Here is a 121,896-nt window from a genome sequence, read left to right on the forward strand (position 1 = left end):
ATTTCGCCACAAAGTACTTGATGTCAACGACCTGATATTATGGAAGTTTAACTACGTTAGTTAGTGGAACTAAAGTCATAAACAGAGTTTAAACCTCAAGGGTTAAATCGTCTGTGAATTTGTAAAGATTTTAATGAAATGACAATGCATTCCTAACGGATTTCTAGATTGTTTGTGGGGATTTTAGTTCATTTTAACAATGGAACTTCAATATTATCTCATAGTCATTCCTATTATCATCAATAAAATAGGTAAACAGTTTCCATCTGACCGGGTACTCGGTACTTTGAACATTGTATAGCAAGCATATTTAGCTTACCGCGAGGGGCTAACGGGATTATTTTATTTGTAATTTCATTGGTCATTTTGCAAAAGAGTTTTGGTTATACTTTTTTGTGGTTTCCATTAATCAAAATCCTGAAATCAGGTCACAGGTCAACAGGTCGTTGAACTACCGTTTGTCAGTTTCACACTTCGCTTATGTCAAATGGTCCATCTTCCCCAAGGGTGTATGTATCCTGCAATCTTGCTCACTGCCACTTGAAAAAATATAGGCTATATTATGTTTGAATCATAGCAATAATTTCAGATTTTATTATTAGTAGGCTAATTCTAGTTCAAAAGTGGTTCCATTTCTACATGACACCGAAATGTCGATGCTCTTACAGACGACAGCACATCAAACGATATCGTTTGTTCGTTCGTTTCAGCCGAAAGACGTCCACTGCTGGACAAAGGCCTCCTCCAAGGATTTCCACGAAGACCGGTCCTGCACCGCTCGCATCCAGATATATTTTATTGCTAAGTAGCCCCTACTACCTACAACTTACATAAGGTGCCACAGTGTTTACATAATATGTTATCGTCTGATTAAAACTCATCAAAGCGGGAAGCGCTAATTGCATCAACAATCATAATTAAAATAAACATTTGCCAAAATTAAATTACCTAAAACGTGGTGGGAATTAACAGGTGCGTATTGCAAATTATGTTTTGTTACTTTGAACATAAAGATAAAATTAAACAACGCATCGTTAGGCAGAACGAGATGAGAGCACACGGTGCTTGTTTATTCAGATAAAAACAAAGTGGTGTAGGGAAAAGCCGTAAAATGTTGCAGGTTTTTTATTGTGAGGAACCTTCGTATACTGTGTATGGACTAGTCGATCTACCCAAAAGCACTAATGATGGTTTTGTTATATCTTCATCATCATTTCAGCCATAGGACGTCCACTGCTGAACATAGGCCTCCCCTAATGCTTTCCATGTTGATAGATTGGTAGCGGCCTGCGTCCAGCTTTATCTTACTTTGAAAGAAATACTGAAATAACTTTTACAAGTGAGTTTGTACATTCTTTTAGTTAAAGATAATGTTTCAGTCCTAATTGATCTTCATTGCTCTTTGAAGTAATATTTCTTATATTCGCGTGTAATGTTCAATACTTTTTTACTATTTTGTAGCTCAATAATTGCTTGAATTGTCCAAAACGTTATCCAAAACCCAATGTCGTAGCTCACCCAGGAGCAATTTCATTCGGCCAGAAGTTTTTGACACAAAACGTTTTTGATTTTTAACAATTTATTGAAATTAATGTGAACAGGATTCAGATTTTCAGGTACTTTTTAAATCAATTAAACTTACAATTCATGTAACTTCATAGTACAAATAAAACGCTCCAATTCCGAAGGTTATAAATTCATAGCATACTGCATGTACCGGCGAAATTACGGATTCATCCCCGAAATCAAATAGAGCGCAAAATCACTCGTAGGTTCCGCGTTCATGGATACGTGAACAGCGAGGTAGGGATGAATTGCTAACGATGCATTTTCGGACGTATCGACAGTTCTAGGAACAGGAAAATAGAGATCATAGTAAATGAAAGTAATGGATATCTGAAATACACTCAGCGGCACGGAATTTGGCCCAAGCCTAAACACCCAGATATAAGGCCAAATAGGTGTTGTATACCTAACTTTCGTGTGACATGTTAACAGAAAATTTGTTTTTATTAATTTAAGAGGCTAGATTCATAAAAAAATGCGTCTGTTTAACTTTTTTGACTCTAGAAACGCATTTTGTTATTGGAGCGTAAAGAGTACGGGTAAGTTTAAATTCGATATTAAATTTTTTAAGGGTTTGGCGTTTTGTTTTTTGTTTTGAAATTAATCTTAGGGTTATTCGCGTTTCCATAATTTGAGAATAATGCCCATTACTCCAGCTCAGGTTGCTCAAATAGTGTTGCTTAGAAGTCAAGAGCGTATACAGCGGGAGATGGCTGAAACTTTCAATTTATGGCGTACAAACTTAAGATACACGTTAAAAAGACATGACCAGACCGCCTTTTACACAAGAAGACCAAAAAGTGGCGAATTAAGGTGTATGCCAGCGCGCGATGGCCCGATTATAGTGCTTGAAATATCAAGAAATCGGGTTCTCACTACGTTTGAGATACGCCAGCGTTTACAAACAGCAAGCCCAGCGAATATCAGTGAGCACACAATAAGAAGAAGGATGGAGGATCATAACCTGCATACTCAAAGACCAGCTCCAGGACCAGAATTTCTCCGATACCTTCGCGAAGTGCGACTTACGTTTTCTAGAAAACATGCAAATTGGACGTTAGACTAATGGAGTTAACTCTTTATGAAAACTGTTTGTTTGCGTAGTAATTCGTCTCCGCACCTTCTTTAAACACTTCCACGGCCGTCTGGAGCTCTTAAGGTGACTCTGCAATCATCGATCCATAGAACTTTACTTCATTAGCCTTGCGTCCAATTTTCATGTTCTCTAGAAAACGTAAGTCGCACTTCGCGAAGGTATTGGAGAAGTTTTGGTCCTCGAGCTGGTCTTCGAGTATACAGGTTATCATCCTCCATTCTTCTTCTTATTGTGTGCTCACTGATATTCGCTGGGCTTGCTGTTTGTAAACGCTGGCGTATCTCAAACGTAGTGAGAACCCGATTTCTTGATATTTCAAGCACTATAATCGGGCCATCGCGCGCTGGCATACACCTTAATTCGGCACTTTTTGGTCTTCTTGTATAAAAGGCGGTCTGGTCATGCCTTTTTAACGTGTATCTTAAGTTTGTACGCCATAAATTGAAAGTTTCAGCCATCTCCCGCTGCATACGCCCTTGACTTCTAAGCAACACTATTTGAGCAACTTGAGCTGGAGTAATGGGCATTATTCTCAAATTATGGAAACGAGAATAACCCTAAGATTAATTTAAAAAGAAAAAACAAAGCGCCAAACCCTTACAACATTTAATATCGAATCTAAACTTACCTGTACTCTTTACGCTCCAACAACGAAATGCGTTTCTAGAGTCAAAAAAGTTAAACAGACGCATTTTTTTATTTAAATCTAGCCTCTTAAATTAATAAAAACAAATGTTCTGTTAACATGTCACACGAAACTTAGGTATACAACACCTATTTGGCCTTATATCTGGTTGTTTAGGCTTGGGCCAAATTCCGTGCCGCTGAGTGTAGTTTCGTTGTTCTAAAAATCATTTAAGATGTATGGACAAGAAGTATGGACCCAATATTTTACGTGACTTTTTAAACGAGTTTTAATACGAAATTATACACGTAACTTTTCCAGAACACGAATAAAAAAGTAACAAGAAAATACGAGCTATTTATTACTTTAACCATAGTTCTGTTTGTGCCGCATTGTAATAGCTACAATATCATTACCGTCACTAGGCACAGGTATGAATTTATATGCCCATATTACAGCCAGTCACACATGAAAGGCAATGGAAGAAACGTATCGTGCTGGTTGGTATGCCGATGGTGGGTTATCAGCACAAAATAGATTAAAAAAATACGGGTCATTCATAGTTGGCGTGCATCGCATGCAGCCAACGTTGGCCTCGAAATCCAGAACACTGCAGCTATGTTCCCTATGGCGCGATGGCGCAGTCTTGGCTCCAACGTTTGTCCCATAAGTCACACCAACAATTTTATTTTTTGTTTGTAATGGGGAAACCGCACGCTTCCCTCGTCTTGTAGGCGCCGCGCACTGCGGTATCAATACCACGCATGCGTGGAAGATGACAAGCCAAATTCAGCTTTGCATTCATATGTTTTAGGTGCATTATGTGACAGGGGAGTTTGAGAGATACCTGTCACAGAAAGCAATTCTGTCCAAAGAATGGGAGTTCATTGAAAGAATTGCAGTCTCATGTTAAATTCAAGGGGAGACCATCACAAAAGCGAGGCCTTTGAGGTCCCCACACACCTCACGGTTCTCACAGTTTTTGAATTAGCTTTGCATAAATAGAAGCTTAGTAGTGGAATGGTTACATTTCTATGAGCGTAGGGCTCAGGCTATCGAAGTAGGGAATCAGATCCGTGTTTGAAGCTATTGTTCGAAGTAAACATTTGAAAATAGTAGGTAGGTCATTGAGTCCTACTGTTTACAAATTCACATCTAAGGAAATCAAAACAGGCTGGGTTGCACCATCTTACTTTATCTATGACAAACGTCAAAAGTCTATCTAACACCAAACAAAAACACCAGTTAAGGTTATAGTTATGATTGAAGTAAGGCTATCCACCAATCCAGCCTAAGTTTTTAAAGATTAACGAACTTCACAATCCGGTAATATCTTTTGCTAAACTTTTGTGTTGAAAATAGAACTTTAACAATTAGGAAATAATATTAAACAAATATTGGGTCTTAAAATTAGTTCAATATTTACGTGTGCCAGCCGCTGAAAACTAACATTGAACACTTCTTCTTCTGCAGTGGATCTCACTCCTTTACCTGAAATGATATGATGATGATGATAGGTAATGAAACATCCCCAAGAATTTACTTCAGTTTATTACATTGTATAAATCTTGTTCAGTACTAATATTATGTGTTCATCACCATTTAAGTTAAAAAAACATACCAGACGAATTAGGGACCTCCTCCATTTTTGAAATCGTTAAACAATAAATACACTTTACTTCTGTTATAATGCTTGGTTAAAAACAGTAATCAGCCCTTGAATAAGCATAGTTTACGTCCTAACACCATGGTAAGTAAAGATAGTCACAATATTGACACCATAACCGATTGCTCTACTCTGTAAATATAGGTTACACTACTTATAACACACAAATGATGTCCAATAAGTACAATATGTTTTAATTGTATGTTTAAGAGTAGTGAGCAGTCATTATAGAGCATATTGATGGGATTCTCATGTACCACTAATGGACGTGACACAGTAAGCCTTGACTAGAAAGACTAAAGCCTGGTCCGTGAGCACGTAGAATTTTGTCCAATGACCCCAAGCTACCCATCCTTATCGCTCACGTGTAATTATATTGCTGTCGCGACTGTGCAACGGACGCCCGCAGTGAGTGTGCGAGCGCGACAGCAACATAATTACGCGCGCGTGATAAGGATGTGTAGCTTGGGGTCATTGGACAAAATTCTACGTGCTCACGGACCAGGCTTTACCAAATAACATTTTAAAAATGTTGAGTAAATACAGTGTTTTATATAAAAAGTTTTCCACGCAGACACATTTATCTTTAGTTAAAAGTTGAAATGGTGAAAGTAAAGAACAGGAGACAGTTAAATTTGTCTTATTAAAAAATCTAATCAGATTTTTGACTTACTTAAGCTGAGTTGCACCACCATATTTTAACCGTGACATAACGGTAACCGGTGCTTTTTGTATAGAGTTTGACACGTTTTTAATCTTTGTTAAAGCTAAGTAAGATGGTGCAACCCAGCCTTAATTAATTAAAACAAACTCTGCAAATTACTTTAGATTAGTAGTTTGCTAACTAAAAATGGATGGATTTCTCTGTGTAATTCTTCTTAATGATATTAAAAAACTAATAATTTATATGTATAGTAATATGTATTTAAATTTTATTAATTAATTAACTTTGTAGCATAATTAAGCATCAATTAGGTACTCCTTGAAAAATCTTGACACTTCATTCAAAGTAATTGCTATAAATGAATAATGAGTTAAAACAACACATAATTAAATGGTTTCACGACGTAAGTTATTTCGCTTTGTTGGGTTCTACGCGAGTGAACATTTTGTGGCAAGGAATGCTAATTATTACTACTTTTTTTATTAAATAACCGGTCACCGGTGCACAGTAACATAATTTCACTTTCATATTTTTGATAATTTGTGACATGATTGCTAGAAGTAAAATGTAATAACTAAGATTGAAACTAACTCGGTAGTTTTACCTACCATGCGGACTCTTTTCAAGTCTCTACAATAATACTGATGATTTTATATGATTGAATGATGATTCATAGATTTTGTGCTATACTGTCATGACTATGAAGAATGTATTCTATCGTGATTGTGGCGAGACGTGTAAGCAATATTTTAGCCAGACATGATTATGCTGAAGCTATTTTTGGTTGCCTTTGGTCGCACTTCGGAACTTATTTTTGTAAGCCTAGGCGCAGACCATCGAGTTTTCGTCGGCCGATAGTTTAGTCGGGTAGTTGATCAGTATGGGCATGTATGGAAGTGTGCACATTACACCGATTTGATTTGGACGATTCTTCATACAATTTAAAATCGGGCACAACTATCGGCCAACTAAAAATCGGTGGTCTGCGCCTAGAATGTGACGTTTGTAGTTTGTAACGGGACAATATTATTTGATCCTCTAAAAACTAATTGATCTTTTTTGTATGTGCACTTTTAAAAATAAATGATGTTTTTTATTATATTTTATCTTTATATTATTTATTGGGTCTATATTAGTTGATCTACGGATAAATTATGAATGATCTTCATTAAAGGTAACATAATATTTATGTTTAACATACTCTTTTAATATTTGGTAAACAAAAATAATATTTGATCCTCTTTTTTAGTTATTGATCTTTAATTTTGTTAATTTGATGATTTTTATATCAAGTTTGCCTTTTAATATTGATCACCTAATAAATACATTTCGATCTATGTATAACTTAACTTTAAAATATATTTGATCTAACAAAAAATATTATTGGTTAATATTTTTAATTAAAAAATATCTTTTAATTTACGCGGTACTTTGTGGTTGAGTGACAATCGTCCGTCATTGGTTACTGAGTTGGCCAAGGGCTTAGCGGCCAATAAGCAAGCAGAATGGTACATTGCCATGTTTGTTTAAATTACAAGCTTTGCTTAGTTTGGGACTAGAGGCGCTATGTAAAATAATTTCTTACTTCTGACATCCCTGAACCCGACATCATAATTTTTACCTCTTTATTTTTTTCAAATCGCAAGGTTGATTTTCTCTTAGTATACCGATCTCGACCGTGATCAGTGACCATAAAGTCATCTGTCAACGGGTCGATTAGACACGATAAAAGCACTAAACGATATTTGTTTACTTTTAGTGCGACATCGGGTCGTAAGGACCTGATAAGTTTTTTTTTCCAAATATTTACTGTGTTTGACGAAACAATTGCAAAACAATATTTATCTTTCGTACTACTGAAAAGACCGAATATATCCATCCCGCACCAACGCATCCAGCACCTAAGGTCAATTCGACCCGATAACGCAGTGTGAACGTGTTAAGTATGCTTTTTTAATAAAAAAAAATCTTTGAACATCAAGTGCCTTTAAATAGTTTCCATCCTTTGACTACAACTTAATAAAAATAAGTACCATAACATAATTATTTTGAAGATTATTTGATATAGACAAAAAATAATTTATACAAATCGAATTATTTAAAAAAGTATCACAATATTGAATATTTGGTGCTCATTTCTTTTATTTTTGAGGCCCAACAAGTAACGATCAGATATAATTTTTACATCTCAATTTTTTTTTGCGTAGTTCAAAAGAGGTTAAAATATCGATCGATTTTATTTATTTTATGTCTCAAAGAAAGAGGATCAATCATTAAAATAGATGACCATTTAGATTTTTTTATTTGCCGTTTTTGCTAATTTAAAAAGATCATTTAAATACATGCCGTTTGTAACTTATAACTCGTATTTTCAGAACCAACTTATTTTCTTATAACGCGAGGATCTGTAATATATATGTTACTTATAATATTATAATAAAACCTGATCCAAGTAGTAACGAAGGAAGTTTTTGGACCGTGATAACGTTTCACGGCTGAGATGGTCTGGAGTTTTATACGACAGGACCAAGGTTGTAGAAGGGTAAGCAATTTTAAACTTAGACGAAAGTTTTGATATAATAATTCAGACGAAAAGTTAGGCTACACGCACGCAAACTTCTATAATTGATTTAATATTTACTTAATACGAACTATACGACTTCAACTTGGAGGCACGATATCTTAAGATATCCTCACTAAGTAGTAAGAAAACGCAAAAGTACAGTATATTGTAAAATTCTTAGTATTTTTTTAACAAAACTTATCTGAAACGGCTTGACTGGTTCTCCTTTTGTGTGTTTAATTAAACAGTAGGTAGATCATAGGACGTAAACTATTTTTCATTCACCTAGGCGATAAGGGTTTTCCCGTGTAGGAAGTCGCGGGCATAGCTATAGGCACGAATTAAATAAAACTATTGTTAGGTGCTTGTGAATAAATAGAAACAAACAAGAGGCATGATACAAGTAACTTTACTTTGTTTACAATAGCCAAATATAAAATATTTACTTTGTTCAAATTTTTTCTACCACCTAACCTAACCGAGACAAGTCCAAATTCCTTTTCCATTACTACTTTCATAACCGAGAGACAAATATCAGCCAGACATCTACAAAACTATTACGAAACACGAGTTTTCCTTATTGTTGTTGTAACGGGATTCCCGGAACTTTTGCGATGACAAACAATATTACATTATATTTTATTTCCCCTTGAGGCAAATGCGTTTTTTCTCACAATTATTGCTTTTATTGCCGCATTATATCGATTATAATGGCATCGATATCGATTGTACATAGCTACAAACGTAATTGTTTTTACAAAGCCTTTGTACTGCGTAGCAAGCTAAGCATAGAGACATCTTATGTACCTAGCTTTCTAATAAAAATGTTGGTTTTAGGATTGGTCCTCACATGGAAACATTTCTTGGTGTCGTTTTGTCCTAATACTTTTTAGTTGGCATTAAAAAGTATTAGAACAAAACGACACCAAGAAATGTTTCAGCCAAATGACGTCACTTCTGGACAAAGGCCTCCCCTAAGGATTTCCACAACAACTGGTCCTGCGCTGCCCGTATCCAGGCACCTTCACCAGATCATCGGTCCACCTAGTGTAGTAGTAATAAAAATAATAATGATGTAAATATTTTCAATATTTTTCACTAGTGAATTCTAAATTTTTCAGTATGGCAGCTAAGTAAATCAAGTACCTACATTGCATAATATGGATTTGTTATGATACAACATTGTAGAGATGATTCACAAACTGTCTGAACCAGTCTCAGTTTTGTTTACGTAATTAACTCTGTAAATAGAAAGGGTTGTTTGTTTATGTATTACCCTTTGTAAATTATCAAATGCAATACAATAGAAGACTGCCTTACTAGTATAGTCAAAATCACAATATATTATTAATGTTCAGTGTGCCATTCCAGCTAACCATTTCCGTTTTTACAAGCTTTATATTGACTTCGCTTGTTTGTTAGTGTGGGACAAATCTTGCAACTGAATTTAATTTCTTTCGCTCTCATCAATGTTGATTCTTTGCGATAGAACGAGACGACATGACTGGAAATGGGTAGCAAGAACTTTGGCCCATAGTTCATTGCGCTCATCTTCTATGACATAATATTATTTCTATAATAATCATAAATCTTTCCTACTTACTTCATCTCTTCGATATTATGTTTGGTGAATATCCAGTAATTTTTAGACTAGAAGCTAGAAGTTGAACCAGTAAATATAGTGTTAAATAATTTATTATTGAAGGCAATAAAGAAGTCGAACCAGGATACAAAATATTATTATTAGAGGCATTTTTCGTCGCCGACGACGTCGAAACCCATGTGGTCCCAAATTCGATTTCCGGTCTATCGGAAAACGACTTTTTCTAAATTGTCTGGTAGGAACTGAAATAAAGGTCCAGTACCTGGTAAAATCATGATTTATATTTCCTTATATTACGATATATTGTTAAACTCATCTTTACCTATATGTATAAGTTCATGACATGCCTGCATTTTTAAGATTACAAAAGGGCTACGTCAGTTGCGGTTTCGGTTTCAATTCCCGCTGGAGGTAACTAAATGTTAATGTGATAATCGCTAGGGTATAATTATTTTATTATTTTATTTATTTGGAATAACAACAGCCGACACATATAATAGACTTAAATCAAATATTTTACTTAAACTAATTAGGCCAAAAAGGTTATCCACAGCATTAACGAATTTTGCTTAAACTATCAAGTTAAAAACAGTAAAGAAATATTTATAGACACCTGACCACAATTCTATACTGCCCCATGATAATATGTTTGGCAAGATCAAGTGTTGTGTTAAATGATCCAGTCCACACACACATTGATAAATACTGGTATGTAAAAATATATTCGTCGCAAAACAAACAAATTTAATTAAAACAAACAACAACAACAATTTTGTAAATAGTTTTTATCATTACTAATTTTTAAATTTTAGTTTTTAAGTAATTTTAAGTTTATATAAATATATTATAAAATTATTGTTTTATTGAATAAAAAATTAGTCTTGATCAAAACAAACTACGATATAAGATAATATTTGTATAGTATAAATAAATAAAGTAAATAATAATAGCAATAATGCGTTACTTCACATAAATATCTTTCTGACATTGTCTAGGAAAAATTTTTTGCTACCCATGAAAAGATCTATTTCACTGAACTCCCTATTATAAGTATTAGCGAGTCTAGCTAGCACAGCATTGCTGCCGTAGTTAGTGGCATGTGACGGGACGGCAAACAAGGTCGTGTGGCGCGTGCGACGCGCCGGAGCCCGCAGCGCCAACTGCGCCACGAGCTCCGGGCAATCAAGGCGCCCGCGCACTACGTCATGCAGGAGCCCCATGTCCAGCATTTTGCGGCGTTGTTCTAGCGTCAGCATTCGGTATTCGCGGCAGTTGTCGGTGTATGATGTACGTGTTCTTGTTTTTAATTTAAAGTTTAGATGGTTAATAAATCTCTTTTGTATGCTCTCAATTCTATTTTTATGAACGGCGTAAAATGGATACCAAATGGAACAAGCGTACTCTAAGATACTCCGCACGTATGCGAAATAAACAATTTTGAGGCTAATTAGATCGGTGAAAGGTTTACAGGTGCGCATCACAAAGCCCAAGTTACGAAACGAACGGCCAACTATGTTATCTACGTGATCCGAGAACGACATTTTAGAGTCTAGCCAGACTCCCAAATCACGAATTAGCTCGACCCTCTCTATTGCAATACTGTTAAAATTATAATTGAATATGATTGGTTGTTTCTTGCGAGTAAAGCTAATACATTGGCATTTTGGTATACTGATTGTTATGTTGTTTTTTGAATAGAAATTTACTAGATTATTGAGATCCTGTTGAATCAGTAAACAATCATTAATAGAGCTGACTTTCATGAAAACCTTTTTGTCGTCCGCGTATAAAAGGTACTTAGCGCTACTGAAACATGTATTAATGTCATATAAGTATGCATTATAAAAAAGAGGCCCGAGATGAGAGCCCTGCGGAACGCCCGAGGGCACTGCCACAAAGTCCGATCTGTATCCACCCAGTACGACTGCTTGAGAACGGTTTCTTAGATACGAGGCAATCCATCGCAGCAAGTCACCGTGTATGCCCAGAGACTCCAACTTGTGAAGCAGAATGACGTGATCCACCCGATCGAATGCTTTTTCGAAATCTGTGTAGATCACGTCAACCTGGCCGCCACCTTCCATGTGCTCAAGGACATAGTTGGTGAAGACAGACAAATTGGAGACAGTAGAGCGACCTCTCAAGAATCCATGCTGTGAGGACGGTACACCTCGAGCAATGATTTGATAAAGGTTTTCATATGCAATTTTTTCGAAAACTTTTGCGATAGTGTTAAGTATAGAGATTGGTCGATAATTTGAAATAATAGATTTAGAACCTTTTTTATGGATGGGAATAATATGGGCTTTTTTCCAAATTGCGGGGAAATCACATTTTTTTAGAGAAAAAGAGAATAAAATTGATATAGGTAAAGCCAGGCTTTTAGCGCACATAGATAAAAACATTGGGGGTATTCCATCACATCCTGCTCCCTTGCTTTTGTCTAAACATTTAAGGTGTTTTTCAACTATGGCTGCAGATACGTATATTTGTGATATTATTTGATTGTTTGGGGGAGGACTAGAAGAAGGGTCAGCAAGATTGGAAGATGATGAATTATTTGAAAAAACACTTTCGAAGAATGAATTAAAAGCATTACAAATACTTTGTCCATCTGAGAGCAAATTATTATTCAAAATAAATTGTTTTGGGTAACTTGAACCGCCTCTTTTAGATTTCACGTACGTCCAAAAATATTTAGGTGAGTGCCTAATAATACTTTCTGTTTTCCTTGTGAAATCGCTAAAACACCGTTCTTGCAATTTCTTAAACCGAGTCCTGAGCACACAAAACTCATCATAGTCCCTGGGATTCCCAAATCGTTTCCATTTTTGGTGTATTTTATTTTTCTGCTTAATGACTTTTATTAGTGTTTTATTGTACCAAATAGGATAGTGTGACCTACTAACTGTGTATTTGGAGAGAGGTATAAAACGAGTACAGCAATCTTGCAGTATATTATAAAAGTTATCCACTGCTTCATCCACTGTATCGCATGATAGGACTTCCATCCAATTAATGTCGGCCAAGTATTTATTAGCAGAGTCATAATCACCCCTGTAAAAATTATAACGGGCATTTATATTTTCCTTAAAATGCTGACAGTTTAGATCAAATATGTTGATATTTAATGCTGGATGATAGTTATCTTCCTTTAATAGCGGTTGAATTGAGCGCGTAACATCCAATGGCAGGTTGCTGAAGCAAAGATCGAGCAATCTACCTTTGGAGTTTAACACGTTATTATATTGTCTGTAGCCATGGAAGTGAAGGTGATCTATAAAATTCGCGGCACAGTTCTGTAGGTCACTACTACCTTGTTTTAATATTGTATATTTATCTAGGTCCCATTTCACACACGGTAAATTAAAGTCTCCCACCAACAAATAATTAGCATTAGGGAATTTATCTAATTGCTTAGAAATGTTATTAATAACATTGTCTAAACGTAACGAGAACCCGGATTGATCGGGCGGTGTATATACCACTATCAAAAAAAGGTCTACCTGGGATGACAGTTCAGATGCGGGCACTCGTACGCACAGAGATTCAGCGGTATCACTAGTCCATTCATTCACAACAGTTACTCCCAGATACCTACGAACGCCAATCATAACCCCGCCCCCGCCCGACTTGTTGCATAAGCTAAGGTCTCTGTCACAACGGAAGATGTCATAGCGGGTGTCACACAGCTCACTATCCAATATATCATTTTGCAACCACGTCTCAGTGAGTATGATTATATCATAGTTCATACACAACAAGCTATTATAAAGTTCTAAACACTTAGTCCGCAACCCTCGAACGTTTTGATAATAGATTGACAGCTTCTTACCTACTACAGCCATTTTCGGAGTGAATATGTTTCAACTTTATTACGCCATACTGCTTGACGTGAGTGTTGCGATTGTTTATAAGTGTTATCAACATGGTGTACTGGAGCTTTCTTAGTGGTTATGACGTTATGTAGTGTAAAACATAGAATTAACAGGTAATTATTTGTTAATTGGGTCATAAACAAACGAAGGGAGACTGAATCATCAAGAAGCGACGTTATATTAAAATAGTATAGTGGTAACGTGAATAGTAAATAGAAATGTACATAAAATATCCTATTTATACATAATATATTATAGAAGCGACGCTGCTTACTATCTTTACATACGTATATTATTATTATAATCTTAATAATTAAACAATAGAAAATGTGTGTGTAAATCATGAATTCATTTACATTTACCATATTATTATTAATATTGTAATAAACACATTATTTACATAAACGAGAGTAGAAATACATTCCAACTTGTACACACTCAAGAAATAGAAAACAATAAATAGAATAGTAGTCCGTTTCGAACCACTACACCAAACGGCCGATTACCGAATAGATTCAATGAATAAGAAAGTGGCCCTTAACGTGTACATTCAGATTTTTTAACAAAGAAAAAGCATAGTCTAGAACTTTGCTTTTACAGAACAGTAAGAAATATAGATGGTATGATGGTACGATAAACACAAAGCTGTCTGCGTTTCTAGTAATTTGAGATGCCAATTTTTATTATGCTACTTTTGCGAAGGTTTTTCAGCAGAGTAGAATAGAACCACTCTGATGGATGTCGGCGCATAAGGGAAATCATCCCAAAATATCTGGCTAGTGTGGGGTGTGTAGGTCAAAGCTTCCTTTGAACTTTGTAAATTGGAAAGGATTGTGCTTCTGCAGTACTGACTAATGCCTTGATGATGAAGATGATCGCTCGTCTTAAGTGCGTACTTGACGTCCATTGACGTTCCAGAGAAGTGCGCAGTAATAACACAGAATAATAATAAGTACTACGCACAGAAGGTTTTCTTCGCGAAGGTATTAAAAAAAATGTATGCTCAATGTCGTTAACAATATGGTGTAATTTAGCTTGTCTCAAGAGTCTAGCACCAATTTGTTGACAAAACGTCAGTGATCGGTACTGCGCCAAAGCCATAGGGCTGACTTAGGTAAAATTATGTGTGACGTAAAGTGCCAAACTGCGGAAAATGGCGGAGGAAATACATGAATAATCATGAATTATATTTTGTTTCTATTATTATTCAGGCAGTTAAAATACTGCACAGTATTAATTACACCACCGTTTTTACATACATAGTTTATTGTCTTTACAATGCAAAAGGGTGAAGAATACACGTGCGTGCGTCAATGCTCGCTCCTGTCCTGTCGATTAGTGATCTCAGGAGTTCTGTAGTCGCGCGTGTTTTGTTTTCAATGCAAACTCTCGGAGATGAACAGGCCTGTAGGCCTAAGATGCGCGCCGCGATAAGCGGTTATCACGCCATTTTATCGATTTTGCCCATACATGACGTCGATAAAAGTTATCACGGCGCGCATCTTAGGTCTACTGGTAATACCTCGATCGAGTAGTATTCTCCATACCTGCAGTATCTCGATGATCTTGAGCTTGGTGTCCATGACGAGCGGGTGCTCACGCGCGAGCACGAGCGCCGACGCACTGCGCTGCAGCCCCGCGCCCGCTGCCGCACCCCCGCCGCTACCCCCGCCGACCTGCGGGTAGGAGGATATCTTTGAATTCAAAATGTTTACTATAGATCTCGAGCAAAGCTGATTCAGTGTCTAAAGTATGGAAGCGGCACGGAAGGAGTGACATATGACGTGAAAAATGAATACAAGTCTAAATCACATCTGGGGGCTTAGTGCGAGTTTGCATTAAACGTATTCGACATCGAGTGCGTTAAAAAAAATCTACGAAGATCTTAGTTCTTGAAAGTATCCGCTAGGTATCCGTCATACATTGAATGTAATTTTTTTACGACACTTGAATACGTTTGATGTAAACTCACACTAAGCCCACTGAAGTCTCGCTAACGTTTGACGTCAAAAAAAGACCCTCCAGTGCCGCTCCCTTAAAATAAGGCGCTACTCAGTGCGTACTGTATATGCATCAATTGAAATGTGTCTATAAAACAAATAATTGTTTTATCTACACACATATTTTATTGTACCACATTATCTCGGTGAATAAATAATCTTTGAATCTTTGAATCTAAAGCTTCTATATTTTGTCCAGAATATAAAAATTATTTTGACAGCTCGGAATGAATTAGTAACAAAATAAATCAGCGACCGCATGGGATTAATATTACCCATCACCGAATCGGCAGTCCGACACCGAAATGTTATCTTCATTGGGGAATAAGAAACGTCATTATAATGCAAATCCTAAAGTGGAACCTAAAGCTAATCGAAGTTTAACAGCTCATCAAAAGTGTGTCAAATGATAGATGGTTCAAAATACGCTACATGCACTTTTAGATAATATTCGTTTTATAACTCACATTCCGTGCGACGGAACCCAAGGTGATAGAAGTCATGACAGCACCCATATCGCCGATGCTGCGCAGTACTCCCCCTTCAGCTAAATAAGGAACAAAATTAGGGACATTAAAATCACATAAGTATGTACAGTCGACAGCACATCAAGCTATACATTTTCGTTGCAAAGTCGCCCGTATCGCAACTACGTAAGATGCCACAGTGTTTACGTTGACGTGCTGTTGACCGTACATGTCACCGTAAAATTGTGAATTCCGTCAGATTATAATCTGACGTAGTTAAATTACAATCTAACCTAACCTAACCCACTGTTAGTTTACAATCTAACGCGTTATATTATAAACTGACAGAGTTCACAATTTCACGTTGTCATACATATTCATAGTATTTGCAAGCCGACAAGGCTGATCAAAGCTGAATTTTTTAACATGTAACATCTCAATGACCATAAATAAATGAATTTGAGTTTCAGATAAACATTCGTTCTACAAACAAACAACACCAAAAATGATGTATTTGCATTCCACTTACGTTTTTTGACTTCCTTCTCCTGCGAGGCTGCATGCGCAGTAAAAAGTGATAAGTATTAAAAATAAGTATTTTCTATTTTATTTCAAACATAGTTTTTTAAAGAATGAATTAATACTTTTCTTGGCTAAATATGCTTGTGTTACGAGTGGGTTCAATACAATAGTTCAGTGTTGGCGGGGTTTGAACCCGTGTTCCTCGGATCTTCGGAGGTCCCGACTCCGACAAAATTGGGCCATGGTTGTTTCATGGGTTTATTTCTACTTACTAGGGTTTCTGCTCGAGCTTTCTCGAACTCGAGAAAACTCGAGAAATTTGGCTTCAATCGAGACGAGAAAAAAATTACCGGAGCTCGAGAATTCTCGAGTTTCGATTTTGAAGCCTTAATATTCTTGAAAGCCTATTTTCTTAGACAAAAGTAAGTTTTTAATTATTTAATAGGTTAACGTTGCGTTTAGACTGGCCTAGTCTTTCCTTTTTTTAACTAATTTGATTTGAAAGTAATGATCTTAACCGAAACTAATAATGTTCACCTACGAGTAAGCTATATTTTATTATGTTTGTATAACTGACTGATTTAAAGACAGAAAATTTTTTGTTAACTATCTGTTAGTTTAAGTACTCGTAAATACGTTTATTCAAGTCGTTATTTTAAGTTTAAAAATTTATTAAAAAGTTTTTGTTCTTTGGAAAACAAGTGATTCAATTGGAGCTCCAGATATTTATGGTTATTAATCCTTAAAGTACACTTTAAGCGACTTTATGACTTTTGTTCCTTTAGTTGATTACTAAGTTATAATTATCCTACTAATATTATAAATGCGAAAGTTTGTGTGGATGTCTGGATGTTTGTTACTCTTTCACGCAAAAACTACTGAACGGATTTTGTTGAAACTTTACAGTATTATTGATTATAACCCAGACACATTATAACATTAATAAAAACCCGTGTTTTTATTAAATTTCAACCGATTTCAACAGTTTTAATTAAAAGACTCGAGACCCGAGAAAACTCGAGACTTTGGCCTCGAGAATTCCCGAAACTCGAGAAAAAAAATAAGTCGAGAAATCAGAAACCCTACTACTTACATTCCACCTCCCCGGAAAGGGTGTTGGATTCATTCAGCAGATCCATGGCTGTGACGCAATCAAGTATGCTGAGTAGGGTCTTCGTCAAACGGAGTAAGTCGCTAAAACTGTGGGAGGAGATAAAACAACATTAATTCCAAAGCTACAGTAAATATGATCTGCAGGGCTAAGATGCGCGCCGTGATAAACTGCTATCGCGGCGTTATATCGATTTTGACGTCACTATATCGTTTTATCTACCGGCGCTAACATGGCACCCCGAAAATTATCATGTCATCTGTCAAAATGTGATAGTGATAGTTTTTTTTTTTTTGTGATAAACCTGCGGGACGCATTTGGATGCGGGCGGCGCAGGACAGGTCGTTGTGGAAATATTTTGGGAAAGGCTTTACCCAGCAGTGAACGTCATTTGGCTGAAACGAATGAACGCAAATAGATTGAGTTCCTCACGTTGTAAGTCTCATAATCTAGAATTTTCTATGTACACAATTGACATAATCGTATTTAATAATTTAGAACTTCAACAACGCATTTCTGGCCCTAGTCTTGCACTAGGGCTATAATGACTATGGTTATTACATCAATAAGCGATATGGGTGTTATTTGACTTAAGCCTTCGTGGGTGTAGCAACAAATCAGCAGCTTTTACTCGCTAGTCTCAGTTTAAATATTAACCTGTAGAAGCCGAAGTACATTAGCTCCCTGGCCAGCTTGACCACCTCGAAGGTGAGCTTGTTCTGGTCGTGGTCGCTGGTACCAGGTGCACAGGTGACCTTGTCTATATGACCTGACACTCACCTGTAGAAGCCGAAGTATATTAGCTCCCTGGCCAGCTTGACCACCTCGAAGGTGAGCTTGTTCTGGTCGTGGTCGCTGAAGTACCAGGTGCGAGTGACCAGGTGCACAGGTGACCTTGTCTATATGACCTGACAACTCACCTGTAGAAGCCGAAGTATATTAGCTCCCTGGCGAGCTTGACCACCTCGAAGGTGAGCTTGTTCTGGTCGTGGTCGCTGAAGTACCAGGTGCGAGTGACCAGGTGCACAGGTGACCTTGTCTATATGACCTGACAACTCACCTGTAGAAGCCGAAGTATATTAGCTCTCTGGCCAGCTTGACCACCTCGAAGGTGAGCTTGTTCTGGTCGTGGTCACTGAAGTACCAGGTGCGAGTGACCACGTTGCAGAGATAGTTCTCTACGAAGCGGATGGTGAGAGCGAATTGCTCTTTAACTTTCTCGCGCGTTGCGTCTGGCCCACCTTTCACGCACTGGTAGCTGGAAATGGAAGAATGATGTAACTAATTTTTTCAGAACTAGGTAATCCTAATTTGAAAATTATAAATAACTTGAAAAAATCGAACTGCCTAAGGCGGGAATTGAACCCACAGTTAGGCAGTTCGATTTTTTCAAGTTACTAATAATTTTCAAATTAGTTTGAGATGCGACTCTTAACCCTAAAAATTAAATAACTAGGTAATCCTATGTTTTAAGTGTCATATATTTATAGTTTCAACTATTGCTTAGTTAGCTTAACTTGGAATATGAGTAGTTTTTATTATTAAAACTCGGCCCAATGTATTATCTGTTCGTGTATAGTGTAGGTACACAAAACTCGTGTTTCACATCTGGATGTGACTGTGGCCATGGTGGCGAGTGTTTAACACACTCGTGTCTGACTATGACCTCGGGGGCGTGTGTTTAAAAATACTCCTGTGTGGCAGTGGCAATAAGTGTGACACACTTCTATGTATTGCGTCTACGAGTATGTGTCATTCACTAGCGTGTGTTACAGAGAGTGTAACTTGACGTTACTCCAGCCACGAGTATGAATGTTACACACTCGTGTTGTTTTAGCTACGATTGTGTGTTACTCACTCGTGTATGTGGATGCGGTCGCAAACCTCAGTCCACAGACGCGCGTACTTGACAGGCGTGACGGGCTCTTGAGGGTCGCGATTAGCGTGGAGATGCAACATAAGGTGACAGAATGACGCTAGTGTGAATCTGCAGACGTGACGTGTGTGTAACCCACTACCGTGTGTGGCTCTAGCCTTGAGTGCACTTGGGTGTATTACTAATTCTAAATCCCGGTCTGTGAGCACGTAGTATTTTGTCCAATGACCCCAAGCTACCCATCCTTATCGCTCGCGCGTAATTATATTGCTGTCGCGACTGTGCGACGGGCGCCCGCAGTGAATGTGCGAGCGCGACAGCAACATAATAACGCGCGAGCGATAAGGATAGGTAGCTTGGGGTCATTGGACAAAATTCTACGTACTCGCAGACCAGACTATAGAATGAATGTTCCTGCATTTACAAGTGACTGTGTTCCTCCATTTATAAGAGTTTGTCGATTATCCTGTCATGCTCGAGTAAGTTGATCCGGCTACATAAAACCTCATGTTATGTTACACTCTCATGTATGTTACGCTCTCGTGTACGTTAGGCTGGTTTTAGAGTCAAGCTGACGCACGGTGACCGTCAGCGCTGACAGCCGAAATGTATGAAGCGTCGGCGCCGAGCGATCAGCGTCACTCAGGAACGTTCCCTTCAATTACATACATATTGATCTGTCAGCGCCGACGATCAGCGAGCGGTCAGCGCGATTCTAAAACCCGCCTTACACTCTCTTTATGTTACTCACTCGTGTATGTGGATGCGGTCGCACACCTCAGTCCACAGACGCGCGTACTTGACAGGCGTGACGGGCTCTTGAGGGTCGCGGTCGGCGTGCAGGTGCAGCATGAGGCGGCAGAATGACGCTAATGAGAATCTGTAGACCCGGGACGTGTGTGTAACCCACTATTGAGTGTGGATCCAGCCATAAGTGCACTTGGGTGTAGGGTTGCCAGGCGTCCGGGTAAAGCCGGACACAGTTAGGCTCTTTGATTGCGTGTCCGGCCTGTCCGGCTTTTGTTAGGCTTTTAATTGGGCTGCCGCGCCAGGCGAAAATCGAGCCACAGAATAATATGAAGGCCCGGGTGCCAAGCATCAGGGGGTGACATAAGTCTTGCAGATTAGTACTGATTAGCGCATCTGCATGACAAGTCTGCGAATCTTGGGGAGTACCAGGGGGTGCATTAAGACATCTGACGGGGAGGGGGGGTGATATAGTTACACTCTCTTTATGTTACTCACTCGTGTATGTGGATGCGGTCGCACACCTCAGTCCACAGACGCGCGTACTTGACAGGCGTGACGGGCTCCTGAGGGTCGCGGTCAGCGTGTAAATGCAGCATGAGGCGGCAGAATGACGCGCGCAGCTCGTAGGATAACTCCGCATTTGACATGCACCTGTAGGAAGTTTGAAACTTGTGACTATGAGGGTAAGGCGTGAATTTGTTTAACAATCTCTTTGCTTGCTTTTTAGAAGAAAGACGGACGTGAAATCCGACATGGTTTAGAAGGATGTAATCTTTTATACAGTGTGGAATTTTGAAATGCCACCTGGAGGGAAAGTACTCTTAATTAATACTGTAGATAGAAAATTTTACTTAAAGAAAACATTCCTTTATTTTTGAAAAGAAATAGAACTGCATTCAAAGATTTCCATAAATATACTTACCACACCCGGGAATCGAACCAACTAAAATCTGTTAAAAATTACATCCTGTATTTTTATTACGTGGATCGGGTTAAGTATAAGGATGAAATCTCTCTAACAAACTTAATAAATTAAATGAAAGGAAAACCGTGAAATCTCAAATTATTTTCATTGTTTACAGAACATTTTATGCTATGGTGGTGAATTTTCGAAAAAATTTCGGAAATCTTTGATTGCAGTTCTTTCTTTTCAAAAATGAAGAAATGTTTTCTTTGAGTAAAATTTTCTATCTACAGTATTAAGAGTACTTACCCTCCAGGTGGCATTACAAAATTCCACCCTGTATACTGCGCTATTTTAAGGAGGCAAGATGTCTTGGAACTTAGGGACCGGAAGACGTAGCCTAAGCCTTAGGTGGGACGGACGAAAACGAGTGAAAGTCGCGGGATGCGCTTGGATGTGGACAGCGCAGGATTACTCGTTGTGGAAATCCTTCAATATTTTTGTCTAGCAGTGGTAGTCTTTTAGTTAAAACGAACGGACAATTCGGTCACCATAAACAATGAGTTAGGTGGACAGCAGGATTTTTTTCAATTGCTTCGCTCTTGGCTGTGCTGTCGTGATCACGTTGATGAGTTCACGTCAATTGTAGAGGCGGAAACGGTTCTCCGCACGATCTCCCGCCATCTCCCATTATTGGCAGGCTTACCCAAATGCATTCTATTCAAACCGTGTTGCTCAAGATTTTCGAATAGACAGACAAGCTAATAATATTGTACACCAAATTGTCAACAATTCTTTTTTATTATCCACAGCGAGGAAGCTCTTGGCCTGTTTCTCACCTGATGGTAAGTGATGATCAGGCCGAAGGTGGAAGCGAGTTTCACCCGAAATCCTCAACCACGGAGGAACTGGCTATCTTACCTCAAACTGCCGGAACACAACAATGCTGTTAACATTGTTGTTATGAATGCTGTTAACATTGTTGTTATGGCGACAGACTTAGGTGATGGTGGTAGCTAACCAGGCGGACTTAGAACAAGCCCTACCACCAACCAAACCGAACAGAAATATCTGCACCCACTGGGAATCGTACCCGGGACCACTGCGTCTGAAGCAGGTGGTCTTACCACTAGACCACAGAGGCGGTTCGTAAAGGTTACATTAACATCTACAAACTGACTTGAGGATCAGGTGCACGTGTAGATGCGGCGAGAGCGTGTTCAGCGCGAGGTACTGCCGGTTGAGGCACATGTTGGAGAACAGGTCGAGCTGGTGGCGGTAGTAGTCCAAGATGGCCGCCGCCTCGCCTGCGGGGCTCACGCGCGCCTCGGCCGCCAGTTCTGAGAGTAACCGGGAATTCTAGAGGAAAAAAGTGGAGCAACATTAGTGTGACGTCACACAAGGAAGCGGACTGCCAGTTCTGAGAGTAACCGGAAATTCTGAGGAATCAAATCAAACCAGGCTTATACAGGGTGTTGATTTCAATCCTCGCCAGATTTAGAGAGTTGATTAGGTAGCTTATTCTGATTCAGAATCGTAAAAAAATTGACTTCGAAAAAAATTTCAAACGAACTTTAACTTTAGTAAGTCAAATAAAAATACCTATTTACACTACCTACTTTACGTGGCTTCCTTCAGTAGGCTATCCAACATGACAAGCGAGCGATCCGCGTAGCTCGTGGTGCCGTAGTGTAAGTAAACGTATTGCGAGCCACAATAGGGTTGATGTCGCACGGAAAATATTAGCTCAAAATTCCAATTTTATTTGAAAATTTTTTTGGTGGATAATGCGTTTATTGATATAAGTCGCCGACGCCGCGGCTCTATTTTCTATTCTATTGCCCAATTTACCTTTTTATTATTCCACAGCAATATGACTTCGTCTTCCACAGAGTATTTACTCTTGTCGTCAGGTTCCAATATCTTCGTCTTTTCGTATTTTGTCGAGGCCAATCTGGAATAAAATACAGGTTAATTTTACCATATATAATACTAGCGGCCGCCCGCGACTTCGTACGCGTGAATCCCATTTTTCCCGCTAATTCCCGTTCCCGTGGGAATTTCGGGAATTCCTTTCTTAGTGCACCTCTACGGTACCTAAGCTACGTCCCTTCCAAATTTCAAGTGCCTACGTTTAGCCGTTTAGGCTGTGCGTTGATCTGTCAGTCAGTCAGTCAGTTTCTCCTTTTATATATTTAGATTATGTTGGATGTATCGGACTGGATTATTTATCTCACAACTTTTTTACCTTGGCATTATAAAATATGCAGTATTTTACTTTTTTAAATCTCCAAAAATACTTTCATCTTTTTTATTTTCACACTGGTTTACAAATGATTTAAGCTATTTGCTTTCTCTATCCATCAACGGACGTATATACATGAAATAAATCCAACCCAATTTGAGTGAAGTTGTGGGTTGGATCCTTACCATGCAAATAGGTCCTCAATATCGTCGTCGTCGTCGTTTCAGCCGAAAGACGTCCACTGCTGGACAAAGGCCTCCCCCAAGGATTTCCACAAAGACCGGTCCTGCGCCGCTCGCATCCAGGTACTTCCCGCGACCTTCACCAGATCGTCGGTCCACCTAGTGGGAGGCCTGCCCACGCTACGTCTTCCAGCTCGTGGTCGCCACTCAAGAACTTTCCTGCCTATCCTCAATATCAATATTCCTCTATTCCATAGACCTACGATCTAGTGAAGCTTCGACCTGAATGCGGGAAGCGCAGGTTTGGTCATTGTGAAATTCCCTGGGCGAGAATACACTCCATAAACTATAATATCTCTATTCAAGGTGTAAAGTTACCTGGTCTCAATAAGTATGTCCGAGTTATTAGCGCAAAGCACGCTTTTGCAGATTAGCTCCTGTGTGACGGCGATGGCCTTCTTGTTGGAGATGCACAGGTCGCTGAGATAGTCCAGGAAACGGGACTGCCAGGTCTTCATGTTCTTGCGGACTAGGCCTGGTGAAGTTCAATAAAGAAGTATTTATTATTCGAAGACGCCGAACTTTAAGATAAGATAACATTTATTTCCAAGAATATGGTACAGTGGTTTGATCATATAATAATTAATACATAGTTCAACATATTCTGCCATTGATTGTAGGCGTAGAAATATAGGTACTCAATAAAGCACATTTCAGTGAATAAAATACAAAGAAAGTGATTAATTCCGATTACATTATTATGTCTACTTTGTGATGATACTAATACTAACTGAGACAAAGTATAAAATCATAAGTGTCCGACGTCCGTAATGTAAAATCATGGTGTAACGCATTCAATACAATTTTTCATTTTTTAAACTCTGTAAAAACCTAGCTTTCGCTGACACGATCACCATTAAGATTCTATGCGAATCAGGCCTAAGATGATGACTAATAATAAAGAGGTTTTAATGATTCGGGAAACCAGGAAACCCGATTGGTTATTCACGCCACATCTCCGCTCCGCCTTGATGGAAACCGGGCCTAAAAGTACCGTTACTGACACTAACACCAAAATCGATAGGGGTTGGGGTAAAAAAGTTTTTATTTTTTATGTGGCAGGAGGCAAACGAGCAGACGGATCAACTGATGGTAAGTGATTACCGTCGCCCATAGACACCCGCAGACCCAGGGGCGTTGCAGGTGCGTTGCCGGCCTTTAAGGTGAAGATACGCTCTCCTCTTGAAAGCTTGCAGGTCATATCCGTCCGGAAACACCGCAGACGAAAAGTATTTCGTAGATAGCAAAAAATAATCTCACATTAAAAACCTAAGGTTTCAAAATAGTTATAATATTTGCATTGCACTTACCAACAAACGTCTCGATCTCAGACGCCGTGATATGCTTCTCCAGAAGCTTCCTGTTGTTGTGTAGCAACGCCGTGATGGTGTCTTCGGCCAGGATATCGTAGCCGATCTGCTTTTGCATGAAGCCGAAGTGCTTCGCTATGTATTCCTGTGTTCAATATTCACATCGTCAGTATTTAAAAAAGTAGGATAGATACATATTTTTTTAAGATATAACCTGACAATAAATTTTATAACTCACAAACTCATACACACGCAAAAAGTCCGAACACCTTATTTGTTTAACTAAAATTACTAAAACACAGCAAATGTTCGTGAAGCGTTTGAGATTTTGCTTTCTGTCATCGCAAAGACGCAGTTGCACTTCATTTACGTTACAGCTTCGTTTGAACTTGCCATCAAAACGAAACCGCGATACGGATTTGTGATTTTCGTTCGTGTTTCAGTAACGTAATAACGTTGCAGCTGAAATTTTTTAGCGCAATCGGAACCTAGGCAAATATATTTTCAAATAAATATGTAAAACAAAAGCAACTTGATTTTAACTCAGACTTGTATAAATTATCTTACTGTGAACGTATTTTAGATTTTTTTCTGTTATATGATACATTTCAATATGATAAATGAAAGATATGACATAACTTACTTGATTTTTCCTATAGTCTTGTTGACTGAGTCGTAGTATCCGGTAGCAAAGCCGGAAAATGTACTTATAAGGGGCGTAGCGAGGGTCGCACAGATCCTCAATCTTCAAAAACGCCTCCCCTTCAGTCGTCTCTTGGAACGGGCCCTGGGAACAATAAGCATTTTATTTTATTTTATTTATTACGGTATACCAACCACATTACATACAAAGTTATTACATGAAAATCTTACATATAGAAGTTTAGTGTGTATGCATGCCAATAACAGGTACACACAGCTTTGGCTAATATACTTAGAACATTAGAACATTTTATTACTACAGGATGAACCTACAAAGGTACCAGTCATTTTCTAAGTATAGTTCAGATACTTGGCTCGGCCCGTATCTGGTTTTAATCTTACCAGCACTAAAGCTGAGATAAAATATACGAACAAATAATATTAAACGATAATTTTCAAAATGAAAATGAACAAAGTAAACATTTGATAATAATTCCAATAACACAGTTTAAATCATTCTTCATGCTTTTTAACTTTTAAGTGCGGATTGACTGAATGAACTCGCTTCGTAGTGGTTCCAGTTGGTTGACTCATAGATAAACAGATTCGTTTATTTCAGCTGATGTTTACAGCTGGACAAAGGCATCTTCTTAAGGATTTCCACAACGGCGGGTATTACGCTAGATCGTCAGTCCATCGAGTGGAAGGCCTGCCTTGACCTTGAGCCTTTTTATGAGGCCCGTAGTAAGTGACCACGTCTCCATTTCACAGAAAGAAAATGTGTCTCAGTGGACTGGTAGTGCCTGTTAAGTATACTTAACCTTTGTTTTGTCTCCTGTCATCCGCTTTGCACCGGAGAGAAGTCGAACCTTATACTTCGAACTCCTTCTATGTTCTTCTGATTAATGTCGTTGCGGCTCCAATGACAGTTTAACTTTCCCCCGGGATAAACTTGACCTTCACTGGTTGGGTTTTTATTGGCGGGCAAGCTGTAGATCCTGGCTAAAGCCTGGTCCGTGAGCACGTAGAATTTTGTCCAATGACCCCATGCTACCCATCCTTATCCCTCGCGCGTAATTATATTGCTGTCGCGACTGTGTGACGCGCGCCCGCAGTGAGTGTGCAAGCGCGACAGTAACATAATTACGCGCGAGCGATAAGGATGGGTAGCTTGGGGTCATTGGACAAAATTCTACGTGCTCACGGACCAGGCTTTACACAGGAGTTGCAGCGGTGGGAACAAGATGTGAGAAAAGTCCTGTTTTTGGTGTGTCTGCACGTACCTGGAGGATCTTGAACAGTTGCTTCAATATGTACTGCTCGCGCAGAAGTTTCTGGCGGTCTCGGTTGGGGTTCTCCACGACCAGTTCCAATGCTTCAGACTTGTTGGGCTCATTTTCGAAGCCCGCTATGAAGTACACTAGGTCTTGGAGCAGGCACGTTAGGGCCCTGGAATGGATACAAGGCGTTATACAAACAGAAAATTAATGCCGGCAGTACACTCTCGTCAATATATTGTTTAATATTTCATGGTCAATAACATAATTATTATTACTGACGGAATTGCTACCATATACTACAGTGGTAATAAAACACTGCGAAAGAGGGTAGACCGACATGTCTGCAAGTTTCCTCAGTTTCTCCGTGACCATGGCGCTTGCAACAGTGCCGAAATATCGGAAACTCAAAATTAAGGTTCACTCTCGTCAAGTCTCGTCCGAGAACTCTCACCCAGCCTCGCCCGAATGTCTCGCGAGTCAGCCCTATATGCTAACACGGGAGCTAGAGCGAGCGAGCGACAGTGAGATACTCCGAGACGTAGCGTGAGCTCCCTGTATATTCTCGCACTTGGTCTGTCTTGTGGTATCTCGGCGAGAATGTACTGGCGGGATAAAAGCTTTACAACAGTTTAGTTAATGAAAACATAATTGATTAATGTGACTTGAGCTCCTGTCGCTACTTCTTTTCACCACCAGACGATATGTTGTCAAGTTATATTTGAAACTTTTAAGGGTACAAGTTTAAATTGAAAAGATTTTGTGCCGAAAAGATGAAAGGGTTTTAGATGGTAACAGATTTAGGGCAGATGTATTAATCGTCAGATATATGTATTTTAACAGAAGAGTAAACTTATCATTCTGACATATTTCCCGTACTGAAAATGTCAATGTGCCAAACATAATATTCAGTTAGGCCGACGATTGAAAAGTCACCGCAATTTTAAATTGACTGGCCAACCTTGCAAAAATAGTACTTACTTCCGCTCGTTATGTTCTATATTTCCATGATGCAGTTTAGTCGACAAGGCAGAGAGCACCTTGCAAGCATCGTTAGCAAAATCCAAGTCCCTCACTTCACTTGGCGATACGGAGATCAGGGCAAAGGCTTCTTTATCTTCCTTCACCACTGAGCACCCCACCTGATACATAAAATCTTTTATGGGTCATTCCACAAAAATATGTAAACTCTTAGTCCGCGCCACATTTCACATGAAATATTTGTTAATATTTTATTCCAATTTTGTTAAATAATAGCTCGCAATGTGCTTTATTCATCACCCATTTATATTTTTTGAAACTATTTTTAAAACATCTTAAATTCCTTTTGAATGACCCAAAACGTCATTCCTTAGGCATGTCCGTCCGTACTCCAAAAGTTTGTGTTTTGGGACCCACATTTATAAAAACATCAACTTTATCCTTTGTTTTAATTAACGAATAATCTATTTATAGCCTGACCAGGAACATAAAAACCCTCGCCATGTTGCGGAAAACTAATGGTACTAATTTCTTTTAATGGCAACAGTAACTGAAAACTTCATTGTCATGTCACCTTGCATGTCAGTCTATTGCTGTCAAAGTGTAAACAAACTTTATTTTAAATGTGCGCAATTGATTTTGTGAATTAAATTGCTAAAATATTTTTATAGTCGTGAAAGAAAAGTGGTTCACGATGTGTTAATGTATTTGTCGAAGAGAAATATTAAGGGTTCGGACAATATTTTCATTGAATAATGTTTGCGACAAAGGTTGTCAAATTGACTGACATATTTATCGTATAGTACAGTCCACTATGAAAATTAGCTGTAGTCTGTTTCAACTACCTATTTTAAAGTTTTTTGTCACTTTCTAAGTTTTGAATTTTATGGAATTGGGAAAGAAGTACCGAGTTTGAAGCGTTCATGAGCAGACATTGCAGTTGAATATTCAAGTTCTGAATTTGATTATTGATGAATAATAAAATAAATCCTACTAGCTCCATTGATGGTTTCATTTAATTTATTTAAACCAGGTTACCTTTAATAATATTTTTCGTTAATTTATGAAAATATCAAATTAGCCCGTAATCCTGAATCCTGATACATAAATTTAGCCTATTAATTTAACACATGTACGACTGTACTCAGTGTTGCACTATCAAATGCAATTGAAGCGCCTCTATGCCAGGGTTTTTATGTTCCTGGTCAGGCTATACCTAAGCAACTGACTTCATACAGCACACAGTGTTTTATTTTGGCTTAGAAGCGGACATCCCTGTTTTATTAATTCAATCGTTAGATATTACTATTATGTATACAATTGATGAAGGAACTAGTAGTTGTATTTGTTTAGTTTCGAAGAAATATTCGATTTTGTGATTTTATAAAAAAAACTGTTTTAGAAGCATATTTTCTAAAAAAATTACATTAAGTCAGAATTTTGTAAATAAATTTACCTATCACTATAACGTCTACCTTTATGTAAAAATAAATGGTTATTGCTGCAGTAATTTAGGAATTATTTAATAATTTATGATTTTCAGAAAACATTTTTTTCTCTGTTGTCCTAGAAAAATGGCAGCTAGACTTACTTTATATTGATGCATGATATAATTATCTATAATACCTGAAAATATTACTTGCCTATCCCGTGGAAGTTCGAAGATATTTTAATTTCTATGAGTTTAGAAGATTTATATGTAAATAGGGTTGTCATCTAAATATTTTTTAGTTTTTTAAATGCCGTCCGTAACAATACGGTTTTAATGCCTTTGTTAGATAACTATTGAAATTCATTGCTTTTACCATTATTAATTTGTCTGGTCGAGTTTGATAATTATAGAGTTGGCCCTGTGGCGGCTTATTGGAAATCCTATCGTTTTCGAAACATCGATATATATGTTGCAGTCAAAACTCATAATCGATCAAAACCACTTTTGACTGCAAATTTCAGTTAATAGTGGTTTTGACCGATGGCCTTAGTCAATATTACTTTTGACAAATTTTTCTAGTCGTATCATCGAACTTCCACGGGATAGGCAAGTAATATTTTCAGGTATTATAGATAATTATATCATGCATCAATATAAAGTAAGTCTAGCTGCCATTTTTCTAGGACAACAGAGAAAAAAATGTTTTCTGAAAATCATAAATTATTAAATAATTCCTAAATTACTGCAGCAATAACCATTTATTTTTACATAAAGGTAGACGTTATAGTGATAGGTAAATTTATTTACAAAATTCTGACTTAATGTAATTTTTTTAGAAAATATGCTTCTAAAACAGTTTTTTTTATAAAATCACAAAATCGAATATTTCTTCGAAACTAAACAAATACAACTACTAGTTCCTTCATCAATTGTATACATAATAGTAATATCTAACGATTGAATTAATAAAACAGGGATGTCCGCTTCTAAGGCAAAATAAAACACTGTGCAGCATTACTCAGGCTCTAAATGTGAAAACATGTTAATGGTTATAAGTTTTCTAAAATGTTAGTCTACATAGTTTTTACACTGTATTGTTTTCCTTGTAAAATAAAAATAAATAAATAAATACTGTTGTGAGAAAATGTAACGTTGCAATTTAACTTCTTAACTGAATTGCACCACATAACTTTAACGATAACCGGTTACCGGTGTTTTTGTATGGAGTTTGACAGATTTTTGACGTTTGTTAAAGTTAAGTAAGATGGTACTACCCAGACTTAGGCTCAGTTGCGCCACCGTAACCGTAAAAATAACATTAATCGGTGCTTTTTGTATGGAGTTTGACAGATTTTTGACGTTTGTCAAAGTAAAAATAAGATGGTGCAACTCAGTCTTTATCCAGTCAATATCTCACCATTCGAATCTCAGTCAATATCGAAACAACAAGGAACTTAAAAACATATAAAAATTTACTAGACTGTGCTTTAAAATAAAATAAGTAATTAATCACCTTTGACATAACAGGTTTTTCTTCATCTTTGTCAATAGGTATGGAAGTTGAATGTACCCACGTATGCGTGCAAAGGTGCTGTAACCTGAAAAAAAAAACGCAGTTTTAGTGAGTAATTGCACACGGAGTTGAGTGCTCTTTGTCAAGGAGTCCCAGCATGCATTTATTACGTAAGACGATATAGGGGAGGGGGGGTCTACCATGTCTTATTTTTTCTTACAAGGAGGTGGAAAAAAATCTCGATAGTTCATACGTAAGATCATACAAAAATGCGCAAAGTTAATATCATACTTTGAAAAGCGCAGACAACCGCGCGGTTGCCGAGTTTTGCTCGGATGCGTACCTAAACCTATAGGTAAACGATTTCCATTTCCATGGGAACGGAACTGCGCCTCTCGCACTGCGCCTCCCGGGAATTCCCCGCTAGTGCACTAGTCGTCAATTTAAACGTGTATGGATTGATTCATCCACGAAGACGCGCCCCCCAATTCCACCATTCTTCCGCTAATGTTTAAGTGTTATCGGTACACGCTAAATTATTTATCCATGAGTCCACACGCACACTACAATAATGTCGCTCGGATTGCTCAGATCAAACTCCCCGCACCCCGCGCTTCCCTTGACCAAAAATTGGTCGGCCTATTCTCATTTTTTCTTATAATAGGGGCAGAGGGGTTAAAAAAAACTAGCGAAAATAGTCTTACGTAATAAATGAATGGCCCCTGAGTGTCTGTCGAAAAACGTCCGTATTTAGTATTTACCTGACGTAGGTTCATTGGTTGGGTTTTTGTGGCGGTCAAGCTGTAGATCCTGGCTACACAGGAGTTGCAGTGGTGGGAACAAGAGGTGGGAATAGTCCCGTTTACCTGACGTAGCTGCTCTGTGGCACGGGTGCGTCGGAGTGCGTCATGGTGGTCGGGTCCAATTCGAACAGAGTCGCGATTTCTGAGGAATGCGGGACAGATACCAGCTGGTATGCTGGCTCGCCTATCTCTACTGGGGCGTCACTGCAACAAAAAGATTAGTTTTGTAAAACCTTAGAGCTTAGACAATATAACATTCATAATTAAGTACGAAATCACTTTTTGAAGCTAAGAAACTACGTTCCGAAAACACCGGAGCGAAACTATTTCAGAATTACAATTGTCGCGTTTGCAACATTTTTTGGGGGGCTGGTCAGGTCTGATGATCGCATATTTATCTCTTAAGGTTCGGTCAAACCAACGCGATCACACGCGATCAGCCGGTGTGCAGCGATGGCCATCAATGCATTAAAGTCTGATCGCCATCGCTGCACGCCGGCTGATCGCGTGTGATCGCGTTGGTTTGGCTGAACCTTTAGGGTCATAGAACACTTATCAACTCGGAAAGGGACCATCACTGTATCATATCGAGCTATTCAATATTATCTGTATGAAACCCCTTACTGCAACGCACAATAATCGGAATCGTAACGTAATCGTCTTGCCTCAGGACAAACTAATCCCATCAAAAACAATACTTGTCAAAAAAACCAAGTCTCGCAACTCAGTTGTTCTACGGTAAAAAGTTGTGAGATCCATGTAATACCAAGTCCAGGCCAGGAAATCTTTAACGTTTTACATAAATATATTGACGGTTCTATATTGGCTCACATAAAATTCTAAATCCTATTCTTTGTCTTACTACCGATTTGTGTTCATAATAATCACTCTTCATAATTTTATTTTTCATACTTTTTTTATTCATACATTTTTATTACTACCATCGGAGCTCATAACAGTTAGTAATCATAATTTTTTTATCAATACTGTTACTACAAAGAACCATTTAAAATACATAATTTTTATTTTCAGATCTTTTTTCTTCATAACATTCATTGATCATATTGTTTTAATTAATAATGTTGTTACTAAGAACATACTTCAATCATTTCTTTTTGTATTTTGTAGACAGCAGTTATGTATCTAGAAAACTGGACCGAAATTGAAAAATTTTACTCGACTTGGCGGTTGCACTACCGTGCCCCCAAATATTTTAGTTTTTCCTTGATTCATACACCAAACACTACTTATATTCCAAATTTGAAGCTTCTAGGTCTGCTAGAAGTGCCTTAGAGTTTTGATGATCGGTGAGTCAGTCAGTGAGTCAGTCAGTGAGTGACAAAATTAAGTAACTTTGACCCGTTATAATTCTTAAACTACTGGTTCAAATTGAATGAAATTTTAAATATACCGTGTCTTTACAATGCCTGCATAGCTAATGAAAATTCAGCCTTCTAGTTTTATCTACAACGAAGTTACAGGCGGTCGAAAATGGCCTGAATTGTTTCGAGAAAAGGATGGTACGGCCGTGCCGCTTTTTTGCTCGACTTGGTGGGGGCACTGCCGTGCCCCCAGAACTAACTAGACATGTGTGGTCAACTAGCTTAAAGTTCGTCATTCGCTTACGTCTCATAATCCGCCAGTTTACGGCTCTTCGTCCATATCGTATTCAAACTGTTCAATCCAGCGTTCGGTAAGCCGTAAGCGCGGCGTCACCTACCCGAAGCAGAGTTGATGATGAGACCATAGGCGACACGGTGACGATCCCTATAGTCTCAAGTCGCCATTTACAACACCTACAGCAGGCCTGGCTCACTCCGCGCGGTACATCCGATAATTACCTACAGCGAAGCGCCCCGCCGGCGGGTATTATATCAGTCGAGTGTCACGCGCGCGCCCGTCAGGACGCTGGCGTGCGTTGTAGTACCTAATTCTACGATCGAAGTATTATTTAAAAATTGACTTAAAGAGAAAGAAATATTGTGCGGCGTTCGGGTGTTTAAATTCGAAAAGAAATCTACCGGATTTTATTTATCTTTTTTTTTTCGCTTCCCAAAGATGCTGAAAAGTATGTTGGCCATGTAGGTAATCAATAATTCTTAGGATAGTATAGGAACCTAACCTACCATGACTACTGCTCAGAATGCGTTCGTTAGTTTCAGCCAAATGACGTCCACTGCTGGACAAAGGCCTCTCCCACTTTTTAAGTATAAGTAGATTAATTTATTTTTTCACTAGACAGCAACCCTAACAGCGTAAAAAGAGTTCAGAGGCACGCGATAGAAAGAGTCAAAACTTGTAGGTGAATAAAATTGTAGGTACGTAGTGCTGTGCGAGCTGAATTCCACTGTATCGCGTCGTAGCAAGACTCGCATTCATTTAAATCGTCTTGCGGAGTAATCCTTCTGTACCTGTACTATTACTTATTCTGTGCCTACAGGAAGAGTATGTACTCACGGCGGTCGATTACACGCCTCTGCTGCTAAGTAGTGTCCTGTCGCGAGGTGCTTGAACCGGAATATCGAGTTCCAATGGCCGGCGCCGCCGCGGCATGGGTCGTGTTGCACCACCTGCAGACAATATGACGCTGTAGATAATAATATACAGACGGCACATCAAATCATACATTTGTGTTATAAAAATTGTACTACCTATCAATTTTACCAATCCTTTATCTTTCAATTATTGTATGCCCATGCGGCGGAACACAGCTGATCTATTATAACAATTTTATGACCTGACATATGTGTCACCTGTGCGTACGGTTACCTGTGATTTCACAATAAAAACAATTTGAATTTGTAGGAAACTCAACCCTATTACAACTGAATAAAAGACACCAGAGTATTTAGCTTGATGTGGCACGGTTCACCTGCAGATACAATACGAAAGGCTATACATATTTAGGACGTACGGACTCCTGACCTCGTTCTCCCCGAGTGTCTTGCCGCAAGTAGCGGGACGCTACACAACGCTACAGGATGCTACAGATGACTCCTGACCTAACGAGATCAGGCCAGGCGCTCTGGGAGATTGTTCCCAGAGCACCTTGCTGCTGGAAGCAGGACGCTACATGACGCTACAGTACGCTACAGATGACTGCTGACCTCGATCTCCCAGAGCGCCTTGCTGTTGGTAGCAGAACGCTACATGACGCTACAGTACGCTACGAGACGCTACAATCTTATACATCAGAGCCCTCCTGGCCTCGATCTCCCACAACGCCTTGCACCTTGCTGCTGGTAGCGGGACGTTACATAACGCTACAATACGCTACAGATGACTCCTGACGTCGATCTCCCAGAGCGCCTTGCTGCTGGTAGCGGCACGCTACATGATGCTACAGAACGCTACAAATGACTCCTGACCTCGATCTCCCAGAGCGCCTTGCCGCTGGTAGCGGGACGCTACATGACGCTACAGATGACTCCAAATCTCGATCTCCCAGAGCGCCTTTCTGCTGGTAGCGACACGCTACATGACGCTACAGAACGCTACAGATTACTCCTGACCTCGATCTACCAGAGCGTATTCTGCTGGTAGCGGGACGCTACAGTACGCTACAGAGGACTCCTGACCTCGATCTACCAGAACGCCTTTCTGCTAGTAGCGGGACGCTACAGTACGCTACAGAGGACTCCTGACCTCGATCTCTTACAAAACCTTGCGCCTTACTGCTGTTAGTGGGACGCTACTAGACGCTACCGTACGCTACAGAACGCTACAGATGACTCCTCACCTCGATCTCCCAAAGCGCCTTGCTACTAGTGGCCGCAGTGGCACTAGATCGGCCGGTGGTGCGCAGGAACACATGGTGCCGCTTGCGGTATTCATCCATGGTCAGGAACTTCTCTTACTCCACTAATACACGACGCTACGGGACGCTACAATCTTATACATCAGAATACTTCAGACCTCGATCTGCCAGAGCGCCTTGCTGCTAGTAGCGGGACGCTACAGTACGCTACAGAGGACTCCTGACCTCGATCTCCCAGAGCGCCTTGCTGTTGGTAGCAGAACGCTACATGACGCTACAGTACGCTACGAGACGCTACAATCTTATACATCAGAGCACTCCTGACCTCAATCTCCCACAACGCCTTGCGTCTTGCTGCTGGTAGCGGGACGCTACAGTACGCTACGGGATGCTAAACTACGCTACAAATGACTCCTCACCTCGATCTCCCAAAGCGCCTTGCTACTAGTGGCCGCAGTGGCACTAGATCGTCCGGTGGTGCGCAGGAACACGTGGTGCCGTTTGCGGTACTCATCCATCGTCAGGAACTTCTCTTGTTCGGCGTGGAATAACCGCACCACGTCTCCACCCTTCAGGATCTCCTCCTGGTTCTCCTTGTGTTCGAGGAACAGCGTCACCTTCCATGACGTCGACGAGTTTACGACGTTCACCTGGAAAAATGTTGAAGTATTTTTAGTAACAGTTTTCCCTCCAGGTAATAATAATATGTAAAGAGGATTTAGAATAAGTTTTGATGATATTTCGAGACCCGATTGGGAGGCTCACGTGATTACCTGATTAACTACAACAGAACGAGTCCACTAACCTTAAATAAGATAGAGAATATCATGCCTACAAACCACAAATAAGCTAGTTCTTTTTGGGTCAATTCGATATTTAACAGGATTTATGATTTTTTAATAAGCCACAGTGAAACTGGCTCGAAGTCTATACTTTATCTTCGTTTGATTGGTTTGTTATTCAAAAAGAATCAAGAATTTAAAGTGTAACCTAACCTAGCTACCCTAAGTTACCCACCTCCATACAGCCGGCATTGTCAGGTAGTTCATGGTTAGAGGACACGTGTAAGACTTGTTGACCTGCATTCACGGGGTTCATGATGACCTTGTCGCCAACCACCACATTGTCGCCTGGAAATAAACAGGGTTTTATTTTATCTGATATGTGGCAGAAGAGCAGACGGATCACGCTGCCCTTTTTACACCCGCAACATCAGTGAAGCTTCCCCGATTGAGCCCATTGAAGTAATATTACTACGTATAGAACAGACATCGCGAACAAAATATGTACAGTGCGGGGTGCGGGGCGGGAATTTGACGGACAGCTGTCAGTCAAATCCATGACTATCAAGTTTCATAATTTATGGCGATAAAATCTGCACCAGAAAATGTCGTACTTCATTGATAGGATTGCACGAATAGTGACGTTCCTGCGGTCGCCTCATCATAGACATTGTGAATCGATTGTGAAAATAAACAAATCGGCTAAATTGTGTTAAATTTTCATGGTGCTCAATAGCAAAAAGGTTCAGCTACTTACATTATTTTATTATATTGTGCGTTTCCTGTAATGTAATCTAAGCTCCCCTCCCTTAGACTTAAATTAGCCCTCCTAGACAAGTGACAAAACGTAGCAGTTGAAACATTCGAAATCACTTCGCTCTGCCGTTTTTTGGTGTTAGTTACTTCACTCTGTGATGCGATTTTAAAATTACAACTGGCGATTCCGAATTCACAACTGAGGGGACTGAGGCTAATCGTGTTACTTGTGCTACAAGTGCGTATGGGCTTCATACTGATGCTTAAGCCATTAATTATTTTTCTTCCCGATTAAAATCTAATGTAATCGATAATCGCCTTGAGAATCGTTAACTGGTATTTTCTAATTCGATAAAAAAATTACCCATCTCTAGTTTAAAACTGTCATCCAACAGCGCACGAAATATTATGAGTTATAGATAATGATACCATTACAGAGGCGACACTTCGTTTACGTTTAGTTTCTGCCTATTGAATTGGATACTGTAAGGAAACATCGTCATCATCATTTTAGCTACTGGACGTCCACTGCTGAACAAAGGCCTCCTCTAATGATTTCCACATCGCCCAGTTGATAGTGGCCTGCACCCAGCGTCTTCCTGCTATCTTCAGTCAGTCCATCTTGAGATTTTAGAAAAATTCCCACTCGTCACGGTAGGAACAAAGCTAGGGATGACCCACGCCTTCATTCCAGAACCAATAAAATAACTGAAAGTCAGAAACTTTCAGTTATTTTATTGTCTCTATTGTTAACTATCTCAGTGGTTGAGTACACGTATAATAGCTGTGAGGTAGAAGTTACGGGACTATTCCCACCTCTCCTTTTCACCGCTGCATCTCCTGTGTAGCTAGCACCTAGACTAGTTGATTTAAAGCCAAGGTATATCAGTTTTTAGGTAATGACTTAGTGCATCTAAAAATGTAAAACTTTCTAGTTTTTTGTAACATTGAAAAATCTAAAAAGAAGCATCATTTTTTTTACCAAGTGTTTCTAAGAAATTTAAATGGAAGCTTTTGATGACAACGTATTGCTTACTTTTTCAGCTGTCGAACGAATCACTTTTATACTCATAGGTCCTGTACATCGGTAGATTTGGTAAATAAATGAATCCATCCGGACTCAGAAACTAAAAAAATTAAAATAGCTGTAATTTTTTAATACTGGATTTGTCGATTAAATTGATCATATTACTGCGCCCTAACGGGTCGGACACTGGTGACCAGACACACTGTACAATTATTATAATTTTAGCCTATCTCGTGAGCTAGGTGTCAATAATTAGGGTGATTTACTAACTAACCAGTCGCATACGAACAACAGCAGTGAGATTCAAACAAGTTTGATCCATGATGCCGCACGACTATTGTGTGAGCCCACCCGTAACCCAAGCTTATTTAGCTTAACACAAGGGGCTGGACGGGACTATTAGTAATTTGTGCAATACAAAGTGCTTATAATCTTTAAAAAAATCTTTTTATTGCTGTATTTAACCTTCCTTTCGTATACTAATTTATGCGTCAGTGTCAAGTCTGCGATTTTTATTCTTTGAAATTTTCGTAAAATGGCTGCCGCCGCGGTGACGCCTTGTAATTAACAAATTAAAATTAAATTAGTGTTTTAAAGTGCATAAATGTACAACTTAATGGTAAAAAGTCATTCCTTGATTTTTACTTAATATGTATCTGGAGTTATTTGAACAGTATTTTCGTCTATAGGATGGCATATTTCAAAAAACAAAACTGCACTCAAGCGTGTTGTCACAGCAACCGCTGAGCACATACTAATTGAATTTCGGTCCGTGGACCTATTTACGTGCCAGAAACAGTCTAGTTGACATGTCTTCTCTAGTACGTAGTACATTATAACTCAATGATTGAGCCTCCGGTTCCCTCACTCACTCGGCTAAATGCAAATCTATGAAGTAATTAGAGCTACCGTATTGGGATGGTGCGACTGTAAAGTCCTGTCACTCGCTATTAGCGAGACAGTAGCCAATTGATGAACGCTGGAGCGATAAAAGGGCTATCGCATTTGCACTCAGCAGTTGGGCTAAGATTCGCGCCGTGATAATATCGTATCGATAATTTTAGACGACAAAGTGCTACTCTCTTCGTACAAATTCGATAAAAGCCTCGAAAGCCTAGCGCGCATCCTAGGCCTACAGGACAGGAAACATGATAGCCGTTTGTTCTTGAGTCTTTGTTAGCATTTGAAATACAGGGTTTTACTGTCGTCTCTACACCAAAATGATTTAAATAACCATATATTGAGTGGTGATTGTATATTCAAAAATGTAATAAATAAAGCAGCAAATGAAACCAATATTATAAGCTTGCATTATCACAATAACACGTAAGCTTCCATAAATACATTCATTGTTAGATAATACGAATTATTTTCATATTTTGCGATAAGCCGTTGAATATCAACAACACAGGACGGTCGAAACTGACTTAAAAGGGTTTAGATCCCTTCATTGTAGCCACAACGACTGAATTTATTTTCAGTGGGCATCAGTAAATATTTATGGAGTATCCCTTATGCCAAATTGATACTTGACGCCTTCGCAAAAAGGCAAATGGGAAAATTCATCGCTTTTTTAAGCTTTAGAAACCGATATTAAGGTTTAACCGTTTTATTTTCCGTACAGCCCGCATATAAAGTAAATTGTTCTTTTGTGTACACAACTACACACTACCTTTATCATTATGAAAATACGAGAGAAAAGATATACTCATTCGAAATGTTTTTTGTTAAGTGTAATTGCAATTTACAATCTTTCTACATTATTGCAGTCATACAGTTCGGGAAAGAAATCAGTAGGCAGCGAGTTTCAGTCCCTATAGGTGTACCAGAATCTCATGGCAAACAAAAATATTGGAAAAGTGTGTTTTTCATATGGCCATTGTCTATGGCTTTATTGTCACCTGTCAAAGTAAATCAAGAGATCTGTCAGCCGCTGCAGAAATTTTGTAATCTCTTCATGCCTATTTGTTATTTTTGTGAAAAAGACGAAAAAACTCAAGCAAGTCATATTGTTTTCAAAGTGTATTGTAAAATAAGGCATAATTCGAAGTCAATCTTTGATTTTAAAGCGCGTCGTTGAGTTGACAGTAAGTTGGAGTGAAATGTTTTGATACTTACCTACATTTAGTTTATTACCTAACTGCGTCAGAAGGAGGGTTATGTTTATTTTATATTATTCTTACCTAATAGCTGCTTTATCGGGGTTTTCAGGTGTATTTCATGCATTGGTGCAGAGGAATGGTGAAAATGTTATGACCATGTAAAGAAAATTGAAAAAGATTTCATCAAGCAAGTTTGAGTAATTGAAATGCTGAAAAAGCGATTTATATTATACAGGGTGGCCCAGAAGAAAATTCACTTTTGAAAATTTAAAGAAACGAAAACTGTACATTTTTGTAGAACTTTAATTAATGCAATTTAAAGGAAATTTCATGCAATTTATTTTTAAATTTACTTTCTTTTTTAAATTTGATCGTACATGTGATTCCCTTGACATTTACAACATTCGGTCAACATGCATAAAAATTTTGGAAAACTTTCGTTAGAGTTACTTCGAAATGGATTCAGGATGGATGAATGCTTCAGAGTTTTTGGATTATTAGAGTATAACACTGCTCATAACGTAACCCCACAAAAAGAAGTCTGCTGGAATGAGATAAAGGCTTCTTAGTGGCAATGAGATTCTGATTTCACACCTGCTTAATTGGTTTGTTGCATCGAAAGGATGATTGATTTTTGATAGCGCTATAGTGGCATGCTGAAAGGCTTCTTGATTTCAAAGTGCCAAGTTTCGCAAGGTTATGACAGGAGCACTTTGTTTCATCAAGATGGGGCTACGTGTCACACTTCAAATGAGAGCATTTGGATGGTAAGAGACATGTTCCCACAAAAAAATAATTTCAGGCAGGGGTGACATCCCCTGGCCACCAGGAAGTCCTGATCTCACTCCAGAAAACTCCTTTTTGTGGTGTTACCTTAAGAATAGAGTATACTTTTATAATCCAACAACCATGCAGCAACTGAAGCTGAACATTCGGCAAAAAATGGAAAATAAGTTTCGAGGTAATTCTAACGAACGCATTTCAAGATTTTGATGCATGTTGATCGAATATTGTAAGCGTCAAGGAAATCTCCTGGACGATGTAATTTAATAAAGGTAAATTTAATAACAAATTCCATTTCATTTTCTTTGAATTGTAATGAATAAAGTTCTACAAAATTACACAGAATTTTTTTCCTTGAATTTTCAAAAGTGAATTTCTTTCAGGGCCACCCTGTATTAATACCTGTTTAACTTGTGATCTATTTGAAGAACAAGAAATGCAAGTGGAGTTCTTAGAATCGTTTTCTAGTTCTGAATGAAGTGATAAGTTATAAGTATGATACTTAATAAAATTATTTACAGTAATATACGGTTTACTTATTTTTCAAGACATGTTCCTATGTTAAAAACCCGATGTAACAACATTCTTCATACACATACCTAAAATGTATAGGTAGGCATTCGTACTTCATGTTCATTAATATTAGTCATAAATAAAAATTAAATAGTATCAAGATCGTTTGATCCAATTTCCCCAGTATTGCACTCAACAAAGTTTATTTTCCCCATTTGCCATGAGATTCTGGTACACCTATAGCTATTTGCTTTATAAAAAAGTTTGCAAAACGTAAATTAATGTCGTGAACGACATCATTAACAGGTGATATGACACTACTTCAATGAATAAGAGTTTCATAGACTGCAGACTTTTTATCGACCGATAGTTTGGATGATTCGTCAGGCTGTTAGGCCCAGTTTCCACTGAGGCGGACCGGAGCGGAGAACTGTCGGGCGGACAAATTTTTCTATAGAATTTGACAGCAGCGGCGGCGCGGCGCTGAGCGGACCGGTGCAGAGCGGAGAAAAGATGTGGAAATAATTAAATCTAATTGGTTATTCAAAACATTTCTCTGTTCCGCTCCGCCTTCGTGGAAACTGAACCTTAATCAGGGAGAGGGCTTTGATAGCCTCTTCCTGATGAATACGTCAAATATGAATCAAATCACTCACCAGTCGACCGGAGTTTGTAGAATGGCATGACATAGAACCATGAGCCCTCATTACCATTTGCGTCTAAATGCACACGCATCGCGTTCTTCTCTAATAGCGCTGGTAGGCGCTTATTTACCTGTGGATATACAAAAAAAATCAAATAGGTCTATTCAGTAATCATTCCTAAAAAATTTGGCTGGTTTCACTACTCTTTAGTCACTCGAGTATACAGGATAAGGCCTACAGTATCAAGAATTAGAATCTGACACCGTACAGTATGGCCAACTACCCACAAAGAACCACCATTAGAAGAAAATCCCATTGCGTTGGGAAAGTGAATAAATTTTTGCAACAGATATGTGGAATTTTAGACGTAGGCAGGATAAGCCCACCCCCCTCTTCCTCTGAATATCGTGAAAGTCGACTAAAGGCGCCTTTAAAATAGAGGCATGAGGAAGCGCTGCAGTGGCGCCACTGTGACACTAAATTGTATGAAAACTAGTAGTGGCGTGGCAAGCGCGCCACAGTGGTGACGCTTCCCTCTAATTTGTCCTGCCTTTAGGGACAAATGCAAACATCAGACCTCCCCAAACCACATAGCGCCCTCGCCAGATGGGTTGGGCAATTGCAGGTCAAATCTTGGATTTGCTTCAGTTAATTTTAGAGAGTAGATGTAGTAGAGGTAGCAGGGAAGCGCTGGACGCAGGCCGCTACCAATCGATCAACGTGGAAAGCATTAGGGGAGGCCTATGTTCAGCAGTGGACGTCCTATGGCTGACATGATGATGATGATGATGATGAGATGTAGTATAAATGACCTTATAAATAATGATGATACATGAGGTGTTATGTATTACACTTGTACTGTACTCACAGTCAGATATTTATTGGACTTCACGTGCAGCAGTTGTATCACGCTTCCGTACTGCACAATGGTCCCTAGTAGTTTCTTATTCTCCAGCTCGTTCTGCTTCTTTTCTATCTCCGCTGCATGCTGGAATAAGAACACATCAATTTAGCCGTATGGAACGGAAAACGCAGCGTGGAACGTACACCCACAAGGTGGACCGACGTCATCAAAAAGGTAGTAGGAAGGTGCTGGACGCAGGCCGCTACCAATCGATCAACATGGAAACTATTGGGGGAGGCCTATGTTCAGCAGTGGACGTCCTATGGCTGAAATGATGATAATGATGAGCCGTATGGTTCCAGCAGAGTAGCATAGGACCACCAGAAATTACTGTGGGTCATCTTCCTATAGCCAACTGTTTTTACTGGTTGGTAACTATGTATTAACATATCGACGGTGAAATGACAATACCTCCTATAACTGTATTTATTTTTTTGGTTTTCAGGAGAAAGAAAAAAATACGTTTACTTGCGCATATAGCAGCTATTTCCACAAAGTTTTATCAGTTTTATTGTTATCTAAAAACAAATATCAGTTAGGAGAAAAAGGACAATGACCAAAAATGTATGGAGTGTGGTCCAAATGTCCACCACTAACGAAACCTATGTGTAGTAAAATAGTCTGCTAAATACTGATTCATTATAACCAAACCGCAATAAAAAATATGCTGTCAGTAAAAAGTTATGATTGAATGAAAAGTCTGTTTTTTACCTTTTCATCCGAAAAATGTTCTTGATATCATTCTATCCATTGCACATTTTGGACTAATCTACGCATATTATGTCATGTCGCATGTGGCGCGTGGTTATAGATGAATTTTATTAAATATTATACTAGCTGTGCCTACGACTTTGTACGCGTGAAAATAGTTTGAATAATATTTCCCATTTTTACAACATTTGTCTTTACTGCTCCGCCCCTATTGGTTGTAGGGTGATGTTATTTATCCTAAAACCATCCTTGATAAATGGGCTATCCATAACAAATAGAATTTTTCAAATCGGAACAGTAGTTCCTGTGATTAGCGCGTAAACTACTACAATTTTTCAAACAGTCGTAACTTTTTACTGACAGCTTATTTTTTTTTCGTCTCATATGAAAGTTAATCTCTATTTAATGGACTAAAAGCCCATATAGGTCTCATTAGTGGTGGACATTTGGACCACTTTTGGTCATTGTCCTTTCGAATGGAAAAAGTCCACGCGAAATTTAAGCCTATTGTATTAAGAAAATCGATTTTTTTAAATGTTACTTAGGAGGTATTGTCACTATTATCTGTGGCTAGGGTGCGTCACACTGCAATCGCCAATGTATAGTACCTACTCCAATGTATGAATAGTAAGTTCTAGGATACTGAATCTACTTCCTGATTCGCAGTTAGCATTATAATCTATTCCAATGTTTAGTTGTATAAAGTCACATCAAATTACGAGTACATTGTAGTGTACAATGTTTTGATGACTGTAGCTTTCTGATAATTTTGAAGAATTATTATGTCTTTGTAGTTTCCTGACAAATACGAGTATATCTATGTCAACCACAGTCAACATCTTTCACCAGTATTAACCGCATAAAAAAAGCTTTAAAAAACTCTTTCAAAACATAAAGATTTATCCGAGAATAAAATCTGAAATAAAACTTTCTATATCAACACTGCGATCGAAATTAAACAGCGCGCTAAAGAAATCGAGTCTGCCTCGAAGAATCCGCGCCTTTGAAGTGAAATTCAAACAAAAGTTTATAAATACGCTTCAGAAGTGCCACGGGACGGCATAACTTTCTTTGAGTAATGCCTATTTGCCTATGGTAATGCCAAAGATTGGTGTATGTTGTTTTATGGAATATTTTCTACTGCCGCGAACGTCTCTATGATTTATGGGAATTAATATTTTGCCGTGACAAATGTATGTGGTTCATTGGGACTATGCTTTGATTGAAAGTCAAGCATAGCACATGAAGCTAAACACTATGCTATCTTAAGCCTCTTGTATAATACGTACGATTTCGCTAAAAATGTAGTCAGATGTCATTTATGCCCACAAGCGACCTTCCTTGTTCAGTTTTACGAATTGTCACCATATTTTTGGAAATAAATAATTTTCTTTCTATTATCTCAATAAAATAGGAAATCGTAAGATGACATACAAAATAACGGATTCAATACAGTTGTATAGCTGCTGGCATATCCAGAAAACAAAGTGCAGACAAAAGCATAAACTTCAAAATAAAAAGAATAATAATAAAAAAAACCCTGCCTTGCAGACCCATTATTCATGGTTAACACAAAAAAATACAATAATAAATGGTTACAAGTACAAAACATACAAAAGAAGACATAAATTAAGAGATTTCAAAATCGGACGGACGACCTACATTCAAATCACCCAATTAACAATCAAATTAGATTTGTGTCTCCGATGTGATGTAACACCACATTAATGTCACCATAATGCACGCCAAAAGGTTTTAGGGTTCTACCACACTGCTTTGAAAAGAACTTCTATGCGGTTATTTAACAGCAGCTTCTAAAAGGGCAATATTTTTCTGAAATATGAGACTGCAATGGGCTGGCAACATTGCAATATTGCAGTGTCCCGGCCATTTCGACAGCCCGACCCTTGTTGAAGCGTCGCTCCAGGAACTTTACCACCGCCGTAAAGTTGCTTCTCTAACGGTTTTCTACAGGCTACACTTCGGAGAATGTGCGAAGGAATTATATAACTTAATTCCACCAGCCCCTTTCCATCACCGGGGAACCAGACGCAGGCTAGCGTACCATCCCTACATTGGCGACATTCCACCAGCTCGCACTAAGCGTTTCGACGACTCCTTTATAATGCGAACAGCTAGGGACTGGAATTCGCTGCCTGCTGCTGTATTTCCTGAACACTATAATCCGGGCGTTTTCAAGGCGAGAGTGAATAGGCACTTACAGGGCAGATATGTACCATCCTAGACTGCATCTCACTTAACACCAGGTGCGATTGCGGTCAAATACCTGCCTTGTCTAGCATAAAAAAAAATAAAAAAATTTAGGTCCCAAAAGTGCAACTACATCTATGTATACTAATATTATAAATGCGAAAGTAACTCTGTCTATCTGTCTGTCTTGCTTTCACGCCTAAACCACCACCGATTTTGATGAAATTTGGCATAAAGATAGTTTGAATCCCGGGAAAGGACATAGGATAGTTTTTATCCCGGTTTTTGAAAGAAAAGCAAGTATTGTAATAAAATAAAAACATTGGTCATCAAGAAGATCTTTTAGGTTTCAAATCATGCTTTACATTGGATAAGAAAGTAATACAGAAAACGTATTCTTGAAGACATTAACACTTTATTTTATCATAGTAATAAGTTTCTCATTCGTTAAAAAGAGTTCGTTAATTCCTTCAAAAAAAATTTTTCAAAAGTATGTGATTCTCCTGAAATTATTACCTATTGGTATTGTCTATCACTGTCCCTCCTGCAAGCATTTCATTATGAGTGCAAACAAAAGAGATTGAAACTGACTAAAAGATTTGATAAAATTAAAAAACAGTATCTAGCTACATAGTTAAGGAGTAGCTTTTGATAAAACGTGTCTTCCGCCTTACCCTGCTGGTAAAAGATTAATGTATCTGCTGGCAAAATAAACAATGTCGAATGCTCTAATGGAGCCATCCGTCAAAGTGACGACTGCTAAGGACGTAGCACATTTATCAACCCGGAAAGGGATCGTAATCGTATTAACTCCATATTGCAACGCACACTTATCCGCACCGTAACTTAAACATCTGGCCTCGCGGTTGACAGCGCTTGAAAGGCGATGACAGCTCGCGAAAGGCGATACGGTGTTGATTCTTTCCGAGTTGATAAGTCTGCTATGACCTTTATGCATGGAAGTGACACTTCTGTGATTGATAAAGGTGGAAAGCTACAAATATAATATTGGACTTTACAGGGGATATTATAAATTGTAATATAAAAACTTTGATAATATGATTTAGAAAGTTAGACATCAGGGAATACGAGAAAAAGGGTAGTCCGCTCCCGATTAGATCTCGCTTGGGATCTTTCAGCAAGTTAATGACATTGGGAATAGGAGAAAAGGGGTACGATTCCTACTTAGGATCTTGATTGGTTCAGCACGTCCCTATTGGCATTTAACGTTGCATAATGGAGCTATAATGAGGATCTTGGATCAGCTGGAAGGTGGTATAAGTTCGTTTCAGTCAAATGACGTCCACTGCTGGACAAATGCCTCCCCCAAGGATTTCAATAACGATCGGTCCTGCGCTGCTCCCATCCAGATACTTCCCGCGACTTTAACCAGATCGTCGGTCCAGCTAGTGGGGGCCTGCTCACATTACGTTTTCTGGCCCGTGGTTGTATAACTGATAAATGTTGTGCTAAATTGGTGTTGCTAAATTGGCGAAAATGTTATTTATCTTGAAAACTATAGAGTTTTCAAGATAAATAACATTTTCGCGTAGGTACGTTCGCGTAAGAAAAGTCTTGCCGATCATAAATATGTACGTCAGGGAATAACCGTACCGTACTGATTTACTTTCCGGGTTACTTTCTTGGCAGTTTTATAAAGGCGCTTGAATGAATTAATAATTAAATTCGTATTACAACAAAGGCTTTATAGGACCGCCATTTTGACTGATACCTATTTATTTAAACATTCTATTGGAGGGCTGAATTGGTGTGCCATTAAAATACAAAATAAATAAATAATAAATAAATATATCCTTGGACATTTTACACTGCGCTTCTAGTCCCAAACTAAGCAAAAATAGAACGTAAGGAACTAAGACGGAAGTAAAAGTTTTACTTGTGTGTTAGTAAATTGGATTATTTCCATCTAAGTAGCGCTTACGATACATGTAATCCACACTCGAATGCTTACGCCTTATGAGTTAATAACAATAAAATAATTGCTACAGACAGACGGCTAAACATCAGTCTAATTATAAATTTTAATCTCCAAATTGGCTCATTTAGTGTTGATTTGAGATATCGTCCCCAATGTGAAGCGATATATCAATTGTACAGACAACACAACAAGCGGAACTGCAGCATCATACAGGGTGTCCCAAAAAGAAGTGTCGAGCTGAAGCCCAGAGGTAGAGCATCACTAGGGCTATCCGAATCACCCCCATGTATGTTCCGCGATTTTTGCTAGTTTTCGAGTTATGATTGTTTTAAATTTCTGTGCTTAGGCTTAGGCACTTTTGTGGTCACTGTGGCGCGATTTTTTAATTATTATTAGATGAATACTAGGCCTAGCTGATTCAGAAGTATTTACATACATAACACGAATGTAAACTAAAAAAGTTGAAAATGTTGTAAAAAAAAATTAATAACCCGAAAATTATCAAAAGTCGTGCTGATTCGGGTAGCCCGTGTTGCTTCGGTTTGACACTACTTTTTGGGACACCCTGTATAGTTGTATTTAGAGCTATTTTGCAATAAAATGTGTAGTCTATTGTGCTGGTGACTGTACACGGAATTCCCGAGCTCGATACCGTGACATGACAGGCAGTTTCTAAAGACTAGTTTATTGATCGTTAGGTCTTGTATCGCGGAGCTAGATATCTTCTAAAATTGTTACAAACGGAATAAAGACAAATAACATTCAGACACTTTTCTAACATTGTTTAGATACAATGCAGAAAGTTGCATCCATACGATATTGACGATTTTTAACAAACAAAAATTGATTAATTTCATTAACTTTTCTGACTTCTGCATAGGCAAAAGAGATGATGCCCAAAACAGATGTATTTATAGTATCATCAATCAAATGAAATCTGAATTTTTCGGGTCATATGGTGCATAATTAAGTAGCCAAACAACGCCCCTCTTGTAGCGGAGTTTTGGTTTTGGGCTGCCACTGTGTAGGTTTGTTGTCGATACGACAAGAAGAAGAAGTAATTAATTAAGAATTGCCACCCTGATAAAACATCTTAATATATTTAACCAAATTACGCGGTACTTTGCCTTTTAGCCTTTCTCGGAATAAAACAACAAATATACATACACCAATGGTCTACAAGCACTGAATTTTAATTAAGCTGCTTTCTAGCTCCTGGCTTTGAACTACCCCCATCTATTTGCCTGTGCACTGTGACTTGGCGTAACTTGGCACCAGCTGGTAGCAAACAAAAGCGTCCATTCCAATTTCGCCAACACAATGTCTGAGTTCGATTGAAATGTTTTAGTGCGATTGCGACAATGTAAACTGCGCTTTGTGGTGGTAACTAGGGCGAATTCTTATCAGACACCGTTACAGGGCAACATATGTTAGTAGGGGTGATTATTCCATCAACTTTTTGCGATATTACTTTGGACGACGACGAATAAAACTCCAATTTTGTTGCAGAAACAAACCTTGGAATCCCGTTTCACCCCTTCAGGGAGTGAATTTCGAAAAGTTATTTTTTAGCGAATGCTACGTCATAATAACTCTCTGTGTGCAAAATTTCAGCGTAATCTTTCACTGGCTTGATATGACTGTGTAAATATAATAGATCAATCACTATTCCCACCGCTCTTTCCCACCATCTACAGTATAGCGTTGGCCTGCAATAAAACCCAGAATAACAGTGAAGGTTAGGTTGTCCCAGAAGATAAGTATCATGGTGGAACCCACAATGATAAAGTGGCGTTGATAGATCAGTGTGACGGCCTTTTGTACACAGAAAATTTCTGACAAAGCCCATATTATTATTGTAATTTTCTTCTTCTTCACAAGGCCCTTAATGTTTTATGTTACTGACAAAACACATGCGGGTTCGCCCGTCGAAAGGCGGGCGCCACCCGCGTTCATTTATTTTTACGTGGATTTGATTTATAGCATGAATCCGCGCCGTGCGAATTCACTGAACGCAGGTGGCACCGCTTCGAAGAATCACGAAGTTAGGTAGATGTGATGGATTGTTGGGAGACAGTTTCTTGGGAAGTCAAGAGTTATTTTGCTTTGTTGCTCTTTGAAATATCAAAGAATGTGATTCATAGGATAGCGATATGCAACTGATTAAAGAAAATTAGAGATACGGATTCCGACAACGGATCCACCTTTAAAAATCGACTTAAAATTCATATTATTTGCAGGATTCGTTTCAGCAGGAGTAGCAAAGAAGCTTTTATTTGTACTAGCAAGAGTAGCAAGCTTACTTCAGTTATTAGAGGACGACCCCTTAGAATAGTTTTCAGACATTCAGGTCAAGTCGGCATTGTCTTCAAACTGATAAAAGTTACACAATGTTTTTCCTATAGTTTTCTTTTTCCTATACTTGGAAATGACATACATCTTTTTCATTGCTATGAATTACAGAGGATAGTTGTTTATATCAGCGTCCGCCGATTGTTGGTGTGAACAACTAAACCTGGTAGGAAGCTTTTATCGCGCCATTTTATCGATTTTACGTGTTAAACCCATACATTTGTCGTCTAAAATCATCGATAAGATTTTATCACGGCGCCCATCCTAGCCCTACTACTACTGTCTACCTTTTACATCTCTCTAAAGTCCGCTCGCACATTCACTGCGGCTGCTTGTCGCACAGTCGCGACAGCAATATAATTACGCGCGAGCGATAAGGATGGGTAGCTTGGGGTCATTGTACGAAATTCTATCTGCTCGGCGACCGGACTTTAGCATCTAGTATCATCACAAAGGTTCTCAAATAAGTGTATACTCACGTGTAACCTCTTGAGTAGTCCAGTATCGGTGTTGTTGTTGGCAGACTGCTTGGCTGTGTTCCAGAATTGCTTTTGAGCGGAGTAACGGTTCATGGGGCATATCTTGAACAGGCAATCTGGGGGAGGATTCATCACTTAAAACTTGACACGTGAACCAATCACCGATTCATGTTTCTGTTTACTGTTTATGATCTAAAAGGCTGAGTTGCACCACCTAACTTTAACGGTAACTATAATGATAACCGGTGTTTTTGTATCGAGATTGACAGATTTTTGACGTTTGTTAAAGATAAAGTAAGATGGTAATGGTGCCTAAAGCTTAGTTATGCATTTCGTTTCAGCCAAATGATGTCCACGGCTGGACAAAGGCCTCTTCTAAGGATTTCCACAACGATTAAGGACAGTTCCACAACGACTAAGGACAGGACAGTAAAATTTTCCCATGGATGTTAAGCGCTTTCAACTTGAAAAATTCTGAAGTAATGTGAAACATATTCTTATGTTATTATACCTGTAGGGCATTTTAATTAGGTAAACTAAGTGTGAAACTGCCTCTTGTATTCTCTTAGTGTTTTACAAAACTTTACCATTCTAAGTTCCCCGACAAAACGAGCTACTCGTAATTTATTTATCAACGTCACTCGGCGCTTGGGAAGTTGAGGAAGTATCAACTCAACGTGCTGGTTGGTTATAAATTTTAACAATATTTCAAGTTGAAATATTCGCTAGCTCTTGTCCGCGGATTCATCCGAGCTTATGAATTAAATTGTCCAAAACATTTCCTGCATCAAAATGTTGTCCTGACTAAGAAGATATATGTAGATCGTTTCATCCACGAAGACGCGCCCCACCAATTTTTGGTCGAGGGAAGCGTGGGGTGCCGGGAGTTTGATCCGAGCGTCATTATTGTAGTGTGCGTGTGCACTCATGGATGATTTAGCGTGTACCGGTAACACTTAAACATTAGCGGAAGAATGGTGGGGCGCGTCTTCGTGGATGAAACGATCTCTATACTGATGATGACGTTTTAACTAGTAGTAGTTTGAATGAAGTTTGTACATACCCCGGAACTTTTTGGGCGGATCAGTCAGGTCGCCTGCTTCGGGGCAGACCACGCACCTGTCATCTACCAACCTGCGGACAAAAAACATACCTATCAGAAAACATTTTAGCTATGAGTTATTAGGTAGCATGAATTTATTTTAAGCACTTCATTTCCAGACCAATAGCGCATGTTCTACACTATTAAGGAGAGCTTGTATTATGGCATACAATATATGACACCAATGTTCAGTATTTATTATTTCTTCATGTTTTTGCGCGATTGTTTTTTATGTGCTTTTTATTACATTTGCTCTGTGATAATTACTTTCTTTCTACTTTAAACGAAGGCACTTTAAATTTGGTGTTACGGCGGGAACAATATTTTTGTTTACTTCTGCCATAATGTAGAAAATTTCTTACCCCAAAGTACTCAGGAATCCTGAGACTGTGCCCTCTGCATGAAGGGAGACTATGTCCCCTTGATGCAGAAAACTGTCCCCCATCTTCGCACCTTCTCCTTACCCCCACCATGCACCAACACCTGTTGACAAAATTAAAATAACTTTATTTACTTGGTAAGTACCTCCCTAAGTAAAGATGCGGGCAGCGCAGAATCGGTCGTTGTAGAAATCTTTGGGGAGGCCTTTATCCAGCAGTGAACGTCATTTGCCTGAAAAGATTGAGCAAACGAACCTCCCTATATCATATCATCTAATTTTACGTAAATTTAACCAAGCCATTTGTGTCCTAAAAGATGGCATAAGCTTTACATGTAAATAGGTGAATACAGACGGCGCTGGTCCTATCATTTAAGAACATGTCAAAATGTTGAACCATCAATCGACATCATCATCATCATCAGCAGGACGTCCACTGCTGAACATAGGCCTGGTTGGTTGCGGCCTGCTTTTATCCAATCGAAATACCTACTTTTTTATTCTTTTCTCTGAAGTTAGACTCTTAACTCATGGTTTGACGTCACGAATATTAACAATTATTATCACACGAAAGAACAAAGTTCTTAGAACATGGTTCGTACTGCGAAATACTTAATTCGATGACGCATCCATTCACGCGGGAACAATAAATAAACAATGGCGCGAATCAGCGCAATACATTTTTAAACAGTGTGAGATTTATCCGATTGGAAGCTTGTTATTACAAAACGTTCTGAAAAAATAGTTCAGGAATGATGTACGGGACTATTCCCACCTCTCGTTCCCACCGCTGCAACTCCTGTATAGCCAGAATCTACAGCTTGACCGCCAATAAAAACCCAACCAGTGAAGATCAAGTTGTCCCGGGGGAAATTTAAACTTTCATTGGACCCGCAAAGAAATTAATCAGAAAATCATAGGAGTTCGAAGTTAAGGTTCGACTTCCCTCCATTGCAAAGCGGATGACAGGTGATAAACAAAGGTTAAGTAACTTTCAGGAATAGTGTAGTAAGCGATATTTGATTATACTCTCCTATAATTTTTGCCATTTTTTAAAAACAAACTCCTTTTCTTGCTGTTTCAAGACAATACAACCGCCTCAAAACTCAAGACTTGTCTTCTTTTTTTTATGCAGAATCAGGCAGGTATTTGACCGGAATCGCATCTGATGTATGAGATGCAGTTTAGGATAGTACCTATTCATTCTCGCCTTGAGTAGACCCAGATTAAAGTGTTCTAAAGGCAGCGAATTCCAGTCCCTAGCTGTTAGCATTTCACCTGAATCCCAATAATCTCTCATACGTAGTCATTTAAATTTCATCATTACTATTACTAACTATTACGTGAATATTCGAGTAATTTGTTCGTCAAAGGAATTACTTATTAGCAGAAGCTAATGCGGAGTATATGTTGACAGACGACCTTATAAAATATGCAGACGCCATAGTTCCCTCCCGGTGGATGTTAATAGTATTATTGATGCTAGATCTAGTGTAAAATTTCGGGCCCGAAGAAAAAATTGTCGGGAGTTTTGATGTCAAACTGGAATTTTTTTTAAAAGAAAACTTTTGCAATGTAACTTTGATATACTCGTAGTAAATCTAGGGATTAGGCATAGCTATACAACTCTAGCCAGTCACGAGATCTATCTCTTTTGTACACTAAAAAACAACATCCTACAAATACAAAAACAACAAGGTGTCCTATCTAAATCCATACCATTTCATTTTTGCACACAAATGCTTACAGTCATACCTCAACAAATGCAATCGGGATGCTAGCCATTATACAGCATCTATTGTAGGTAGTTACTAGTTAGTGATCGTTGAAAGTCAAGTACATACCCAATTGGGGCTTACGTTAGGCTCGTTAGGCACATATGATAGTTGGGTAGTAATATGTATTTTTTAAGTTATCCAAAAATTTTCCATCAAGATTATCATAAATACTTGCTTCTTCGCGTGTTAAAATGCATATAAAAGTTCGTTTCAGCCAAATGACGTCCACTGCTGGACAAAGGCCTCCCCCAAGTAAACGTAAACACACAAATAAGTTCGCACGACCGTCCAATTTGTTAAAGGATGAAAACAATCAATAAAACAAAACACTAATTAGTTCTCATGCCCAACCAATGATCCAAACTGCCCATTAACTGCTTCTGCAGTGGACATTAATGGGTTAACATGTCGAATTAATAGGAAGCTCATGAAGTCTGTTTCGGCTCACACATGTAGCAATATTCATCATCATCGGTTGTTAATGTAAACACATTACAGCAGCAAAACTACTAAATACCCCAGCTACACTACTTGCAAAGTTGGCCGAAGTTAAAAGAAGTACGCACTTATAATATTTTTTTAAACTATCATTTACTTATTTACTTTTTGGGAAACATACAGTTACAATATAATTTAATTTAATTATGTTGAATTAAGTACGCACTTCACAACATAACAACAATCTTAACAGAATTGTTGTGTTCACGCAGTAGGAAGTAAGATAGCCAGTTCCTTTGTGGTTGAGGATTCTAGGTGAAGCTAGCTTCCACCTTCAGCATTTTCCATCAGATGAGATGCAGATTAGGATCATGGCTACACAGTAGGAGTTGCAGCGGTGGACAAGAGTGGTGGGAATAGTCCCGTACCCTACTCGGCTAACTTCAGTACTTCGTCGAAGCGCGTAGTGTGGCTGAAGCATACATAAGTTTTGGCCACAAGCGGTCGTGACACAGTAGATAAATAGCTCATATATCTACTGTGGTCGTGATGAGATAAGCTCATATCGAGTCTTAATTAACTGCCCGTACGGATGTTTGTTTGGGCAGCCACTAACCAACGGCGATGTGAATATTTTACTCATTTATATTTTACAGGTAATAATAGCAGTAGAATTTATTAATAAAATGAGTAGCTTGAGATTAACGAGATCAGTTTACTCATGCATCATTTGGTCAATAATAAGGAGAGCTTGAACGATTTGGCGGACTTAATTTTATAGAGCAAGAAATAGCAGAAAGCGTTAAAACTTCTAGGTCAAGACTGAAATTTAAGCGGGCAAAGCCGCGGTCACAATTAAGTTTAATGTAACTTAGCTACTCTGCGTTGTTAAAATAGTTCACAGTCTAATTTCGATGAATAGTTTAGTCACCATCTTTATCAAAGGGTCTTACAAAAAAAATACAGTAAAAATACAGAAACTAGAAAGAAAGATTTACGATATGGTGTCGAAATCATTACGACCTGTTACGACCTAATGATCAATGTCCTACGAAAGAAATATGGCTGTGTTGATGAAATGCTGACAAAACTTGTCAGCGTGATTACAATATATTGATCCCATCAATAACTATTTCTCATAAAGATTCTGTCCATCAGAGTCTACGGCCGACGGCTAAACCAGTGTTGCCAACTCGGATTTTAAAAAAGTCGTAGGACAGATTAGAAAATTACGTAGAAATGGTACAATTTCCATATAAAAAATACGTAGATCTACGTACTTTTTTTTCTGAGTGAAATGAAGAGAGTAGGGGTAGGTAAAAGTAATAAAACGACAATTTATATTACCCTAAAAGTAGTAAAGTACACTTTTATTGTGTATCATTTTCAGACAAATTAAATTTATACATAATTATATTTGTTGGAAAGAAGGAAGGAAGTTGAAAAATATCGAAATAAAACAACACCTTCGAAATCTTAGCACAATCTTAGTTCGACATATTTTTATAGTGTCAGTGACATTTACAGGGGGCGCTGTACAGCATTTTTTCTATGGGGAAAAGTCAAAATAACAACCGTGATCGGAACCATGATCGAACTTTTTCGCGTAAGTAAAGGAAACGATGTCCATTCAGCATATTTTGCAAATTTGATAGAAAATGCGTAGATTCTGGGACTAAAGTTCGTAGGTTTGCAAGGAAGGCTTAAAATACGTAGATCTACGTAAAAATACGTAGAGTTGGCAACCCTGTAATATTGGGGAATTTTATTGTCATACTACCTAATTGCTTGTTGAGTAATTACTTATTTGTGAAGATATTCAGTTTGGAAAATGTACTTAATGTATTAAAGTACTTACAAAATAATACTGAAATCAGTAGCAGTAGAATTGAATTTTATCTGAAACTTTGTTCTTAGGCTGGGTTGCACCACTCAAATTTGACCGTAACTTTGACGATAACCGGTGCTTTTTTTATGGATTTTGACAGCTTTTTGACGTTTGTCACAGTTAAAGTAAGATGGTGCAACCCAGCCTTAGAGTTCTTTTCCAACGAAACTTTGTAAAGTTTTATACAAAACGTCAAATACGTTGGACACAAATTGTAATGTTTGGGAAGAAGAGCAGTGAGTTAATCAGGAGCTGCAATAACATACATTCTGTAGTTGTGCCTTTAAATAAATAAATAAAAATAATATTAATGTAATTTATTTGCTGCGTTTTCTAAATCGCTAATGGTACTCAATGGTGCTAAATCTGTGCTTAAGGTACTCAATCATTCCATGCAGTTTATGCTTCATTAATTGTTTTCTTGTATTTGTTCTCAATTTGGTTAATACGTTGCAGGCTTGAATCATCCTGAATATCAGGAAAAGAAATATGATTCGTGATTCAGAGGGCACGTTAAGGCGGTCTGATTGAGTCATGGGGTTCATCAAGTTTCACACCAGGAAACTCAATTGTCATAATTCACATGAAAGAATAATTACCTAAACCTTTTGGATCGAATCAATTAGCTTTAGATCAAGTATTACTTTTAATCCGCCTATATTACGAAATTATGCGAATCATTCCAGTCATGCTTTAAACATTAACCGTAGAATATTGTCATCGACCACCAGACCAACACTAGTGTTGAACGAAATTATTTAAAGGAAGGTGTAAATTTAAAACCACAGCTGAATAACAAGATGGGAATATTTAATTAAATTTTAATCCAATCCCACAATTCTGAGGTAGCCGATAATAAATAAATTACTTGCACATCATTTCAATCCACTGTAATCGGTTGACGAAATCCGGGTGAAACAAGAATTATATTTTAATTTTGTACAGGTATTGGGAGAAACCGTAATTAAAAGGTCCCAAAAATTAAATGTGTCAGACTGTCAGTGCTGTAATTAAGGAAAATAATATGTCAGCCGGATTTTCTTGTCAACTTAGTATATTTGGCTTCTATAATTAATGAATAAGTTTAATGAATGGCTTTTCATTTCCTAGTGATATTTGAATGATCAAACGAACTTACCAAGTGAAGTTCGATCTAAATTATCCTGTTTTCGCCGAAGAGATTTATTTTACCATGTAGTACCCCTGTACGACAACCCAATCCGCACACAATATTCAGCGTAGTAGTATTAAAAAACAAAAGNCCATGCCAAATAACCGTGATCGGAACCATGATCGAACTTTTTCGCGAAAGTAAAGGAAACGATGCCCATTCAGCCTATTTTGCAAATTTGATAGAAAATACGTAGATTCTGGGACTAAAGTTCGTAGGTTTGCAAGGAAGGCTTAAAATACGTAGATCTACGTAAAAATACGTAGAGTTGGCAACCCTGGGCTAAACACCAAACACGATTCGAATATTAGTTTTAGTTAATGCTCTATTGTTTGCACAGATAGCGAAATATGTACAGTCAGCGTCAAATAGTTTGTGAATTGTGACGCCCAAAGTGGACAAAAAGTTAACAACACACCTTATTCCAATTGTAACAAAGACGTGTTGCGAACTTTTTGGCTACTTTGAGTGTCACGAACTTTTTGACGCTGACTGTACAAATCATATAACTATGACTATCATCAGAGGTATACTATACAGTTGTAATAGGGGCGATGTTGCAACAAAAATGTACTCGCATAGTCTGATGTGGATTTGCCGTGTGCACATAATTTCGCGGCTTGCCTCACAATTCGCGGATCTTATGGTTGGTGGAATGAATACCTTATTAGGCAACTTTATGCTTTAATTAACAAGTACTCAAATCAAAAGGGAATACAGGGAAGCATTGCCATCAAGGAAAAACAATGTCACAGGTGCTTTCAGTTATCAGACTCTCGTAGAGATTCAAGCCCAAATCATGTACATCTTAATATGCAGCCATTTTGAAAATCTGAACATGAAAACTTGACCTAAAGCTCGTTCATTCGAAAGACTCCGTTTGTTGAATATTGAGAGATACACAATACAAACACCAATAAGTACCTAAGGCTCAAAAAGTCAGAGAACTCGAACTCTACTCGTCAAGCAAAAGCTTCAGCGCTCAAAAGCTCGTAGAGTATTTATGTCTCTGGTGATAGATTCTTGTAGTCGAGGCTTGTGTATAATTTTTCAGTTGAGCTCGAAAGGAAATTATGTAACTATAAAGTTCTGTTTGTGTATTTGTGCCAAGACTGAATGTTAATAGTGTCAATGTATTTTGCCATTCGTTAGCAACATTTGGATATACCGGAACCAGCTGGGAACCCCCTGAGAGCTGTTGCCATATAACGAGAGCAAAACAAGGAAGGTCAAGTTGCATACCTACCTACTGTTTACTTATTTATTTGAATGGCATTTGGGCCCATAGACCAACAATCGAGAGTAACTCACGTCAAAAGTCTAATGAAAATAATTTAATTGCTTTTGCAAATAAACTATTGAGCATTCGGCGTTGCTCATAATTTTTGGTCTTGCACAAAGATCTGTAGGTACCTTATTTATGGCTTACTGTTTATTACATAAGTAAGACGACCATAAAATGCAGTAATGAGGTAATTTGGACAAAACACAGCCAGTATGATATCACTTTAGGAACATTAGCCAGATATACACTACTTGAGACTTTTTGCCATTCTAATAATACTCGTAATAACTACATTATAGTCACGGTTATTTGTGTGAGTAGACTTACAAGTGCTGGGTCTCTGCTAGAAATAAATTACTTGTTACGTTTTTACGCTTTTAGTAATGTGGAAAATTTCAAATTTTCATAGAGGAGACGTGGGTGAAGTAGATTACAAAAGGTAGGTGAAAAATGTAATTCATATTATAATTATTGGGAAGAAATAAGAGTTAATATGTATTGGTTGTATGTCATTACAAGACACGCATAAAATAATAATATGTGGAACACCAAAATCCACGAGGGTGAAGCCGCAGGCAGAAGTTAAGGCATAAGTAAAAAACAAAAGGCGGAAGTTACGGGTAATGCACCTTATGATTTTATTTTTAGTGACATCTTTTTGCGTTGTTTTGTACTAAGTAATTACATTTTAAATGAGTTTCAATAAGAGAATTTTAATTGTGCATTTTCTGCATTAAAAATAGAAACAGAAAACATATTTTCAACTCACAACACAATACAATGAAAACGAAATAAATAACTAACGCCGGTTTCCGCAACTCACCTCGCACCAATATCAAATCATCTTCAATACAACTCGACGAGTTTCATCAGCAGCTTCAGCATATCACACACGAAGTAAAACAGGTGCAGGATCAGCTTATACCACGCACGGCGTACGTCCAAGAACAAGTAACACACGACCAGGGCGAACAGCAACACAGCGCAGAAACATAGCTTGCGCCTTTCGCATACCATCTGAACCTCTTTCCCTCGCCCTCCCGGAATCAGACAATGGGAATCCCCATTCTACCACCAACACTATACGGTTCACTTTGCCTTCAAACTTGAGAATGTTATGCCCTTCCCGCACGCTACAGGGTTGGGTGTTTTTAATAAAACTTTTTGACAGTTATTGTGTTTCCCTAAATTAGACGCATCTTCCCACAAAATGGCAATTTACCCGGAGAGTACAACGTAATTTTAATAAGGTAATTAGATTTAAAAAGAGCTTAAGTCACTTGAAAACTTCTGAATACCAAAACTTGATTAGGTCGGGCCAAATAATTAATGCACATCGATGCAATGTCAATAATTATGAATTTACATAGGTACATAAAATTGGAGTTTTGTATTCACAGCGTTCACTGATTACTTAGAAATGGTCAAATTCGTATCGATTAGAAGCAACCACACGCAACGTAGTTTCAGGGGCACACTATTTTCGGCGAAAGTTAGGGTGTAGTAGTTTGTAATTTCACTTTTTCGAGCGTGGCGACACGAGCCGGCCATTAGGCAATAAATATTATCTTAGACTAGCATTTTCCACGGTAGATAAAAGGCAATCAATACGTGGGTGCGTGTTGTCTAATCAGGCGTCTGTGGGGGACCGGCCTATATTTGGAGGGCTGCGGACCGTGATAGCCTTTGGAGAGTCAACTGACCTGGATCATGAGAGGCTGCATTAATTTTTTTAGAATTGTAAAAATAAAAAATCGGTCAAGTGCAAATTACACGGTAACGGTATTGTTTTCATAACTTGTTGAAATTGATTCAAGAGAGAGTAGAGACCCATTTACTAAAGCATATTAGTTTCTGCGATATTTCCTTGCCTCAAACCATCAGAGACACGACATGATAAATTATATTACACAAAATATTGAAAATAATTTAAATAATCATTCGTAAGTTCGTAACATAATATGGTACCATGGCAGTTTAATTCAATTGTTATAATTCTATAGCTTATGTGTGGTGTGACACAGCTTTGATAAAAGTGGTAAAAATTCTGATAACGAGAAGTTTAATTAGTAAGTTTTCCTGTAAATTTTAACGTGCATTTTATTTATGTAAGTTATCCTCAATCAAAACGTGTACAATAGAACAATGTTTGTTTAATAAAATAACTTATCATCTAGGTATGATCCTGCCCAAGTTTAGTATGACTTATTTAAAATTTATCTTATTAGAGAGACAATCTGTTATCCGCATAACATGAAAAACAGCACAAATGGCTTTACAAAATTAAATGGTATTTCAATAACATCAAATACTTTTGAAACACAAAACTTAATCAAGTTCAGTGGTACACTGGCACACACAAGCGAGAAAATTGGATCAATTATTTGTTTAGGAAATTGTTGAAATTCTACCCGCAGCTTAAGAAAGACACAGACTGCTATTTCAGAAAACTGCTATTTATTTTTGGGATAAGACGAAGACTGACAAAATGGAGGGTTTTATTTAATTCGTTGTTTGATTTCATTTTGGAATCAGATGTAGATCTATGGCGATGAAGAAAGTTTCGATGGCGATTACTTACTTCGAAAATGTATCGTATCGAACCAGAATCGAAGAAAGAACCAAATCGTACCAGACTCCTAAATAATAGACGTTACTAATTAGTAACTAGAGCACTGTCACAAACTTTTTCCTATTCCACACGAAACTGCCTAAAACATAAGAGTAGCAAAAACATAATTAACACAAATACGTGTAGCAATACAACTAAAACAACTTCCGAAGTTAAATCAACTGTGAGCACATTAGTAGGTACTTTAACCAAAAACTCAAAAAGTGCCGAATACAAAAAAAATACAACTAAAACTAAAGCACTTTCTGTAATTAGCCCCAGTAATTAGAGCGCAAAACAAATGGGAAACTGAAGCCGCCGTTTCCACATTTCGCCCAAGGGACAGGGTACAAAGCACTGAGCTTTGGAACGTTTTTTGTTTGTCAGTTCGCGTGAATGATGCATGGAGGAGTCTTGTCTGAAACTAGCTGGGATAGGTGAAGTAGACTCACTCTAACGGTGTCTTAAGACCAGTGGCTGGGTATTGACCAATAGGCCAAATGTAAGATGGAGCATAGGGGCTTTTCGATACAGGGCTAAATTTTTTATGCTTGGGACATTCTCGATCCAGAGTTCAATTGAAAAAATACTGTACCTAATTGGCTCAGTTTACTTGGGGTATAGTAGGTATATGATTCAAACGAATCATAGTAAAAGATGTAGGTTAATAAGTGACGTTAAGTTATTGGTCTGATTGTGCCATGTTGGGCGCCAAGAGTCTTATAAAGACTGAGGCTTGAGTGAGTATTGCTATGGTCATTGTGTCTGCCGGATTTACTAAGCTCTGCGTGTTGCTTTACTTGCTTAAATCACGGACAAGTTCTTTTTCATCGAATTTGGAATCCAGTTTAAAGTATAAGACCGTTTATCCTAGCACCATGAATAACATTTGGCAAAAAAGTAACTTCGTACTTAAGTCTCTGATTAGAAGCACTCCTACTGAGTTTTCTTCCATTGCGCCAGCAGTTTATTATTCTTACAGTGAGCTGGTAATGATCTGAGAAACATGTATCATCGCGGCCGAGCAAATTGTGGGTGAATTTAGTTTAGGAAGGTTTCTCTTTTATCTTCTGGAAACTTGGCCCCTGATTAGCCAATAACAATAATTGGTTTATGTAAAATCTTAAAACAGTTTGAAACATCAAATGGTTTCAGATATTTCTTCATTATTTTATAGGTATTCCGCCAGTTTCCTACAGCATAAGTAATACATGTTTTAAAAATAATTTTACTTCTTTTCCTGTCAGTCAAATTGATCCAAACTTTCATAATATCGACTGGTTACAGGTTAAGTAATTATTACTCCAAAGCTTTTAGTAAAAATACTACAAAAATTGCTATATCCCTTCACTTTTATGTTTCCATGCTGAACCACCATCAAAATTCCATGGCATTATTTCGCTAAGTAGGCCTAATGCCAGTTTAATTAAATATTAATGCATGGTCAGCCCTCAGGGATGTGGGTAGTATCCATGCCAATATTACAAACGCGGGCGCGGCATAGATTAAAATGATTTCAGCGGGTACTTCAATAGCAATTTGGCTAAGTACCCTTAAAATGGGACGCAGGTAAGGTCTTAGGGCTGCTAAATTGAATTTAGCGAGAAAAAAGGTTCATTTGAATTTAAATGGCGGATGGAAGGAAAAAGATTCTATACAAACTTGCTAAATCGGAAGCTTTCAAGAGGTGATTTCGTAATAATAACACGTCATGTGCAGGACCTATTCCAACCAGGAAAAACATTTTCTTTTAGTTATATTTTCGTGAGAAATTACCGAATTCAGATAGAACAGTTCTATGCCTCATAAACGAAAAGGCAAACCTTTCCGAATGTATTGACTTTAGAAAGGATTTTATACCTCTTTACTCTTTAGGTATAAAATCCTTTCTTCCGACAACAGTCTTTATTAACCATCAAAGGGGCCATCAACAATTTCACACAATCTGATCAATATGACCTTCCCATTACAGTTCCGTAACATACTACTCCCAAGTGGGCTAAAACTAGGGCAAATTGGGGAACGATGCGAAAGGAGGGCAGTGACAACCCTGCGCCCTACGTTTATAGGAAGAGCGAAGGGCTGACAGAGGGCCCTTGAGGTGAACACGCAAGTATGCATAGGATATGGGTTAGACATGTCTAGGTATTGGCATAGTTTAATATTGGATTGTAAAGGTAAGCTTAGTAGTGGGATAAATATTAAAGTTATCTTTGAATGGTAAATTACTCAGGTCAAATAGTCAGGAACTCGGGAATATGATGAAAGATTTTCAAAATCATGACATCATGAATATGCATTTTTTTTCCACAACGGGGAAGCTCTTGGCCGGTATTTCATCATATTCTCACCTGATGGAAAGTGAGGATCAAGCCGAAGGTGGAAGCGAGCTTTACCTGGAATATTCAACCACAGAGGAACTGGCTATCTTAACTCTGTCGGAACACAATTAAATGAAGAAATATTGCTGACGAAGTTTTAATTTAAAAAGACAGAGAATCCATGTTTAACAAGAAACCTATAAAAGTTCACGAATCCCAACTAATATTATAAATTCGAAAGTAACTCTGTCTGTCTGTCTGTCTGTCTGTCTGTCTGTCTGTCTGTTACGCTTTCCCGCTTAAACCTCGCAACCGATTTTGATGAAATTTGGCATAGAGATAGTTTGAGTCCCGGGAAAGAACATAGGATAGTTTTTATCCCGGTTTTTGAAACAGGGACGCGCGCGATAAAGTTTTTCTGTGACAGACAAAATTCCACGCGGGCGAAGCCGCGGGCGGAAAGCTAGTAAATAATAAATAAGGTAGTTATATAAATGGGTACACCAGAAATGTATCAGCTACCGGCCATCTCATCGACGAATGGTCAATGATAAAAACTGAAGATAGATTCAAAATGAGTCATAAGTTGATAATAAATAAACTTTTGCAGTTAATTAAGATATCGGACTTAATTAAATGTCTAGAAACCAACGAGACTAGAATACAATAATAAACTGCCATTTAGCACAGACAGAGATGATAACATGGCACGATAAGCATATATCTAGGGTAATAAATTATGTAGCACGATTATAAATAGATGACCAGAATGAATCTCACATCCATACCTGATATAAAGTTCAAAGAACGAGATTTCGTACAGAAGATGCTAAGAATATGGTGAAGATGATACAGAAATTACCTAATATGCTATAAATCGGGAAATATTGTGTTTAGTTGCACTTTTGTGTTAGAATTAGATACGTAGACCATTGTCTGTAGGTCAGACGCCAATACGACCTAAGACTACATTAGAAAACACTGCTAAAAATAACCCACTATCTGGAGAGCACCTGGATGCGGGAATTCCGTCAATGTGGATGTCATTTGGCTGAAAAGAAACTGAAATTATCTAAAAAATATAACACCAAAGTTGACAGCCCTTACCTCGACGTCAAACCGCGTCATTTAGCCGACCCAAAAGGAAGCCCGAGCTCCTAAAGGGTTAGTTTTCGTGCCGGCATTGTTACGGGTATTTTTTGCAGGGTTGGGATTGCCTTTTCTTTGATGATGGTGCGTTGACTACGTCGTTTGCTTGTTATAAGACGGTCGCAATCGCAACCCTTTTTATGTCTTTTATATTTTATTTGATTGACGGTTGTCTGGTCTTATAGGCCTAGTTTCTAGATATACCAACGTGTCGTGCATGATTTTAATTTAGTAGCAAGAACCAATTGATGTTGATAAAAATCTGATTCCGGAGTTGATGAGGTTGAGAGCCTCAAATCAATCTAGCAGTGGATGTTCAAATGATGATGATGATGATGATAATTTTAACACTGCCACTGTTTTAGTACAACGTGGGCCAGTGCTGAAAAGAAACAGCGGCAAGAGAAACGTCACTATTATAGTTGTCGTAAGGACTACCATCAGGCATTCAGAGAATTCAATTCCCATAGAAATCGTAGGTGTCCCAAACTGTTAATGGCACTAGTGGCAACGAAGAAACACAATGTTTCGTATCGAACACTTAAAGTCCCCAAGAGTTTTTGCAGACACATGACAAGCATAACCATTTACAGCGGCTAAGACAATTAGTTTTTATTGCGCCTGCTAATCCGCCAACACGCAGGCCCAGTCTAGTTAAACTACAAGTTAAACTAGTTAATCAGCTGTTTCCAATCCAGCTAACTACGGATATGGGCCATAACAATTTATTTTACAACATACTCAAAGCAAACCCGATCCATCTTCCAATCTAAAGTATATGGCTATAATAATAATTTATGCTCCAGTGGCACAATGTGTAAAATGTATTCGATAGAATGATCCATTACATTGCCTGTTACTTGTAGTAAGCAGCCATTTAATTTCGGCTCACAACTCTGCTGCTCTCGAGCCAAATGTATATGCCGATCGCTGTATCGATCATTATTTTCTTTTATTTCGTTTCGTGCCGAAAATATTACACAAAGGCTGGAAACTTGTGGGCGGGGTATCTATGAAATACAATAAAACTGAGCTACGGGGGAATTTCATTATTCAGGGAATGAAACCGGAATACTGAAAGGGAGTGATACTATTTATTACACGCCACAAAAAGTAAGAATGGCAATATTTAGGCAGTCTTATCGCTACAAAAAATAAAAACCCAGCAATAGGTACTTAAAACACTGTTGATATGAAGGGAATGCTCGATTATTTAATGAATAAAAGAAATAAAGGAATACCTTCTATTTAAGCTGTGGCGTCTTACGAGTATAAAATGGAAACAGCAGTAGTTGGTTTAGACTAGACTATAGTATCTTTGCAACTAAACTTAGGCGTACATTTATAGCAAAGGGGAATTTCGATCAGTCAAAAGCTCATAAAGACGACATTAAAAACAATCATAAAATATTTGGGTAAAAAAAGCAAATCCACGATCGCTCTATCACTACGGGCGCCGTATTCATAGCAAACTACTATTGTCGGGCACTAAACCTCGCTCGTCGTTGGTATTCAACCGGCGACGGCACTAATCATGATCGAGAGATTGGATCTTTGACAACATTTCCCGGGTGTAATTGGTGGACCTACTTATTAGGAAGAAACTGTGGGATTACATAAAATATTGTCTTTTTGGGGAACAGGGGAGGAATACTAATGAACTAGGTATAATGTACTATGTAGAAGTTCTCTCGTAAATAAAGGATCATAGCTGAATGGTTGATTACAAAGAGACAAAACCAAGTGAGTAGTAGCTGAGTTTTTTTTGTATTTTCTGAAGGGAACAAGATACTTTTTCTTTCCATTATAAATGCGAAAGTTTGTGTGGATGTTTGTTACTCTTTCACGTAAAGACTACTGAACGGATTTTGATGAAACTTGACAGTATTATTGTGTATAACCCAGACTAACATATCTATACAACGTGTCCCAAAATTTAAGGCGGAACAAAGTTCGCCGGGTCAGCTAGTAGGGTATAATTTATGACGACCGGTGACAAACTAAAATTCACGCGGGTGAAGCAGCAGACAAAAGCTAGTTTCCTTATAATTTTCTTGTTTAAATAAAATAGAAGGACATAATCCATTATTCTGTGGAACCAAAACTTTTCAGTTTCATCATTTGTCAATCAAGCAAGCTAAAGCTACGTGCCTATTTTACCTACCTACGTGACATTTACTAGTCCTTTAAATAAATCAAAGAAAGCAATTTCAACGAGTTACGTACAATCGACAGCATAATACCTACTAGGTAACCTGCCGAAAAATCGCCCCTATTACAACTTACATAAGATGCTACAAACAATGTTTAGTTTTATGTGCTGTACATCACATGGCTTCGGAACAGGTGCGTGTATCTCTCGGGAACTGAATGTGTGCGCCGACTTGGATCGCTGCCCCCGTCTACAATTACAAACTGGGGAATGGTCTTAATGTAACAATAAATAAAGCCATTTATTGCCACGAGCTACTAGAAAGATAAACAATAAGTGCCAACGGACAACGATCTTCATTGCCTCGGTTTAATGTCTTCAAAGATTTTTTATTACAGATAGGTAGATTGTATGAACCAGAATGTCCTTTTATCAGAAAAAGCTTGAAGGGCGAAATCGGGGATGATTATTGTCGTCTTAATTTCTTATTATGGGATGAAGTTGACGATGTATTGATAGTGGCTGTCGCGCCACACTAAAATACAATTCTGTTGCTAGCCCGCTGCAGCCTTGACCATAGTTAATCAAATAACATAAGTTATGGACACACGGTAAAAGATGGTTTGGCAAGAGCAATAGTATGAATAAAATATACGGCTATAAATTATCTATTCGTACACGGACAGTGTTTTTTCTGGAAAATCAATGTGGAAATGATCCCAAAACTGCATGAGGAACAGGACTTAGAAGCGGGATGCTGCATTAACTGGTGCGCTTTGAACAGCAGGTGCATCGAATTTCATCTGTTATACCTATTTTATCACACAATATGCCGATTAGAGCTTTAGAAAGATAATATGAAGCTTTAGAAGGGTAAATCCCTAAAATATTCTACCTATCTCACATCATTTTGTCAGTACGTAAATCTTAGGCAGTTTATTTTGCTCCGACAATTCCCTTCGGCGCAATAGGAAAAGTTAAAGGGTCCTAATCTTAGAGTAGTTGAAAAGGCTTCAGAAAATGTTCCCGAATTTAAGGGACAAATCTGATAAAGACATCTTTCATTTATTCAAGGTTTTGTTGGAATGGCGATAACATCGCCCTCTGAAAATTTACCAGTCATTTTAGTACTTTTGTGAGAATATTTGGTGCTTTTTTTTCTCTTTGAGTGTCGTGTTATATCGAATAGTTTGAAGAATCTAAAAGGTAAACAAAATTTGGTTTTTGAAACAGACACTCCAAGAGACATCCTTTTAAAAAATCCTATCGTATTTTTTTCTATACTGGGATTTTCTGGAATTTCCGAAACTAGGACCATGGAACAGAAAAACACCTACAAAGCACTTTCGGAGCGTGTGGCATGTGCCATCACATCGTGATTGGCATGCTTTAAGCCTGCTGCCGGCGCTTGTCCGCTCGTAAAAACGCCGTATAAACTAATAGCTTGCAGGCCACTAGAATAGCGGAACGTTTAGACAGTTTTTTATTATGATTAACTAGGAACTCCTATGTTCTTCATAATTTCGTTGCGGGTCCGATGACAGTTTGGAAACAAACGTGACCCTTCATTGGTTGCGTTTTTATTGGGATAAAGTACTCGAACTCCTATGTTCTTCTGATTAATTTCATTGCGGGGCCAATGGCAGTTTATTATTCCCCCGAGAAACATACGTGACCTGTGTCGTGTCGTGGTTGGGTTTTTATTGTCGGTCAAACTGTAGTTCCTGGCTACTCAGGAGTTTGCAGCGGTGGGAACGAGAAGTGAGAATAGTCTCGTTATGATATACCTATTAATTAATAAGGGGGAAACATGGTTTCGTAGTGCAAATTTTTCACGCCCTTTTCTAGGGAAAGCGGTAACGGTGTCAGTGTCGGATCATCCGAACTCCGACATCGATAACCCAAGCATATTTGCTTAGCTGGGGGTTAACAGAAAAATTGGGACTTTCTGTTTGCTCGCGGAAAAATTATAAGTGTTTTTGCTTTTCTGCCAGACACAGCTGGATGCATTGGCATTTTTTTTTCAGGCAACCCATACGACTAATCTACTACCGCTTATTTAGTGGCTACGGACGTCTGCCTAAATAAAAGGAATAGAGTAAACAAGACAATGCCCGCGTATGTACGCCTAGTTATCAATTGAACTGACTGCCCCCCATTTCTACAACTGTTTGTGTTAAATATTACCTATAGTAAAATTAAATGATGACTCGAGTTTTCATTGAAGAGCCAACACACATAATTCCTCACGTAATATTGTCTGTCTCTGTGTTTTCCTTTTGATTTATTTATTTAAACTTTTATGCCAAAATAAATTTGTACATACTAAGGCGAACTTAATGCACTAAAGCATTCTCGACCAGATTTTTACGCTTTAGCACTGATGTTTGGTAAAAAGAAAGTGAAACCCAGGGAAAAAAATTAAGCCAGTTTTTATCCCGGTTTTTGAAAGGGAGTCACGAGCGCGAGTCTCTGTGACAAACTGAAATTGACTCAAGCGAGGCTGCAGGCAAAAACTAGTTAAATAATGTTATAGTTGCAGCCTCTTATGCAGTCGTAATAGGTGTTATTTTGCAAGAAAACTGTGTATTTAGCTAATCTATTGCCTACCTAAAACGGGACTATTCCCACCTCTCGTTCCCACCGCTGCAACTCCTGTGTAGCCAGGATCTAACAGCTTGACCGCCAATAAAAACCCAACCAGGTTGAGTTTGCCTACTTAAAATAAAATGGTTACAAGTCTGCGGTTTATCATCTATTGCGACCTGCGACCTTTATTGTTAAGGTAGTAGGTAGTCTGTAAAAAATAACAACAATACAATGTGTTTGGCTATTTAAGGAAATCTATTAACACTGAATGTTATTAAATCTGAAAAGATTGAAAAGGGGCCCCTAGCTTTGGTGGGTAGGTCAGACAATGAAATCAAGGAAGGCAATAACTCAGGTGTAAACAAATTGAAAATGCTTATTAATTAATAGAAGACACCCTAGCAAGTAAATAAAGTATTGATTTAGATTTCAGACTGAACATTTCCTAATACTTAGCTACCTATTCGTAACCTCTACTAGGACATATCCTTGAATAGTCTGAATTTTTTTACATCTATTTAAGTAAGTCTGCATTCTTAGGATTTTTATATTACTCAAGGTCAATTTAGTAAAAAAAATATTTTTTTTAAATTGTGGAAAGAGCAGCTGTAAATCCACTAAATATCTATATAAGATCTCAATCATAAAATCTAATAGGAAACCAATTACTGCTTTGCATAAGTTTTATTCTTTAAAGGGCTATCCTACCTATATTGTTTAATTTCAATAAATATAACTTAAAACCATTTTCCATAACAATACACCCATCAAACTTGTCCGTCCATCTTGTTAACGCTGGCAGCAATTAATTAGTATCCAAGATGCAAATGCTGGTGCGCCGGCCAGTTAGAACAATTACCATGCTCCGAGCGATTGGAATCAATTGTTACGTTCATCTCGAACATCGGATATTTGGCTGTGTGTGCTTATGCCCATAAACATTCCAATTACATTCTAATATTGAGTTGTAATAGTTAAGAGCGTTGTAGCAAAAAGTTGGCGTTCGAATTCTAGGTTTTTATTGCTTGACGTCGCGTAGTGAGTGCGCAAACTGCATTTATCTGTACAATTTCAACGCTGCGTCGACTAAACGATCTTAATCCGTAGTTGTATCGTACCTAAGACAGTACATCATACATAATAATAAAGAAATAATGTATAATTTACCTACTTGATTTTTTCTCAGATCAGACTTTTAGCAAAATCAAGTTACGTAATTAATGTATTTTTTACACTAGTAAATCCCGCGACAAGTTTTTAATCTTTAAATTGAGTAAAGTAATAAGTTTATGGGTTTGAAAGAATTTATGTTTTATTTTATTCTTTTTACAGCATCAAAAGCTTATGAAAAATATTTACTATTTAAATTTTACTTTTGACTTTTTAGTTTTTATGATGCGGGATGGAAAAATTAAAATTTATTCTGATTTTGTGACGTTTCCGCACATAANTATGACCTTCAGCGAATACCGTTTGGTGATTCTGAGTATAAGGTATGCTACCCTCGCCGAAACACTCTCGATCTGTACCACGTTGTTGATAAGGGACTTGTGGACGATAAACCCGACACCACCCTGGGACTGCTGGTCGCCCTCCCGGAAATAGAGCAGGTTTCCGGATTTGAGGATTATGGTGTCCTCCCCCTCTCTTCGGACTTCACATAATCCTACGATATCCCACCGTAACCTGCTCAATTCTTCCTCGAGTTCCACTAGCTTCACGTCTGTACGCAGTGTGCGAGCGTTGAAGGTTGCCAGGGCCAGAGGTCATCGGTGTTGGTAGCTTGGCATCCCCCGGGGATTCTTCGCACCCCTTGCCCCACCGTTACACCGTATGTATAGTGCTTAAACTTAAAGACAATGAAGCAATAGCTAGATGGAAAAATGTATAATTATAGTAATTTTTTGATTCTAAAGCTCAGAACTTCAATTTTAGTTGGGTTTAGTTTCACCAAATTCTAATCTGTTATTTCAACTTTTTTATTTCTAAGAAGTAAATCGGTCATTAAAATTTTGTCAAATCTGACTGCCTACTTTGGAATATTTTAACTCATTTATACCATTGTTCATACGACTTATTGAAAATTTTACGGTTTAAAATTGCCTCTTCTAACACTAAAGTGTTTTATTACCTGTGTAATGTCTGAGATAGCTGCTGGAAGTAAATATTTGGACAAGAATCTTATTTATAAACAAATTAGGATTGTCCTTGTAGGATTATCTCATTGTTATCTTATTGGAAACCGAAGCAAAACAAACAACATAGTAAGTCTGAGAAAGCTGTAATCTTCTAGATACTGCTTATTCGCATTTTAGTATGCTAAAATGTATATTTTAGTATTTTAATGACGTTTTAATTTTTTGAGTTGTAACCTAAGTTTACGTAGCTACATAGAATAATTAATACTTCCATTATTTTACCTAAAAGAGTGCACAAACTAGGAGCACTAATTTCACTAAATTTTGGCATTATTTAGGTAGGTATTCAAGCAGGGTAATTTTTTTATTTAAAGGGTAGGTCTGTATTTTTAAGTTTCGTTGCGGGTGAATTCTAATAAGATTCCAATTGGTATTTTTTAGAAATCAAAATGTTACTTGTTCTGGACTATTAGCATGTTCCTGAATTGCGTATATTCGTCATAAAGTAGAGATATACATAAAAACATGAACCAGGATATGAGGAACTGTAAATAATGCATAATTTATTACCGGCGCCAACCAAGGTGTTAACAATACTCGTGGTGACAAATATCGACACAGCATTTTATGCTGTGACTGTGAAATGCATAAAACAATCTTTTTAGAGCCATCGGCCTTTCATGAACATGCTCCGACACTGAGCGAACAAATGTTTATATACGGTTATCTTACCCTTATCTTGTACCTCCACCGCACATGAGATGATAACACATAATCACAAAAACGTCACTTTTGAGATTATTTAAGGATTTCAAGAGTTAATTCCAAAAAAACATGAAAACTTTGATTTTCAATGACACACGAACGCAACACGTTCACCTCGTACGAAGGCGCGCCACTGTCAGTGTTGCCATAATTAAATTATGTTTACCTCAAAACAAACGTCAGAATGTGGTGGTAATTTTATTTATGAATGAAATAAATTATATTTAGATTCTACGTTCAACTATCATACTGCTACACTGCGACTTTGCCGATGTTGAAAATCTACAGACATTTTACTACACTCACGACAGTACGTTGCACATGGATATGAATTTACTCTTTGACACGGTTTGCAAGGTTGCGCACAGTCACAAGGTCTTAGGTTGTTATGCTCCGAGTGACACCGTTTGATTCGATGTAATTTCTTGTAAATGTCGTATGGATTATTACATTCAGATGATAGAAATGCCAAAATAATTGGTAATTCTTTTCCTAATAACGAACGAAGCCTTCGAAGTTCATCTCTCGTAGATTTTGTAAACCTAGAATTTGATTTTCTTCGGGTCCTTGAGTTTGAAGCTGCAGTTGCTGCATTTCTAGAGTATCTTTTCCGTCTTCTTTTTTCTTTATCTCCAGTTGAACTTATATTTTGATCTTCCATATCATTAATAATTCTTGTTACATGTCTATTGCCCATTTCGTTTATATTTTATTTAAAATTTTCAGACTTAAAATTTTGGTTTACTTTGTCAAAAATTTGTCATTATGGATTTGTCATGTCATTGAAAGATAAGAAGAAGAAAAAGTATTTTATTTAGAAAAGAAACAGTTTTATACATTTTGTATGCAATTATTATTTTCTAAAGAAGTTAAATAATTTTAAAGTTACATTTAACTGCTGAATGATATTGCTCTTCACAATCTACCAGGCACCTAGGCGTAGCCATTTATTTATTTGTAATAGGTATACAAAGAATTGGATTTTTTAATGAACCTTGTTTATGTCTGTGTTACGGTTAATGTGATAAATTGAAAATTAGTAATAATAACCGGTTATTATGAATAATTACCGACAGTCGCGGTAAAAGCGATAAATTAATCACATTTAACAGTGATTATTTAATAATTCAACCTTAGTACTAACAAATTTCATAAAAGAGAACAACATCTTGTGTACGTGCTCGTGTACAGCCAAACTTTTGAACGTTTTGATATTTAATATAATTGGGCATAATTAGTTTGAAATGTTTCTTGCATAATATTACTTTTCCATGATGCCTATAACATAATGTTTTGATTTAAAGTGAAAAATAGGTTAAGGTGCGGCGGGGGTGGCCCTTGGGCCACCCCTAAGCCGCCTATATTTAGTTTTATACACACATAAATGACCTCATATTAATCACATTTACCAAATCATGCGGTAATTATTCATAATAACCGGCGATTATTCATAATTTTCACATTTATCACTTTGACCGTAACATCTGCACTGATAACGTTGATAATAATAATTCATTTAATGACGTTGTTTACACCTTTTATATCCAATGATTTATACTTTGTGTGTGTAGTAGATATGAATGTACCTATAGGTACCTACCTAAATTATGACGTACGAGTAGGTATATGCGTGAACTACTCGTGTAACGATAAGCCTAGGCGTAGACCCCCAACTTTTAGCTCGATAGTTAGGCCCGATTTTGATTAGACTTCCATATATTATGTCTTTAACGGTGACCAATGATAGTTGGGTTGTGGTTGGGTCGAGCTGACCCAATCACAACCCAACTATCAGCCAACTAAAAGTCGGTGATCTGCGCCTAGGTTTAAATTGAGTCTTTTCATGGAAAGGATCCTCTAACTATGCTTTATCGTGATTCAATCGCTTTACCCGTTCATTAAATAACTTGGAGGTAGATTATCTCTTAATTATTGTATGTTGTTGAATGAGATTCTCAGTAAATACACTTAGTATTTATTTATTTTAATTTAAATAATAATAATACCTACCTATACATCATAATATATCCTTGTTTTTGCACTTGTGGTTCATGTCAAATGTGCCTGAAATAAGTAGTTAAATTATATTGTATTATTACTTTAGATTAGGCTGGTATCAGCAATTTTTGGGTTTATAAGATTATTGGCCACTTCTATCAAATGTAATGTAAGTATGTAATACGGATATTAATACTAACATTGTAAAAACTAATTTGTATTCTGTTGCTGTACCTAAATAAATAAATAAAAATAAAAAAACATTTTAAACAGTGGGTATACCTCTTTCTTACATACGACATCAGACATTACATTGGCCCTTAATTTCAACACTGTACCTACTTATTGGAACAATTTATTTAACTTTATCATCTTGTGGGAAAGCCAATAAAAACTATTTTAAATTGCAGAAAAACTATTTTAAACTAGTTTAGGCTATAAATTATTTTTAGATAGTTGGTGTTGGCCATAAGCTCAAATTTTATAAGTCAGGCATGTAAATTGGGTATCATCATCATCGGTCATTAAGTCTAACCCCCTTACCCTTACTAATAAAAAGTTACACAGTTGTTGATCACTGTTTTAAAATGACATTTCCATACTAAACGTCACTTTAAAACACTGATCACCGAGCGTGTAAGTTTTATTAGTAAGGGGGTTAGTCTCCACTGCAGGACTCCAGAGGCAAATGGAGGATTTGGCCTACACTCCCCACGCTCTGGCCAGACGGGTCGGGGAAATTGGGCATACTTACTTATCAGCATTTATTTATGTTTCAATACAAAGCAAGTGAGGTAAGTTAATCCAATTTGATTAACAATTTGAGATTATCTTAATACCTAAATATAAATTGAATAAAATGATTGATGTAAAAGCAGTGTGGTTTAGGTCGTAAGGTTAATAAGTAGTTATTGTAAGTTTATTAGAATATCAAATATGAAATTCTCACTATTATTACTATTGACCATCGTGTCAGCTGGTGAGTACTAATATAATAACTTAACATGCAACTATAATATTGAATTCAAATAAATAAGCGGTTAAAAATAATAATAAATTTAAAAATGCCTCCGGTTTTCCCTAAATGTTATCCGGTACCCAATAGTTGGCAACATTATAAACAGATGACGATCGCTTCCCTAAATTGGTGAACTTCCGGGTCCGGTTCCCGGTATTGTATCTTTTTCATTCATTCATTTTAAATCATGGCGCGAAGACATTATAGACAATCAGTTTTAATTTTACATTATTTTTTTCAGTGTTATGTACCTCTCAGGGCCCAGACACGCGCATCGTGGGGGGATATCCCGCCACGATATACAACTACCCCTTCGTGGTGTCCATAGTGTACACAAACCCTGAAACTGGAGAGCAGACGCCAAGATGCGTTGGCTCTATCATATCCTCGTGGCATGTGCTGACTACGGCTCACTGTTTTAGGTATGAATGTTTTACATTTTACAACGTGAGATTTTTTCCTTGATTTTACAAAATATCTCTTTTGCACAAGAATCTAAGTAGGCATCCTAAGTTTATACCGTTGCAGTCTTGCGAAAAAAAGTTAAAAAGTGTAACCTGAGTTTTGCGCGGGAAGCGTCATTAAAACTTTTTTAAAGTTTACTTTTTACTTTTACATACTTTTTTAGTTAATTATGCTACAGCAATAAATTAAAATCAAGAAGCCTTCTTTCTGATAGCTCGAGAATAAAAAATCTTGTTTAAATTACAAGTTGTAGTTTAGTGTTAGTGTAGTATTATTAAATAATTTTTAACCGTGAATGTGGCAAAATAGTAGTTGGTCAAGAACAACTTCTTCTTGACCACGGAATCATTTCTTTTCATTTCCACCTCGAAATTTAATCCGTGTCCGAACTAAAGAAACGACATCTGTTGACGAATATTGCAAGTCTCATCGCTACAAATTCTCCCGCTCTTTCGCCAGCGACCCAAACGTCGAAAACTACAAGCTCCGCGTCGGCTCCACTAGCAGCATCGAAGGTGGCACTCTCTTCGACATTTACTACATCATCATCCACCCTGACTATGTGGAGAGCCCGCGTACCGCCGACGCCGCCATAGTGGTGCTGACCCAACATGTCACCATAAGCGAGAGCGTGCGAGTGATCTACATTCCCCCGCAAGAGACGTACATCCCTGATGGGTACACTGTGAGGGCCATCGGCTGGGGGGCTGAGGAGGTAAGTCTTTAAGTAGCTCACTTCGTAATGATCATCATCTGACGTCATCAATGAGCTCATCATCATCATCAACCCAGACTATGTGGAGAGCCTGCGTACTGCCGATGGACGGAAGGTAAGTAGGACTTCAGTAACAGCTGTAAGTATTATCATAATCATCATTTTATCACAAGACGTCTGTAGCTAAACAAGCCCTCCCTCCCTCTTTCCCACTGGGCACTTTGGGCACGTGCCCAGGGCCCCGCGACCGAGGGGCCGGCCCCTGTCTACTCAAAAGACCTTTCTCCAGATGATATGGGCCCCCCTTGATCTTTAAGTGCCCAGGGCCCCTAATAGGTTAAAGACGGCCCAGAAGTGGTGAGCCCGCGTACCGCCGACGCCGCCATAGTGGTGCTGACCCAACACGTCACCATAAGCGAGAGCGTGCGAGTGATCTACATCCCTCCGCAAGAGACGTACATCCCTGATGGATACACTGTGAGGGCCATCGGCTGGGGGGCTGACTAAGTAAGTACCTAAGTAGCTCACTCAAGATCACCATCATCTGACGTCATTATTACATCATCAACCACCAAGACATGGTGTCGTACGCCTGGGGGGGGAGAATTATTCTCAGCTCCCAGCTCTGACCTAGNACATGGTGTCGTACGCCTGGGGGGGGAGAATTATTCTCAGCTCCCAGCTCTGACCTAGGGGGGGGGGGGGGCAACTTATACACAGCTCTAGCCTGGGGGGGGGGACTTCTGACTTCGGGGGACTGTCAGACTTTTTAGATCAGATAGTTTGACTTAGTTCCTTCAAAGCGACTTCCAGGGGGGAGTAACTTATGCTTGGCACCCGGGGCGGACCATCCCCCCCCCTTACGCCGCTACTGCCTTACAACCCCACTGACCGTCAGTTCTGCGTGCTACGTTCTCTAGTGCAGAAAATATGATTTCCATGTCACATTTTTGACCCTTTCAAAAGGCTCATGTTGCTACGAGGCATAATATAATATTATAACGATTACTTATCAATTTCACTTCAGCGGCATTTAATATGTAACTAGATATCTACATTCTTCAATGCGTCACAGTTTTTCCCTGACATAATAAAAGAGGTTCACAATAGAACGTACTAACAATAAGATCGGGGCGGTTTTCCCTTCCATCAATTCATCACGGTCTATCATGAATATCACAATATTGATTATTAGTATCGGCTATCATAAATTACGTTAAAATGTATTACCCATAATACCCAAACAAATATAATAAACTACTTAAGTGTCAGATAAGAAATTAATTATTACATTTATTTAATCAACATTCATAATCCTAACTGAGATATAAACACAGTCATTCATTACGAATTTGTCAAATCCCAGAATCTGTCCTATACCGAACAAAGGATTTACTCTAAATCATTCCTTACTCGTGCGATGCTGGTCTAGGCCTAAATTCTAGACTAGCTTGCTAGCTAGACAAACTAAGACACGTGACAGATTCTGAATTTGACGATCAATTCGCTACGTCCTATAGGTAATATTAATATAATATAGGCGGTGGTGATGGTGTACCTTAGTCCTAAGTACGTAAAGTACCTACTTAGTACGTACTCGAAGATACGACTTACAAAAAATACTTACTTGCATGAAATGAAGCAGCGTCTAGTCAAAGTCAATAACAACTTTTCCAAAAACCAAAACCACCTTTACACGCAATGCGTAATTCGTACTTATCGGTTGTTGTTGAGATAGTAACGATAATTTTCTACCATTGCCTCTAGGTCCAACTAGGTACTGGTAGGAGCACAATACATTCCTAACCGTCAATAGGAGCTCGAAAAATTAATTCCAAATCTTGATGTTCACACCCTAACTCTGCATTCCAGGAGGATGGTGCCTTGCTGGACACCCTGAAGGTGTTCGACACCAGGACCATCCCGCTGCAGCAGTGCATCGAGGCTTTCGCTGATGATGACAACATCAACGTTTACGACCGTACGTATCCAGAAGTTTACAGAGATTTCGGAGATAGCCTACCCCTTAAAAACTTGACCTTCAGGTTTTTATTGGCGGTCAAGCTGTAGATCCTGGCTACACAATAGCTGTAGGTAGCGGTGGGAACGAAAGGCGGGAATAGTCTCGTCGTAACCCCTTACCAAGCTCCTTCTGTCTCTCTTTCTCTTCTATAATATAATTTGAATTTGAATATTATTATTATGTTTGTACGCTTTGGAGCTCACGGGTCAAAAGTGGCCCGGTCCTTTATAAGGCTTGCGTGGGGATACAGATCCAACACGTAGAGGCCGTTTTAAGCGCAAAATAATCGACAAAAGTTAAAGTGGTGCACATGCTGGATCTAGTCTCTGACTATATCATGGGATGTAGCCAGAGACCATCCCCAGCCTGTGCACAGGAGCTATTACAGTTATTGGAGAATGGACTAGGGTTATGGATGAAGGATGGATGGACTGGTTACTGGGCTATGGATGGAGACTACGGGTCACCTGCCTGGTTCATAGTCTCGGACTGAAAAAATGGCAGGCGGTGACTAGCCAGCGACTAAATGGGCCCCCCCTGGCGTCATGGGTCGTATAGACCGGACTGAGGGGCAACATTGGCGTCTGCCAGCTCAGGGGTGTAGAGAGGTGTGCTGCGCTTTCTCCGAGGTTACTCGCGGCGTTATGCCCTTTAACACTTCCACCCCTGGAGCATATAGCTCTAGCGACTCCACTCTGGCCGGCCGGTTAAGGCAAGCCAGAGGTGAAAGTCCTGCAGACCCTCTCGGATTATTATTATTATTATTATTATAATTTAATGAAGCGTAGGTAACATGCTTATGTGTGCGGGTTTCATGATAGTTTATGATATAGGTACCCAGGGAGGTAATAATAAGACAACCTTCACTGGATGTCATAGCCTGGCCTGATAAGGTACAAATCCTGGCTAAACAGTAGTTTAATAAGTATTAGAAAGCAGCTTGTCCCATGAACTCGTAATCGTTTTCTGGTTAAGTAAAATCAACGTGTGGCTCAACGGGAATATCAGTAATTTGTGCACAACAAATCACTAAATAAATAATTATTAGATTTTACAAAACTACCTTCCTCCACACTAAGAACAATGACTTACCTTCCAAACTTCCAGAGGTGATCTGCACCCAAGCGGCCGGCCGTAGCATGTGCAGAGGAGACTCCGGGGCTCCGATCATCATCGGAGAGGTTCTCGTGGGCATCGCGTCCTACTCCAGCTCCTGCGACGACTCCACGCCCGACACCTTCACCAGGATCGACCGCCACACCGGCTGGATCCTGCAGGAGGCCGTCCCTCCATATGGCAGGAGTGCGGCCTCGCCTGTGAGGGTCGCACCTGTTGTGTAGGATAGCTAATAAAATAAAAAATAAAAGACTTTTGTGGCTGGTGTGTCATTATTCCTAGGGCTTTTGAAAAAGTAGGCAGCGAACGAAAATAGACGAAAAAGTTTTCCCTGAAAAAAATCTATTGCGCGGATTACATCTACACCGAGTCATCGATATAAGTAGTTACATTACATATACATATACCAAATCTGATTCTTACCTATACGTACGTAATACTGTGGTACTGGTACTGCATATTGCCTGAATTTTATGCGAGCGTTCGTAGCAACCTCAGATCATAGACTGATTTGAGGTAGCAACATACCTACTAGCTTAAATCGTCCCCCTAAGTACGCGGTCTGAAAACCAAGAACTAAGAAGCATAAGTAGTTCTTTAGATAGCTCGCAAAGCTGACGCAGTTTTCCATAGTGTTTTTGTTTTTATAGTTTACATTTTTACACGACTATGGAAATCGCGTCAGCTATAAGAGCTAAGCTAAAATAACTTAGCTCTTGGTCTGCAACCCGCACTATCATCATCATCGGGGAGGTGCTGGTGGGCATCGCGTCCTACTCCAGCTCCTGCGACGACTCCACGCCCGACGCCTTCACCAGGATCGACCGCCACACCGGCTGGATCCTGCAGGAGGCCGTCCCTCCATACAGCAGGAGTGCGGCTTCGCCTGTGAGGGTCGCGCCTGTTGTGTAGGAAAGCCAATAAATAAAAAATAAAAGACTGTTGGTGTGTTATTATTGCCGGGGCTTTTGAAAAAGTAGGCGGGAACGAAAATAGACAAAAAAGTTTGCCCTGAAAAAATAAATCTTTTGTGCGGATTACATACATCGAGTCACCGATATAGGTAGGTAAGAAGTTACCTATCTGATTCCCACCTACGTACTACATCTGTGGTTTTGCATATTGCCTGAATTCTATGCGAGTGTTTCTAGCAACGTAGGTACTAGCTCAAAAATCGTCCCCTTACGCCGGCTACAGACCAAAAGCTAATAAAGCCGGGTTGACACGATAAGAGTCAGTTCGGACCGAGTGGACTCGGATTACTACTCGGACGCTACTCGTATCGTGTAAACATGTATGTAATCCGAGCGCACTCGTACGAATGTACTATGACAGAGCGGACTAGGACGCTGCTCTATTTTTTCTATCACTCGGATCTGAGCTCGGACAATTTTAATTAAAAATAATGGCGGCGTCAAGGAAAAAGTGGTCGGAACGTGATACTGTCAGGTTCGTGGAACTGTATGAAGAAGAAGAAGTGCTGTGGAACGTGAGACTTAAAGAGTATAAAATCAAAGATGCCCGAAATGCCGTTATTGAGCGCATTATATTGTTCAATTCTTTTATTAGTATATCTGAAACAACTGTGATACCATGCAATAGCAGATCAGTCTGTTCCATGTTGAGCAGATCAGTGTTTTCCGAGAGTTGACACAAAATTGGTGCAAAATTGAATGAGCTTTGATAAGAGTACACTATGAACGTGTAAACCACTATAGGAGTACACTCGTATGACGCTGACTCGTACGAGTGTACTCGGACGTGACTCGGTCCGAGCTGTCTCGTAACGTGTCAACCCGGCTTCTACTATACGAGTGTACTCCTATACGACCTAACTCGTACGAGTCCACTCGGTCCGAGCCAACTCATACTGTGAAAACCCGGCTTAATAAAGCCGGGTTGACACGTTACGAGACAGCTCGGACCGAGTCACGTCCGAGTACACTCGTACGAGTCAGCGTCATACGAGTGTACTCCTATAGTGGTTTACACGTTCATAGTGTACTCTTATCAAAGCTCATTCAATTTTGCACCAATTTTGTGTCAACTCTCGGAAAACACTGATCTACTCAACATGGAACAGACTGATCTGCTATTGCATGGTATCACAGTTGTTTCAGATATACTAATAAAAGAATTGAACAATATAATGCGCTCAATAACGGCATTTCGGGCATCTTTGATTTTATACTCTTTAAGTCTCACGTTCCACAGCACTTCTTCTTCTTCATACAGTTCCACGAACCTGACAGTATCACGTTCCGACCACTTTTTCCTTGACGCCGCCATTATTTTTAATTAAAATTGTCCGAGCTCAGATCCGAGTGATAGAAAAAATAGAGCAGCGTCCTAGTCCGCTCTGTCATAGTACATTCGTACGAGTGCGCTCGGATTACATGTTTACACGATACGAGTAGCGTCCGAGTAGTAATCCGAGTCCACTCGGTCCGAACTGACTCTTATCGTGTCAACCCGGCTTAAGCCGGGTTGACACGTTACGAGACAGCTCGGACCGAGTCACGTCCGAGTACACTCGTACGAGTCAGCGTCATACGAGTGTACTCCTAGCAAGGTTAGCTTGGCTCGCGTAACTGACGCAGTTTTCCAGTGTTTTTATAGTTTACATTTGCACACGACTATGGAAACCGCGTCAGCTAAGCTAAAGTAACTTAGCTCTTGGTCTGCAACCCGAATTATCATCATCATCGGGGAGGTTCTGGTGGGCATCGCGTCCTACTACTCCAGCTCCTGCGACGACTCCACGCCCGATACCTTCACCAGGATCGACCGCCACACCGACTGGATCCTGTAGGAGGCATGTGAACTTAGTATGAGACAAGGTAGCACGGAAGAATTTTCAAATACGCAAACGATTCGAAGTCGAAAGTTGTTCGTGCTAGAGGTAACTACTTACTGGAGTTGTGTGACCCGTTGAAAAAGGCACTCAAGGATTGACGCCAGAGTCAATGGTGATTGGTGACACGTCATACCAGTGTGTACTGATTGCCCTCGGTCTTCCCCTGAATTGTATCTAAGTAGTTACTCCACCAAAAAAAAAACAACTCCAATAGCTGATTGATGTATGATATCTACGCTACGACGCGTGGCGATACTGTTAGATATTGCCTAACTAAGTACTTACTATTACCATAAGAACACTAAGTAGGTTTGTTTGTTTGTGTGTTTGACTGACTCACTCATCACGAAATTTTAGAAACTCAAGTGCTAGGAGTCTCAAATTTTGCATGGGGGTTCCTTTTAGAACGTAGGTACTCCTCACTAAGACAGGATTTTGTAAAATTCAACCCCTAAGGGGGTTAAACAGGGTCCTCGCGTGATACAAGTCGCGGGCGGCCGCTAGGTATTTGTATACCTAACTCCTACAAGTACCTATAATCCATTGATATTAATAGCTCAATAGAAAAATCACTTCCCTTTATAAATTCTTCCACGATCAGTTAGTAGGTATTGGAGAAGAAAAAGATAAGTTTTTTAAGGTTTTGGTGTGAGACGATGAAACCACGCAATTAAAACCGGGGCTTTTTCTAGTGTTTCCGGAGTGGTGCACTTGCAGACAAGGTGGCAGATTATCGGTAAATGGTATTAGATAATGCGTACGTGTCCGATTGACTGTAATTATTATCTTAATTTCATTATACAGCGTGTGTCGAAAATGTGTAAGATTTTTCCTAAACTTTAAATGAACGAAGCTAAAGAAGCTAGATCGCTATACTTATCCGTTCTGTACATAAGTTACTTACAAAAACACCATACCTAAACTGTTGACCAATGAAATAAGCCAATGAAACGTTGCTATGCTATTATACTTAGGTAGTAACCTTTAAAAGGTAGAGTAGTTACGACGAGTGCTTAAATAAATACATAGGACATAATGTGATTTTCATAGGGCACATAAAAGAACTATTCGTAGGTATACACAAAAAATACACTGAATCAAAAATTAAATGCTTATAATCACCCTGTACAAAACATATCAATTAGGGCTTTCTGCACTTATCAGTAGCTAAACTATTCGCGAATTTTTATATAAGATGCAGCCGTACTTAATTAAAAGAGTAGGTACCTATAGTCAAACTGGATTATCACTAACATGGCTTTCAAGGTGCTATGCGCACTGGCTTTGCTTTCCGCTGGTGAGTGAAGTCCATGACCGTATTGACCATAAGTACTAACAATAAGTTAAAATCATACAAGTTAAAATGTGCGTGAAGTGATCCAATAGACATATAAGTTATACGAATTCCAGGAGTCTTAGGACATCGTTAAAAACTAATTTGTGATTTAAAATTAAAATTTGCTTCTATTTTGTTTACATGTGATTTCTGTTGGGTGATGTCTGATGTGGTGATACCTACTTATTATCAATTTCCAAGATAATTTTAATTCAACCCCGGAAACCAGTGGAACTCTTTCAGTTGTTGGATTTTTTTGGCAAAGCATGTTATTGTTATAGTCAGCCAAGGTTTGCTTTTCATTATGACCCATCAAAAATCTGCTATTAACCATTCATCAACGAAGTATTCATCAACATTTCTAACCTTACAGCATCAGCGGCCCCAGGATCCCGCCTGACTGGAGGCAGCCCGCTGCCCGTCGAGGAGTTTCCCTCCGTGGTGGCCATCACCTACTACTACCCGCGGCCGCAGATCACCGTTCAGAGATGCGTGGGTTCCCTCGTCTCGTCTATCCATGTGATGACTGCTGCGTCTTGCTTTGAGTAAGTATTCAGGTAGGTACAAACGACAGCATATCAGGTTACCCATTTTGTTGCAAATTCGCCCCTATTACAACTGCACAAGAACCCACTGTGGTTACCTTGACGTGCCATCGTGACCATGATGACTTTATAAAACGTAGCCAGTATACTTAGTCACTAATTTTATTTATTTATTGACAAAGATGTACCAACAACACATCTTTACATAAACAAGAATTTTGTAGCCTACTCGTATCATTGTCTGGTACAAAGAAAAATGGTCGTAGAAAGAGAAGAATTTATGCCCATACTTACTGGTGATTCTGAGCTCTGCTCCAAGGTTTTCCCACAGGGCATCTTCATTTTCCAACAAGCAAGATAATTAAAATATCTGTTCTCCGCTTAAACTAAATAAAATAACTTAGAAACTTAGCAAGGAGTCAGATGAAGGTAGAACTGGTAGAACTTAGACCCCTCTTTCAAAAGACAGTGAAATGTTGGGTTTTGTTAGCAGTTGAGATAATGGACAATCAATCTGACAGGGACAAGACTCTGCTAACTTAAAACTCTTCAGTGCTCCATATTATTTAGAATTTACTCACCATTATTTTGTCTTTATCAGCGGCGCAGACCTCGATAACATGAGGGTTCGCGCCGGTTCCGCCCAGCCTCTCTCTGGAGGCACTGACGTCGGCGTCACACACTTTATCGCGCACCCTGACTTCGAGGAGTATCCCAGGACAGCAGACATTGCAGTTCTGTTCCTGGAGCAGTTCCTTCCCATCACTTCTACTGTGAACATCCTGTACCTGCCTCCTCCAGGGTACGATGTCCCTGATGGTATCAGCCTGAGGGTGGCCAGCTGGGGATTTGAATCTGTAAGTGTTTCATGATGATTTCTTTGCTTGTTGAGTGCATCATCAATTTATTTCTTATTCTTTAATGCCTTATAAATTGGTACATTACGAATTACAACAGCTTCGCAAAAACCTATACAATAAATTAAAATAAAGACGTATTAGCTATCTGATGTGGCAATGTGTAGAGCACATAGCACGCAGAACAGGTTCAACCCTTTTTGTTACACTATATTGTTTTCCTTGTAAATTCAAATAAAATAATTTGGTGATCATGGTGGCGGCAACTGCGTCGGTCGCAGTTTCATATAAGCAACAATCTTCTTATTTTCGTGATGACAACAAACCTACACAGTGTCAGCCCAAAACTCCGCCACAGTGGCGTTGTCAGCAGCACTCATCAAATCCTCCTGAGTGCAGTTGCTTGGTCACTCAGGGCACGACATCAGGTGCTTCATCGACTGGGGAACAAAACCGCACCTGCACTCCATGTTTAATCATCCATCCAAGTATCCCTACCTGAACAAATTGTCCTTACTACGGCCAACCTGCGTCCGAAGTCTATTTAAAGACTCCCAGGTAGGCCAGGAGCTCATGTCCAGGGGGAGGACTCTCAGACATAGCGACAAAAGGGCAGGGGAGATCAACTCTCTCGCGCCATAACCTGCATCTCTCTTTTGCATTTTCTCATAAGCAACAATTTGACGATTGTAATATGTCTTCAGTTGGACGGTGGCCCGCTTAATGACCTGAAGACCGCCTTATTGCCGAAGATACCTTTGGCCCAGTGTCAGCAAGCCTTCGCCGACTCCGAAGAAGCCAGCATTACACCTTGTGAGTATTTAGCACAGTACTGGAAAAAAATAAAACAAAAAAAAAAAACAATCTAAAAAAATACAAAAAGCATGATTCAAAAATGAAAAATAAGGCTTCTTGTAAATATAACTTGATCGGAGTTATTTGATCAGAGGATATCACTTCAGACCATTATGCATTTTTGCAACCAAAGAAGCACACCTACACTACCAGTCCGCTTGCCTTTCGAAAACTTTTCTATCCCAACGCAACGGCTACTGTCTACGAGTTAATCTACCCCGTCCACTGCCACAAGTTTGGCAGCTCTGCGAAAATCATCATCATTTCAGACATAGGACTTCCACTGCTGAACATAGGCCTCCCCCAATGATTTCCACAATGGCCGGTTGGTGGCGGCCTGCATCTAGCGCCTTCCTGCTACCTTTATGAGGAGTGGAGGCCACTTACCGGAAAGCGGAAAGTCCACCCACAAGGTGGACCGACGGCCTGCGAAAATATCACTGAGCTAATCGCTAAAATTAAGTGGCAGTGGGCGGGGCACATAGTTCGTAGAGACGATGGCCGTTGGGGCAGGAAAGTTCTCGAGTGGCGACCACGGGCTGGAAGACGTAGCGTGGGCAGGCCTCCTACTAGGTGGACCGACGATCTGGTAAAGGTCGCGGGAAGAGCCTGGATGCGGGCAGCGCAGGACCGTTCATTGTGGAAAACCTTGGGGGAGGCCTTTGTCCAGCAGTGGACGTCATTTGGCTGAAACGAACGAACGAAAGAATCTTAATACTTCATCGCCTATAACTCTAGTTTTTTCTCCAGCCGTCGTCTGCACCTTCGCGCCAGGCCAGGGCATATGCCACGGCGACGTGGGCGCCCCGGCGGTGATCAGCAACGTTTTAGTCGGAATTGCGTCTTACTACGAGAACTGCGACGGAACCCACCCCGATGTGTGGACCAGAGTCGACAGCTACACCACCTGGATCATGCAAGTGACTGCTGGAGCGTCCCGCATGCTGACAGTTTAACTGTGATATTTTTTGCCGCACTCGACTCACACGTCACCAAAACAAAATATTTGCCAATCGTTCCACGTCCCAAATGTGATTTGCCCTGGGACACACATCGCGATAACCCGAATATTGGCAATTTCGCATTATCGCCAAGTATTCCCGTATACTTCGATGCTTTTTTGCTTAGCCATTGTCTCCCGAATGTTATCGCGATGTGGTCCAGGGATAAAACAGTGATTATAGCGAACTCTATCTTCAAGGTCCAGAAAAGAGACGATCATTTTGTAAATGAACTGGTGTTGATCATGAATTTTGAAGTACTGATGAATCGAGTAAGGCTATTCTAGTCTTTTAGAGATTTAATGTGTCTTAATAAAAATTAAGAGCATTATTTTGGCCAAAATTCGTCACTGATTAAGTTAAAGAATCTAGTTTTTACAAATTCTTGTCAAACAAAATTTTAATTTATATGTTTAGGTATGATAAGACATATAATTAATAAAAAATGAATTTATTAAATAAAATATTTTATTTATTGATTAAAATTTTACATTTATATTGCGTAAAAATCCTTACAACATGTAGTAGGTATGGAAAGTTTGTCGGTCTCGGCAGTCGGCGGAAGACTTAGGAAATATCTTTGGGACACATTTAAATAGAACAGGCAATATTTTCACATAATTCCATTTTTACACAAGGCAAGACATACACATTAAAAGGCACGATACTTATTGCTTTCGCTTAAAAACTAATTATTTTAAATCTTAACGAATCAAGCTCGGTGGTTCTCTTTAACTTAATGGTCAAAATGTCAACAATTCCAGCGTAAGATGGCTGCCATCTTGGGTAAATCTAAATCTAACAACCGGAATACAACATTTAGCACTAATCTTAGATGTTGGCTATTCTTTTATAGTCAGTCAAATTCAAAATACAAGAAATAATCCTTAACTACACAACTTTTCTAGATCAAAATTAAGTAAAATCCATATAATTAATTAATAATAATGACAGGTTGATAAAATAGGCGTTAGCTACTAATAAATTCAATAAAATGCATGATATTTACACCTCCTCAGTTTTCTGTAAGAGATTCATTAGAAAAGTTAATTTATCAGATTAAAATTATAACTAAGCAAACATAGCTAAAGCTATGTTTCCTTTCAAGAATCCCAAAATATTAATACCATTAAAATATGTTACCATAATACATCTACTAACATTTACAAAAATATTAATTAACAACTATACAGACTTGGTCTATCATAATTTTATTATTTCTATTGAAGTAAATACAGAATTTTAATTTTAATAGGGGCAGATTATTATCATTATTTTTATTATCTCATTTATGGTATACCCACAATCTTCATACGTATACAATATACATGTAAGCTCTATGTTGCAATGCAATTTTTATTATTTTTTTCTCAATGACCTCTGAAAAACTCTTTATAGGGTCAATGGGTTATTGAGGAATTTTAGAGCTTTATTTTGCAAATATTTGAGCAAGATTTACAAAAGTTAGTTCCATAAAAAAGATTATAAGTATAGGAATGAATAAAAAGGATCAATAAAATGCAATCCACAAATGCAGGATATAAATGAGCAATAATAATTGTATAAAAATGTTTTCAATTAAAAAATATTATTATGTACAGTTTATGTAACTTTCACATTTAAAATATTGGAATTGTATAGGGTCATAATACTTTTCAGAATATAGCACATAGAAATATTTTATTTAAAAATAGATTAGATATAATAGAATAGGTAAAAATAGCACTAGAAATAGTAGATTGTAAAAGAAAAAAAGATTAGATAAAAGCACATAATACAGATTAAGATGCCAGTATTTACTTATTCACTAATGGGTTAAGAAATACTAGTGCACAAATAAAATAAAACAAGTCAACTTAAAAAGTAATTCAGTGTGTTTGGACGGATGTTAAAAGGTACCATGTAAGGTACTAGGTAAAGTCTGGTCGCCGAGCACGTAGAATTTCGTCCAATGACCGACGAGTGGCAGCAGCGATTGTACGAGCGCGACAGCAATATAATTACGCGCGAGCAATAAGGATAGGTAGCTTGGGTCATTGGACGAAATTCTACGTGCTCGGCGACCGGACTATAGTATGGAAGAATGGACAAAACCGCTACTTACTAAAAATCAAGAGATAATGCATTGATTAATAATATTTTAAGATATGGTCAACTTAGACTTAGACTGATCAAACTGGTAGTTCATAAAATAATTTACCAATACCCAAATCCTATATCAAAGTTATTATTTCTTGATTGATCTTGTACACTATGAACATTGGCAACTAACATATTCTTTAAAGCTACATTTCATTTTTAATAACATCAATCTTATACTTATTAGACATCAATGAATTTAACTAAATAATTTAATTTTTTACTTACATTATTGCATTGAAAATGATGAACAACATTTGAGTCAAACAACAACAATGAGTATTGCAACTTTGTGTAGAATTGCTTTTTGTTTATAAAAGTTATGTAAAGATCGTTTCATCCACGAAGACGCGCCCCCCCACCATTCTTCCGCGAATGTTTGAGTGTTATCGGTACACGATAAATTATCCATGAGTGCACACGCATACTACAATAATGACGCTCGGATCAAACTCCCCGCACCCCGCACTTCCCTCGACCAAAAATTGGTGGGGCGGGTCTTCGTAGATGAAACGATCAACAAGAAGTTGCTTAAAATCTAAGAAAATAGCTGCAATACATTATTTTCTAGCTGCCATGAGATTTTTAAAATCTTACTTTACTAGTATAAAAAATAATGAAATATTAAAATATTTTTGACTTTGTTGGCACCTTAATTTTTATGGTGAGCCTATGACTGATTTTGTTTAGAAGATTTATCTAATTAACCAATCATTTACCTACTTTTATTTTGGTAATGAATATTTCCTAAATACCTTTTTATAGTACTTGTTACTGATAGACTTGGTTGGACAAGATGGACTTAAAGGCCCGACTCGAGGTCAAACCTTGACATTATGTACCAAAACAGTTAAATTCATAATTCTAGAAGTGACTTGTGGATATTTGTAGGAGTCATGCCACATAGTGTTGGGTGATTTGGACGAATATTAGGGTAGTGTCTTAAAAGTCCTCTGGGACTTACCACAAAAAATTTAAACGCATGTTGAACACTTCTTTAAATGGACATTTAGGCTGAGTGGCACCACCTTATTTTAACCGTGACTACGTAACGATAACCAGTGATTTTGTATGTGGTTTGACACATTTTTGAAGTTTGTTAAAGCTAAAGTAAGATGGTGTAACCCAGCCTTAGTCGCCAGCGAAAGTAGCGAGCCCTTGGCAAGAACAGTCAACGATGATACTAATTGACTAAAAATGGTATCATAACACTTACCAACATAAACTGTTATACCAATCGTCTTTTCACCACTATTTCTTCAGCCGAAATCTTCCACCAAATCATTCTTCAGCAACCAATCTTTTTCTTGCCAGCCAAGCTAGGATGCGCGCTTTGATAAAATCTTATCGTTGATTTTAGACGACAAATGTTACAAATGACGGGCTTATCGCGTAAAATCGATAAAATGGCGCGATAAAAGGTTATTACGGCGCTCATGCTAGGCCTACAGGTCTGAAATATTGCAGCCCACAGAGTAACCTCCCAATGAAGTCACGTTAATACCTTCCAGTTATCACTATATCACTGTCACACCACTAAAACTCCTCAGCCACGTCACTGTCACGTCACTAAAACTCCTCGGCCATGACATTTACAGGAGCGCTACCGTCAACACTGATTTCTTCATCTTTTCCTCTATATTGTGTTTCCACGTTATTTCTTACGATTTTTACCACTTGACGTTTCAGAATCGTTGGACTTTATCCAGTTATCACTATATCACTGTCACGCCACTAAAACTCTTCAGCCACGAAGCACTTGACAACCATGACGTTCGCGGGCGGCGAACCAGTATCAGTCCTGACGAGCGCGCGGCGGGAGAACCGTGAGCGTGACGGCCGGCCCCGAGTGCTTGATCAGGGCCACCACTGAGTGAGGTATTAGGTAGGTCACGGGCCATCCTTGGAAATTTACTAGTGAGGTATCAGATAGGTTACGGTTACGGGCCATCCTTGGAAATTTACTAGTGAGGTATCAGATAGGTTACGGTTACGGGCCATCCTTGGAAATTTACTAGTGAAGTATCAGATAGGTTACGGTTACGGGCCATCTATGGAAATTTACTAGTGAGGTATCAGGTAGGTCACGGGTCTTCCGTGTTTTACTATGGAGAACGAACTTTTTGAGGTAAGGCCCAGTGTGTTCCTACATAAGTTAAAGAACAGTCATGATACTAATTGACTAAAAATGGTATCATACTAATATAAACTCTGCTATCAATCGTCGTTTCACCCCAATTTTCTTTTGGTCGCGCGCCTTGATAAATCTTATTGATGATTTTTAGACGATAAGTGCATGGTCCTATCGCATAAAATCGATAAAATGGCGCTCATCCTAGGCCTACAGGTCTGGAATATTACGGCCCACAGAGTGACCTCCCCAATGAATTCCACCAAAGTCACTTCAAAATCTTCCAGTTATCACTATATCACTGTCACACCACTAAAACTCCTCAGCCACGTCACTGTCATCACTGTCACTCCTCGGCCACGTCACTGTCATCACTAAAACTCCTCGGCCACGAAGCACTTGACGACCATGACGTACCGCCTCCCGCCGCGGGCGGCGAACCAGTATCAGTCCTGACGAGCGCGCGGCGGTAGAACCGTGAGAGTGACGGCCGGCCCCGAGTGCTTGATCAGCGCCACCACCTCTGGATGCGGTAGGTTGCGGATGGCCACGTGGTTGATGGCCACTATGGTATCGCCCACGTGGAGGAGACCGCAGCGGGAGGCGGGCGAGTTGGGGATCAGTTGACCTGTGGGAAAGTATTTGTTAAAATGTTTTGTTTAATAGTGGCTCCAAAGATGCTAATTTTGGTTAGTGGCTCTAGTGTTGCTATTCAAGAGGTCGGCACTATCGATAGTCAGGTGAAGGATGAGGTAGTAAAAATAGGTAAAATTTTAGAAATCTAGTCTTTTATTTTCGACTATAAGAATTATCGAAATGGAAACTTGCTGCTGGAAAATATTTATCATCATTCTGACACTAATCCTCACATTAAAAAATCCAGACCTGTGAAATTATGGGGAACCAACTTTTTGTATTGACCTCTCTCGTTATCTCGTTAATCGCTAGTGGCGCCAGCTGATGAGTGACAGGACCACACTCAACCCTAATGCTGTTGATTTGTAACCGGTTTTGAGACTAAATACTTTCTATCTATCAAAAGGTTCGGCAAAACCAACGCGTGCACGACGGCGATCAGACGTCGTGTATGAATTTGTATCGATGAGTTCACATCAACGCGTCCTATCATTGGTCGCGGCGATCTATGCACGCACAGTGATCGCCATCCCCATCGTCGACTTGAGCTGCACGCGTTGGTTTGGCCGAAGCTTTCATTCCCTTCATTTCACATAGAATCAGCAGCATACCTACAGTACTGGTGGCCTTGTTGGTGGATGATATGACGACGAAGCCGAAGCCCTCGCCCTCACTACGGGCCACGGTGACGTCGCAGGGCGCCGCCCTACTGTCCACACGTCACCGTCACACACTACAGCATACCTATAGTACTAGTAGCCTTGTTGGTGGACGAGATGACGACAAAGCCGAAGCCCTCGCCCTCACTACGGGTCACGGTGACGTCGCAGGGCGCCGCCCTACTGTCCACACTTCACTCTCACACTACAGCATACCTATAGTGCTGGTGGCCTTGTTGGTGGACGAAATGACGACGAAGCCGAAGCCCTCGCCCTCACTACGGGTCACGGTGACGTCGCAGGGCGCCGCCCTACTGTCCACGCGTCACTGTCACACACTACAGCATACCTATAGTGCTGGTGGCCTTGTTGGTGGACGAGATGACGACGAAGCCGAAGCCCTCGCCCTCACTACGGGTCACGGTGACGTCGCAGGGCGCCGCCCTACTGTCCACGCGTCACTGTCACACACTACAGCATACCTATAGTGCTGGTGGCCTTGTTGGTGGACGAGATGACGACGAAGCCGAAGCCCTCGCCCTCACTTCGGGTCACGGTGACGTCGCAGGGCGCCGCCCTACTGTCCACACTTCACTCTCACACTACAGCATACCTATAGTACTAGTAGCCTTGTTGGTGGACGATATGACGACGAAGCCGAAGCCCTCGCCCTCACTTCGGGTCACGGTGACGTCATAGGGCGCGCCCGCCCAGCCCGCGCCGCCCTCGAACTGACCGCTGCCGTACCTGGTGGGCGGATAGGATGAAAAGTTAGTTATTTATTTTTTGAAAAGAAACAGACTTATATTAATATATTTCATGTAGCTTAAAACTAAATTATTACATCAGTTTCTAAAGCTAGAGTTTACAGTCAATGTCAATAAGGAGAAAGATGTAAAGCAAAAACTAATCTATACTAATATTATAAAGCTGAAGAGTTTCTTTGTTTATTTGATTACTTGAACGCGCTAATCTCCGGAACTACTGGTCCGATTTACGTACGAAGTCGCGGGCACAGCTAGTCTTTAGAATAAAACTTTTTACTGGAATGAACATCGTCAAATCATGATACAAATTGAAGATTTTGATTAGGTATAAAAAACGTCTAGGTACCCTAGACCTTATAGACCCTTAATAGTACTTTTGTGCACAGTTATACCGAGTCATGAGCTTGAATTGGGTGGTGGAGCCAGGCTTGTTAAACTCTGATTATGGTGAGGAAAAAGATCATTAACATTTTAGGTGATTAGCGTGATTCATGAAGCAATTAACTTATAACCAAGCATGACAAAGCCACAGGCTCCTCCATGAGCATCTAATGAATGAAAATTAAAATGCTTTTTCTTATGAATAAATAAAATAAAATAATAAATAAATAACTTACATAGGTACGGCTGGCGGATACATGGGTGCAGGGTGCAGGATGTTGTAGGAAGCCGGCGGCATGTGGTGCATTGGCGGTTCCGCGCTGCATTTAATTAAATGAGTATATTTAGCATGCGATAAGTTGCATATAAATTAATTATTGCATGAATGTTTGACTAATACTATTTTATCCAAGTGTTCTCGGTCAAACGACAAAAAACCAAACAAAGAGGGGCTCCCTCTTCACTCATCTGAATTTGACAATTCAATATCAGTATTTCAGAGTTTATTGAACACGATTTTTTATTAATTTTCGTTGTCCGCATGCATGAAAGTGACTTTATTTTATATTTCACGACCCCTCTTAGTTTTTTGTCGATGAACGCTTTCCAGTACGTCCACCCACAAAGTGGACCGACGACCTCATAAAGGGACCTCAGGATGGCGCTGAATGCAGGCCGCTACTAACCAGTCATTATGGAAATCATTTGGGGAGGCCTATGTACAACAGTGGACGTTCTATGGCTGAAATGATGATTTTTTTTTATCCACGAGAAAGCTCTTGGCCTGTATCTCACCTGATGGTAAGTGACGATCAGGCCGAAGGTGGAAGCGAGCTTCACCCGGAATCCTCAACCACGGAGGAACTGGCTATCTTACCTCTAACTGCCGGAACACAACAATGCTGTTAACATTGTTGTTATGGCGACAGACTTAGGTAAGATGGTGGTAGCTAGCCAGGCGGACTTAGAACAAGCCCTACCACCAACCAAACCGAAGAGAAAAATCTGCCCCCACTGGGAATCGAACCCAGGACCTCTGCGTCTGAAGCAGTGGTCTTACCACTAGACCACAGAGGCGATTAAAATGATGATGATGATGAACTATGAACACGTGTGTACAATATGGGATGTTCGATCCGAAACAACATTATACTTACGCTAGCAGCGGTTGGTGAGGGTGCGGCGCGGGCGCGGGCAGCCCGAGCGGCTGGATATCGGCCCGGTTGTGCCGCACTCCTAGCATGACCTGAAAATTACATTAGTTTTTATTAATAAATACATATTTGTAGACTTTAAATATGCTGAAAGTGAAGCATAATAAGCCTATAAGTGCTACTACAGGATATAGAGCTTGATTATGTACACACGGCCACAGTGTTGACTATCCATTTCCATGTTTGCTCTCGCTCTCATCAAATGGTGATTCTTTGCGATAGAACGACATGACATGAGCGGCAATGGGCAGTTAACACTGTTGCCGATAGTACAGTCAACAGTATCGTTGATATGTTATTATAACCGTTTGTTTATCGAAACAAACGGTAGCTCTAGCGTAACATAGTTCCAGCAGAGTAGAATAGTACCACCCCCACTTTACCCTTGAATGACGTAGGTATGTAACAAAACAAATAAGGTAGAAAAATGTGAACATCAGTCAGACCTCAGTTTCGCAAGCATGAGAAGTGAACTCCAAATCATCCATTTGCTTCTGGTAAATTAGAGACGGTCGTGTTCCTGCAGAATCTGAATGACCTGATGATGATCAATTATTGTTGGCCGTTTGGTGTAGTGGTTCGATACGGACTACTATTCCGGAGGTAGCGGGTTCGATTCCCGCACAGTACAAACATTTGTGTGCATGAACATATTTGTTTGTATTGGACTGGGTGTTTTCTATGTAGGTATAATAAGTATGTATTTACAAAAAAAATTATATCCGTTGTCTAGTACCCATAGTACAAGCTTTGCTTAGTTTGGGACTAGAAGCGCAGTGTAAAATGTCCAAGGATATTTATTTATTTATTGATTAGTTAAGATAAGTATAAACAACTCACGTGTCCCCTGGAAGCCGCCTGGCATACATAGGCCACGGCACGCGCGTGGGTGGCGCCACCTAGCGGGATGCCGTCCACTGATGTTAGCAGGTCTCCTGGCCGCAATAGGCCGTCCGCTGGCCCACCTGAAACAAACAATTATAATTAGAGGTGTTTGCAGACTTTGGTTCAGAAATGAATACCCCATGCAATAGCAGAAGCGTTTAAACGTTGAAGCACAGAATAATAATAAGTACTACGTACAGAAGTTTTACTTCGCGAAGGTATTTAAAAAAATGTATGCTCAATGTCATTAACAATATGGTGTAATTTAGCTTGTCTCAAGAGTCAAGCAAGTTTGTCAGAAGTTTTGTTGACAAACGTCAGTGATCGGTACTGCGCCGAAGCTATAGGGCTGACTTCGGTAAAATGATGTGACGTGAGGTGCCAAACTGCGGAAAATGGCGGAGGAAATACATTATTTAGCATGAATTATCATGAATAATATTAACTACTTATTTACCTCTCAGTGTCTTCAGGCAACTTAAAAAAGTACATTCTGTGTTTTTATTATTATTTAGGCAGTTAAATACTGCACAGTATTTAGTACACCATTTTCTTTTTTTTTTCCATCATACACAAGAATACGCGTGCGTGAGTCAATGTTCGCTCGTATGTGAGGCCTTGTCGAATAGTACTCTTGTAGGGGGCAATCGTGCGTGTTTTGTTTTCGATGTAAACTCGCGGAGATGAACAGGCCTGGTTGAAGTATTTGGACGTGCCCAGGTCATAGAAATCTTAGGTTGTCTATTTGCTTTGTGGGCCAATAAACTCATTCTTATTCTACCAGAGGCCAAGACACTCTTCTTATCATCGAATCATCCGAGTAAGTACGTAAGTAGGTATTTCTAGAAATTGTTAGCCGCATTCAACTCAAACTCAAATCAACGATAAAACTCGCACACACTTCTTTTTTTTTTAATGTAAGACAAAGCAGATTATGAGACAGGAGGCAAACGACCAGCTAGATCACTTGATGGTAAGTGATTATCGCAACTCATAGACACCCGCAGCCCCAGGGGAGTTACAGGCTGTTTGGACACTCGTGGGTTGACGTCCTATGCTGCGCTATCCGGTAAGTAACCTCCATTCCAGAACCTTGTTCCCTCATTGTCTAGGTGTTTTGATGATGTCGAAACTAAAGAAATGTGTTCCTTATTTCGTAGGGCATAAGCCTCACCAGGTACAACGTATCCCACGGCGACGCGGCTGCCGTCCTCTTCTAAAGTCCGGTCGCCGCCGAGCAGATAGAATTTCGTACAATGACCCCAAGCTACCCATCCTTATCACTCGCACGCATTAGGTATATTGATGTCGCGACTGTGCGACGGGCGGTCGCAGTGAATGTGCGAGCGCGACATCAATATTACACGCGAGCGATAAGGATGGGTAGCTTGGGGTCATTGGACGAAATTCTATCTGCTCGGCGACCGGACTTCAGCTTTTGTTTAGTTGCTTGGTAGCAGCCTGCATCAAGCGTCTTTCTGCTACTGAGCTGCGCTTTCCTGTACGTGGCCTCCACTCCAGAACCTTGCTCCTCATCGGCCTGGGTGGTTTGATCAGGGCTATTTCTGAGGGTATGTATCACTTACCAGGCACGACGTATCCCACGGCGACGCGGCTGCCGTCCTCAGTTCCGCCTACGATGCGGAAGCCGAAGCCGGCGCCTCCACGCGCTAGACGCACCACCACGTCTGCCTCGGGGTCCATAGCGCCGCCTGCTTCCACCTGGAGACGATAGAAGAATATTACTGAAAGGATGCTCAGTTAAACACCGAATAGAATTTTTTTTTGTATTCATACGCCCGTATTCACAAACATTACTCTCACAATCATTACTAGGTCTCACAGTGCGCGTTGACGCATAGAGTGACACACGAACCAATCACGGAGCTCTATTCAACGCTGTGCGTTCATTTTGCTGCTTCACTTAAGCAAGCATCGTTTGTGGATACGGGCGATAGACGTACTACACCACGTAAAGCTACATAAAAGGTGAAAGATAGCAATATCGGGTGACAGCGCACGGCAGGAACGCACACATTACAAAATACGATAGAAATAGCACCCACTTTTAGGCTGGGTTGCACCATCTTACTTTATCTTTAACAATCGTCAAAAATATCACAAACTCCATACAAAAATCACCGGTTATCGTTATAGTTACAGGTTAAGTTAGGTGGTGCAACTCAGCCTTAATAGAACTCGAAGTTTGTCAACGATACAACAGCACTACCTAGCGTTTCATATAGTTCCAAAATACTGGACTGTCCTGTCGATGACATTGACAGTGGGGCGCCACCGTCAATACCGGATCGCTGGTTCAGATTTTTGCCATGTTGGAAACCATATAGTTGAACGATGGTAGCGCCCCCCTGTCATTGAGTTTGGCGGGACAGTTCAGCGTGGGTCATCATGAAAGAAGCACAGGAGGTGCATCAACGATCAAAGACACGTCATCCGTCATAGTGACACGAGTGCTATAATTCTAGCGCTTAACTCAGCCAGTGTCTGAGGTAAAGAAGCGGCACGGGAGGGGTGATATTGACATAATATATAATAACACTAGCTTTCCGCCCGCGGCTTCGCCCGCGTGGAATTTTGTCTGTCACAGAAAAACTTTATCGCGCGCGTCCCTGTTTCAAAAACCGGGATAAAAACTATCCTATGTTCTTTCCCGGGACAGCCGGGACTCAAACTATCTCTATGCCAAATTTCATCAAAATCGGTTGCGAGGTTTAAGCGGGAAAGCGTAACAGACAGACAGACTGGGAGGGATATTAGTTGGGATATATCTGAAGCAGATCTGAAGTCTCGCCGACATTTGACGTTACAAGAACAACCTCCCGTGTCGCTCCCATATCTCAGGCACTGACCATGTTACATACAATAAACATACGGAGCGTCAAAGATAGCCAATTGGAATCTAATTGAAAGGAAAGTTTTACTGACCTGTGGGTAGTTGGCCACGTATACAGTGCTGGGATGCGGCATGGCGTCGTTGTCGTAGCAAGATGGCGACCGCCGAGAAACCGGCGAGTGCATGCGTCGGCCTGGGGATGACTCGCCCAACCTGTGATAGAAACAAGATAGTGTAGGTAACACATTAGCTAAGTTTAGTGGAAGACTTTTTCATATAAACTACTAGACAGGTTGTAATGAAGGTATTGTATGACTATAAAAATAAGGTATTTAGTCTTGATATAATCTCTTGGTATTTGTCTATAAAATGCTCAGCGGAGCTGCAGATATTCAGGAATGGCTTCCAGCTAACCAGATCCTGCGCTACCCGCAACTAGGCGCTTCCAAGGACTTTCATCAGATTTTTAGTCTACCAAGTGGAGGCCTGCCCACATTATATTCTTAAAGAAGGTTTCTGCTCAGCTATCTATCTTACTAAAGTCCGGTCGCCGAGCAGATTGAATTTCGTCCAATGACCTCAAGCTACCCCTATACTTATCGCTCGCGCGTAATTACGTATAGACGGGAGGCAGCAGTGACTGCGAGCGCGACAGCGAGCGATAAGGATAGGTAGCTTGGGGTCATTGGACGAAATTCTATGTGCTCGGGGATCGGACTTTAGCTGTTTGCCTCGACCTGTGCCATTAGAGTTTGAGTTTAGTTTCTGGCGATCTAAGTCACTTCTAACTCAGGATTCGCAACACAAGGAAGACCTTAGATGCCGTTAGATGACTAACGGCTGACGGCGAGCCGGCCAGTAGCGGTCGGTGGCCTGGTGTCTGAGAGGCCCGGGGCCTGTCATACCTCAGCGGCTCGCCCTTGATGCGGCCTCCGGAGTTGTTGGAAGGCGACCGGCTCTGCAGCCGGCCAGTAGCGGTCGGTGGCCTGGTGTCTGAGAGGCCCGGGGCCTGTCATACCTCAGCGGCTCGCCCTTGATGCGGCCGCAGGAGTTGTTGGAAGGCGACCGGCTCTGCAGCCGGCCAGTAGCGGTCGGTGGCCTGGTGTCTGAGAGGCCCGGGGCCTGTCATACCTCAGCGGCTCGCCCTTGATGCGGCCGCAGGAGTTGTTGGAAGGCGACCGGCTCTGCAGCCGGCCAGTAGCGGTCGGTGGCCTGGTGTCTGAGAGGCCCGGGGCCTGTCATACCTCAGCGGCTCGCCCTTGATGCGGCCGCAGGAGTTGTTGGAAGGCGACCGGCTCTGCAGCCGGCCTGACGGCGAGCCAGCCAGTAGATGATCGGTAGCGCTGGTGTTGGATGGCGAATGGCTTCGAAGGCGACCTATGGAATATACAATAAGGTTTAATGTTTTACAGTTAACGACATTTACGGTAAAGGACGTAGCACTTTTCATCCCGGGAAGGGATCGTAACCGTATCAACTCGAGGCGTATTCTTTGTATGAACGCACACTTATCCGCACCGTAAAGTAAACGCGTCGCCTCGCGGTTGATAGCGCGTGAGAAGCGATGATAGATCGCGAAAGGCAATACGGTGTTGATCCCTTTCCGAGTTGAATTTGAATTATTGAATTTGATAAGTCTGCTATGACCTTAAGAGTGGGAGTGCTCCTATCAGCCATTGCAATGACTAATTAAAGAAAGAAGAAAGAACATGCAGAATGTAAGTCAAGCACTCCCAAAACAAGGTGCTTTCCGCTGTCTGTCCCTATATATGCTTTTAACTAGCTTTTGCCCGCGGCTTCACCCGCGTGAAATTTAGTTTGTCACAGATCTTCATAAATTATAGCCTATATGTTATTCTGGGTTATAAACAATAATACTGTAAAGTTTCATCAAAATCCGTTCAGTAGTTTTTGCGTGAAAGAGCAACAAACATCCAGACATCCAAACTTTCGCATTTATAATATTAGTAGGATAGATAGAACGACTCAAGAGGAAGGTTTATAGATATAAAACATGCATATTATAGAAGAGAAAAGCCGGGAAATTCCATTGCAACCGTGCAAAGCCAGGGCGGTCCGCTGGTAAGTTATAAAGAGAGGTAATCCTGCAGTCTTCTGGGAAACCTACTTTAGAAAGAAAGAAAGAAAGAAAGTAAGAAAAAATGTTTATTCAGTATCATCGACAATACACTTGCAATACTTAACATTATTTAATGAGAAGGTAATTACAATGATACTGAAAAGAAATCCACTCAGCATGGTGTCGTAGTAACTTAGTAGATAATGCCACGACGCTGGTCTTCCGTGGACACCCAAACAGGGAGAGTACTACTGAGCACAACAATTGCTTATGAATCATGATACATAACACACAAGTAAAGTTTTACCTGTGGAGTTAGACGGCGAGTGCGGCCTCATTCTGCTGGTGGAAGGAGATTGTCTATGGGCGGACAGCCCGCCTATTGCTGCGGTGGTAGGCGAGTGGAGCATGCCGTCTTCTGGGAAACCTGTAGAAGACAGATAATAGTATATTATCGACCGATTTTGAAGACATCAGAGTAAATAATAAACAGTAGAATAGCGGCTGGGTTCTTAGCGACCGCCAAGCTAGAATCATCATCATTATTTTCAGCCACAGGACGAGCACTGCTGAACATAGGCCTCTTCCAATGATTTCCAGATTGGCCGATTGGTAGCGGCTTGCATCCAGCGCCTTCCTGCTACTTTTATGAGGTCGTCGTCTGTTCACCTTGTTGTCCACCACCTTTCGTGTGGCCAAGCGAGCATCGCTTAGCGAGTATTATATTTGATATCTCTTGTCGCTAACAAGAGGGTAGAAAAAAGGTTAAAACTCACCTTCATTGTCGCTGCTATCAGCCACACTCGCGTTGCCTCTCCAGTAGGCAGCGTTCATATCAACGTGCACAGAGGGTGAAGACACTGTAGCGTCTAGATGTCAATGAACTTAGGTATGATGACCTACTTTATTTTATTGCAACATTGTACTTGTGCGTAATAAACTATACTTACGAGCAAAAGTATGGAATCATCCCCTTGTGTTTTATTCAGAGCGATCTTAAGAACTAAATGACTATGTATGTATCTGTGGTATCAATTTAAAGTTTATAATATTACCTTTAAAATGGCACCATTTTTATTTGTCTTTTATTAGTCATTTAGTTTTTGTGATCGCTCGAAACAAACAGGATGATTCCATATTTTTGCTCGCGAGTGTAGTACGAAATTAATATTTGTTGTGACTGCCCGTTTCCCTACTCATACTCAACACACTACATACACACGATTAACTTTACAACACCTAGTGTTAGCACTGTGGTAGTTTCGAGTCTACCTGTTACTGTTGCTTATTTTATTTAATTTTTCTTTATTAGGAAAACATACAGCTTATATTATGATACATGTAGAATAAAAATAATAAGTCTTACACAAGCCTATGCTAACATCTAGCTTGGTGTGAGAGAGAGTTAATTCTCACCTCCATTGTTGCTGCTAGCAGTCACGCTGGCTGCGGGCACCTGATGTTAGCACCGTGGTAGTTTCGATTCTATCTGACACTGTCGCTCGTGCTAGCATCTAGCGAGAAGGATGGATACACAGTAAAACCTCACCTCCATTGTCGCTGCTTACGCGCTTTTGCCACTGGTTTTCCTGGAAGATGTACCTAACTGTCAAAAAGAGGTTAAAAACTGTCAAAACTCACCTCCATTGTCGCTGCTATCCGCCACACTGGCGTTGCCTCTCCAGTAAGCAGCGTTCATATCAACATGCACCGTGGGCGTCGGCACTTCCGCCCAGTTGCCGGGCCACTGCTCGCCGTTCGCCCAGTTGCCGTTGCCGCCTTCGGCAGGCGCCCAGTTGCCGTTGCCGCCTTCGGTAGGCGCCCAGTTGCCGTTGCCGCCTTCGGTAGGCGCCCAGCCGTTGCCGTTGCCGCCCTCGCCCCATTTCTGGGCGCTTTCCGCCCAGTTTCTGATGTTGGAGTTGTCCACCCAGGTTTCGCGTTCTTGCCATTGATTTTCCTGGAGGGAGAGATGGGTTATAATAGGTATGAAGAAGATTGTCTATACAGTTATATCAAAAAAATTGCAGTCTTCTGCTACTTGTCAAACATACTTGTTCTTATGACATACATATTTAAAAGATGTCCTCGATGTTCGCAAGCAAAGATGAAATGACAAAATACGCGGGGTGGCGAATGCGGGGAATGTTACCTGATTGTCGCGGTAAAAATGATTTTATGTTTTTGTTAACAAAACAGGCTACGCCCATATTTGGTTAGAGGTTTGATGTGAGGTGGTTAAAAGATAAAACAGGGTCGCAGGAGACCCACTTTCATATTGTCAGTTTTTAAAGTTTGGAAGTGTTTTTACAAACAAATAAAGCTACAAGCACAACACATAGAAGAGTAGGTTAAAATTACCTGTGGTTCGCTCCAGGGCGCGACGCCGGGTAGTGTCAAACGACCGCCGGGAGTAGAACTCCGGCGGCGCCGGTCGATCAGGCTCTCCCGTTCACGCCCTTTGTGGTCAGGCACTGCGTATGTAGCGTCCACTGTGAATTAAAATACATGAAAAATCAACACTACTTGATAATAATAGAAATCAGAAATTAGTAGGACTGTAAGGCTGGGTTGCTCCATCTTACTTTGACTTTATCAAACGTCAAAAATCTGTCAAATTCCATACAAAATACGCCGGTTATCGTTATAGTTACGGTCAAAGTTAGGTGGTGCAACTCAGCTTAAGTAGCACCAAGTTAACCAGCATAGCCCGCAGATTCTCAAACTTTGCCGGGTTTCCACCAAGGCGAAGAGAAGAAAAGATGTGTTCAAACACTCATCTCGTTATTCAAATAAAGAGTCAGATTTCCGAACCGAAGCTGTGCGCAAATGATGTGGGAAAAATCTGATTGGTTTTCCCAAAAACACATATTTCCTCTTCGCTTTGGTGGAAACTGAGGCTAAGTAGCAGTGGGCGGGCTACAGAGCTCGTAAAACTGAAAAATTCTTGAGTGGCGACCACGGATCGGATGACGTAGTGTAGTTAAGCTGTCAGTCTTATTCGGTAGACCGAGACGATCTGGTGAAGGTAGCTGTAAGCACCTGGATGAGAACGCAGGACCGGTCGTATTGGAAAGTCTTGAGGCAAGCCTTTGTCCAGAGGTAAATCCCGGTCTGTGAGCACGTAGAATTTTGTCCAATGACCCCAAGCTACACATCCTTATCGCTCGCGCGTAATTATATTGCTGTCGCGACTGTGCGACGGGCGCCCGCAGTGAGTGTGCGAGCGCAACGAATAACGTTTTTATGCAGAACGTTAAAACGAATGAACGAAACGAATGCAAATTTTGAACCTTATTGCCCTGTAACAAAGTCCACAATAAGGATAAATCAAGTAAATTTCTTTCTTTCTTTCTTTAAATAACTAGTTTATTTTAAATTATTACCTGAGTTCATCTCGTCCAAGGCGTTGACGTTGCTGTTGAGATCGCGCGGCGCGTGCAGCGGCGCCCGAAGCTGCTCGGCCGTGGGCGTCTTGCTGCGGCCGAGCTGGCTGGCGGGAGCGGCTATAGCAAAATATTGTTTATTAGGTACAAATAGTAACACATCAAGCTAAATTCTGTGGAATCTTATGTTTTTTTATTTACAACGAGGAAGCTCTTGGCCTGTATCTCGTTCGTTCGTTCGTTCGTTTCAGCCGAAAGACGTCCACTGCTGGACAAAGGCCTCCCCCAAGGATTTCCACAAAGACCGGTCCTGCGCCGCTCGCATCCAGGTACTTCCCGCGACCTTCACCAGATCGTCGGTCCACCTAGTGGGAGGCCTGCCCACGCTACGTCTTCCAGCTCGTGGTCGCCACTCAAGAACTTTCCTGCCCCAGCGGCCGTCAGCTCTGCGAGCTATGTGCCCCGCCCACTGCCACTTGATTTTAGCGATTCTGCGGGCTATGTCAGTCACTCTGGTTCTCCTACGGATCTCCTCATTTCTGATTCGATCACGCAGGGAAACTCCTGTATCTCACCTGATGGTAAGTGACGATCAGGCTGAAAGTGGAAGCGAGCATCACCCGGAATCCTTAACCACGGAGGAACTGGCTATCTTAAAAAATCTGTCCCCACTGGGAATCGAACCCGGGACCTCTGCATCTGAAGCAGGTGATCTTACCACTAGACCACAGAGGCGGTCAATGTCGTTTTGAAATAAGTGCTACTTTAAGACAGTCAATCACATTTATTCACGGCCCTCTTTCTCACAGGGCACTCCGACAAGACAAGTGGCACTTTTTCATCGCTTTGAAAATCGAATCCGTTCACGATGCGAAGTAACTCCATACAAATAAACGCCGGAGATTAGAGCGATTCTAAATTAAAGATAGATGAAGCCTTTCGAAATTATGACCGTCGAGTTTTGCCACTTGTCTAACGGTGGGACTGATCATAATCAAAGAAGCGTTTGCTCTAAAAAAAGCCTTTAGAGCTCTGGCGAATTTATTAATTCCACCATAACATTGAACATGTCATGCCTATCACATATTTATTTATTTATACAGTGTTAGGTAAATGGGTTTATAAGCCGACACTAACCCATGTTAACATGTGCATATAAATGGTATGGTGAAGTCAGAAAATTGATATCATTATTTTAGTTTTCATACAAATCTGATTTTACACATTTTATTTTGTATGAACATTTTAAACCCAACACCCTGTATTGTATCATAGTGTCGACCACCAATATTTTTTTAAACATGTTGTGGCTAACAGAGGGTTAAAATATGAAGGTGAATACATTGAATTTATCTTTACCTGCAGGTTGAAGCCTAGTGGCCGAGCGGCTGCGCGGCGCGCGCGCGGTATTACGGCGCCACACTCGGAGGGTAGTCTCGTGCATCGCCGGGCATTCCTTCAGCACCTAGGTGACAAATATTACGTTGTAAGTAATCATAGGTATTTTAGAATAATTTAAGATACCATCTCTCCATGTACACACGGAACAAACTTGACATTCAATGGAGATTCAGAGTTGCAGCGATGAGAACGCTCACATCTCTTTCTTGAATAGTCATTTTTCTCCATATTACCTACACTATTGATAGTCAAAGCAAAAAGTTGACAACACAACCTTATTCCAATTCTAACAAAGACGTGTCGTGTTGTGAACTACACTGGTCATCACAAAAATCGAGCCTCCCGCGACAAGCACTTTCAAACGTATGCATCCCCACTTCCCACTAATATTGGCACCATTTAAAAGCCTAGCTCTAAACTTCATTTCATTAAAGGAAAGGTTTTTACCCCAAAAATGTGTCTGTAGAAGAATCCAGAGTCACTTCTTCAAAAAATAGTTAGTTACGCTTGAGCCAACATTTATGGCTATAAAATTGTTAAGTTAAGATTAATCACTATCAATCTGTTAAAGAGGACACGTGAGATCATTATTTGGTTTTATAACCATAAAAATTGGTCTAATTGATCCCAGAGGTGAGCTCAAAGTGAGGTATTTTTCAAGTCACATTTATTGTATATCGTGTTTATGTTAATCGTTTATTAAGAAATTAAATGTGTTTTTCTTTAAGGATATTTATTGGGCTTTCAAATAACACCAATATTGTTGGGGCACCATGATTGTGTCAGTAGAAATGAGTTTTCCTGTAAAACGTAGGTGGGCCGATTTTTGTGATGACCAGTATATTTGTCTACTTTAGGTGTCACGAGCTATTTGACTCTGACTGTACAGTGAAATAGGAATCAAACCAGTAAAATTCGCGTTAATANTCTGTCGGGTTCAGGGATGTCAGAAGTAAGAAATTATTTTACATAGCGCCTCTAGTCCCAAACTAAGCAAAGCTTGTAATTTAAACAAACATGGCAATATACCATTCTGCTTGCTAATTGGCCGCTAAGCCCTTGGCCAACTCAGTAACCAATGACGGACGATTTTCACTCAACCACAAAGTACCGCGTAAATTAAAAGATATTTTTTAATTAAAAATATTAACCAATAANACCCCCGCGCGCGCGCGCTTGTCGTAAGCAGACGTGTTACTATTCTCTCCGTGCAAATTAATTTGTAAACCATGTAAAAAAATGAAGTTTGAAGTGCTACTACATACCATTGTGTAGACATTGTTCCGAACTATACCATAGTGAAAACCGTACTCCGAAATTCTCGTTAATAGTGAAAATATTAGCGAAAACATTGTAAAATTTTGTGTGACCAACGATTTTATCACCGCTGCGGCTTCGCTCTCACCGTGCGCGTGCGCGTACTGTTGATGAATCATTCGCACTGAGCGGCGGCGACCGGCCGTGGCCGGCGGCTTGTGACACACGTACGAAAAGGACATTTACATAGGAGCAACGGACATACGGCATCCAGATGGCGAATAAATGTGCCAAATGTAACAAAATAATGACAAATCGACAAATTCTAACTTGCTCGTGCTGTAAGAAACTTTACCATCTGAATTGCACTGACGTGTCAGAAAAAATGTATTATCTGAAGAAACAGAAGAAAAACTACGTATGGAAGTGTTATAAATGTATTGGTCATCTTCACAAGTGTGCCATCACACATGCATCACCGTCCCTCCACACATCTTCAGCAGAACAAAATGAAAGTAATCTGCAAGGTTTCCCAAATAATCCAAGGACATCTTCCTCGGTCTACAATACAACAACACCTGGTACTTCCACGGAAATCTCATTTTCAAATGCACCCACTTTGGAGGACAGCCCGAGAGACCTACAGCAGGATTATCACAGTACACCAACGGTATCTTCTGTCTCCAACATATCTACTTCGGAAAGAAATATCACTCAACGTACTAAACAGAAAGTAAACATACCTACACGTGCAAGAAAAACTCTTTTGAGTCACTCTCCGCTGAGGATTCAGGTGATAATGATTGCTCAATAATAGAAAAATCTACTTTAAATAGAAGTTGCCCGGAAATGAGATACGATCTCAAAGAGGAGTTAGAGGAACATAAAACTGAGATATCTATGTTAAAAACGATGCTTAAAAGAGCTGAACATGAAATAGAAAATTTATTATCAGAAAATTGCCAACTTAAAAAACAAATAAAGAAATACGAAAATAAAACTGATAAACTTACACATATATGCCGATCGACGCCAAAAAAGAACCAAAGAACAAAGAACCTTGATGGACATACGCGAAATCATACATCTTGTAGTCAAACTGAGAAGTTAAACCAGAAACCCTATTCGACAGTTTCATATAATTTGGACAAAAAATTTGAAGATCTCTCCACAAAACAGGAAACTCAAAACGCATTAGATGATTCTTCGAATATACCAATAGATCAAACTGGAAGAAAAAAGGATGTAAGCACTTCATTAAGAAGAAAGGTGGTATTGTTTGGTGATCAGGGGGGAAAAGGTATTTGTAAACAACTGCAAAATGTACTAGGCAATGATTTCCAAGTTACGTCCATATTAAAGCCAAATGCTTGTTTGCATCATGTTTTATTATCATGTAACGCTGTATGTAGTGAATTTACACATTTGGACTATGTTATAATTTTAGCCGGATCAAATGATAGAAACCCTCTTAGATTCAAATGTATCTTATATTATTACTTGTCATTGCTTAGTAACACGAATGTATTGATTGGTGAGGTTAACGAAAATAATTATATAAATGTATACAAACAAAATGAAATAATACGTATGTTATGCGCTCAACTTCCAAACATTTCTTTTGTACCCCTAAGATATGATGATGGTGTGCTGAATCATAAGCGGCGCATAGGTGGTTTGCTTTCGAGGGAAATTATCAGAATAAATTATAAAATGAATTTATTAAATCACTCAAGTAGATGGAAAAAGACAATTAGTACTAATGTTGCAAATCGAGTACAAACAAAAATTACACAATTCTTTAAAAAAAATGACAATGTTACGGAGGCTGCTTCTGTAAGTTTGAACGGTACTACTACAATAGAAGCAACCAATAAAAATAATTTTTTTCGTGACTCAAAGTGAATATAGATTTAATTTAATGCATTTAAACACTCAAAGTATAACATCTAAGGTCGACCAATTATCCCTATTAATGCATGAAGAAAAAATGGATGTGTGCTGTTTCAGTGAGACGTTTTTGAATGATGAAGAAGTAGAGATATTTCAAATAGATGGATATAAAAAGGTTGCTCATTTCTGCCGTAAACGTAAAAAACGTGGTGGGGTTGCAATCTACACTAAAAATTCATTAGACTGCTATGAACTAAAATGGATTTCAGAAATGTCATTAGAAAGACATTTCGAGTGTTGTGGTATCCAAATACGAGGCTTAAACTATCTAATAATATGTATCTATAGGACACCAGACAGTAATCTAGATATCTTCTTCAACAGTTTAGACGAATTACTTACTAGACTAATAACTAGAGTAAGAAACCGTTTTAAAAGCGTCTTCATTTTGGGCGATTTCAATATAAATTTGCTTGAAAAAAATCACAAAACTGAATTGTTTTTAAACATATTCAGATCATTTAAATTCCATCACACAATTAATGTACCTACTAGGATAACTGAGCACTCACAAACGTGCATTGACAATATCTTCACGAATAAAAAACACTATAACGTAAAAATTCTTGATTTAGGCTTATCCGATCATACTTGTCAGTGTTTATCGGTTCCCCTTAATCGTAGTTTCACTGAAGGATATTGGTATATTTTCAAAAGAGACCCAAAGTGTTCCGAAATATTTTTGAAGTATATGTCACAAATATCGTTTTCAGATGTTTATGATCAAACTTGTCCAAACAAAGCTTATAACATGTTCTTAGAAAAGTTTTGTTTAATTTTTAATCTTTGTGTCCCTACAAATAAAGTTAAAATTACATATAAAAGAACACCAAATTGGAAAACAAAGGGTATTGTAGTGTCTAGTAGGATCAAAAGAAAACTATATCTAAAAAATAGAAAATCAAATTGTGCAGCCACTAAAACAAAGTATAAAACATACTGCAAAGTCCTAAAACTAGTTACAAGACAATCTAGAATAATCACTAATAAAACTTACCTACATCAGAGCACAAATAAAAATAAAGCCACTTGGGAACTAGTTAAACAAAATACAAATAACACTAACAACATAAAAGACACGCTAGAGTCGCTTAAAAAGGACGATATTGTGATTGTCGATCCCTCTGACATAGCTGAAACAATGAATGACTATTTTGTTAATTGTAACAATACTACACAGTCCGTGACAGAAGTGCATTATAAGCCTATAACAGAATCAAACTTACACAGCATTTTTATGTCACCAGTAAATAGCTCTGAAATAAAAAACATAGTAAAGGGACTAAAAAACAAAAAAAGTACAGGTTATGACAACATTCCTATGGCAAAAATAAAATCAAGTATTGACTTCATAGCTGAACCTTTGACACACATTATAAACTTGACTCTTGAAACAGGAATTTTCCCAACTGAACTAAAAAAGGCATTAGTAAAACCTCTCCACAAGAAAGGGCCTAGAGATGAAATTGGTAACTATAGACCTATAGCTTTGTTATCTAATTTCTCTAAAATATTCGAAAAGGTTATATCAATAAGGATCACTTCATTTTTGGACAAACATAATACATTACATTCTAACCAATTTGGATTTCAGAAGGGTAAAAATACAACAATGGCCATATTTAATATACTCAAGCAAATATGTATTGATGTTGATAGGAAAAAAACATGTATAGGACTGTTTTTGGACTTATCAAAGGCATTTGATTGTGTAGTGCATAGAATTTTATTAAAACAGCTCGATCATATAGGAATCCGTGGGCGTGCCTTGAGCTTGATGGAGTCATATCTCACAAATAGAGTTCAGGCGACCATACTCGACAGTTATGACAAAAAATCAAAGACCATTAAACGAGTACAGTCAATTTATGAAAACATCAATCTTGGAGTGCCGCAGGGCAGTATTCTGGGACCTCTTCTATTCCTAGTTTATGTAAATGAATTTCCTCGTGTCATAGACCATTTGTGTGTCATGTTTGCTGACGATGCCACAATATTCATGTCTGGGGACAGTGTGAGTGGAGATAACTTAGTTAACGAAATATATAGAACACTAAAACTTGTAGTAAACTGGTTGCAATCCATTAACCTGAAGGTAAATTTAGCCAAAACGAAATTAATTGAATTTAGAAATTATAAGAAAAGGCCTTTGGACTTAAATATTGTACTAGATGGCACAAAGATCGAGCAAGCGTCTGAAATAAGATTTCTGGGTATCACTGTTGATTCTAATATAAATTGGAAGTCACATATTGATAAAATTAATAATAAAATCTCAAGCTGTTGTTATGCAATATCAATATTAACAAACATAACATCTATTGAGGTTGCTAAAACTGCATACTACGGATATGTCTATCCTATTCTGACATACGGCATAATATTTTGGGGCAACTCCGTTAACATTAGCTCCACTTTCATTCTTCAGAAGAAATGTTTGCGGACCATTTATAAAATAAATAGATTTGACTCATTAAGAGATATTTTTAAGTATCATAAATTTCTTACTCTTACTTGTATTTACATTCTAGAAACAAGTTTATTTGTAAAGAATCATTCTGAGCATTTCCGTAGAAAAAATGAGATGAAACATAATTTAAGACTTCAGCATAAGTATGACATGTGTATAGTAAATTCCTCGAGCTATATCCTTAGCAAAAGTGTATTTGTAATGGGCATCAAAGTGTTTAATAAGCTACCCGTTTTTATAAAATCTTTAGAGGGCCCTAAATTTAAAAGAACGCTCAAGGACTGGCTACTAACCAAATGTTTTTATGACCTCAATGAATATTTTAATGACAAGTAAACTAATGTAAAATTGACATGTAAATGAAATGAAATCCAATTAATGTAATAATTTGTGACTACTATAATATTATACGTCCGAAATCAATTAATAATTTTAATGACAAGTAAACAACTGTAAAACTGACATGTAAATGATATTAAATCCAATTAGTGAAATAATTTATACTACCAAATATTGTACGTCCGAAATGGATAATTCTGTTGATACCTTGACATGCATGTATTATTTTTAACAACCAATGTACTAACACAGAAAAGACAATAAATGATTATCTTATCTTATCTTATCTTATCTTAAAACAGGAACTCACTTGGACCACGTGTTGGTGCGGCGAGTGTCTGACGTCTGTGTCGCCTATTTGTAGCAAGAGGTCGCCTTCGCGCAATCCTGCGCATCTGCTGCGATCTAATACCTAAAAAGATAAATTGAGTCTACTAGTTGACCCACCAAACGTTGTTTTACATCTAGGCTAGGAGATAAGATCAAAAAAATATCAAAAAAAATAACAGGCTCTAAATGTGAAAACATGTTAATGGTTATAAGTTTTCTAAAATGTTAGTCTACATAGTTTTTACACTGTATTGTTTTCCTTGTAAAACAAAAATAAAATAAAATAAATAAAACTTCATTTGACCCAAAAAGAAAATTCAAAAAGACAGAGATTTAAAACTATACATAAACAGATATTTTTGTGCCAAAAAGGGGTTTGAAATATATTTTACGTCCTATTCACATATCTACAAAATTTTATAAGAATCGGTTAAACGTTTCGGACGAGTTTAGTTACAAACACAACGAGACACGAGAGTTTTATTAAAAGAGAAAGATATGTACACTTGAAATCAAAAGAAAGTCTTTCAATGTCGAAGGATGAAATTGTGATGTTTTCGACGACAAAATCCCAAAAATTGCCATAAATTCTTGAACCTCTGATACTTTACAGTGGGTCTTTGATTTTAGATCAAATGACCTGATGATAATGCGGTGTAAGCTCACCTTCTTGACCTTCTGCCCATGCACGCTGTCGGCGATGGTGAAGCCGAAGCCCGCCGCGCCGCGCCGCAGCGTCAGTAGTAATTCACGACCCGCTTCGCTGCCGAGCCCGCGAGGTTGGTGCTCTGTAGGACATACAATGTTATTTAAAACACCTATAGTCTGGTCTGCGAGCACGTAGAATTTTGTCCAATGACCCCAAGCTACCCACCCTTATCGCTCGCGCGTAATTATGTTGCTGTCGCGCTCGCACACTCACTGTGGCCGCATGGATAGCTTGGGGTCATTGGACAAAATTCTACGTGCTCGCAAACCGGGCTTTAGTTGCGTCTACAGTCTCTATTGAAGGATATCCTCTTTGCACTCACCAGTTGGCGCCACTGGCGAGTAACAGGACAGTGGCGCCACTCTAGTGAGAGCAATTTCTATAGTTTTCCTGCCACTACCATCTCAAACTACCGGGACACGAGGACACTGGTTATTACTGTTGAAGAGTTGTCTAGTTGTCGACCCCTGGGCGTCCAGGTCAAATAATAGCCTGGGTGGGACAGTGAGACGCCATGGGGGAGTAATCTGTTTCCTTCCTACTAGAACATACCTGTAGCCAGCGACAGCAGATGGTCAGCAGAGGGATAGCGGGGCACAGGTGGCCCCTCACTCTCATCCAGGAAGGGCCGTGGCCCCTGGGCATCCAGGTCAAAGGACCGGGACATCAGACGCCGCTGGGTGGGACTGTGAGAGTTGTCTGTTTCCATAGCATCTACGTTACCTGTAGCCAGCGACAATAGATGCTACTTATTGCTCTAGCTAGACTATGTTTCCTCGAACTAGATTCTAATCATACCTGTAGCCAGCGACAGTAGATGGTCAGCAGAGGGACAGCGAGGTACTGCTGGGCCCTCACCCTCATCTAGGAAAGGCTACGGTCCCTGGGCGTCCAGGTCAAATGACCGGGACATCAGACGCCGCTGAGTGGGACTGTGAAAGTTGTCTGTTCCCTTAGATTCTAAAACATACCTGTAGCCAGCGACAGCAGATGGTTAGCAGAGGGACAGCGAGGCACTGCCGGTCCCTCACCCTCATCCAGGAAAGGCCACGGTCCATGGGCGTCCAGGACACTAGATGACACTGATTATCACTGTAAAACAGTTTGTTTCTACGCAGTTTCCAGAACATACCGCGGGATACTACTGGGCCCTCGTTTTCGTCCAGGAAAGGCCGCGGTCCTTGGGCATCCAGGTCAAACGACCAGGATCGTAATTACCCTAGGAAAATAGTCTATTTTTACGTAGTTTACAAGACATACCTGAAGCCAGCGACAGTAGATGGTCAGCAGAGGGACAGCGGGGCACAGGTGGTCCCTCACTCTCATCCAGGAAGGGCCGTGGCCCCTGAGCATCCAGGTCAAAGGACCGGGACATCAGACGCCGCTGTGTGGGACTGTGAAAGTTGTCTGTTTCCATAGCATCTACGTTACCTGTAGCCAGCGACAATAGATGCTACTTATTGCTCTAGCTAGACTATGTTTCCTCGATCTAGATTCTAATCATACCTGTAGCCAGCGATAGTAGATGGTCAGCAGAGGGACAGCGAGGTACTGCTGGGCCCTCACCCTCATCTAGGAAAGGCTACGGTCCCTGGGCGTCCAGGTCAAATGACCGGGACATCAGACGCCGCTGAGTGGGACTGTGAAAGTTGTCTGTTCCCTTAGATTCTAAAACATACCTGTAGCCAGCGACAGCAGATGGTTAGCAGAGGGACAGCGAGGCACTGCCGGTCCCTCACCCTCATCTAGGAAAGGCCACGGTCCCTGGGCGTCCAGGACACTAAATGACACTGATTATCACTGTAAAACAGTTTGTTTTTACGCAGTTTCCAGAACATACCGCGAGATACTACTGGGCCTTCGCTTTCGTTCAGGAAAGGCCGCGGTCCTTGGGCATCCAGGTCAAACGACCAGGATCGTTATTACCCTAGGAAAATAGTCTGTTTTTACGTCGTTTACAAGACATACCAGTAGCCAGCGACAGTAAATGGTCAGCAGAGGGACAGCGGGGCACAGGTGGTCCCTCGCTCTCGTCTAAGAAAGGCCGCGGTCCCTGAGCATCCAGGTCAAAGGACCGGGACATCAGACGCCGCTGGGTGGGACTGTGAGGCGTCACTGGAGAGTTGTCCGTCTCGTCTCGACCCTGGGTCGGGTCTACGTGGTTGGGAGAGTCCAGGTTGAATCTGAAATAAGTTTGTTAAATATTGAATGTTGTAGTTACAAAATTGTAGAATGGAAATCAGTCTGTAAGCATCATAAGACCATTTTTTTATCATTATAATTTACACTGGACGCTTGCCATTGCGTTTAGCGGGTATTTCATTGAAGAAACAGATTTTCAATGAAGTAGGCGAAAATATAAAATTTGTCTTTGCCAGAGTATGGCATTTGTAAGAGTGTGGCATTCGCACAAAGCTATGGGGGAATCGCGTTTCGACTAAGAGATAAATATATGCGAACATCAGGCATCCTAAGTGCGTCTGGCCAGCGTGGAAAGTGTAGTCAAAATCCGCCATTTGCTTGGTTTAGAAAGGGTCGTACTCCTGCAATGGAAATTATAAGATAACGTACGTACAACGGGGCTTACGTGACTCACCTGGTCCTCAGGGCTCTGGTTAACTGCTGCATAGCGACCGCATCGGAGGTGGCAGGAGTGGTGGCATCCACCGCCAGAGTGCTTAGAACTCGAGTGTTTGGGTCTTCGGAGTCGAACGATAGCGGGTAACCTGGTGGAAAATATTTATTTTAACTTTTAAGAATCGTGTATACCTAGTTAAGACGAAAAAACGATGGCGTGGTCGTTTACTAAAGTCCTCATACTTGGACAAGTTTATTCGTCCAAGGCCTCATAAGAAGGCTCAAGGTCACCGAAAGGGCGAAGGAGTGTGCTATGCTCAGCGTTTCCCTGTGTGAGTTAGAAATGAGGAAATCTGCAGGAAAATCAAAGTAACCGAAATTAAAAATTTCCAAACTTGCAATGGGCGCGGCACTTACTCGTGACTAGGAGAACTAATGGCCGTTGTGTCAGAAAAGTTCTCGAGTGGCGACCAATCCATGGACCGGAAAACGTAGTGTCGGCAGGCCTTCCACTAGTAGATGGACCGACCGCTTTTTTAAATGTTATGAAGTTGTTTAGCTCACCCGTGACGTCACACCCCAGTGCTATGGACTGGAAGAACTACGCGACGTGCGCGTGCGAGACCCTGGATTACTCGGTTGTTGACATGAACTTGCTTTATATCAGCAAGGAGGCAACGTTCTTCTTCTTCTGTTTATGGCCAGGTCTAGGATATTACCAGAGTAAATACAAATGAGTAGGTCGTCATCATAGAAACGCACCGAGTGCGGTTTGTATGTGAGCGCGCCATTTGGCGCAACCACGACTCCCCGCTAATTCCCGCTAAATTTTGTCAGTGTGTGCGTTCGCGCCGCATACGTGTTGGCGCGCTCAAATACACCGCGCCCGTGCGTTTCTATGAAGATGATGAATAAGATGACCTACTCATTTGTATTTACTCTGATATTTCGGCCCTCAGAGTCACCTTACCAATGAATTCAAAGCAAGGTTACTCACCCCTAACAAGATGTAGCGTGACGTCAGACCCTGGAGCTATGGACTGGAATATCTGTGCGACGTGCGCGTGCGATAATCCACGGACGGCTCGGTTGTTGACGCCTACCACTACATCGCCGGGACGGAGAGCTCCTGGAAACAATGTTTTGGTTATCTCATCATCAAGTTATTTTTGGTCTCTGCTGCAGGAGGAAGAACTTATCTATTTTAGCCGAGAAAAAACGCTGACCAGACATGTTGGGTAGGCCTATTCGCATATTTATTTGCCTAAATGGTCATAGCAGGCTTATCATCTCGTAAAGGGATCAATCGTTTACGTTACGGTCTGGATAAGTGTTCGTTGCGGTATGGAGTTTCATACAAAGAATACTGACCGCCTTGAGTTGATATGGTTACGATCCCTTTACGAGTTGATAAATGTGCTACATCCTTTGATTGCTTCTTACATTAGAAGAGTGATAAGTGAGTTTGGTTATTCGGTTTCAATTGCAAGTGCTGCATTCAATAAATTTTATAGGGTGTAGAAATTCAGCAATATTACATGATGATGGATAGTTTTGAGCAGAAAACAGTAAGAGTATGTAATTAATGTTGTAATAAATTTATAGACTTCATAGGGATGCTTTTAGTTACCATCTATCCAAGCTGGACTGTGGGGCACAATACTGCGTATCTGGAGGTAGCCTTCTGTTTCTGGAATGCCTTCAGCGCCGATGAGAGTGAAGCCCAAACCCTGGAAAAAAAAACACATTTACCAATGGTCAACAACAGAATATCACACTAGTAATATACCTAGGTAATTTATGTTGCAATATTGTTACTTAGTATTTTCTTACATCTACATGATATGCTAAGGTGTTTACGTAGCTTCAAATCAGACACCTTAACTGTGACAGTTCATCCAAAGATGAACTGTCTAGTAAGGGTTTTGTGGATATCTTATGTATCACAGAATTCACAGAGCATAATATGTCGCCCCTAAACTAAACCACCACAAGGTCCACCACCATAAAGTGGACAGACAATCTCAAAAAAGTAGTAGGATAGCACTGGATGCAGGCCCCTACCAACCGGTTAATACGGAAATCATTGGGGGAGGCCTGTCTTCAGCAGTGAACGTCTGGGTGAAATGACGATGATGAAACTAAACCAAAGTGGTTGAGGTTACCCTCTACTTACCTGAGTGCCTTTAGTGAGTGAGAGAGTGGAATTCTAGCCTCTCAGTTCTTTATGCGCTTCTGTCTATTTTAACTGTCCTTAAAATAAATTTAAAAGAGGTTGAGGTTACCGTCTACGTACCTGAGTGCCTTTAGTGAGTGAGAGAGTGAACCTCTCGCCTCTCAGTTCTTTGAGTGCTTCTGTCAATTTTAACTGTACTTAAAATAAACTCAAGAGGTTGAGGTTACCTTTTCTACGTACCTGAGTGCCTTTAGTGAGTGAGAGAGTGAACCTGTCCCTCAGTTCCCTGAGTGCTTCTGTCAATTTAACCGTCCTTAAAATAAACTTAAAAGGTTACCTTCACTACGTACCTGAGTGCCTTTAGTGAGTGAGAGAGTGAACCTCTCGCCTCTGAGTTCCCCAGTGGGCGTTCCTCCATTGGGCTTGTTATTGGCATTGTTCTCCGCTGCGTTCTTGGCTGGAACGAAGAATTAATTTTAATGATAAAAGCTATGAAACGACTAAGGCTGAGTTGCACCATCGTACTTTAACAGTAACTTGTGTGTAAATAACTGGTGTTTTTTGTATGGAGTTTGACAGACATTTGACGTATGTTAAAGTTAAAGTAAGATGGTGCAACCCAGTCCAAAAACCATGACACTTTCTGGACATGGAAGGCCAGAATTAACCTTGGATGGAGTCCTAGTGGGGATTATCATTGCCTATAAAATTATTCAACACTCTTCTATCCAATTTACAACAGATATTTTCCAATACTCCTAAATAAACCATTGAGTTTTTCTTGTATAAATTGAAAATTCTTAACTACTGTTATTAAGAATAAATACTTTGAATTCACTTATTATGGCTTGCAAGCATAACATTTTTTACATGGAGTGAGCTTACTGCTCATAACAGTGCTGTAGCATAATAAGCAGTTTCAGATTATACTATCGCACGCTCAATTGGGTCGATTAATCCATGCTTTTACTTCAACATGGTAGCAATTTATCATTCCTAATTCCTTGGAAAAACTAGTTATGTTATAATAGCTTGGTCCCAGACCGTAACGATGCGTTACCATAACTGTATAAACAGTAGCGTTCTTTTTAAAGTTTATAAATAAGTAAGAACGATCACCCATCTGCTAAGGATTGTTCTAGTGTTCCTTAATAACCGTAATTAAAGTCTACACAAAACTGCAACCACCTCTTAATTATACAATTATTCTCAGCTGAATTCTAGTGTTTACATCTTCAAAAATGTTTTCCTTTTTTGTTTCATAAGCAATTCGTAACAATGTTCTCATTAAAATATTTAATTATGATGTTGAATTACCTCTCAGTCTAGCCTGCAATACAGGGTTCTCGTACTGAGTTCTTCGGTTTATGTGGTCTACATAATATGACCCATATCGTTCGTCCGTCACTCGTTCCCAGCCATAAGGCAGTTCATCCTCACCGCACTCTCCGAGAGAGTGTTTCCGTACTCTTGCCAGACGAGGGTCTAGCCAGTGGGACGTCCCAGTGTTGTGGCTGAAAAATAACATATAAGTTGTTGAAGTCACACAGCTCTATGATTAAATTGTGATATTGTTTACTAAAGTTAAATCATAATGCATGATTTGTGATGAATTCTTTTCAATAATTTTTGAACAAAATGCTTTTTTCCATAGTATGGATTTTATACATCCACTGAGCTCATCAATGCCATATTCTTATTTCTTCACATGACACCATGCTAATTTCCATGCTTGCATAGGTATAATATAAACATTGAGATTAAACTCAAGAGAGAAAAACCTCATAATAAGTAGGTACTATTAAAATTTTATCACTGTTTTTTATGAACACAAACAAAATACCTTTTAGATTTCTTTCCAAAGCACATCATCACAAATATATCTTTTTTTGCAATGCACATTTGATACAACACTTCACAAGTTTCACTAGTCGCACACTACATGCGTTATAGCAAAATTTGCATGTATATGCAGTTTTCAAGAGAGGGAAAGCCCAACATTCTTATATACTTCCATTATACGAACACTGAACCTCGACTATGCAAAGATGCTGTTGAACTAACAAACTAATTTTAGATTATTTCAGGGTTCGAAAATATCCGATATTTATTATAAATATCAAAATATCGGATATTTATGATATATATCGGATATATATCAACTTTGATATATATCAATTTTGTATGAAAGCCATACTATTATTTTATTGTATTATTCATGAATACTATTGCATAAGTGTTACATAAACATGTTTTTAATGTTTTTAAAACTGAAATCAGAGAAATAAAGCAAAAACATAAAATTTCTTTGAAATACGGCAAAATGAACTAAAAAAATAAAAATCTCATGTCAAAAAGTACAAATACAGTAATAAATTTTAAAAGTTGATATATATCATTAAAACCGGCTTGATATATATCGGATATATATCCGATATATATCAAGATATATATCCTTTGATATATATCCTCGAACCCTGGATTATTTACTTTAAAACATTGTTTGAACTACTAATCTACCTGTCGACGTCTGTGCTCTATCAAATCGGGGTTATAAGAGCAAAAACATAATGAATTCTGCAAGTTTCTCCTGATTGAAATTGTAATTATGTTACTTCATTTCAATCATTGCAGCAGACACATTAACATGAAGTTGTCAATGAAAACTGTGTTGAATCTCTTTGAATTTGGGTTATAAATGATAATAGGTACTCACTCGATAAAGTAGACCTCCCCAGTTGGAGTAAAAGCCTTCTCCCACATAGGGGGCAGTGGCCCAAGGTTGTATTCATCTTCATCATCCCTTTTGAGACCAGGATCACCCACTCTCACACCCACCACTGAACCACCAACCGTCCCAGCAGTTCCTGAGCTATGTGTTGAAATTCCAGCAGACGAAAGTCTATCAGAATCCATCGAATTTTGGGCCATTTTCATCAAAAAATAATAGGTAATGTTCCAACACTCCACAAAAAGTTTTAAATTTTCAAAAATAGAACATATTCATAAAATCACAGATAACACTTTTTTTCTTTTTCTAACACTGTCATCGCCGAGGAATTCACGAAAACAAAACAATAACTGCATGCCAGTGACCACGTATGAGTCATTTTGAGGTCTGTCGACTCTTCACTTGTCGGGTCGTGTTTTCTACCTGCACTGCAATAATAGATTCCACGTAACAACTAACTGGATTGCGATTCGTCTTCCGTCGGACCGTGTCATAATCTCGGCGAGTTCAACCCGTTGCAGTTATCTGCAGTGCAGGTGCATTGTAACGAACTTTAACGTAAATGAAAACAACAAGCATTTCCCACGTCCTAACGTCAACAGTAACGGTAAATGTGAATACTAATTTCTATGGACCAGCTTGTAAATAAAATATCAAGTTCACTTTCTCACAAAACGGGTGAATTCCTAAGTTTTTGAAAGTAGGTGCAACAAGTGCATGCACACAAGCACAGCTTACAGCTGTTTGTTTATAGATGTACGTATGATTACTGAAAGGTCGTTCGTCTTTTATTTAATTATGCATGAGCAACATTTAACGAGAGCAAGATATTCAGAGTGAATATGTTTTTTCTAATCACAAAATAACTTTAATCACACTTTTTACACAAAAATACACCTTGTAAAATTAAAAACGATCACATCAATCAAAAAGAAAACCCATAGACCATAAACAACAGAAATCAAAATTCGTGAATTAAACCATAGATTTTTTTATGAACAATCTAAATAAATATTATTTTAACAAAATTATTTTATTTATTAAATTTTTTAGGTATTTCGATATTTTATTATATTCCTTATTTTCATACATTCTGCTGCTGCTAAGGCACAGATAACTATAATGTTGAGGTATCCGAGGAGGTATCCAAGGTGTTTAAGAACATAGTAATCCTACTCTCTAATAGATGGCGCTAAGTTCTTCACTATCGGTGCTATCGGGCTCGGCCATCTATCGGCAGAATTTTGTACGAAGAAAAAGCTGAGATTGAAAAAAGCTCCTTCCTTTACGTTTCAGAGGGTGGTGTTACTGGTGTTCCTGCAATGGAGACTGAATCAATTCAGACTTCAGACTGATGATCACGACAAAAATAATCTCAATCGATGATATTTAAAAGATTTTATCAGAATAAAGTGGCGGGGCACATAGCTCGAAGAGCTGATGGCCGCTGGGGCAGGAGGAAAGTTCTTGAGTGGCGACTTCGGCCGGAAGACGTAGCGTGGGCAGGCTTCCCACTAGGTAGGACCGACGATCTGTTGAAGGTCGCGGGAGGTGCCTGGATGCGAGCGGCGCAGGA

At 39.4% G+C, this 121,896-nt stretch overlaps 3 protein-coding genes, 1 long non-coding RNA gene and 1 other non-coding gene across 6 annotated transcripts; 1 reads left to right on the plus strand and 4 right to left on the minus strand.

The window, feature by feature from the left end:
* Nucleotides 1-10,748: 10,748 nt before the first annotated feature.
* LOC114360398 (inositol 1,4,5-trisphosphate receptor-like) lies at nt 10,749-72,615 on the minus strand. The gene is made up of 25 exons (XM_028315116.1): nt 72,430-72,615; nt 52,161-52,281; nt 51,760-51,830; nt 50,697-50,812; nt 42,969-43,088; nt 42,113-42,230; nt 36,511-36,623; nt 35,913-36,143; nt 34,194-34,306; nt 31,800-31,940; nt 30,934-31,018; nt 27,989-28,149; nt 27,014-27,179; nt 25,732-25,875; nt 25,089-25,233; nt 24,097-24,253; nt 23,143-23,245; nt 22,472-22,650; nt 20,883-21,038; nt 18,822-19,019; nt 17,744-17,850; nt 16,129-16,208; nt 15,209-15,337; nt 11,734-11,936; nt 10,749-11,079 (listed from the first exon to the last, which is right to left on the minus strand). The coding sequence occupies exons 2-25, from the start codon at nt 52,241-52,243 to the stop codon at nt 10,749-10,751; spliced, it is 3,450 nt and encodes a 1,149-aa protein (XP_028170917.1). The 5' UTR covers nt 52,244-52,281; nt 72,430-72,615.
* Nucleotides 72,616-75,345: 2,730 nt separating this feature from the next.
* Nucleotides 75,346-87,707, plus strand: LOC114360409 (uncharacterized). The gene is made up of 11 exons (XM_028315128.1): nt 75,346-75,439; nt 75,720-75,900; nt 76,403-76,658; nt 78,531-78,639; nt 79,789-80,017; nt 80,511-80,685; nt 83,888-83,951; nt 84,364-84,535; nt 85,137-85,392; nt 86,097-86,205; nt 86,998-87,707. Exons 1-11 carry the CDS (start codon nt 75,397-75,399, stop codon nt 87,201-87,203), a joined length of 1,800 nt encoding a protein of 599 aa, XP_028170929.1. The 5' UTR covers nt 75,346-75,396; the 3' UTR covers nt 87,204-87,707.
* Nucleotides 81,162-82,953, minus strand: LOC114360584 (uncharacterized). The gene is made up of 2 exons (XR_003656527.1): nt 82,712-82,953; nt 81,162-82,603 (listed from the first exon to the last, which is right to left on the minus strand). It is a non-coding gene; the product is annotated as an uncharacterized LOC114360584 (long non-coding RNA).
* A 3,272-nt stretch (nt 87,708-90,979) lies between the features above and the next one.
* On the minus strand, nt 90,980-121,264 carry Magi (membrane associated guanylate kinase, WW and PDZ domain containing protein magi). Of its 2 annotated transcripts, none has more exons than XM_028315333.1 (22): nt 120,306-121,264; nt 118,907-119,103; nt 117,940-118,046; nt 117,044-117,143; nt 116,411-116,542; nt 115,433-115,562; nt 114,805-115,019; nt 112,794-112,915; nt 112,108-112,209; nt 105,737-105,842; nt 104,378-104,497; nt 103,353-103,483; nt 102,636-102,951; nt 101,302-101,421; nt 100,159-100,291; nt 99,007-99,127; nt 97,647-97,782; nt 96,016-96,140; nt 95,119-95,207; nt 94,198-94,281; nt 93,427-93,560; nt 90,980-92,146 (listed from the first exon to the last, which is right to left on the minus strand). In XM_028315333.1, exons 1-22 carry the CDS (start codon nt 120,524-120,526, stop codon nt 91,965-91,967), a joined length of 3,123 nt encoding a protein of 1,040 aa, XP_028171134.1. In that variant the 5' UTR covers nt 120,527-121,264; the 3' UTR covers nt 90,980-91,964. The 2 variants fall into 2 exon arrangements, with proteins under 2 accessions (XP_028171134.1, XP_028171142.1); XM_028315341.1 differs by lacking the exon at nt 120,306-121,264 and adding an exon at nt 119,433-119,542.
* On the minus strand, nt 94,968-95,038 carry TRNAL-CAG (transfer RNA leucine (anticodon CAG)). The gene has a single exon. It is a non-coding gene; the product is annotated as a tRNA-Leu (tRNA).
* Nucleotides 121,265-121,896: the final 632 nt, after the last annotated feature.

This window comes from Ostrinia furnacalis, unplaced genomic scaffold, assembly GCF_004193835.3.
Source record: "Ostrinia furnacalis isolate ACB-3 unplaced genomic scaffold, ASM419383v2 OfSCF0322, whole genome shotgun sequence".
In the NCBI taxonomy this organism is placed as follows: Eukaryota; Metazoa; Arthropoda; class Insecta; order Lepidoptera; family Crambidae; genus Ostrinia; species Ostrinia furnacalis.

What these genes read in the sequence shown, in the direction of transcription:
- LOC114360409 (XM_028315128.1), top strand. Translation starts at nt 75,397, where the DNA reads ATGAAATTCTCACTATTATTACTATTGACCATCGTGTCAGCTG. An exon ending in ACTACGGCTCACTGTTTTAG is followed by an intron (nt 75,901 to 76,402) that starts GTATGAATGTTT and finishes CTCTTTCGCCAG; the next exon opens with CGACCCAAACGTCGAAAACT. An exon ending in GTGAGGGTCGCACCTGTTGT is followed by an intron (nt 80,018 to 80,510) that starts GTAGGATAGCTA and finishes AAAATAACTTAG; the next exon opens with CTCTTGGTCTGCAACCCGCA.
- LOC114360398 (XM_028315116.1), bottom strand. Translation starts at nt 52,243, where the DNA reads ATGGGGGACAGTTTTCTGCATCAAGGGGACATAGTCTCCCTTCATGCA. An exon ending in GACTACTCAAGAGGTTACAC is followed by an intron (nt 43,089 to 50,696) that starts GTGAGTATACAC and finishes TTCTTATTCCAG; the next exon opens with CATGCAGCGGAGATAGAAAA. An exon ending in TGAGATCGAGACGTTTGTTG is followed by an intron (nt 24,254 to 25,088) that starts GTAAGTGCAATG and finishes GAACTTCACCAG; the next exon opens with GCCTAGTCCGCAAGAACATG.
- Magi (XM_028315333.1), bottom strand. Translation starts at nt 120,526, where the DNA reads ATGAAAATGGCCCAAAATTCGATGGATTCTGATAGACTTTCGTCTGCT. An exon ending in GGGGAGGTCTACTTTATCGA is followed by an intron (nt 119,104 to 120,305) that starts GTGAGTACCTAT and finishes GTTATTTTTCAG; the next exon opens with CCACAACACTGGGACGTCCC. An exon ending in CACTAGGCTTCAACCTGCAG is followed by an intron (nt 104,498 to 105,736) that starts GTAAAGATAAAT and finishes ATTTTGCTATAG; the next exon opens with CCGCTCCCGCCAGCCAGCTC.